Consider the following 144,179-nt stretch of genomic DNA (forward strand, 5'->3'; position numbering starts at 1 on the left):
TTAGATTTGAATGTGGCTCATGGGTTAAAATGTTTGGGGACTCCTGCTGTACATCATGGGCCAAGCCACATAAACTGCTACTCAGCTCTGCATTTTTCCAGCAAGTATTAAAGGGATACTGTCATGGGAAAAAAAAATTTTTTCAAAATGAATCAGCTAATAGCGCTGCTCCAGCAGAATTCTGCACTGAAATCCATTTCTCAAAAGAGCAAACATATTTTTTATATTCAATTTTGAAATCTGACATGGGGCTAGACATATTGTCAATTTCCCAGCTGCCCCAAGTCATGTGACTTGTGCTCTGATAAACTTCTTTACTGCTGTACTGCAAGTTGGAGTGATATCACCCCCCTCCCTTTCCCCCCCAGCAGCCAAACAAAAGAACAAGGTAACCAGATAACAACTGCCTGGTAGATCTAAGAACAACAGTCAATAGTAAAAACTCATGTCCCACTGAGACACATTCAGTTACATTGAGAAGGAAAAACTCTTAACCTTGAAGAGGCACATGGTGACTACTAATTGAGGAAGTCTCTAACTTCCCTTTAAAACCCTAGTGCCCATTTGCCTATTATTACCATATCCCTCTCTATTTGTGGTTTATAGATGCCATGGCCTCTCTAACCCCCACAATTATGCAAAGCCCTACTCCCTTGTCAAAAATACCATTTTTTAATAACTGTGTGCACATGCTTCTAGGCTACCATGTTAAAGAAGAAGGAAATGCAAAAATACATCACCTACCTCTAATGTACTTCTCAATGGGGGTCATTTATCAACACTGGGCAAATTTGCCCATGGGCAGTAACCCATGACAACCAATCAAAATGCTGCATTCATTGTTCTACTTGCAGTTGGCTTTAAAAAGCTAATCACTGATTGGTTGCTATAGGTAACCGCCCATGGGCAAATTTGCCCAGTGTTGATAAATGAGCCCCAATATCTCCTAAATCACAAAAGTTTGAACTCACCCAGGCCAATCCTATTGTTTGAAATCCATCTTGTTGTTCTGGTCGCATTTGTAATAATGCAGGCACCATGTTTGTGAAGTACACTTCCCTCTTTATCCTTGTTGCGCATACGCGACCCCAGGAGCGAATATTTTCCCCTCACTGCGCACCACAAGCTGTTTATTATATATAATGTCCCCTCGCTGCGCACCGAAAATCCTTGCTTGCTGTCCCCAGCATACTGCACTAAATTATGCTTCTGCGTCTACTTAGTACAAAGATGCTAATGAACTGATTGGTTGGGGGGGCGTGGTGTTTGGGGTCAATGATAACGCGCACATAGCCGAGTTTGCATGTGCATCATCAACATAGGGAAAAAGCTGCACCCATAAGACATGCGCAAAGAACAGAAATTTTGCTCTACGCGTCTCAAGGCTGCTTCTGGCATCAGGGAGGAAGACGCCTGCAGACTCTGTGACATCACACATGTCTTCACAGAGTGCTCATGCTTCCACATACCAGCAGGCAGACAACTTTGGAAACCCGCAGTGAGTTATCTGTACACCAGTGTTAAGATAGAAAAGCATTTATGTTTTGCCTTTCCTTCTCCTTTAAAGCAGGGCAGTCCAGAGCTATGATTAAATCTGCCCATAAAACCACAGAACGTTGGCTACATCAGCAGATGGTGCACAAAGGTATTACTATTGTTTGGTGCATCACAGCATTCTTTTAAAGGAGAACTAAACCCCAACGTTACAAAATCCCTACCCTACATAGACACAGAAACGTCACTATTTCTTTAAAGGGGCACCTATCACAGCCAAAATCAAACACATATTACCAATCTGACCAGTACAACCTAAAAACGTTTAATCAAACTACATATGTAGCACTGCCTGAGTATTCTACCCAGAATGCCTTGTTTTAGTAAACTGCTCCACTAGAATTATCACAACTTGTCCCCTGATGGTGATGTTATTTACTTATTATGCAAATGAAGGGCACACACTAACTTCCAGAAGGTGACAGCACTACTGAACAGCAGCTAACACACAGGTTTGGCTGATTTGAAAATAGCTTAGGAGGGTTGCTTAGGAGAAGCAGCCAAGGAATTTCAACTGAGCATGTGCGAGATTTCAGAGCTGTGATGATATGGGCAGGAGGCGCCAGTGAAATCCAATTTGCCTGCCTCAGCTAGAACTGCCTGGGAGATCTTGCAGAAAGTATAGTGAACTGATGATTTACATTAAGCAAACAATTCTTACTGTTTTAAAAGTCAGATTTCTTGAACTTTCACATAGTGCCTTTACTTAGTAAAGGATTTTAGTTATGATTGGTGCCCTTAAATGAACCATCTGCTGCCTCCCTGTGGCCCCATGAAAGCCCCATGTCATATTCGAGCTATGTCCTTTTCCTGATCTCTTAGCAGTCAATGGTTCATTTTGAAGGCAGGCTAAACTCCAATGGGCTGGGGCCTAAACAGCTTCTGTAGCAAAAGAGGATTGTGGCAGACAATGGTAAAACTAGGAAAGGGAGTTCATTTCTAAGAGCAGGACAGTTGAATAGTCAAGGAACAACAATGGCAGCACATCAACTTCACTAAAGAGAATGACTGATTAAATGAAGCACAGCACCAGATTCCAGAACTTGGCTTTACTTTGCAGTACAGAAATCATTTCTACGAAGCAACACACCAGACTGTCAAATCAATTCTGCACCTCTGTTTGGTCCTTTCAGAAAGTTGTGAAAGTGTTTAGAAAATGCATCAAAGTCTTACCTGCAGAATACTTTTGTGTTTGTTACTTTATTAGATTAAAACAGAAAGGTGGTCTACAGCCCAACTTTTTATTTTCCCAGGTGGTGGCAATAGTTTAAAAACATGAGAATGGCACTCCAGGAGTTACACAGTGCAGAGAGAATGGAGTACAGACTATACGAGGGGAGGAGAAAGCTGTAACGGAGAGGCGCTTCACGGATAAAAGATGTTAATGTGCAAAAGGGAAGGGCACAGAATTATACTGGGGGCAAGGAAGACTCCTTACATGCCACAAACCCTCTAGCTGCTTCCAAAGCAAATTACCATGGTGAATTCTAAATTAAAATACCAAGCTTAAAATGCCATTATATGCACATCAATACATCATTTCCACTTTGGATTCAACTAGAACATTTAGATGCCTTCAAATAAACTTATTAGAGGTAACAGAAAAAAGAACCGCACAAACAGGACTTATTTTGAACAGCAGCCTCTTTGAGAGAAAAAAAAAAAAAGGGGAGGGGGAGGAGATGCCATCATGAAAGGAAAGGGAGCAATTACCAGTGCAATACTCTGATGTCATGAGGTCTTTACAACAAAGCAGGCCATACAATATTGACATTCATACAGTGTTCCTAAGTTCCTGAAATACAGATTTGAAGCAGATTCAAAAATTCTCCTATGCTGGGAGTTTATTGGTCTTCCCCAAAAATGTCGCTCTTCTTGCGCTTCATCTCTTCAAAGTCAAATTCTGAGCCCATCATCCTTTTGTAGATATCCTTAATGTCATTGCAGGTGGTTTCAAAGTGGGTGGTGGGATCATAAGTGCGGGAGATAAACATCTAGGGAGCAAATTAACAGTATAAGAAAAAAAACCTTTAATGCTTGGCGCACAAAGTCATATTTACTAATACTATGCAGTTATGGTAGTGTTTTGAGTTTTCCAGTTGTTCAAAGTAATGGCATAAATCCTATTGTAATGCTCACCTGGCTTTCCGTTCCCATATCAGTCGGTGCATACATATCACTAATGCTAACAAACCTGAAAGAGGGAAATTAGCGGATTAGTAATTAATACAGATAATTACTACCTGGCAGCACAGAAACCAGTGCAATTAGCATCAGCATTAATTAATCAGTCTTATAACACCTGCTTATATTACAGTCCAACCTCCTGTTCTACTTCATAATTTGCGACGACCTCTAATCTTAGCAGCTCAACCGCTGTTCAGAGCCCACTGAGTGTCACAGACACTTTCCAAGATGGTGACCCCCTGTGACAAGTCCTGGATCGGTGCTGCTATTGTGAAGCTGAAACTTTAGGCTGGTGCAATAAGTTATAAAATATGGCATATTTCGCTATATTCATTTTTAGGGTTTAGTTCTCCTTTAATTGTTCTGGTGCAGTAATGTAAGAAACTGTCTGCAGCCTATGATTTATTGCACTGATGTAAGTTAGCACATGCGCTAAGCCCCATACATACTATAGAAAGTTACTGAAAGAATCGTCTTCTACAGCTGGATTTTACTTATCCTCCCATTTTCGCCCGACCTGTAGAATCCTGTTGGGACCTCAATAAAAGTTCACAAATCTTTGCACATTCCATTGTAGTGGGAGTGCCATTTGGTAACATATTGAAAGGTGTAGTTTCCCTTCTCCAGAAAAAGGATATTCAGAAAGCTACACATTATGAGAAACCCATCCCCAATAGAGTCAAATTTAAGAAAATATATATTTTTTTAATTCTATTTTTTCTATATAATAATAAAACTGTATCTTATACTTGATCCTTACTAATAAATACTTAATAAATCACTTAATAATAAACCCTGTAGCAACAGATTATATTACAAGCCAACCTCATTTTCTGCTGGATAATTAGAGACGACCCCTAAGCTTAGCTTCTCAACAGCTGCTCAGAGCCCACTGAGCAAGTGAGTGTCGCAGACACTTTCCAAGATGGTGACCCCTTGTAAAGACCTGGATTGTTGCTGCTATTGAGAAGCTGACAACTTTAGGCTGGTGCAATAAGTTCAATATATAAAAATATGGCATTTTCAGCCATATTCATTTTTCTGTTCTCCTTTAATGACTTAGGCACAGTGTTCTGGTTTTCTGAGCTCCTACTTCAGCTTTTCTATACTTACATTAATTGCACAACACATCATTTACATAAAATAGCCAAACTTACTTCTGCTCAATGGGTTCCAGGAGTTCCAAAGCAGGCTTGATCTCTTTCTCTGGGTCATTTGTTTCGACAGTAGTGCTCACTATTGCAATATATTTTCCTTGTGCAGCCACATTGTGAGCATACGAAATCATGCACACATAGATGTCTTGTGCAAAAAAAAGTAAATAAGTTCATATGCATTCATGAACATTAATTGGAAACAAATCATTGCAACATGTAGTTTGCCTTTGCCTGCTAAGTGAGGTCAGGTAAGTAACAATACACTGTACCTAAATTGTGTATATGTACACCTGAAAATAATGATATAACCCAGCAGGGAGATCTGGTAAAATAATACTATCACAATACACATCTATGAAACGTTACATATACTAAATGAGATGCTGCCGTATAGATTTTTAATAATAAAGTGATCCAGTTTTCCTACAAATATATCAGCAGTTCTCTTTGTAAGTTCCCATTTATTTGCTTCACGTTTCTTGTGCCAGAAGCAAGCTGCAGCACTGTGATACAGAAAAAAGGGCATTCACTAGATCACTCTGCAGGGTATAAAAAGCATGGGCAATTTCAAAACTAGAATTTTTAAAGACTTCTCTGAAACACTCAAACATGCAAATGATTATTAAAAATAAATATCAATACCCTGCTCTCTCTCTCTCTCTCTCTTTGTATCCTGCTGTATCAATTACATTCCCTGTTATACTGTTATAGTTATATAGTTAAATTGGGTTGAAAAAAGACAAAGTCCATCAAGTTCAACCCCTCCAAATGAAAATCCAGCATCCATACACACACCCCTCCCTACTTTAATTAAATTCTATATACCCATACCTATACTAACTATAGAGTTTAGTATCACAATAGCCTTTGATATTATGTCTGTCCAAAAAATCATCCAAGCCATTCTTAAAGGCATTAACTGAATCAGTCATCACAACATCACCCGGCAGTGCATTCCACAACCTCACTTTCCTGACTGTGAAGAACCCCCTACGTTGCTTCAAATGAAAGTTCTTTTCTTCTAGTCTAAAGGGGTGGCCTCTGGTACGGTGATCCACATTATGGGTAAAAAGGTCCCCTGCTATTTGTCTATAATGTCCTCTAATGTACTTGTAAAGTGTAATCATGTCCCCTCGCAAGCATCTTTTTTCCAGCGAAAACAATCCCAACCTTGACAGTCTACCCTCATAATTTAAGTCTTCCGTCCCTCTAACCAGTTTAGTTGCACTTAGTCTCTGCACTCTCTCCAGCTCATTTATATCCCTCTTAAAGGGAACCATTGCCTTTCTTTGTCTATCTTTGATTGAGCCGATAAATTCAACACAATACAAAATTGGTTCACCCTAACAGTGTACTGCAAAATTACCCGAGATGGCTGCCTACACACTAATATTACAACTACATCCACTGCCTTCTCAGAATTGAGGCCTTGCTAAAGTATACATTCTTCTCTCTCCAGCACTAATGTTTTCCTATTTCCTATATATAGTCTTACATGTGCACAGAATTTGACCTCTTTGTGAAACTCACCGGATTTTCTGTTGACTTGATTCTGTGGAATGATGATCTGGCAGGAATTGGCATCATTTGTATTTCTTATTGGATGGCTCAGAATACATATTACACGGATAACCTGTCCTACTTTTGTCACGTGATCGGGAACGTAACTAGGGTCACATATGAGCTGCTTGCATCGTGCCACCTACAAAAGCCAAAAATAAATAAATATAAATATATATATCTCTCTCTGAGAAGTCATATATAGTTTGCTGGTCTTTTAAGGAACAGTGCAGGCTGATCTAAAGCCAACATTAACAAACAATGAAGGTTTCATATACTTAACAGTATATCTTAGGTAATGTCCTACCAACGGTTTGCTTTCCTCACTATATGGATATAGGGTAAAATAATGAACTCCAATTTCCACTAGCATATAATTCGATACAACAACCGTTTGGTAGAAGACATCTATAATACATGGCACACACATTAACCGTTGGTTCCTTACACCTGCACATATACTCACAGCAAAAGAAACAATATAAATGCATTTAATTTCTCACCTCCCCTTCAGATTTTACACCAACAATTTTGCCATTCTCCATCACCAGCTCTTCTATTGGTTTGTTCAACATGTATGTCCCACCATAAATGGCACTCAGTCTGGAAAACAGAATGAGGGACTTTATGTTAGGCAGTAACTTGTAAGCAAAACCATACATGAAAACCTTTCAGTCAAAGATGGTTAGGGTCTCTTCATACAGGAATAGTGTCTACAGGATATCAGGTAGAAATAGTAAATGTTGGCGGATAGCATAATATAATGTATATGAAAGGGGGAAATGTGACGGCCATTTGGTGTATAGCAGCACAAAACACTGAGGAAGTGTGCGGCTTGTAAAATGTAAAGGATAATATATATCGTTTATTAGCAAAAGCTTCTTACGGGCACAATCCGCTCCATGTAAGAAAGAAAGAAATAGGCAAGATATTAGTAAATATTCTGTTTTGGCAATCTGGTCTGTATTGAAGCTGGATTGTGTAACTAAATCAGCTTTTTAAATATGTTTTAAATAGAGATTTTGGCATACCTGATAAGTAAATGGGTCCTGCGGTCTTACCTTGCAAAACCTTGTGGCAGCTCTCCAAGGCCATAGAGTGGATAAAGATAAGGGCTTTTGCCATATCGAGCCAGAGATTCACTATACAATTTAATCCGGTTTATTGTCTCAAGACAGGGCTGGTCCAAATATCTAGGGGGAAAAAATGAATTGTGGTATTACTCAGAAAAATGAAATATTTGCTGTATAGAAAGAATTGACCTACAGAATTTTACACAAAAATTCATTTAAGAAATTTTCTAGAAGACAAGCAATTTGACCACGAGTTTTAATAATACATGAGATGCAAACATATTTTATTAATAGATTAAACAGATGTTCAAGGCCCTGAGAGATATCAATAAGAGCACAAAAGCTTAACCCCTATACTTATCCTGACTAGTCTTTAGGCTAGATCCCACTCACCCACTGATTTTAATCACTTAGGGAAAGGGGGACAAGACCTATAGTATGGGAGTTATTCCTTTATGAAGATATAGACAATGGTAACATTTCTATCTGATGCAAATAGTTGGCAGAGGTTTTATACGGAGTTTAAAACGTAAAGAAGAAGCACAGACACTGATTGGCTATGTTGCATAACTGACAATACCCAAATATGTATATATATCTATATTTATCTACTGTATCTGTGTGTGTTAGGGCACAGAGCAAGCAGATTAACAGCATACAATCCCCTCCCTTGCCTCGGTCACAAGCAGGAGTCTATAATGCAGCGGGAGTACCTGTGCACTGAGAATCTAATAATCTTGCAAGGACCCAACATGGTGTAGCTTGCCCGGTTTAGCTAACAATTAACAAAAACCATAGATTTTTCCTGATTAAAAGAATAGGTAAAATCTATGCTTCGCACAAAACCAATACATTGCATTCACATCTGTCAAAAATCTGGAGAAAAGATTTCTGAGTTCAGCACAGCAAGTAGTAGTCATTTTGGTTTGTGTTCTTACATATTTGCAATTATTAAATAACTTGAACAACTCAACTTACTCATCAGTCCTATAGAGTGCCAGAGCGTGACCTGTAAAGTCAATAACATCCTGGCCCAAATCAAACTTCTTGTAGACATCTCGCATTGTAGTTTTCTTTGGGTCAATACCTTCTAGTGTTTTGCTGTCATTCTCATCAAAGTTGGCAACATAGCTCAGCAATTTCTTAAACCTCCGCTTTTCAAACATCCCCATTAGACCTTAAGACAAAAATGTAACAATTTACAAGGGCAGCTGAAGGTTAGATGCTTTCCACCTGATCCTCCACTAGTCTCGAAGTTTATATGAGACTCTTCAACAGTTAATGGAGTAGTCCCCTGCACATCTGTACCATATGTAGTAAGAAAAAAAAACAGAGCCTTCCAATGAATATCAGTGTTGATTTATTGAAGCACTACATGTTTCAGACCACAAGGCACTTCCTCTGATATTCATTGGAAGCCTCTCCAGTTTTTCTTGCTACATATGGACAGATTCCCAGGTAGGCAAACCCAATCAACCCAAAGATATGTTCCCAAGCCATTTACCATAAAATGCTTACACAGTTTCTTAATGTGACTTTTATTAAAAATCCAGTGTCTCTTAGTTTGTTGGGCTTTCTGAAGTCAAAAATGTTTTTCCAATTAACACAACAGAGGTGAGAATTCTGTTTAGGCAAAACCTACAGACACCAAAATCTTAGCAAACACTACAATAATAACATCCACTTCATTTCTTGTGTTCAAAATATGCCAGTATGTCAGTCCATATGACTTTCTTTATGTGCATAACCATATGAATTTCTAAAAATGTATGTATGTATGTATGTATGTATGTATGTATGTATGTATGTATGTATGTAGGTATGTATGTATGTAGGTATGTATGTAGGTATGTAGGTATGTAGGTATGTATGTAGGTATGTATGTAGGTATGTATGTAGGTATGTATGTAGGTATGTATGTAGGTATGTATGTAGGTATGTAGGTATGTATGTAGGTATGTATGTATGTAGGTATGTATGTAGGTATGTAGATCTACCATAAACTTGGTGTTCCTAGTCCTCCCGAGCTACATAATGGAATTGTGTGCACTGAAAAGAAATGTTTTCTTTAAGGAGTCACTTTTTAATGTTACTGTACTGCAAACCAAGACCAAACCTCAAACCAAAACCAGGTTGTGGCCCTAATTTTTCTATGGGAGTGCATGCAGCCCTTTTAATAAAGCACCCTTTGTGAAAGGTGATAGAAATTCAGTCTGCTACACCAGCTTGATATGGCAATTGAAGGGTGAGGAAGCAATTCCAGGAAAATCAGGTCATGAAGATGGCACAAGAGATTTCAAAACTGTGATGATGTATTGCACTGCCATCTGCATTCTTTGCTTATGGTAAACAAGGCAATGCAATTGGAGATGTTGCTCAAGCCTCCCAGTAACTAAAACAGTAGGCATTACAAATGTGGGCTTCTCACAATGCTGCCCACTTGCAGTATCTGAAAAACAGAGTACAAATGATTTGTTTCCAAGGAAAACAAACTCACTGGATGCAAGGGCTTCAGCTTCTGTTGAAGGGACTTTATAAATTTTTCCTCCTTTGTAGACAAAGCTCCCCTCAATAACTTTAAAGTCCAGATAACGGGTAACTTCTGTGAAAAGCAACATCTTCACTAATTGGCCTGAAAGAGATATAGTTGAAGAATTTGGTGTCAGAAACAGAAAAAACAATCTGTAATGGGGTAATTCATTGTGATTCAAGTGAGTAGATGTGAACCATTAAGATTGTATAAGAATCTTGACTTATTAACAGGGTAGTCCACCATGTTATAAAAGATATGCAAACCAATTGAATTTTATATAGTTTTGGAGGGTTTTTTTTTTTTTTTATTTTTTTTTTTTGAGGATCAGGGATCTCTGCCCCAAAAACTTTTTCTGAGGCGAATTTGTTGCAGCTAACTATTAAGCAAAATTGTTTTTCAAAATAATTAAGACCAACTGCAAATTTTCTCTGTTTACATAATAATAATAGTAAATTTAAAGGTGAACTATTCATTTGAATGATATGCTCTCCTATTTAGTGTCTTTCCAAATGAAGGGGTTACTGACCCCATTAACTACAAAAACTTATGCTCCATGAGGCTGCAATGTTATTACTTTTTTATTACTCATCTTTTTATTCAGACTGCCATCTATTCATATGCCATGTCTCTTATTCAAACCACTGGCTGGTTGCAGTGTTGCTTTGGTCACTAGCAGCCAGATAGCTTTTGAAATTCCAAACTGGAGAGCTGCTAAACAAAAAGCTAAATAAGTCAAATATTGGGCACCCCCTTCCCACTGATTATAACTGCTTACCTGATACCTTAAGTTCGTGCTCCTGTTAAGAGAAAATTGCAGTGTCCTGGTGTATTTGTGTACAAGCTTATCTGCCACAATCTTCCTCTTCTTTCTTTTCTTCAGGCCCAGGCAGGCACATGTGCAGTAGAGTGAAAACTCCAGCTTTTTGCATCTAAGTTTGGCTTTCACTCTACTGTGCACATGCCTGCCTGTAACAAAAAGACGGAAACAAGATGGTGACGATGGACTTCTACAGAAATACCTAGGTCTGGTACAGTCTTTAGTGAACAGGAGCACCAGCCATAAGTATCAGGTAGGAGATTTTAATCACTTTAATGGTGCCTAGATTAGATTAGTTTTTTTTTCTCCTTTCGTTGCTGTTAAAGTGGACCTGTCACCTATACATAAAAAGCAAAAGTCATTTGCAAATTAAACATGGAACCCAAATAGTTTTTTTCAATAAAGCATTCATACCTGTTATAAAGGTATTTAAATATCTGAGCTGTCGATCAAATATTGCCTGAGGCATAGAGGTGGGGCAATCAATTACTTTCACTTTCCATTCAGCACTTCCCACTTCCTCCTCACAATCTATAATTGTGTAGGGCACTGTGTATGGGTATTAGGTCCCCCAGTCGGCGCATACACAAGATTTTGGGGGTGATACACAACTTGTCTTAATAACAGTGTACACAAAATGGAACCTGCTTGCATGCTGTGATTGTGTAATTGCAAGACTGAAGAAAACAAAATTTAAATAATAAATACAGTGTAAGTAAGCTTAATTTTGCTCAACTAACATGATGAAAAATAATTTGAATTTTTTTTTTAGGGTGACAGGTCCCCTTTAATATACAAGTTAACAGCTTGACCCTCATTAGAGCAAGCATGTAATATGGGACATCACCGGAAGAACAAGTCACCCTGTGTGATGCATTTCCAACTTGCATTAGTGAAAACATAAGTGTTTGATAATCTGTGGTGTGTCTAAACTCTCATAATGAAAGTAAACAGCATTTCCAACCCAGTTCTAAACTGATGTTATTGGTCATTATAATCAAAATAAAACATGGTGTCAGAAGAATGACAAATTAGCAAAACATTGGCCATATAGGTTACATTATAACAATGTAAAATTGATCAGGGTGCTGCTATAAACACTTTTGCAACTTGACAGTTTTTGTTTTCAGATTTCAAGATATTAGCAAAACCTATACAAACAGGCATACATCGAAAGGTATTTAGTTTTATTGCGTATCTGCAGTAACAGTTGTGGCAAAACATAACTTATCCTATTCTGTTCACTTTTGGCTTTTTTAATATAATTAAATGCCAAAATAGAGAACACAGAATTCAAATGTTAATGTACCAATTTAGAGCCAGACATAAACCTTGTTATTAAAAGATTGGCAGAATTTTACTCAGTCAAATTGGCAAGGTAAGAAACATGCCTCTAGTTTAACGGGTTAAGAAATATGTCCCAATGTTCTCCACTTTCCACCTGGCAACTGTGATACTATTTGAGCATTGGGAAATACGAACGTCAGCTTAACAGGATAAGGAATTATAGGTTCACTCCTTCCTTTCATACCAATAGGGTTGTATATTAAACATGTGAAAGGACAGTTTATGGGCTTTCACAGTTACTGAATATTGCCTTGATAAACTGGAACTAAGAGCTTTAGTTTCGGATCAGTCCTGCTGCCTAGGCGGGAAAAAAATTAAAATGCATGAGGTTGGATGGATACATTTATTTCACTGAATTCTTACAGGTTAAACAGTGGTTATGATTTGTATGTATATTTATAAGATATTAGTGTGAAAGTTCTTGTCATTTTTGTTGACTTCTGTTTAGCTGTTATTGTCCACCCTGTTAAGCAACTACAGCACTACAATGCTAATAATAATAATAATACAGTGAGTATTCAAACATCTGCACTGAGTACAGATTTCAGACTTACCATTGGCCATAAGGAATTTTGGAACGAGGTCCACATTCCAGTCTCTTCCTCGTCCCATAGACTCTGGAGGACTTCCCGGTATATTAAACCTTTTGTACAGCTAAAAGTAGATAATTTTTGTCAAACTGCACCCCACAGAAACACTCCTTAACAGATATCATGTTTGTTTTCCTTTTATACATTATTCTAAGAAGAAAAATATAAAGTGAAATATTCAATTAAAACAAAAACACTTTCTTTTACCAATTTCACTAGCTCTTGTGCGAGCTGAACTGGTGTTAAACTGTCTTGTTCTGAAAAGAGCATTCCCTTGAGAAGCAAACCCTGTGCTGACCTTGGATACACAGCTTGAATTGGATAAATCAAACCAAATACATTAAATAAATGACAGAAAATAATTATATATATATATATATATATATATATATATATATATATATATATATATATATATATATATATATATATATATATATATAATGGTTTATGCTAGTGGCCACTGTATATCCTTACATCTTCCAAAGGTGTTATTGAGGCACTCTCTCCTCCATAGTAAGAGTTTCTATCCATGTGCAAGACCTTTTTGCCATTCACAGACATTATTCCAGAGAGGATGCATTCCTACAGAGAAGAAAACATGAACTATTTACACAACAGTATAGTTTCAAATTAGTCTAAAAGTGCATTCTATACAGAATTTGGATTTAAAACGTTTGGTAGTCTATTTTCACCAAACTGCCACACATTTTCCTTCACTTCATGGACACAATTATTTAGGAAAAACATATTTTGTGTATTTCAAGAGATTAACAAGATATATGGCTTCTGGACCCATTTTCAAAGTCATACTGATATGATTTCAGTATGAGACAACCTTTGACTAGCATACCACTAAACTGTCAAATTCATAAAAAATATTCAGCTGGCATCTTTTTTCAAATACACAGAAAGTTGCAGTAACATAAACAGGAGGAAACCTATCAAAGTCTGCAGTGTAAACAAGGTCAAAGCCTGCAATCTAAAATAAGAATTGTGTCAAACTTATCGGTTGCATCTAGGGTTGCCAGTCGGTAAAACACCTGCCAAGGCTGGGGCCAGTAACACAAATTTACCGGCAATGTAGCTCCCGGTAAATTTGTAATACCCATAAAAAAGGCCCTTGGCCCACCCCAATCTGATCAAAACGTGCTCTTTTCACTGCCTTCTACCCATCATGCCGTGACTCCACCCCCTTGGCATCATGATCCGCCCCCTTTGACATCACACCCAGCCCCTTTTATTCCCGCCCCCCTAAAAAAATAGGCCCAGCACAAAAGGTATAGGTTGTTACCAGTGAAAACGTATCAGTTTTAATTGTGCTGCTGTCCCTCAAAGTAAGCACAGCCCTGTGGCATCAGATGGGAAGACAGACTAATGCAATTTGCCTTTAAATGAACACTAATGAGTGTGAAGACATGCCCGGATTTCCCTTAATTCCAAAAACAGGATGTGAAATGAGGCCACTCCAAAGGTAGGAGAACGTAGCTACAGATCTGACTTCTCAGCAGAAATGGGAAGTTAGCTTGTAACAGACTATTAATAATAAACAAAATTAACTCTTTAATCAGCATGTATTTCTTAGTTTGACTGGAGCTAAACCAATCCTGCTAAAGGGAACATAGACCTAAAAAAAGCAATTTAAAATCTTTTCATCTGGTTAAGGTCTATCAAATCTTACTTCTTTCACCAGTAGCTTAGAAACAAATAAAAATGGCTTATATGCAGAAAGCTATGCGTCTGAAAATAAAGGCACTAGTAATATTATTTCTTCTAGAAGTCTATCCTGCTTGTTCTGACTGCCACTGGCTTTAATGGTATCTGTCTGGCACCAGCAATGACACATGGATTTTAGCCTGAAAAACACTGAAATAACAAGCCTGCAGTAAGAGAAACAACATGCCTTCTCCTCCCACAGCTTCTCAGGAAAACCACAGAAAGTTGGAAAGTATAACAGAGATCAGTTTCTGTGTTAGTGCAAGAAATATGAAAAACATACATTTCTTAATTAAAACAATAGGCACAAGCCCAATTCAATACTCTAGTTCAGGGGTCCCCAACCTTTTCTACTTGTGAGCCACATTTAAATGTTAAAAGAGTTTGGAGAGCAACACAAGAATGAGAAAATCCATGGGGATGTCAAATAAGGGCTGTGATTGGCTGTTTGTTAGCCCCTATATGAACTGGCAGCCTACAGGAGAGTCTGTTTGGCAGTACACCTGGTTTTTATACAACAGAAATTAGTCTCCAAGCCAGGAATTAAAAAATAAGCACCTGCTTTGAGGCCACTGGGAGCAACATCCAAGGGGTTGGAGAGCAACATGTTGCTCGCGAGCTACTGGTTGGGGACCACTGCTCTAGTTGAACAAAAGGGTACACTTTAAGTTACAAGAGGAAATTTACAATGAATAAGGCCGGGGGGCACAATAGTGTGGCTTTCTCCACTAGTGTACATATGCCAGCAGAGAATTCTTTCCCACAATTATAGCTATCCTGCGTGTGAAAACCAACAGCCTATCAATGCTTTTGCAGTCTTTAAGGCAATGGTGGGCCCCCCTGAATCTCTCTCACGAACAACAAATTTGTAGCAGGACTGCCCTTAACCTAGTAATTAATACATACATTTGTAATGTTAAGGCTGGAAAGGTTTATAGTATATTAGACTTGCTCAACAATCAAGATGTCATAAGGAGTAACAGGACTATATGGAAAATACAAAATGCCTTTCAAATCCATCATATTTGTAGTACTTATTAAATAAAAGAAAACTATACCACCAAACAATGTAGATCTCTATAAAAATGTATTGCATAAAACAGCTCATATGTAAAACCCTGCTTCATGTAAATAAACCATTTTCATAATAATATACTTTTCTAGTTGTATGTGCCATTGGGTAATCATAAATAGAAAATTGCTATTCACTAATATCGTCAGAGCGGCAATAGATGCAGAGATATTATTGGTAGCCGACAGAAATTTTCTAACCTGTCCGATCGTCTGAACGACCGATCTCCATGGCACGAAAAATGTCGGGACGCTTTACACACGGACCGAAAAAGCGTTTCGTACAATCAAATCTTTGCGTCTATGGCCAGTTTGTAGTATTTCTGGTCAGGTGATCTCTGAGGCAGCAGAGAGACCATCACAAAATAGTGGTACAAGGCAAGAGATGTAACAGGACAATATTTAAAGGGGAACTAACATGAAAATGAAAATAAAAATATATAAGCTTCAGCATACTGAAATAAGAGAAACAATCAACTTCACTATTCCGCTCTCAGCATCTGTTTCTCTTCATTCTCTCTTCATGCAGGAGTTGGGTGTCAGATATTCATTGACAGTTAGATCCAATATATCCAAGTCATGATATTTGGTATCTAATACAGGATTCATGATCTGCAAAGCTCCGAATAGACTCAATTTTTATCAAAATTTTTTAAAATTGATTTCTCTGTAGTAATAAAACCGTACCTTGTACTTGACCAAACTAAGATATAATTAATCTTTTTTGGAATCAAAGCCAGCTTATTGGGTTTATTTAATGTTTATATGATTTTCTAGTAGACAAGGTATGAAGATCCAAATTAAGGAAAAATCTGTTTTCGAGAAAACCCCAGGTTCCGAGCATTTTGGATAACAGGTCCCATACCTGTAGTGATAAGTCTAAATAATACAGTTTTGCTGAGTAATCTTCTAAAGAAGCTGCTTCATGAAGTAGTGAAACTTGAATTACTTAGCAAGTTCAGTTCTTTAGACTTATCAATTCTGGATATAGTATATACGGTAATGTCATATGGGCTTTGGTGATGAGAGAGGTACAATAGTAGCACATGCTGTCTAATGCACTGGGACACTACCAAGATTTGGCTCACAAGAAAGTTTCACATTTGTGCTAGAGTTGCATTATGGACACTGCCCATTATCATTATAGGCCTGTTGTTTTTTAAGCATTCATATGGAATTTACAATTTTAGTGTTACGTTTTTATTCATACAACGCTGTGCATATAAAATCAGTCTGAAAAAGGAACAAAGTTGTTGTGAAAGCCTGCTGTGATTAATATATTAATTCAGCTTTACAGCACTTAAAGGGGTTGGTTCACAGTTAAATTTACTTTTAGTATTATGTAGAATGATATTCTGAGACAATTTGCAATTGGTTTTTATTTGTGGTTTTTATTTAGCTTTTTATTCAGCAGCTCTCCAGTTTGCCATTTGTGGTTGCTAGGGTCCAAATTACCCTAGCAACCATGCACTGATTTGAATAAGAGACGACTATAAATAGGGCACTATGAATAGGAGAGGGCCTTTATAACATAATGGAACACACAATTAACTGATGTTTCAAGCTGACTTTAGACTTTGAGCTAAAATGTGGACGTAATTATATTAATGGGTTTTGCAGATTACTGGAACTATAGCATTATCAGATCTCTAAATGTATTTTAAGCTATGGTTGAGGGTTTGAAAAAGAAAAGTATAAGCAAATTAAAATTTGAAGTATGATGCATGTGGACTTTTTTTTTTTAGTTAGCAGACCATGAGAGCCATGGAAACAATTTTCTACACATAGATGGTCAAAAATGTTCATCACCTATATGAATAGAAATTGGTGTCGGTTAGTAAAGTATGAACCCATTGGAAGGCAATGGCAGCCCATATACCTATTGTGATAGGGGCTCAAATCACATATAACAAGTAACAAAAGGAATACGGGAGCCTGAGAGATATAGACACGGAATGCTTTTTGTTAGTTGCAGATAACACACTTGCACGTAACCACCCTGCTGTCAGCAAATGGCATGCATATCTTTAAAGGGGTGGTTCACCTTCAAATTAATGTTTAGTATGTTATAGAATGGGCATTTCTAAGCAACTTTTCAATTCGTCTTCATTATTTATAGTTTTTTAATTATTTGCTTTTTTTCTTGGGATTCTTCCCAGCTGTCCAATGGGGGTCACTGATCCCATCTAAAACCAAATGCTCTGTATAGCTATACATTTATTGTTATTGCTACTTTTTATTACTCATCTTTCTATTCAGGTCCTCTCCTATTCATATCCCAGTCGCTTATACAAATCAGTGCATGGTTGCTAGGCTTATTTGGACCCTAGCAACCTGAAATTGCAAGTTGGAGAGCTGCTGTATAAAAAGCTCAATAACTCAGAAACCACAAATAATAAAAAAATGAAAACCAATTGCAAATTGTCTAAGAATATCACTCACTATAGCATACTAAAAGTTAATTGGAAGGTGAACAACCCCTTTAAAATGCCAAAAAGAAGATTAAAAAATATATAAGCAATTAACATTCTACACAGTATAGCTATACATGGGCCAATGCTTGTGAGATAAAAGGCTTGCAACCACTTAATGATAGCCAGCTGATGCAGAGGCATACACAGAAAGAGTAATCGGAGGCAATTCTGAACAGTTGACAAAGTGGGTTGACAGTTTAGCCATTTATTGACAGGGTCTTATATGAAAATGCCAGGACTCACTCAGCACAAAAGCAAGGTTTTCTTCATGCCCACAGCCATTTATGAGAGCCCTAAAGATGCTTCCTATTAATCAAGGATTGTACTTCTTCAGTTCCCTACAATTAAGCGTACCTGGTGACTCTCAACAAATGAAATAAATGGAAACGTAAGGTTGCTTCAGTAATGCTGCAACTTCTGGGACTCTGCAGATATCTTATACACATCAGGAAGCAGTAGCTTTAAAAACCTGAGGGCCTCAAACATCCCCACATTTGGTAAACTGGAAAGGTTCCTATACCTGTGTTTAGATCAAAGGCCTCTTGGCTTATTAAGGAAAACATTTCATATTTTCAGAAGACAATCGGCCCACTGGTATCAGCTTACCGTTAAAGTTTTATAGTTGTTGTTGTTGCATGCCATGAAATAGTCAAAATGGCAAAGATTGATGCAAAATGCCAATAAAGGTACCACTGGAAATCAAAAGCAAATATCCGAAACAATAATAATGGGAGGAGAAAAAATACTCACAGTTCACCCCAGTACAAGGGTGTATAACATGTGGAAACAGCCAATAGATTGAAAGTTTTTCCTCCAACAAGTAAAGACCAAAATATGATTAAGTGCCCCAGTAGGCACGAAACGCGTCAGGCTTTCACCTGCATGTCCTAATAAATGACTTGCATTTTTAATCATATTTTGGTCTTTACTTTTTGGAGAAAAACTCACAATCTTTTGGCTGTTTTCACATGCTATGGAATAGGCAAAGCCAAGGCTGTGAGGGCATTAGAACTGCGGATTGGGAAGAACAGGATTGGGTAGAGTAGAACAGGATTGGGTAGAGTAGAACAGGATTGGGTAGAGTAGAACAGGATTGGGTAGAACAGGATTGGGTAGAACAGGATTGGGTAGAACAGGATTGGGTAGAACAGGATTGGGTAGAACAGGATTGGGTAGACCGAGTCTACGAAGCTCCAGCTGCTGCTGCTGTGCAAGTTACTTCATTAATAGCAGCTCAGCTGTTCAAGCCATTACCTCGCGGTGACAATAAAGCGGACTAAAGAGAAGCCTCACTCATAATCATGCACTTTGGCTTTCGCACTGGGGAAAGCGGACAATAAACGAGTGAAATAGATATGGGACGAGGCTGCTGGCCGCACTACTGCAAGGGAGTGTCCCCAGGCTACGGGCCTCGCCAGCAGGCCACCTCACACAGGCAATGGATGTGGATGGATGGGGGGTGTGGCTGGCACTGGCCAAGGAGCAAGTCCTAGAACCTACCGTCAGACCGGTGCCTAACACGATTACGTCGTATTCCTCATTCATGATGTTCCGGGCACCGGGTGAACCAGAAGAGACGCGAATAAGAACCAGGGATGCGCTCACGGAATACGGGTGGCGGATGCGGAAGTGCTGACACAGTGAGGTGGAGCGCGCACGCACTGACAGCCCTTTGGACAGGCCGAACACGCAAAAGGAACGTCCAGCCAATCAGATTGCCTTAGATCGGCAGTCTCCGCGGCTAGGGGGGCGTATCTGAAGCCGTTCTCGAGACCTATTGGATAAATTCAAGGGTAGGCAGTGTTATTTTAGTAACGTAATTCCCGATTCGTCAGAAGTGCGACAGACGTGTAATTGGCCAATTAGAATCCAGGGTACTCAAGTCTGAGCTCTTATTTGTCAGGCTTCATGCGTGGGAGGGGCCCAAAAAGGGTTGGAGAATATTTTTTTGTAGCGGATTATTGCTCAGTGTTTATTGCTGTCGGAAAGGGAGGTGCTGGGAAGTGATACGTAGTCATGATTCTAGTCTTCCTGTGGGCAGCAGCCTAATTGAAAGTAAATGGAAACATATTCACTTACTACTGTGTATTTTAGTACTTGTATCCGAATTTTGAATGGCTTTCCAAGAACAGGCTACCATGTTTGAATTGTTTCTGTAAATAGCTATGGTTTGTAAAAGTGACTACTAGTGCATGCACATGTGCATTTCTGTACAGGGTATTGTTCATTCCACTGCCTGTACAAAAACGTAACAGTCAACCATAGGATTGCCACGTTTGCTGATGGCTAAACCCGAACAGGTTGGTGGGGCAGTGATGTAAGAGCAAGCATGATGACATCAGAGGCGGACACAATGATGTTGGTGGAGTTATGACACCAGGGCAAGGTTATGGGTTTCTATCCAGTATTCTCAAAGTGTTGATGCCCAGTTCAAAACCACACAGGTGGCAACCCCATCTCTAGCTATATTCTGCTTGATGATTAAACCCAATCTTTTAATTACAGGTATGAGATCTATTCTACAGAAATCAATTATCCAGAAAGCTCTGAAATACAGCAATGCTAATTTAGAAAAAAACAATCGTATTTTTGATTGATTTGCTTTTTCTGTGTCTATAATAATAAAAAATGATCTGTACTTGATTGTAACTAAGTCATGTTTAGGTGAGTATGTTAATGCTTTTCATGTATTGGCCAGATTATTATTTTCATAAGGCTGAAAACCGAACAGAAAGTTCAGACCCGAACAGGCCTTACAAAAATCGAACTGTGCCGTTCAAAACCAAACAGGTGGCAACTCTAGTCAACAGTAGCGTTCCTAGAGGGGGGCGGGCCCTGGTGCATGACGCGCAGCCGTGCCCCGCCCCCCTCCGTACTGCCGATTTTACTGGGGATTTCAGTGGCTTGCATTGCTGCCGGGGGGCCCTGGCCCGCTCGCCCCCCCGCTCCCCCGGTAGTTCCGCCACTGCTAGTCAACCAGGTGTGGCATGGTTAGGGTTGCCACCTTTTCTGGAAAAAAATACCAGCCTTCCTATATATTTATCTTTTTTCCCTATTAATGACATTGTAATCAGCCAACATATTTACTGGCCAGGCCTGTAAAATCCCTGCCAGGCAGCAACCCTAGGTGTAGTGCCCTCCTCAACAGGCCCTCGGAAATTATTTTTAAATATTTCCAGCAGGTCAGAGAGCAGCAGAAGTCAGGTTACATATAGTTGTTAATTATTTGCAACTGCCCAAAAAATTAGTAGTCAGTCAAGTCTGTATTTTTGTGCTGAATATAGGGCTTTGGACAAAACTTTGTGTATTTCCCAGGATTATGGGTCCATGGAGCTGGTGCATTAGTATAGCTTTAATAAAATTGCTATCAAATATTATTACCAGTTGGTCTGATAAAAAATTGATGCCAGAGGTTACTGCAAGATAGAAAGTGATGGGGGAGGGGGCTTTTTAGACCTGTGTGTACTAATTGCCAGGGCCTATTTTGAATCTCATTCTGGACCTCCTGACAGGGGAAACCTGATCAATGTAGACAAAATCAGTCAGGGGAGTGACTGTTCTGATATAGCTTGCATTTTCTCCTCACCAAAATAAAAACAATTCTTTGCTGTTAATCACAGATGCTTCTGTTTACTTGGGCCTCTGTGCGTTAACTGTTCTGTTCCTTTATACATTTCTTTCTTGTATTGGTTCTTTTCACGATTTTTACACAAAAACAATTAGCAAATTTTAATTTTGTAAAATTATGCTGGACCATATGAAAAAAAAGTGTCACCTTTAGTTGTCCAGGGTTTCAAATCCACATTTGGATCAAGTTCTGCAATAAGGATTCAACTGAACCATACCAAATTTCATTACTCCAAACCATGAACCAAATAATGGATCAAGTGCATCCGACTTTACAGAGCTAAGCATTGAACTAGAGGGAAGTATAAAATAAGCTGTATTTAGTCAGAAACAGTTAGATGCATTGTCTCATTACAGCTCTCTTGGTGTCACTGGCGCTTCATTACAGTTTCATCTGCTCAGTGTGGTGGGAGCCAGACTGCAGCCTTGACATATCATCCAACATTTGTGTGTGTGCTAACAATATAACAATATCATTTAAGAGTAGGCATGCTCATTGCACGGTTACACACAGACTGGTAACTCCTCCCCATTTACAAAACTGGATTTAGCTACAAAGGAGGATTACTTCCTTTTTTTTCTTTATAGACATCCAATGGCCACCCACCTGTATGAACAGATAGACCTCATAGTACAGATTGTAACGCCGCTGTTACAGGTGTCCCTCTAATTGTGATCTTATACAGAGAGACTGACTGTGCAGTTATATAAAGGGACATGGCTTGGTGTAGTTGTTGCACTACAATTGTGGTTACACGTGGGTAGATGTCTGACAAAGGCTACATTATACTGGGTAGATGACAGAGTGTTTTTGCAGAGAGAGGGCACTGAAAGTAAGGGAAACTTTGTATGCTAGGCAGAGTCATTCTTCAGTCATTTATATGTCCCAGTGCAAACAAACATTCAGATGGGAAGAAAGAATGATATTGTTGGTTAATAGTTCGTGGTTAAAAAAAGGGAAGGAGGAGTCTGAGAAATGTCACTATTGGTTAACTGAGAAAACACTTTAGATGTGTGGTATCAGAGGTAGGTCATGATATAGGCTATTTGACTGACTACCATGACCCATGGCTTAGGGTGTGGTAGCCATTATGTAGCATACCCTTATAAAATATTTTCTGGTGCACTTTCCTCACAGGCCAACCTGCAGTAGTCATAGCTCCAGAACAGGACCAATTTTTCTTTCCATAAAGCCACCTTTCAATTGCAAACAGCATTTCAGGCCAAATTACCCCTTTTTACTTGCGCCTCACTGCAACAGCAATGTTCACTTTAGAACAAAAAGTGGGGAAAGTGGAAACCATTACTCGCCAGCATTCTGATACCGCATATGCAGTATGATTACATAATTTTTTGATCCTTGTAATCCTAATTCTTAGACATATATTAGCAGATTATTTCAATTTAGCATAATATATATATATATATATATATATATATATATATATATATATATATATATATATATATTATACATAAATGCTACTGTGCCCATAAAGCATAAAATAATTGTATAAAGACAAATCTCATATTATGTCACCAATTATCTTTTCTTATGTTCTAATATAGAAATGCTCACAAATTTACAGCAACATTTAGTTGTTGTTTAGTTGTAGTATGTTCCATTGGGTAATCATAAATAGAAAAGTGCAATTTAAAAAAAATAAGGGCTGCTCCTGGGATCCTAGGATTCACAGAGCACACAAACAAACCATACATGTTAGGTCACATAAGCCAATTAACACAGTCACACATTTATTTTAGTGCCAGTTGTGAGTTGTTTGAATAAGTTCAAAGAATCCAATACTGTGTCCATGATAATAAAACGTTACTGTTTTGTGGATAAACTTTATGATTATGGTTATACAATGTTACTGTGTTTAATGGATAAAAACAAAGACACAAGCTTAGCTGTATCAGGTACAACAGAAACCAAAGAAATACAGCTTCCAATTCTTACCTTTATATATCTTTCTTTTTAGTCGAAAATAGGTGTTACCTCAATAACCTGCAAAAGGTATGAAGATGTCAGTACATAATATCAACTGACTTGCAACTAGGGATGAATCCACTATTTTTGGATTCGGCCGAACTCCCGAATCCTTCACGAAAGATTCGGCCGAATACCGAACCAAATCGGAATCCTAATTTGCATTGCCTTTTTTTGTGACAAAAAGCCATGTGATTTCTCTCCCGTCCCTAATTTGCATATGCAAATTAGGATTCAGTTTGGCCAGGCAGAAGGATTTGGCCGAATCCGAATCCTACTGACAAAGGTCGAATCCCGAACCGAATCCTGGATTCGGTACAGCCCTACTTGCAACAGTGGGCACAATTATGCCACTGATCCATTTAATCAGGAAATGGCAGCAAGCACTTAAAGGAACAGTTCAGTGTGAAAATAAAAACTGGGTAAATAGATAGGCTGTGCAAAATAAAAAATGTTTCTAATATAGTTAGTTAGCCACATATGTAATGTATAAAGGCTGGAGTGAACAGATGTCTAATAAAACAGCCACAATCCAACTTCCTGCTTTTCAGCTCTATAACTCTGAGTTAGTCAGCGACTTGAAGGGGGGCCACATGGTACATTTCTGTTCAGTGAGTTTGTAATTGATCCTCAGCATTCAGCTCAGATTCAAAAGCAACAGATATGACCCATGTGGCCCCCCCTCAAGTCTCTGATTGGTTACTGCCTGGTAACCAGGGTAACCAGTCAGTGTAAACCAAGAGAGCTGAAAAGCAGGAAGTAGTGTTCTGACTGACATGTTATACATCAAATCACTCCAGCCTTTATACATTACATTTTTGGCTAACTAACTATATTAGAAACATTTTTTTATTTTGCATAGCCTATCAATTTACCCAGTTTTTATTTTTACACTGAACAATTCCTTTAAGTGCAATGGATAAAAGTTATGTGTGTATGTTTGTATAGCATAACCTTTATATGTAGCAGTGTACATTAAATTATAAAAACTAAAAAAGACTAACATTTTTTTGCCAATCCATTTTTAATAGGTATATCAAAAAAATGGAGGACAGTGCACTTCAGAAGAGGCACCATAGTATTTTTAAAGGTAGAGTTTATTATTTTTTTCTTACCCAAGTAGAATTATAACAGATGTTTTTTTAGTGGAAATGCACAAAGCCTTGGTAGTTCCTCTTAGAAGATATTTTTAAAGAGCTGGTGAACTTCTGGTTTGTTTGCCAAGTCTTTTGCATACACGCCAGCACAGTCAGCGGAATCATGGAATCCAGATTTCAGAAGAATGTGGACACAGGCTGCATGCTTACCAGCACTTGCCATGTCTGCGATATACAGTATTTGTGCTACCACAAGTTCCCTTATGAGGAAACTTCAGGCTACACACCTGGTATGCCTTCCCATGGGTGATTTATATTACTATTGATGGGAAAGAAACCAAGGTATTTTGTATATATTTTACAGGATAGTGCATCTTCTACTGTAATCTATAATCCGCTGGTGTGCTTCTTCCCTTCATAAACTGTAACTGAATATTTTGGCATGGAAGTAGACTGGAAACTGCATACACCCTAGAAGTTGTAATTAAGCTGTGTGTCAAATAAAAGTTTGCAGGTATAGGTATTTTTTATAGCTAACTACATTGTTCATGGGTATAGTTTCCCATTAAATAAGATAGTTGTTCAAGTGCCTGTATACTTTGTCAAGGAATTGTATCTTTACTGATTAGCATAGCCTTGTATGATTGCTGTGCTTTATTTCATTGCATAAAAGTTGCTTACCAGATCTTCCATTCAGATCTTTACAGTGTAGTTCAAGCCAAGAGTCAACAGAGTTAAAACAGTGCCAACGTGTCCTTTCTAAAAAGGTGTAAATGCATGGATACCATAGAACAAAAACATCGGATCTATAAATCCTTGTTGATCACGAGAATTAGTTATTTATAGTGATGTAAACAACAACTTTAAAGATTTTTCACATGCAAGCAAGCTGAATGTAGAGTGGCATACCAAGTAAACAATTAGTCCTTTTAGTACAGTTATACATTATTCAACAGAATAAGCCAGGAGACTTTCTGCTGGCATTAAAATGCTGTGTGATATACTCCTGGGTTGCACCTATAAAAGGTTTTCTTATGTACTAAGTGCTCTGTATCAAATTGGAACTTGAACCCCCAAAAGTCTGAAATCCTCTGTTTTGGCACAGGTCAGACACGAGAATCAATACAGGAATCACACCCAGGTACTTACAGAACATCCCGTAGGCAGTGAAAATAGAGTGGAGCATCTTTAAATATTTAAATTTCACGTTGTGTGCAATGATGTGATGTGCCACGTCAAAAATAAAAAACGCACGTGAGCAGCTTGTGCGTCACTGACAGAAGGGGCACGAAAGAGGGGAGGACATCCCCGCTGCCCCAAGGTTATCTTACAAGATCCCTCTTGCAAATTTAATCAATCTCGGGATACTTATTTTAGCAAGCTAGAAGGCATAAATATGAGAGTGTTAAGAGTCTGTTTGTTGAAGTAGACCTTCCATGAGTATAAACTTGCTTTATAATTAATAAATACATTAGGTAATTCAAGTTCATCTGTGGAAAATTATATTCTGGGGGTTTGGTAACTACGCCTTATCAAAAGACCTGAGGAACAATATAATTGCAATCATAATTATAAATGCAGTTGCACTATATTATGGTACTTGCACATTCATACTGTATACTGCCTGAAAATCTGTGAGAAATGAGCAGCCAGACAATACTGAGGTGACCATTCTGCACAGCATCCATGAAAGGCGTCACTCCACAGCTGTCTTTGCAGTCAGGATCATAATTACACCTTGGAGTAGTGAAACCCACAGAATATCTTAATTACACATTATTTGACTGGTGCTCAAATAAATGCAATATGGAAATGACAACAATCAGAGAAAGAAATATATTACAGAAGGTCTTAAATTGGTCAACATTTCTAAAACATAAGCCTTAATATTACTATATTAGTACTACAACTTTTCCTGGTTTGTTATTTTATTGTGTGGTCTGTATAACTCATAGCCATAATACCTAATAATACATTTGCCCTTATGTGTAAAGAGGGTTGTTATGCAGCAAAAATGTTTGTGATTGATGTGCAAGACTGCAGGCTAACTGCTGTGGGGCCAGTTCCAAATTAATTATCCTGCCCATGATAGCTATATTTAAAAATTAGTGTATAGTGTATTAGTGTATAGTGTATATATATATAGATATATATATATATATTTGTATATAGAAGGTATTACTTTCCCTCTCTCCAAGACAGCTCATTAATATTTACCATGTGGCACGCCTGGCATATAATCTGTAAAGAGTATTCCCTAAAGGTATACAAAGCAATTCACCTTTCATTTCATAACAAATAAATCAATATTGTCACAAGAAATCTATGCATTCATATATGCTATGTGCCACTGTGGGGATGACATCAAACTCATTCTTTAAATACAAAGCTACACCCACAACATTTAACCAATCTCATGTATACTTTACTTTTCTAATTAGAAAGACACCTACCTTAATTTATGATAATAGAATTTCTGCAGATATTGCAGTTACTGCTGCCATAATTGTATCATACTTCCTACATTTGCAGAATAGAGGAATTAACCCAATCTCATAACTTCTCAAAATACTATGCTCTAAAACTGATATACTACACTGTTTATGTCTTTGTCCCTGTACAAAAAAATGAGGTACACTGTAAGGTAATTTGATAATGATTTATATATAGTCCTTGAAAAGGGCTTTTTTGGAAACCTTACAGCTAGATAAATATAACATGACTTCAAAATCTGCATATTTGATTCAGTACATCTTTCCTTAAAACATGTTAAATTGAGCAGCACCTTTACGCAGCACTATGAGCTTGACCATATACTTAATTCTGATGAGGGCAGAGACACACGCTGCTATTTGGGAGATTAGTCGCCCAGCGACAAATCGATTCTTCTTTCGGGCGACTAATCTCCCAGGACTGTGTTTCCGCCAACTAGAATGTAAATCGCCGGCGGGATGGCACTCAGAACCCTTCGTTATCCGAAGTTGCCTCACGAGCTTTCCCGGTCAGATTAGGGGAGATTAGTTGCCCGGCAACCAATCTCTTCTTCGGGGTGACTAATCTCCCCGAACTGCCTTCCCGCCGGCTAGAACGAAAATCGGAGCGCTTAAGGAACTCTAGGGGTTATGAGCTGACCCAGGAAGAGGAGCATTAGTCCTTATGACTAAGGGGCCCATTGCACAATAAATGGGGAAACTATTTGTCAGTCCCCTACACATGGTTTTAACCAAGAGCCTCCCAAAATTCTAATTTTATAGTAACATGCTGAATTATGCGAATGTGTTACCTTGATAACAGTAAATATATTTAAACAGTATATATTTTTTCCTAAGCAAACTCCATACTAAGAAATGCATATCTCACTAAAGACGTCCTGCAAAAAAAGTAAAGTTTGGTTATACCTTTTATTGGCTAACTGAATAAGTACAAACTGCAAGCTTTCAGAGCACCCAGACCCCTTCCTCATTCAAAATACAAATCAAAGGCTAGAATCATATTTATACTGTTAGATCACTATAAAGGGTTTATGGGCAATAAATTAGGAAGTAACAGATAGACAGAGATATCTTGTAGAGATAATAAAAGTAATTAGGGTGGGTTGTAAATAGTCCAGGGATCTGCACCGAAGACACAATAGGGTAGGGTTAACAAGACAGTGTACAATTGGGAATTGGACAAGAAAAAGTGAAGATACAGGTAAGGGTCCAATGGGTGGGATAACGACTGGATCCAGAACTTATCCACTTCACAAGTCCATACCAGGCTGTAACAAATAAACTACGAATAGGAATCGTGACCTATAAAGATAAGACAATATTTCAGCCAAGATATTGATAAGCCCCCAGGGTGAGCACTTTAGCTTTAGCCAAAATAAGCAAACACTAGTACAGTTAGCACCTTGTTGTGAGGTGAAGTCAACCTAAGGAAAGTTAGCTGTGTTTTTCTAGGTGTCATACCCCTAGTTAAAGTCATATCTGGACATAAAACTCCTGTCTCTATTCAGGGCACATTCTAGGGTGTTAAACTTTCTCATGAGTTTGAATTCCCACTCCTTCCGCTCCTGTGAATCCCACTTTTTACTACAAAGCGTATCTGTTATCTTCCTTGTAACATGTGACTTTTCTCCTTTTTTTTAGCTTTGAATGGCTGCCCCCATGGCTACACAGCAGCTTGTTTATATAGTTTCTGAAGCAAACACACATCTTTTACCAGTGCAGGGCATCAGTACATTGTATTTTCATTATTTTAAAACATTTTCATTTTTTAGTGTTACTGTTCCTTTAAACTTCATTCATAGCACCCCTATATGATGAAATTGTACAGGATAATGGCACACAGGGACTCATTTATCAACAGTGGGCAAATCTGCATGTGGGCAGTAATCCATAGCAACCTATGATTTATTGGCTTCTTTCAGCCAGCTGCAGGTAGAACAAAGAATCCAAGAATTTTATTGGTTATCCTTCTTTTGCTGCTATAACAGCCTCGGCTCTTCTGAGAAGACTTTTTTGGTGGGATTTGCTTCCATTCAGCCACAAGGTTCGACACTGGAGTTGGTTTGCAGTTAGTGTTATCAGTTATCCCACAGGCATTCAGTTGGACTGAAATCAGAGCTCACACAAGAATTGCTTCCACTTCCATCTCTGCAAACCCATTTTGTGCTTTGAGTGTGGCAGAATTATTGTGTTGATACAGGAAAGAACCTTCCCCCAACGTGTTTCCAAAGGTGAAAGCACAGAATTGTAAAGAATTTCATTGTTCGCTGTAGTCATGAAAGAGAAGGAAACCTAAAAACACAGTAGCTAGTTATATCTTTGTGATTCTAGTAATTCACTTGCTACCCAGGGCTGGTGCTCCTTTTCTTTAAAAAAAATCTCCAACCCAAGATAGAAAAAGAACAATATCCGATTAATCCGATATCACCCTGCCTTTGGTGGGAATATCAGGATAAGATCCACTTGTTTGGCGACCTCAATAGCCTATGGCCACCTTAACTTTAGACCTTTTTTGATCTTCCTGGAGCTGATCATGTAATAAGTAATAAACTGTGCTTATTGATGCCATTTGTGTTACTGAAACACATGCATTATACTAAATAATATAACCCCTCTTTGATTTATAGTATTGTATCGCTATAGTAAATTGAGTGCACCGTTCTCTACTATGAGCTTCATCCCCAATACTGTGCTCCTCGCAAACGGTGTGGAGCCAGGGTGTAGTATAACTTTGACTTTGTGCAGTATACAATAATTGGACCACTGGTTCTTATAACTTAACCAGAGAATATATTTATTAAACAGGATAATCCACAAAAGAGTGTACATATAGAGCAAGCAGGATCATACAGCAACAGTGGATAGGCATAAACTCACAGCACCTTTGGTCAGTATCAGTCCCTACAGGAAAGAGAACATGTACAGCAGCGAGGAGGTACACCCAGCTTTCAGCCTTTTCCCTAAATGGAACCTGAGGGGAATCTCTACATCCCTAGGTCTGTACACTTAGTCCCTACTTCTAGGCAATTAGTACCAGGGTTCATAATCCTGCTCAACTCCTTGGAGGAGCCTCAAGCTGCTCAGCTAAATAGCCTGACCCATAGAGTGACCTCTTAAGCTAAATAGCGTATCCTTACTGGACCTGACCTGTCTAGGTTCCACTTTACCCTGCCTGCCTGCTCAGGTCAGGGATTGCACAAAATGGACCCTGAGCACATGGCTGCTCAGGACTTTATACTTTAGCACAGTGCCATCTACTGGGCCTTGGTTGAACACCAAGGGGCATGGCATTAAGCAGGCGAAGGAAACAGATTCCCCATCTAATTGTATTTTAGGAACCAGTTAGGCGTTTATAACACTAGGGGAATGCCTGCTAAATAATAATACCAGTCCCCTACATTATTTTTATATTTTACATAAGGGAGTCTTATTGTATGGATTTGTGTTGAGCACTTGCACTTTCAGTCTGCTCAGTTGGCCATTGCTCCCAGCGATGGCGTGTCACAGCTGCTAGACTGGTGTTTCTAATTTTGACATCATGCAATGGGATTATAAACTCCAAATCAGTGACTTGTAATAAATCTGTCAGTGACACAATGGTTTCTTAGGAAAAGTTAAAACTGCAGAACCAGTGGTAATCATACAGAACTTTGGAGTTATTAAGAAAATGGATGACAAATTATTGTATTACCGTAATTCAGGAGTATGTTCTGAGAGCAGCGCTGAGCAGCCTGGTCTTCTTGAGGGCTCTGTCTTGACACGGAAGAAATCTCCAATCATTTATGTAAGTTTTTCAAGTGTTTTCCTTTCAAGTCAAATGGTTAATTTCAAGTGGGCTAGATAAATTAGTGACTGGATGAATTTTTTCTGTGTATAGTTATTAGGAAACTGAAGTGCTGAATCACAAGGTTAAAATGATCTCATTCTGCATGTGATAAAGTATAATATCTACTTTATTTCCTTATGGCTTCCTTTCTCATGTTTTGGTGTAAAAGCAATTTAGCGTGTCACACAGTTCACTTAGTTCTGTAGGAGTATGTGGAATGTATAAGAATTTCCTATCGCTCACTAGGGTTAATGAAAGTCAAACTGGAATACAATGAATTTAAACTGTTATGCACTAATTTTTAGATATTAATTGATCATGTACAAGTTCTGTATTGTATTAATATGTTTCATGCATTAACACTTTGGGGCAGATTCACTAAGGGTCGAATTTCGAAGTAAAAAATACTTCGAAATTCGACCCTCGAATTGAAATCCTTCGACTTCGAATATCGAAGTCGAAGGATTTAGCGCTAAACGTTCGTTCGATCGATCGAAGGATTTTTCGTTCGATCGAACGATTAAATCCTTCGAATCGAACGATTCGAAGGATTTTAATCCAACGATCGAAGGAAAATCCTTCGATCAAAAAAAGTTTAGCAAGCCTATGGGGACCTTCCCCATAGGCTAACATTGACTTCGGTAGGTTTTATCTGCCGAAGTAGGGGGTCGAAGTTTTTTTTAAAGGGAAAGTACTTCGACTATCGAATGGTCGAATAGTCGAACGATTTTTCGTTCGAATCGAAGTCGAAGGTCGTAGTCGATGGTCGAAGTACCCAAAAAATACTTCGAAATTCGAAGTATTTTTCATTCGAATCCTTCACTCGAGCTTAGTGAATCGGCCCCTTTATGTACTGGCACTTTTAGACACTGATTATATGATTTTACACCGTATAGTCTTGATTTGCCTTTTAAAAAAATGTGAAAGAAACTGTCCGTTTGGTGAACATGAATACGTGAATATGTTATTATGTAGCGATGGTGTTGCCAAGATACGCTATGCGTATTTATGTCCATTTTTTCTTTTCCCCTTTTTTGTTTGGATTGGTTGCTAAGATACGGTCTCTGGATGTGACTCGACTTCCGTGTCTGCGCAGGGTATAGTCATAAGTGTAGGGGAATCCGCGTCACAGCACTGGATTAATTATCCAGGGAAGTGACCTCAGCGGATGTGATGTCACAAACCCGGAAATAGAAAGGGCACTAACACAGAGGCTTGGCGTTCGATTGAACAGGGTATTTATACCTGGGGTAATCCTGCAACACATCAGAATTCCCCTTGACAAAGGCTATTATGCCTAAACGTTGGGGTTAATTCTCATTGCTGGCAAGTGTATCCGCTGCTTGTGGCTTCTTTTTTGCCTTGATTTCACACAAATTGTGTTATGTAACTTTACTTGATGACATTGTTGTATGTGTATATATATATATATATATATATATATATATATATATATATATATATATATATATATATCGAAATTTTCCAAAGAACCAGCACTCCCGTATATAAAAAATAAAGCAAATATTTTTTATATACGGGAGTGCTGGTTCTTTGGAAAATTTCGATATATATTTTAACCGTGCACCCCAGCTGGATAAGCTACAATAGTGTGCCTTGGAGTGCGGATACGCATTGGACCGTGATATATATATATATATATATTATATGATTTTACACAATCTTTGATATATATAATGCAATCTTTGATTGATAAATGAGAGACTTGTTTGTGCAATGTATTGATTGATAAATATATATAAAGATTTTATTATATTTCATACCACTGTGTATTTGCAGTTTTTTGTGAGTGCGCAAACCCAGTAGCTGTAATGTTGGGCCTATTTATCACATACCAGGGATGTTTCAATACATCAAAATACTTGAAGCAGTCATGTTGCCTAATGCCAAAGAGGAAATTGGGTTTTAACAAGACAACGACCACAAATACACCAGTAAATGAGAAACATCTTGGTTCCAGACAAACAAGATTAACTTTATGGAGTGACCAGCCCAATCCCCAGCAAAGTCTGCTTCCTCTGTAGTAATGAACCTGAACACAGATGTGCAGCATTTCTCACAAGCCGTGGTTATACAACTAAATATTAGTTCAGTGATCCAAATGAAAGCTAAATCTTCAAACATTTTCAGTTTATACAGTGAATGTTTGAGTTTGTAAAGAAAAATGCAGGCACTTTTTTGGAACAGCCTAATATTCCCTTTTCTTAACTTTCAGTAAAGAAATAACACAAATTTGATAACTTTTTCTTCATGTTTTGATTTGAAATAGAATGTGCAGTGTTCCCAATGCATTTGTGTGTATGGAAATAAGTTATAAAGATTTTGAGCTTTATTCACTTTTTTAAACACATTGCTATTATTTTGAACACAACTGTAAGTGGCGCTGACACATTTCTGCAGTTCACACACTGGGGGTCATTTCTAAACTTCGCGCAGGGCAGATTGTTTTGCAAAGTGAACATTGTAGCCAAAATATGGTTCTGTTTGAAATAGTATGAATTGTAACATTGTATGTGTATCAGTAACTTGATAAAGGGCTGGGAGCAGGCCAGAAATGTTGTATTTGTTGCAGATCATAAAGCCATGTGTCTAATAAAGGCTTTTTAAATTTGGAACCTTGAACGGTGCTGTGTCATATTTTGGAGTTTGGAAATCCAGTTGGAGAGTGGACCACGGGACACACGCACCGGTTTGTTGAAAAAGTTGGAAAAGTGGTGAGTGCTGACTGACTGATACTGAATATCATTTGTCAAATTTCTACCTCAAGAAACCCCACTATAAAGTGGTACCTGTTTTTTTTTAAAAAAAACTTTCCTTTATGTTTTTTGTTTTATCATGTATAAATCTTTTTTATGACGAGATACATATGAGAAAATAAATGATATATTTTATTTTACCTAAATGCTCAAAACATATTGTGTTAACAAGAAAAACATGCATAAATATTATTTGACAGACATAAGATACATAATTTCCCAAACCCCACATTAGTATTCATTTTTATAAGTTTCAAACAAAGACAGAGATCAAGCCAAGCTGGCTTTGTGTCTGAGGCAACATGGCGACCACTTCGCCCATCCCCGGGGTATGTGCCATGTGAGGATGGACTGGGGGGGAGGGAGACCCAGCACAGTACCGGTGGTCAAGCAAAAGCTTGATAAAGGATCGTTTGTATCCGAAACGTCGCTATGCTATATTGAAATAAAAGCGGTTTTAATGGAAAAACCTGGAGTGCTGCAATCTATATACACAAGGGTTCTGACAAGGGGTAAGCAAAAGAAGAGGTATGTGCTTGGCGCACGCACTTTGTTGCTCCCAAGGCATGTGTTTCTTCTGCCTATCGGCCCTGGTTCAAGCTGATTTATATACTTTTTCTGATGGAAAAACACTGCAAAAATGTAACTGTAAGAGTACTGTAGCTACAAAATGTCATCAGTTTTATTACAACCGCAGGGCTATGCACTATAATTTGCAGACTGTATGTACATAACACTGAGTTCAATGGGATAAACTTTTTGAAAGTTATAAAGAGTTTTGATACAAAACAAGTGAATATCGTTCGACTTTTATTCATACCTTGTTACCGCATGCGTCCTCTTACTAAACTACACTTTTTGGTATACCAATACTTGCCAGTATAAAGGGTTCATAAAAAACATAAAATATCAATAACAGTTAAAATTAAGACGTTTGTCTTTTGTGCATGAAAAAATTGTTTCTCTCTTCTATTTGCTAAGATTTTTTGGAAAATGTTTACTTGCGTGAGAAAAGATCGAAAGAATATTGTCAACACTATGTTTGTGCAACATCATTGTAGGTTTTGCCAGCTCAGAACCGGCAAGCGGATTTTGGTAATAAAAAAACAAACTAGAGGCCGATTTGTAATTAGAGTGAAAACATGCACTCCAGTGTTGCACTACAAACAAAGTCAAAATATTGTAATCTGTAAATGGGAGAAAAATATTTGCACGTTGGGGAAAAAGGGAACTTAAATTTGAACTCACATTGGAGTAAATCAGCTCGGGAAACCTTAATAAAAGAAAATAGAGTTGTTTTATTGCCCTACACATGAGCCCAGTGTATAGTTTATGTGCCATATGTTAGGAAATATAGGGGGGAAGCTGGTTACCCCAAAAAAAAATTACGCTCTTTTGCACCTATCACCCTGAAAAAAGGAAAAGACGAAAGCATTTTTTGGGACTTAGAAAATTTTTCAACTAAATTTTGAGGAACTCCTATCTACTCTATTACACTTCACCTGGTCTGAGGTGGCGAAGGCAAGTCTGGCGCAAGAGGTAACGTTCAATAAAATCTGCATCTTAGTGAATTTGCGTAGTTACGTCCATTCGCCAGAGCGCAAATTCGCCTGGCGTTAGGAGAGTCTATCTCCTTCACTAGCAAAGTTAAGCCAGCGACCGTTAGTAAATCGGCGAAGTACCGAAATGACGCCACACTGGCGAAAATCACTTCGCCCTTTAGTAAATTTGCCCCTAAGAGTTCTGCAGTACTCAAGTCATCTATTATACAATCAGTTACAGTAAGTGCTGCTGATCTACTAGTGTGACATAGAAGACTATGGGTGGTATAGGTTTTTACTCGTTGATGCTATTTAGCTGCAGAATTTATTAATAAATGTAAATTATGGATTGGGAATAACAACAGTGATAGGGACCCTTCTTATTACTCTTTCAACCTACTGTCACGGCTGGCACCCGATACCAGAACAAGTGCCAAGTACCCTGGTCTCGGCTTCACCAGTAGTGTGATCACCGTTGGGCTTCGGGAGTAGCCCTCAGCTTACTTGGGTGCCACCTGGACTTAACGAGGGGTAGAAGGCAAGGTGTTCTGGCTGGCGAAGGGGCACAGCTGGTAGCAGAGTCTTTTGGGCCGAAGGTCACGGTACAAGAGGATTAGGCAGAAGGATGGTCAGACAGGCTGGGTCGAGGCAGGCGGATATCAGAATCGTCAGGCAGGCAAGGGTCAAAACCAGGTAGTCAATCAAAACCAGGTAGTCAATCAAGGGGTTAAGCAGGAGAGTTGTCGTAGGCAGGCAAGGGTCAGGATACAGAATGCAGAATAGTCAGGAACAGGCAGGGTCAAACACGGATAATCAGATCAGGATTTCAAAGACAGACGCACAAAGCTCAGGAAAACCACTAGAACAAGTTCTATCACGGGCACTGGCTGGGGGTCAGAATTGGCCTTAAATAAAGTCAGATTTCGCGCCAAAACGTGTGTCAATGTACCTTTAAGACGCGCGCCCTAGGAAACAAGATGGCTTCTTAGAACCACGTGGCGAGCGTCCCACACCTACATTATTAGGTAAGTAGTAGATTCGGAAGTGGCTATAGTCCATTGGGGAAGAAACTGAAACCTAGGGATTACCTTTTCTTGCTAATAGTTGCAATCTTAAAGGTTCACGTGTGGGACAGGAAGAGTGAAAATGATCCCTTGTTCCATAAACACTTTGGCATTCTATATAATAAAAATAATATTGTGCTTTGTCTCCTCCTTGAATGTGTTCTAATTTCACATTTGTACCACTGTAAGGATGCATCTCTCAATATTCGTATATTCACAGATACTCTAATGTTTATATCATCATTACATTTCATATTACTGGATATCGTCTTTATCAAACTTTTTTTTTTACTTATTATTATATATTATTTATATATCATTATATACAGGTATTATTATTATTATATGTTTTTGTTATATAAAAACATGTGTCAATACTGTTTAGAATCAAGAAGAAAGTTGTGGCAGGGATTCTTTACACAAGTCCCGCTGTGCACTGTGCACTACACAGAGTCTTAATACATTCTTACAGATATGTCACTTCTTCTGTTTTACCATCAGCATTGGGAGATAAGGAAATGGAATCCCTATTATCAAGGCACTCCAGCTCTTCTTCATGATCTTCCTTAGAAACAACATCAAATGTAAGACTGTGCTCTGATTGCATTAAATTGGGCTTGTAAATTGCACGATGCCTGCAGAAAAAGGAAAAATGTTCATACAATGAATTCACTTTTAAAAACTGACAATATATACTGTATACTATGGTGTTCCTATATTCAACAGGTTGTCTTGACCTATTGATCCCCATGCTGTTTTAGGTGGGTTTCCACAGAGATGGGAAAAGGTGAAAACTGGGTCTAAGCATAATGTTGGGTCTGTGTTATAAAAGTATAAAAAGCGGAAAAACAGCAGTATTACAAACTGCAAAGTGAACTTATTGTAGCAATGATTAACACAGTACATGTTTCGGACTGAGTCCTTTATGAAGTGTGATATATACCTTCCCTGTTACAAAGGTTAATGAAATTAACTATATCTATATAGAGGTGAATAATATATTTATTCTCTTTCCTTAAATTTAAATACTACAGTATCATTACATGATACCCCTCGTATTTAAATCTACCTCAATTCTTAATATAAATCAAGACCTTTCTTTCTTAGAATAAAGATGGCACACAAAGGAATACGGAAGACAACAGCCTGAGTTAAAAGGAGAAAAAAAACATGAACCTCAGCCTCTCATTTCATGGGAGAGCGGTAGCTTCACAATAGCTCTATTAGGGCAACCATAGAGTGTATGCATTATTAGGCCAGATCAGGGATAATTTTAACTGGTTAACCCCCTAGTTGGCAGGATAGCAGCAAGAAGTGCGGGAACGGGTGACCTATATATAAAGGGGGTACTCGGCAGGACTCAGAATCATTGTTTGCTGGACTCCTAGGACACGCAAGGACCAGGATGGCTGCTTGGTTACCCCATTCACTATTTTACTGTTTATTTAAAACAAGTAAAAAAATAAATTAACAAAAAAAAGAATATTGTTGCAGATGTTATTAATGTTGGAGTAAAGACCTTAGTCAGCGTTCCAGGCTAGGGCTTATGGTTACTAAGGTTGCCCACTGAGAATAGTTATGCAAGAACCTCCTACAATATACTTAGGTTAGGACCAATGTAGTGCCTACCTCACAAACTGCACCACTGTTCTGCCCCAAACTGCCCCATTTGCCTTGCCTGTTCCCATTAAACAGAGTGGAGTTGGCATGCACCACCTTGCACTGCTTAATCTTCTATAATTAAGCAGCCAACACAAACCAGTAAGATAGCACGCATGACAACACTGTAGTGCAGTTGGAACAGGTAGGGCAAATGGGCTGTTTTGGGGGAACCCAGTGTTAGGAGTTTTGTTTTTTAAAGCTACCTCATTCAGCAACCTGCCATTTACATTAAAAAAGGAACTAATTTAAAGTCACGATTTAAAAAAACGAATAAAATCGTGAAAAAATACAATTGTGAAAAACTCAACTAACTCGCATTTGTAAGGTTTTAGTTTTTTTCTACTTCAAATAAGCTCACAATTTAAAATGAACTTGAATCCTGTTTATTTATAAAAAAATCTGAATATAAAGTTTATGAGCTCAAGAAAACTCGAATTGAAAAATAGCTTGAATTAGCTTGAGCAACTCCCACTGACTTCTACGTGATCTCTCAAGCTTTTAGATGCCAAAGTTTTACATGCAAAGTTGTACAAGTTTATTATACTTAAAGGCATACTGTTGTGGGAAAACATGTTTTTTTCAAAACGCTTCAGCAGACTTCTGCACTGAAATCAGTTTTTCAAAAGAGCAGACTTTTTTATATTTAATTTTAAAATCTGATAGGGCTAGACATATTGTCATTTTTTCAGGTGCCCTCAGTCATGTGACTTGTGCTCTGACAAACTTCAATCATACATTACTGCAGTCACGCCTCCCCCCAGCAGCCCATCAGCAGAATAATGGGAAGGTAACCAGATAATTATATATGGTAGATTGAATTATTTGCAGTGTAATTTAGAAATAAAAACTACACCATAATAATCATGACAGAATCCCTTTAAAGGGCACCTGTTGCCAAAACATATCCCCAACCAAAGGTGCAGCAACAGTAGTTTTTTTAAATGCCCCCTGAGAGCGCTAGGCCACTGGCACCGGGAGGGGGCTCCCAGTTCAAGCAGCCATGTTCGGGCACACACATGCGCGTAATAATCAAATTCCGCAACTTGCACATTATGCACTTGCGTGTGACGTTAGAAGCATGTTATGCGCATGCACTCTGACTGACACGGATCCTCTCCTAGCTCTGGTGAGGGGCAATTTAAAAAAAATAGTTACCCCCAGAATGTGGGCTCTATTAGCCCTCACTTTTGGTTGGGGATAATATATTTTGGCCAAATACTTGTATTTTGGACAGCATACAAAATACAAGTATTTGGCTAACAAGTTTTGAGTGGAAACTGTTGGACTTGCATCAGCGTGAAACAGCTTGAAAGGTACAGGTGCTGACTGGATCACTTTGTAATATATTTTGGCAACATGTGCCCTGTAAAAAATACCAAAATTCAAGTTATAATTAAGATTTTTTAGTTTTTGTGCAAATAAATTTTGAATTGTGGCAAAAATACAAATCTGAACGTTGATAAATCACCTGCTTAATGTATGGAACATAAGATGCATTAAGAAGTACTTGCCTGTATTTTAAGAAGAGGATCAAAGAAATGGCAATGATGGAAATGCAGGCAACACTTCCTGAAAAAAAGCAACCATAACTGATTTAATGCAAAGTACAGGTATAGGATCCGTTACCTGGAAACCCATTATCTGGAAAACTCTGAATTATGAAAAGCTATCTCCCATAAACTGCATTTTATCGAAATAATCCATTTTTTTTAAATTTCCTTTTTCTTTGTAATAATAAAATATTAACTTGTACATGATCCAAACTAAGATACAGTTGTGTTCAGAATAATAGAAGTGTGTTTAAAAAAATGAATAAAGTTCAAAATCCTTATAATAGCTTTTATTTCCATACACACAAATGCATTGGGAACACTGCACATTCTATTCCAAATCAAAACATGAAGAAATATTTATCAGATGTGTGTTGTTCCTTTACAGAAAGTGACGAAAAGGAAATATTAGGCTGTTCCAAAAAAAAGCAGTGTCTGTATTCTTCTTTACAAACTCAAACATTCACTGTATAAACTGAAAAATGTTTCAAGATTTTGCTTTCCTTTGAATCACTGAACTAATATTTAGTTGTATAAGGAGTGTTTCTGAGAACTGTTGCACATCTGTGTTACATGGAGTCCATCAACTTCTGGCACCTGTTACATTCCACAATTCTTCTGCTTTTCTTGTTTTTACTTCAGAAACAGCATTTTTGATGTCACCCCACAAGTGTTCTATTGGATTAAAGGTGGCCATAGACACACAGATCGGATCGTACGAATCGAGGATTCGTACGATTTTCGGATCGTGTGTGGCGTGTGCCGACATCTTTCGCCCGGCGGAGATCGGTCGTTTGGTCGATAGGTCAGGTTTGATCCCGCCGGAGCTCATGGCACATCGTAATCTGATCGTTCGGCCATACGGCCGAACGATCAGATTACCCCCGATATAGCCATGCCTGTTAATGGCATATCGGGGAAAGATCCGCTCGTTTGGCAACATCGCCAAACGAGCGGATCTTTGCATCTATGGCCACCTTATGGTACAGGGATTGGGCTGGCCACTCCATAACTTCAATCTTGTTAGTCTGGAGCCAAGATAGTGCTTGTTTACTGGTGTGTTTGGGGTTGATGTCTTGTTGAAACACTCATTTCAAAGGCATTTCCTTTCCAGCATAAGGCAACATGACCTCTTCAATATCTTGATTAATTGCACCACCATGCTTCACTGTCTTCACAGTTTGTCGTCTGACAAACTGTGGCCCATAGACCCAAAAAGAACAATGTTGCTTTCATCAGTCCACAAAATGTTGCGGCATTTCTCTTTAGGCCAATTAAAGTGTTCTTTGGCAAATTGTAACCTCTTTAGCACATCTTTTCTTTAACAATCAGAATTTGTTGGGCTTCTTTCCGATAGCTTGGCTTCATATAGGTGTCTTCTAATTGTAACAGAACTGACAGGTAACTTTAGACCAGGAGTGCCCATACTTTACTAATGTGAGATATATTTTAAGTGATGTTGTCCCATTATGATCTACATCCATAAAAGCATTGTTAGCATTCTGATCAATGGAAAATGTTACTTAAATATTGATTTATGGGAAAATGTTTATTGATATACAGGTGAAGCATCTGGAAACACTTTATCCAGAAACCCGTTATCCAGAATGTTCCATCTCCCATAGACTACATTGTATCCAAATAATCAAATTTATACTCTTTACTTTTTCTCCGTAATAGTAAAACAGTAATTTGTACTTTATCCAAACTCAGATATAATTAATCCTTATTAGAAGATAAATCAGCCTATTGTGTTTATTTAATGTTTACATGATTTTCTAGTAGACTTAAGGTATGAAGTTCCAAATTACATCCATTATCTGGAAAACCCCAGGTCCTGAGCATTCTGGATAACAGGTCCCATACCTGTATTTAACAAATAACTTTTTCTTATGTAACCTTAACATAATAAATACCTGAATGAAAAGCATGACATTGGGTGATTTAGACAAGTTGTTTGTTGATAGTCTCTTGAGACTGATTATCAGCAAAAGGTCTACTGGTAGATCCCGATCTAACTTTTGGGCACCCCTGCTTTAGACCTTCTTTGATCTTCCTGGAGCTGATCATTAGCTGAGTCTTTGCCATTTTGGCTGTTCTTCTATCCATTCAAACGGTAGTTTTCTGTTTTCTTCCATGTCTTTCAGGTTTTCTTTACATTTTTTCCCCTCTCCAAACAACTTTCAAAGTACACTGTTTTTCTGAACAATGTGTGGAACAACCCATTTTACTAATTTCAGATTTTCAAAGAGAAATGCACTATAACTAGCATGTACAACATTTTCTGCCTACCTTCCATAAATAAGGCTGTAATTGACACCTGTTTTGTCACAGAACAAAAACGGACTAATTGAACTCCATACTGCTAATATTTGGCACAAGCCTCAATTAATTAATTCATGTTATTGTCTGTTGGCTTTTTATTACTCTACTACACCTACTAGTAAATGATTTGCCATGTAGAAATATAATGTCTACCAAAAAGTGATTGATCGGGTTAGCGATGTCTGACTGCTATTATTCTGAACACAACACAGCCCTTACTGGAAGCAGAATCAGCCTATTAGGTTTATTTAATGTCTATATTATTTTTGTAGTAGACTTAAGGTATGGAGATCCAAATTATGGAAAGATCCCTTTTCAAGAAAGCCTAGGTCCTGAGCATTCTGGATAACATGTCCCATACTTGTATTAGCCTATATTTTGTACAAAAATGCATTTTTTTGTGGGATCATAAAAACCATTGATTTATGGGATGAAAAAATAAACAATACAGAGTTTTGTGTCAGATATTGTAGGGATCGTCATTTTGACTATTTGGGTGTAACTGTGATGTAAGGTGCAACATGTATATAGGATGTGGTCATATCCATATAGACGCTTCAGTTATTGTCCCAAAATTTAGTATGTCTGGACACAACTAGAACACTGAAGCTAAATAGCTAGGCATAACTGCTTGTGTGTAATGTTTAAATGAGGGAAATTTTCTGCACATATTAGTGACTAAGCTCTGAAGTCGATAATCAATGAATAATTCCAAGTTCATGAGCTGGGTTGATGAGAGAGTTACTTCTTACCTATTGAGATATAGCCTGGTGACAGCTTCTGTTTTATGCCTGCCAAGAAAAATGTTTTGGAATTTTTAACAAGAATTTCTCTAAATTCTCTAAATACAGGCACACAGTATAATTTAATGGTGGTTTTCCCCTTGAAAACGCCAACCAGAAAAAATCAGAGTTTAGTAAATAACCCCCTCAACTGTTTTCTATGTTTTGTACTATTAAAGGGGGTATTCACCTCAGACCATATTCTACATTTGAATAAACCCTGTGAGAATTTTTTTTTTGCAAATTATCTTTTATTAATATTATTATTATTATTATTATACATATATATATTAAAATACATAAACAACTTGCCTGACTGGTCCATTTTGAAGCTACAGACCTGGTAAGCCACTGATCAGCCCTGCTAAAGTTCTCTCTTTTGAGCTCACAGCTCTCTGTAGGGGATTTCCCAGTCTGGGACTTAGCATGCATTTGAAAAGAAAAATCACACTAAACTGGCTCTGCACATGCCTTCCTGCTCCTGTTTCATTGGCATATCTTTGATGGGAATGGCTGGCAAGATTTAGCCAATAGGATTAGCAAAATGCAATTGAAGCAGGAGAGGAGTGACGTTCAGTTTTTTTTAAAGAGACAGTACTTAGACTATCGAAAGGTCAATAGTCGAACGATTTTTAGTTCGAATCGTTCAATTCGAAGTCGTAGTCGAAGTAGCCAATTCGATGGTCGAAGAAGCCAAAAAAACTTCAAAATTCAAAGTATTTTTCATTCTAATCCTTCACTCGAGCTTAGTAAATGTGCCCCCTAATGGCTTGGGTTGTATAAATTGAGAGAAAGGGTGGTTAGAAAAATAAAGGTACACATACTATACATACCTAGATTATTTAAAGACTGTCCAGTGGTAAATTCCGGGGGCTTGGATACATGTTGTTCTGGGTCAGTTGCAGGTAGCATTCCTTTTGTAGTATCAATTTCTGCAGATGTCCCAATGCTCCATGGAAATGTTAAGGCTTCTGGTTCTATATAAAAACATATAGAAATAAATAATGGTGTAGATGTTTCTGTTCACTACATTATGCTTTAGGTTTGTCTGTAAAAATATATACAAATAAATAAAAGAAGTCCATGCCATCATGCAAATCCAAAAAGAGGGTAATAGTAATTATTATATCATATTAGTGAATTGTGAGCAATTAATGCAGATACTACTTGCCTGAAATGCTAGTGATCTGTCCATTGGGACTACTCTCCAAAGTTACATGTGCAATTGTAGTTCCAGAAGATGAGACCTCACTTGGTTGAGAGGTATCTTGTGCCCTTGTATTCACATCATTTTCAGTAGACATTGCAAAACTCCTTGGTGATGTTGAAGCATGTGGTTCTATATACATATGTATGATGAAAATGTGTATATTAACTAAAGATGATCCAGGTATTTGGATATGAACATACAGTATAATTTAGTGTTTCCCATTCATGTTTATGGGAGACAAAGGAAGCAATTTTGTGTGCTTTTCATCCAGATAAAAAGAGCAATATGTTTTATGTGGGTGTACAACTCCTTAAAAATCTAAGTGTGCTTGCCTAAAAGATTTCTGTTTAGAACTTTTCACTTAACAATTGTATACACAGATATTTTCATACTAGCAGATGTCAAAAAATGTTTTGCTCGATTTGGCCACCCACACGGGACTGATCCAATTGTTTGGTCCCTGGGACAACTATCAGATCATCTTGAGCGCATACTAATTGCTATATCATTTTTGAAACATTGATCAATTTTACACTTGATTACTGCAACTTATTAGAATGTAATTTTAATATTTCCAACCAAAATGTTTACATTATATTGAAAATGTGTATTTTAGTGAAATGCAAGGTTACTATGGTATATTCGATAAAGCAACATGATGGAATGTCACTTTAAGATTGATATGTGAGACAACCAGTGAATAGACTAGTGAAATGCACTTCAATATGTTTGGTAATTTGCATATTTTAATTAACTACATTGAGGCATGAATTAATTGATTGATCTTGTTTTGGCTCCTATTTCACAATGGTTATGGGAATTAAAGATTTGCACAAGTCACTATTTGTTATCCTTGATAAAGGTCCTAATGGGGACCAAAACGTTGGACACAAGTGGTATGTAAAATAAACAGTTTTTTGTTGAATAGAATTGAATTAATTTGAATACAAGAGTGCTGATCCTTACTTACCATATGCATTCTTAACCAACTGTGCACCTCAACAGATTGTTTGGAGATGAGTCCAGACATTTACTTTGAGATATATATATATATATATATATATATATATATTCACCCCAACTATGTATGTAATTATTTTGATATTCATCAGGATGAATATGCATAGGCCCTTAATTACTGTATGCACATCTATACACAAATACTTATAGACATAATAGATTTGAGAACAGAAAAAATACATAAACAACTTGCCTGATAAAACATTCTCTGTAGTGGGATCATTGTGTTTAAGAGTTCCAGATGTCGTGTCTTTCTTTGGTTCAGCTATCTCTTGTGTCTGCTCTGTGGTTGACGCAACTGTAAAATCAAATTCTTCATATGTCCCAACATGATTTGTAGATGTATTAGAATCTGAACAAATAATAATGTTTAAATTTGTATAAACATCTAGTGATACTTCTGGGTTGCCCATTAGAGTATAAAATGAGAAAACATGCACTAGGCCAACAAAGACCTGAAAGGTTCATATGACCCAGAAGGAGATATGGATAGATAAATGAGAAGAAGAATAGAAAACAGAAAGAAGAGTTTAGGTGAACAATCTATAGTAGTACTCCCACCCCCACCCCCCAGAGGGCAACAGATCCAAAACATCCTGACAGTATACCTTTACCAAGGGGTTTAGTTATAGAAGCAACAAACTTCTTAAATATGGATGTTCGTGATATAGGGCAGCATTAACTATTCTGCACAATATTCCATCAGTATACAGTTCACTTTACATTAAATTTACTCCTGTAAATCTGACATTATAAAGTGAATCAGCAGCATCCTTGCAGACCATTGTGCATCCCTGTGCTACTGATTATATATACTTGTACACAAAAAGTATATTAGCCTTAGTACCCAGCAGTACATGGCACAGGAATCAGTACCCCAGCAGTAACCCTATATTCCTAAAGCTCACTGAGCAGCAGCACTCTCAATACGTTTAATATAAATACAGTATGTTATACAACTTGTATATTTACAGAGAATTTTATTGCACCATCAGTACATTTTACAACCACCAGAATCTCCATCTGTCTCAGAACAATAACAGTACAGAACACAGCGCCCAAATTGTGCAATTTCATAAAACAGTGACTTTCTTTAATTAATTACTCATCTGAAAGAATGAGACATTTGGGCAGGCTAGTACATCAGAGTAAACAATATTCCATCACACACACAGCAAATTGTGGTGTACACAAGACCTTCAGTGCTTCTCCACTCTGAGAACACAAAAAATAATTTTTGCCCCCCTTGCCCCATAATGCTTATCTTTTTTTGTGCCAGAGGTGGTGGACACATTGCGCACGTTGCGCTCTTTTGCACTAGAAAGCCAAATTTCCGGTTTAAAAGATGGGATTTCAGCTCTTAAAGGTACCATAAGCGGCTTTTTTTGCCACCCCTGGTACTCTGCTCGGCTCTGCTGCCTGAGGCAAATGCAGTGCCCCTGGATACATAATTGTGCCTAAGACTTACGTATATAACAGCTAATCCATACCTGAAGGGAAGAATGTAGTAGGACTGTTGGAGGAGGTTGGGGGTGGAGGTCGAAGTGACGGATCTCCTTAAATAAATAAAAAACAAAATAAATAAAAACAAAATAAAGAAAAACAAAACTTGTTTTGGTTAAATTGTCAGTTCTCATTTCATGCATTTAAATATCATATATGTACAGCTATGCATTGTACACTAAAAAGGGAATGCCATTTTTCATAGGGTCCAATTTAAACAAACAGTTCTCATTTGCTTTTTTCCTCTGTAATAATAAAATTATACTTTGTATTTGATGGTAACTAAGCTGCACAAATGTATGTTGATGGCAAAGCATTTCTCATTTTTAATCTAGTTTTTTCAGTATTGTTAAAGCTAGCCATACCCATGAAAATTGTATTCTTTGCAAAGATCATTCTGTAAACAGGAAGGGTAACATTAAAGAAGCTGTTTAACTTTTAGTATGAGAGTAATATTCTGAGACAATTTGCATTTGGTCTTAAGTTTTCATTATTTTTGGAATTTTAGCAGCTAGCCCAACCGAACTGTTTTTCAAACCTTCCCAAACAACGAACCAGCTGATATCCATGATACAAACATAATGGTTGGGACTATCTGCCACTACATACACGAGCCACAAATCACCATCATTTTACAGCTTGGTGTTTCACATTACTGAAAGACCAGCCCCATGTTAGAGCATAAATACTATAGCAAACTTCTCCACACAATTTATTCATTAGGAATGAGGAAGCATAAACTACAGCAGGGGTCCCCAACTTTTTGTACAAGTGAGCAACTTTCAGATGTAAAAGGAATTGGGGAGCAATGCAAGCATGAAATATGTTCCTGGGGGTGCTGAATAAGGGCTGTGATTGGCCATTTGGTGGCCCCTATATGGACTGTGAGCCTACAGGAGTCTCATTTTGGTAGTACACCTGTTTTTTATGGAACCAAAAGTTGCTTACAAGCCAGTAATTAATTGCTCACGAACCACTGGTTGGGGATCACTGAACTACATGAAGTATTGTGCTAAACATTCTCAAAATCAATATATTAATGAATAATGGGTAGGAATACTTTTTAATAAATATGTTGGGGACCTATTTTTATAGTTTTTACCCTCCTCCTGATTCATCATAGCACTTGAATAGCTTAAGGCATTTTATTGGTTGGATCAGTCTTTGTTTTTTGTATCTTTTGTATTTTGTGAGTTCTGTTTCTACTTACTGACGCAGGTTGTGCTTCCATAATTCCATTGGGCTATCCCATTAATCAGCATGCATATAGCCAGGTTGGATGTGCCTGCTTCCCTTTTGTAGCCATCCAGACATGAGTATCTCACCACAGAATCCAGATGAAATTCCCCTTTAATATCATTTGCATGCTTCACTTTCTTTGGCGCATTGCACACTGTTAATTTACAAAGGAAAAATGATCACTCTTGCAGTCAAAAATATTTAGTGGTCTCATCATCATCATTTATTTTTATAGCACTAGCAAGTTATGCATCTAAACAGGGGTCTTACAATTTTTACCTCCAGTTCTGAATGAGTATATGGGCAAGATTCTTTACACTAATTTATAACAAACAGTTTTTACCCCTGGTTCTGAATGGGGCCTTATGATCAAACATGTGTTACAGAATAAAGATGGAATCAGAGAGGCCTACTCAAAATGTATATAGTTATTGTGTACTAGAGAGCAATGAAGCAGAGTACCCAGTAGAAAAAAAGGAAAATGACGAGTCTTAGAGCAAGAAACAGGGCAACAGAATTTCCCTGGCTAGGGATCATTTAGCATTACATGCAGTACTGGAGAAAAAGGCTATGCCCACCCATTTTTGAAAAGCTGGGAAAGGTGGAACAAAGTCCTCTGCTTGCCTAATAAATGGGTAATGCCCTTGCAAAATCCAGCAGACATAATTATTAACTGGGTAAAAGATGACACATACTGTAGATGTTCTATGCAGTACTTTGCCCTTGCCAATCCACGGGGTCTATAAGTTACAACACTGATGCTTCATAGGAGGTAACAGACTTGACAAAAAAGAAGCCAAGTAAGAAGACAACAGAAATGAAAATGTACACACTGTGTCTACCAATGACTTCATAAGAACTTTGCTCCTTGCTAGTCACATTCTAACAGGGCAGACTGGATAAAAAAGCAACAATAGTGGGACTGTTTGGCTAAGTTGCAGAAAAGGATCAACGGCTCTTTTTTTATGCAAGAATCAATAGTTGTTTATTACTTCCCATACAATCATTAGCAGACTTCCAGACACCTTATCTATTTGACATTCCTAACTTCCCATTTTGTAAAACTGAATAGCAAACCTCACCCTCATTATCAAAGGTTCGTTTCCATAAAGATAGGCATATTTGGTTTGGCAGTTTTCACCCTTTTTACTCAATCTATGTATTAATCTAATGCATGTATGGCCACTATGGACTGACAGTCCTGCAAGCCAATTGGATCAGAGTTAGTAGTTTTAAGGAAAAGCATAATCACTAGGGCGTGCCAAAATGTTAGGCATCCCTCAGTGACAATAAAGCGCTTCCCTGAGAACTTGGGTTGGTGCTCTTGTTCACTGAAATCTGCACCAGTCGTGTACTACTGTAGCAGCACCATGTGGGACATTCACTAAGATTCGTAGTTGCGCCAGGCGTAACTTCGCCAGGCGTAGTTTCGCCAGCGCTTCGCAAATTCACTAAAATCTGAAGTTGCGCTCAGGGGCAGCTTAAGGTTGCGAAGTTGCGCTAGCGTTGATTCGCGAAGCGAAGTTACGCTATCGATGGTTAATTTGCATACGGCGCCAAATTCAAATTTCAATGGAGTAATATGTAGCAGCACTACAAATGCCTGGGAAAACTTCAAAACATCAAATAAAATTTTTATTTTGCCCTACACATGTGCCCACTGTATAGCCATGAGTTAGGAAATGTAGGGGGGAAGGAGGGGAGCCCCAAAAAAAGTTTCGATCTTTTTCAGCCAATCACCCATAATATAGAAAAAACGCCATCGTTTTTTGGGACTTAGAAAAATTTTTAACTTTTTTTGAAGAAATCCCTATCTACTCTATTGCGCTTCGCCTGGTCTGAGGTGGTGAAGGAAGTCTAGCATAAAAGGTAGCGTTCAGAACAATGCACGCATTAGTGAATTTGCGTAGTTAGGTCCATTGCGCAAATTCGCCAGGCGTAAGGGTGCGAAGTTACACTAGCGAAGTTACACCAGCGTCCGTTGAATTTGCGAAGTAACGAAAATGGCCAACGCTAGCGAATTGATGCTAGCGTTAGGTGCTTCGGCGCATAGTGATTTTGCCCCATGTCTTCTTCCTCAAATCTCTCTATGAGCTGGGGTGCATCTGCAGTACAGTGAAACGTCATAGTTTGAAGCAAAAAGTCACTCTTTGGTTGCTTTGGTCACTGCCCAGTTGATAAATGATCTCCATTGTATCTTCAAAAGCAACACAAAGTAACCTATGCTTCCAGGTTTAACACTTGGTACAATATCGAAGGAGCTGCTCAGTAAACTATAGCACAGAGTAAATGGGTGATGGAAAACAATAATGGGGGGTTACTCGAGTCCTGTTTTGCGAGGGTGGTATGGTAATTGGGGAAAATGTGACAGGTTCAGATGATTTTTTTCAATACAATAGACTGTCTGATGCTAAGGACATGTTCACAGGTCCTGCTGTTTCTTACTGAGAAAGAATGTTATTCATGTGTTACAGTAAGAAACATTTTATGGCACTATTCTGTCACATGCTTTTGGAAACAAAGACAAATATCCATAATATAAAAATGCTTATAAGAAATATGCAAATGCTGCCATACAGTATATATGCAGGTTAGAAATGGGTTATGTGTTTAGAAAATAAATAAAAATTATAAAAATGTATATTTTGAGGGTCTCTGGAGTTTTGTTTTGCATCAGTTATGTAAGATAACCCCTAATGTTATATATATATATATATATATATATATATATATATATATATATATATATATATATTTGAAAAGTAGGGATTATGACTCTAACTGTAAGGCAAGGTCAGACTGGAGCATTGGGACAACAAGAGTCCTCCCAGCAGTCACGGGGGGCTTTTCTCTTTAGGGAGAGCAGCCGATCGGTTGAGCAGATCTGGGCCAATGGGGCCCATGATGGCCGGGCCCACTGTTTTTTTGCCCAGTGTCCCATCAGCCCAGTCTGACCCTGCTCTGGGGAACACAAAACAATATTCTAAATTTGACTAGTGGAAATCGCATGAGTAAATATAACATATTCATTAATGATTCTACCTTTCCTTTAGGAAAGTCATTATGACCTCACTAGTAACAAAACAGTATTTGGCTGTTACAACCACAATTTATAATACTGTATAGGAGAAATACCTTGGCAGAAACTCACTGGAGAAAAATTCAATATTAAGTGGGTATTACAAGAATCCAAAAATATCTCACTATTTTCTTAAAACCACTTTGACCAAACTCCACATTTTTATAGTATTCATTAATAAATTAACTCGCAAAAATCTGGTGCGGGAAAAGACTTGCTAAAATCTTGAAAAAATCCCAATTGTACAATTTCTTCAGATTATTGCCGAAACCGAGCGCAGATGATGATATCTTCCAATGGTAACCAGACATCTGCCATTGACTTCTACATGACCTCAATAGGTTTGAGATGGAGTTCTTTTCTATTTGGACTTTTAACACCGTTGGGGTTTAATAAATCACGGAAAAAAAAAGTTTTCCCCTTTAAAAAATCAGACCAGAAAAAAAAATAGAATAAATTTAATAAATAAAACCCTTACATACTCCAAAATTCATGAAGAAATTTATAAAAAAATAAATAAATAAATAAATACAGGTGGCATCAAGACAATCAGTTACTTTCTGCCCCTACCCCCATGAACTCAAGTATGCAGTACCAAAATGTTTGACCACACCCCTGTTATGAGCTACACAAACAACTAGCAAAAAGGTAGGTAGGTTTTGCTAGGACAAAAGGTTTAACTTGTTGGATGTATTTTTTTCAACCATAACTACTATGATACAAACCCAAGAATGTTTTTTTTACTAAAAAGCAGGGTTGAAACTATCTCCAATCTGTCTCTCTCTTTTTCAGTGAAATCACATTTCATTGCATTTTTCTAAGCACATCATACTGAAATGTTATGTTTGCCACATATTTAAAATGTGATAAAATAGAATATGCATGTTAGACTCACAAAATGTCTTTACTTGCATTAATAAAACTCAAACGCAATATGTTGCATGAAATGGCATTTTATTAGTCATATATTCAATATATATCTAGGGCCCTTAGAAGGGAAACTTTTTAAACGGATGTTATTTGCAACACCTATAAAGTCCACATGCAGCAAGGCTTTATGGGGGTTATGTAATAAAAGACACTAAGTTTGCCCAGGACCAGTAACCCATAGCAGCCAATCAGCAGGAAGAATTTGATGGTCACCCATTTAAAAGCAAACTTAAACCTAAAAAGCAAAATAAAAACAAATAAAACACAAATATACTTAGAGTTATCACATAAAAAGCCAATAATTAATCCACAGGGTTATAGTAAATTGGTACACAAACTAAAACAGTGTGTTGAGTAGGAAAGAACAGGCTAGCTGCAAAGTAACTTCTTATCAATCCTATGAAGAGTTATTTGCTCCCCAACATGTGTTCTCTAGGTTTGCACACAAGTCAGTATGGTCACACATAGTGATGGGCGAATTTGCGCTGTTTCGCCGAAAAATTCACGAATTTAGCGCGAAATTCGCGAAACGGCGAAAAATTCGCGAAACGGCCCGTTTTTCCGACCCCGGCGTCCGTTTTTTAGAAAAAAAATGTTTTGACGCCGGCGAATTTTTGCCGCGAATTTTCGTGGGCGTTTCGCGAATTTATTCGCCGGCGGCGAAACACGCAAATTCCCCGCGAATTCGCGCCTGGCGAATAAATTCGCCCATCACTAGTCACACACACTGCTCCTCCAATGTCTCTGCTTCCCAATAGTCCCATGCTACCTCCTCACTTTAAAGTACATCCCAACAACAACATTATTAACATTTATTATTAACATGTATTTATATAGCGCCAGCATATTTCGCATCACAGCTTGCTCCTATTCATAAGAAAGCTCACAAATACAGAATGTACCCAGTGCATGATTTAGTTTGAAGTAATACCAGCAAATGCTATTTTTTAACACTTTTTTGACAATACAGGTATGGGATCCCTCTTCTGGATCCATATATCTCTGAATTATGAAAGTCCATCTCCCATAGAGGCCATTTTAAAGAAATCATTCTAATTTCTAAAAATTATTTTATTTTTCTCTGTAATAATAATAACAACAATACCGTGTACTTAAGCTGCATGGGTCCAGATTGGTGGCATTTTGGATAATATATCCTATATAATACACTAAAGCCATGAATATCTTGTAAATTATATCCTTATAAACGGTGAGTTCTGATGTCATCAGTTATAAACGGTGAGTTCTGATGTCATTTCTGTCACATGACTCACTGAAATTTGTGTATTATAATAAATAAAGTACCCCCAGTTGCAAAATATGAGGATATTAGAAGTTACCTCGGAGTTCCATGACCTGTATAAAAACACTCGGCCTTCGGCCTCGTGTTTTTATATGGTCATGAAACTCCTCGGTAACTTATAATATCCTTATATTTTACAACTGGGGGTACTTTATTTACTATATATGTACTTTGTTTATCGGCTGTTTATAAAGAGGAAATGTACTTACCGCTATTTGTTTTTCTGTAAGTCTTATAGTAGTGTACTATGTGTCTGGGAAGTTGTCCCCCTCTCTTGACAGGAAACAATTTCTCCTGGCCACGAGTATTTGTCCACCTCCCACAATCCTGCTCAGTGAGCTTCCAAGTCTGAAATACAGAATACTTAGTGAAAATTATTCAAGTCACAAAGACAGAAAAATGGGAGGGTGTGCACTGCTGATAATAGTCTTAAAAAGGAATAGCAACTAGTAAGTTTCCTCATTATACTAAAGATGCACATACATGGGCAGCACACTGGCTAAATCAGCCACTCTTGACTGAATCTACAGCCTATTGGTCAATGTATGGACCAAATCCCCTTTCTCATCAACATCTGATTGATGTACAATTCTAAATAAATTCTAAATAAAGCTGACTAAAGTTATACCAATAATGCCTCCCATTGTGCCACAATAAGAATTAGAATAGGCAAGAAGAAGGTAAATGACCACACACCACTGGTCAATCCATGATAAGGATGATAAACTCTTGTTTTTTTTGCTCCATTTTTGTTCATGTACTCATTACTACCAGAAAGTCAATTTGGGCTTGAAATAATTTTACAAAATACTGTGAATAATTCTAAGTATTCAAAAAGTCCAATTCCATTATTAACCTAAGGTAGTGGTTAATAATGGTGATGCTTTTTCCATAGTCGCCCGAAGTTGCCTTACGGAGGCAACTTCGGGCGACTATGGAAAACGCATCGCCGCGTGTGCATTATCGCAGGCGACTTTTCATTATAGCCTATGGGAAAACACGCTGAGGCAGTTCAGGGAGATTGTCGCTCAGAAGATGAGGCGATTAGTCGCCAGGCGACAAAATCTCCCCGAATCTCCTTGTGTGAACTAACCCTAACAAATAATGGGAAAAGATGAAAATGAGACAGATGAGACATGGAAAATTATCTGAATGTTACTAAATTGGCCACTAATAGAAGTAATCATTTATCAGTCTTTAAATACGATTTTGATAAAGCTGACTAACGTGATAAGCAAATAAATCAACAATCACTCTGCTATTTCTATAAATTCATTAGATGACATCATTGCAGAGAACCCCTTCTTTTGGACCATTTTGCCCAAACTGGCCACACATCTTGTTAACAGCTTTCATAGAATAAATGCACACAGTAACCAGAGGTGATTCTGGATCCGCTTACCTCCTGCGCAAAACTTCCCAGCAACACAAGGGGCCTCATCTCTAGTGCAGAAAGCTCAAATACGCTCTCTGCACTAGAAGAGCTGAATTTCTGTTTCAGTAACCGGAAATAAAGCTCTTAAAGTCACCAGGAGCTGAATTTTCCATGGCCTTGAGGGTATTGACAAAAAAGTGAAGCATATTAAAGAACCCTAGAATTGTAGTTATTTATGAAATTCTTTTTAGGGATGCACCGAATCCAGGATTCGGTTCGGGATTTGGCTAGGATTCGGCCTTTTTCAGCAGGATTCGGATTCGGCCGAATCCTTCTTCCTGGCCGAACCGAATCCTAATTTGCATATGCAAATTAGGGGCGGGGAGGGAAATCAAGTGACTTTTTGTCACAAAACAAGGAAGTAAAAAATGTTTCCCCTTCCCACACCTAATTTGCATATGCAAATTAGGATTCGGTTCGGTATTCGGCTGAATCCAAAATAGTGGATTCGGTGCATCCCTAATTCTTTTATCTATAACTGAAAACTGTATGACCACCTTAAGTTTCTTGAACAGCTGAAGTAGGGCTGGCTGAGGCTGCTTTAGATCTAAATATGCTGAGCCTTCCTAGTTAGAGCTGAAGACACTGGGTCCTTTAGATTCACAACAGTAAGAATAAAATAAGCATGTACTATATTGCAAAGTTGCTTGTTTTTCCGGATTCTATCAGATTCCATTAACTTAATAGGAAGACTTTAAATCCCCTTTAAAGGGGTTGTTCACCTTTAAATTAACTTTTAGTATGATGTAGAGAGTGATATTCTGAGACAATTCGGAATTGGTTTTAATTTTTTATTATTTGTGGTTTTTGAGTTACATAGCTTTTGATTAAGTAGCTCTTCAGTTTGCGATTTCAGCAATCTGGTTGCTATGATCCAAATTACCCTAGCAACCTATTTGAATAAGAGACTGGAATATGAACAGACGAGGACCAGAAAAGAAAGATGAGTAATAAAAAGTAGCAATAACAATACATTTGTAGCCTTACAGAACATTTGTTTTTAGATGGGGTCAATGACCCCCATTTGAAAGCTGGAACAAGACAGAAGAAAAAGTCAAATAACTGAAATACTATTAAAAAATAAATAATGAAGACCAATTGAAAAGTTACTTAGAATGAGCCATTCTATAACATACTAAAGTTAAGTTGAACCACCCCTTTAAGAAATGTGTACTGCCTACGATAAGAAAAGATTAAGGGTGTGGCTAGAAATACTTAGAAATACTTAGAAATGTCCAGGAATGGCTAGAGAGAACTTTGAAACAGCCAAAAGGTCAGAACCACATGGGAACAAAAGGCAATTTGAGGACAACATGCAGTTGAGCTAGCCAAAGAGATTAAAGGATTTATAATTCTATCTACCAATAAATGCACCCTTTGAATTCATAACCAATAAATATGCTTGCATATATTGCGTAAAAACCAGTCCTGTCAAAAAAATCAAAGTCCACATACGCAGAGAGGCAAGAACACTAAACAGATGCACTAAGATGCACTTTGTAACAATTTAAGATACGCAACGATACAAGTCATTGCTGAAGAAAAAGCTCTACAACAGCTCTACAACATGATGTAACCACAACCATATTACACAGTAGGGATGGCAAACCATATCAAGAGCTTTGAATAACACTGGCCGTGTAGAAGGGTGGAACAAAAATTGTCCTACATTGACAAGTCAGAAGCTTACTGTGTGGTTTCAGGCCCAACAACAGGCCTGTCTCACCAATATGTAGACAAAAAACAAATTTCTTTATACAGCTCCCTGTAATGCCTTATTTCATCACAGCATTTATTTTCTCTCAAATGAAGTTCTGTGTTATATTTGTTATTAAATAGAATTAGATTATTTGAATACTTTTGCAATGCATTGCAAATCAGGTCTTCAGGTATGTAAAAATGATCTTGAATGACTTGTCACCTCCTTCTATGGTATTTGTCTCTTCAGGTGAACAAAGGCTTATTTGTGTCAGAGTTCAGTCACTTAAAGGACTAATAACACTAAAGTATGAAGGGGTATTTCACATATTTAACGGCTTCTTAAAATAACCATTAGGCAATGAACTGGGCTGCCCCCTTGAGTAAACCTTTTTATTTTATTTCAGTACTTTATTGTATTTTAGTTATGTTATTGAATTTTAATGTTGTTGCATTTTCAGTTCTGCATAGGTGTTGTTTGCTTGTTTGTGCCCAAAACATTTTCACACTACAATGACTGCTGTGAAAAAAATTACTTTAAACGTGGAAAAGCTTAAAATGTTTAATGAAAAGTAACATTCACATGGGAGAAACAATTGGTTTTCAAGGAAAATGGGTCAAACGTATGTTGTAAAATGCAGCAAATGCAACTTAGATTGTAGAGAATGCACCTACTAAAATGCATCATAATAGAAAGGGACTGCCAAAAAAAAGGGGTGAGGTAGAATGTAGCAAAATGTAAAATGCAGAAGTGTAAAATCCAGGGTTTAACTGTACTTAGTTTTGTATGATAATTGGTACATGTATAGTGGCCCACCACAGGGGCCCGATACAACAACATTTCCAGGGCCCCCTGCACCCTGCCCACCCCTGGACTCTGCTATTATAAATATATCTGACCCTTCTTAACTTATTACAAAATGCCCACAAAAAGAGAGTTTGTTAAAATTAAGAAGTCTTTAATTACGCCTGCAGCTGCATTTGGTAAGCCTTCTACCAGGGTTGCAGTAATAACACACTACTAACAGGAGTGCTTCATTTTGAGCATGGCCTTATCAACAGTAGTTTTCATAATGGTCTGTAATTGCAAGTAACTGATAGCAAATTAGGGTAGCGCATAACAATGGCTTGAACACAGCAGAGCTGAGATTTACTACAGTGTCGCACTAGACTGTAAAAGATACTGCTAGGCATTAGAGAATGCAGTGCAAGGTACTCTAGAAAAATGTTGTGGAAGTGCAGTTTATTACATCATACCTCCCAACATTTTGGAAGTAAAAAGAGGGACAAAAAATTTTTTTTCCAGCACGTAATGCAGCAATTTTTTTTACCACACCCCTTTCTGTGGCCACACCCCCTAATTACCATGTTTGTTTTACAAAATTTGGCAGGTTATCTAAACTGTGTTTTTGTGTCTCAAAATTGTTACAAAGTATCTTATTTGCACCTGTTAGCTGTTCTGGGCTCTCTGCTAAAAGCCAATTAAGTGAGAAACTTTGTTTCTTTTTCTGGCTGTTCAGTCATAGAAAAGAGGGACTTTCCAGTACAAATGAGGGACTGCGGGTTGAGCTGTCAAAAGAGGGACTGTCCCTCCGAAAAAGGGACAGTTGGGAGGTATGTTACATGGACAGTGGCATATACTAGAACTAGAAGTGTAAAAAGCTTTGTTTTCCCTTTAAGTTTCATAGTGGGAGATGTAAGCTACAAGGGAGATCTTCCTAAACAGAGAATGGTGACTCTGTTTAAAGAATTTTGCTGTCTGACCCTGGAATCTATGGACGGAATCCATTAGTCCAGTAGACTAGAGTGGAGCTCTATTTTCACATGAAAGCTGTCCTGTGGAAAAGTATTTAATTTTCAAACGAAAAAGGCAACCTTTTTCTTTTGATTTTTAAATTTTTGTGTCCCTGAGGAAGACCACCATGGTCGAAATGCATTGGGCTTACTACTTAATTTGGTATTTTTTTGTAACTTTTTACTTTTGATGTAATAAATACTTCTTTATATAAATTGAGTCTGCAATCCTTCACTGTAATTTTGTTAGCTTTGGAGATCCACATGGGGAGCCTGCTTTGGAGGCTGGAATATGAAGAGGGCCTGAACAGAAAGATGAGTAATAAAAAGCAATAACAATACATTTGTAGCCTTACATATCAGTGACCCCCATTTGAAAGCTGGAAAGAGTTATAAGAACGAGGCAAATCATTCAAAAACTATTAAAAAAAGTAAAATGAAGGCCAATTGAAAAGTTGCTTAGTAGGAGCCATTCTATAACATACTAAAAGTTAAGTTATAGGTGAACAACCCCTTTAATGTCACATCTAAATAAACGGGTAGAACTTGTTTTAGTGGGGTAAAGAATATTTTAGAATTCTGGTTCTATTTACTTACTTTACTTACTCACCAATATTGCGCACACTTTCACGGATCAGCAGACAGCGGTGGTTTTAAAAAAAATTCCCCAACAGATCACCTAACGCGTTTCACGATCTGTTGGAGACATAAAGCCTTTTAAAACCACCGCTGCCTGCTGATCCATGAAAGTGCGCTCAATACTGGATTCTATTGACTGTCGTGTCTCCCATAGCTCCGGGTTCGGGGCGCTGTACCCAGGCCAGGGACTTCAAGCGGTAAGTGACCCGCATATATTGAATGCTTGCGAACATTAATTGAATAAGCGAAAGGTCCGGGGCATCTGCACCTGGGCTCATCCAGTTACAGGGTAAGCGGGGGCAACAATTAATAAATTAACTTCACAGAAGGGGGGAATAGAGTTTGAGGCAACCAATTTTTTTTGTATGGTTTATGTTCTATTTACTTAAATCTAAGAACACGGTCAGTCATTAGAAGGTTATAGCTACACAAAAGGACACTATGAAATAAAATTTTACTTTTTGCTAACATTTCCTGTACCAGAATTATGTTTATTTATCTCCAAAGCTAACAAAATTACAGTGAAGGATTGCAGACTCAATTTATATAAAGAAGTATTTATTACATCAAAAGAAAAAAAGTTACAAAAAAATACCAAAGTAAGTAGTGAGCCCAATGATTAAGAGGTATCCTCTTAAAAGTATATCAGTCAATGAAAAATATATCATTTTATATGTTTTATATGACATGTTACAGTAGTACATTTTAAAAATAAAATAAACAGACTTGTAAGAAATATAAAACATTATTACCATCTATCCTGCACTGTAGAAAAAGTTCTTGCTTCGGGTTGGGACTAAAGCTGGCCATAGATGCAAAGATTTGATCGTACGAATCGAGGATTTGTACAATTTTCGGACCGTGTGTGGAGAGTCCCGACATTTTTCGTCCGGCGGAGATCAGTCGTTTGGTAGATCGGACAGGTTAAAAGATTTCTGTCGGCTGTGGATAATATCTCTGTATGTATTGCCGATCGTACGATTTTCAGAGGGAGACTGTCACTAGCTTTGGTCGGAATAACTATCGTACGATTGCTGTCAGGGGCAGGACATCAGCTGATCTGTTCTTTTGTACTTTATTTGATCTGAATGGTTAGTGGCAGGTTGGGAGATGGGGAAGTCCGATTGTACGTTGATTCATACGATCGGATCTTTGCGTCTGTGGCCAGCTTAAGAGTAGAGAGGTGAGCTACTACTCAGCCCCCCTGCGCAGAGCACTGTGGGGGACTAGCGCTAGCAGCAGTGACTTCAAATGAGCTCATGAGTGTGTCCTGAGGGCAGATATTTGCTTTGGACAGCCTTGGACACCCCTATACATGTGCTGACTTGAAGAAAATTGCAGTGCAGCACACGCTTAATACCCTGGGTGATGTATTTTTTTAAGATAGGCGCAGCCCTGGATAGCTTTGTTAATAGAATCACTGGGGTTGACTTGAGAATTTGGCACCCCCCAATAATGCTACTATTTCTTCTCATTTAAATAAATCTTTTAACACAATCCTAGCAATTATACAATAAATTCACATATTAACACAGAGTCTAAATACAGTGAGACCCATACTTAAAATTCCAACAATTAATACTTTCCTTACATTTACATAAGGGTATTCCTACCAGTTTCACAAAATATTGTCCCTATTGGGACTGTTCAGTCTAAAAAAAGATAATTTTAAAACAAGAGCACATACAGGCTTTAATATCTGAAGCAGTCAAAGCCAATTCTTTTCTAATGGGTGTTACTGTAATTTATGATCAGTTTGGTAATCACTCATCCTAAACTTGGAGCGCCCTGTCTGATGACCTTTGTCCCCAGAGACGCCAACTCGGAACAGTGTCTTATGGGGTGGGGGGAATTGCACAGTGCTGAAAATTGTGGGCGTGGTCTATTGGGAGGGCCTACACCACCGTCCATGTGCACAAACTGAATCCTTACTGCACTTGCACAAAGGCTCTTCTATGTCACCAAATGTGCACTAAGCATGTACACTTCTGAGATGGGGGACTTCTAAAAGCCAGGGGAATTGTATAAAGTGATGAGATGTCAGGGGGTCTTAAAAAGGGGTAACTCCCAGGAAAGACAGGGGAGTTGATTGCGGATGGTTGGGGTGCATCTCTCATTCAGGAACTGTACCCTGTGATGTATGAGTGTGAACGATAAGAGTAGTTTCAAGTGAGTAATTGGAATTGTATTTAACTCATCATAATCTAGGGGCATAGAATGTAGAACTGGCACTTCCAGGTTCCATGTGTAAGGATCTAACCTACAGTATGCTTTACCTGCAGGAGAACATGTCTTCTCCAAGATGGTTGTTGGCTACTGTCTGACACAGCCATATCACCTTTATGCTGCTTCTATTCAGGGCTGTGGAAAAGGACTCCTCCCTCCCGATTAGAGAGAGGAAGTTGGAAGTGAGAACATGAGGAGTTCTGGGTTGAAAAGGGAGTTGCTTGCAGGTGGTATTAAACCCTTCTATTTTACAGATGACTTTACTGACTTCATCAAACCTCTCTCTAATATATTAAGTATTTCATGATTCTGACAAACTCACTGTTACAATGAATCAGCTGTGGATTCTTTCATGTACTATTCTATCTCAATAAAGATAATTTTGAAGCTGAATCCTATAATCCTATAATGAACGGAGTCATCACAGCGGAGGATTAGCTCTGCTTTTACTAAACATGCTTCCATTTCACATACACCACTGTATATATACAGATGAGTTCAGAATAGTAGCAGTGTGTTTAAAAAAGTGCTTTTATTATAGCTTTTATTTCCATACATGCAAATGCATTGGGAACACTGCACATTCTATTCCAAATCAAAACATGAAGAAAAATGTATCAAATTCTTGTTATTCCTTTTAGAAGAAACGGGAATATTAGGCTGTTCCAAAAAATTAGCAATGTCTGTATTCGTTTTTGCAAACTCAAACATTCACTGTAAAAACTGAAAAATGTTTCAAGATTTTGCTTTCCTTTGAATCACTGAACTAATATTTAGTTATATGACCACTGTTTCTGAAAACTGCTGCACATCTGTGTTGCATTGAGTCTACTAACTTCTGGCACCTGTTAGATTCCACAATTCTTCTACATTTCTTGGTTTTGCCTCAGAAACAGCATTTTTGATTATTGTCACCCCAAAAGTCTATTGGATTAAGGTCTGGGGATTGAGCTGGCCACTCCATAACGACAATCTTGTTGGTCTGAATCCAAGATGTTGCTCATTTACTGGTGTGTTTGGGGTCATTGTCTTATTGAAACTCCCATTTCAAGGGCATTTCTTCTTCAACATAAGGCAACATGATCTCTTCAAGTATTTTGATGTATTAAAATTGATCCATGATCCCTGGTATGTGATAAATAGGTCCAATACCATAAGATGAGAAACATTCCCATATCATGATGCTTGTGCCACCATGCTTTACTGTTTTCATAGTGTACCGTGACTTGAATTCAGTGTTTTGGGTGTCCTACACCCAAAACAAAAAATCTTCCTTTTATCAGTCCACAAAATGTTGCTCCATTTCTCTTTAAGCCAGTCAATATGTTCTTTGGCAAATTGTAACCTCTTCAGCGTGTCTTTTTTTCAACAATGGAACTTTGTGGGGGCTTCTTGCCACCGGCTTAGCTTCACATAGGCATCTTCTAAGTGTAAATTTTCCACCCCCACCCGATCCTAACCTATAAATGAAAGCACCAGAAGCCGGCAATGCTAGTTCGTGGGTGGGTCCTGGTTGAGCTCTTCTCCTGCTCTCACTGCCCGTGACCTAGCACTGCCCTTTTCCCGGCACCTACATTTATAGACTCACACCCTTCCCTGCCCCTTTTGCGACATCACTACGGGGTGAGACAGATGCAGGTCTATAAATATGGTGCAGGAGCCGGCCCGAACCCACGGGAAAAACTGTGGTTTTGGGCCGGCCCTCACATCCACCTGGTGAGGGACCTTCTGAAGAGTTGATTGTATTTGGTGACTTCTCCCATTCTTCACTTATGACACTTTGGGAAGACCCCGTTATCATCTTATACTTTGATAAATCTAATGGATGCACAGACTTGTCAATATGATGCAATCGTGTTAGTAGTAATTTTTCTACTTTATGGCTTGTTGTTGTAAAGGGCTGCTTTAGGAGGGGTATATTGCAGAAGATTACATTGATGCTTTACATTTTGCTGTGCTTATATATTTATGTTGCACCATATTGGAAGGCATTCCACCAGGGGGAAGATGTAAGGACATAACCTATGTTTTACCTACAGAAATTAATATACCCAAGATGGCTGTTGGTACTGTCTGACACAGTGAAGTGATCTCCTATTCAGGGCTGTCAATAAGGACTCTACCCAGGATTAGAAAGAGAGGAAGTTGGAAGTAGGAACATGAGGAGGAGGAAGCTCTGGTGTGTGAAAGCTTTGGATTGAAAAGGGAGCTGCCTGCAGGTGGAATTAACCCCAACTATTTTACAAAGGATGTCAATGACTTCCATAAAAAAACTTTAAACCTTCTCATCCATGAAGGGTTTGTACTGAATCATCTGTTAACATACTGTCTGTAATACTGGTTCTGTTTTGGAATCTTTTATGTATTATTAAGTCTCAGTAAGGATAACTGTGATGTTCAATCCTACTGAGTGAAGTCACCAGCTCTACATTCACAGAACATTCCATTCTCCCATGTTATGTAGAGGCTCAGGTCTGCTAAACAAGGGTACCATTTCACACACCACTGTGCATATGCATCTACAATTATCACCAGGGTTACATGTGTTCTGGGGGCATAAGGTATAGAACTGGCACTGAATTCATTGTGCAATGTGTTGTGGGGCATTATACTGTACATCCACTTGGCAATAAAATCTGTCCTGTGTCCTGAGGTAATATACATTTTTCAACTGACTAATGCCTTGATTAAAGCAAAGCCACATGTAAAAATGGAAGTAAGAGTGCATGCCTCTACACAATACAGTGTGCCCAGATTTTTCTATTAAACTTGATAACCTTAACCTAAAAATCAGTTTCAAGCATTCAGATAAGGAACAGGAATAAAAGTTGGTCTTGGGACTTGAGTTTATGGGAGACTGGAAACAGGGCTGAAACTAGTGGTAGGAAGAAGCAGCATGTGCCTAGGGTGCAACGGTGAGGGGCTGGGCATGTACCTCTTCTTCCACCTACCCCTAGTCCGGGCTTGTGTCCCCACATGCCTGCATGTCTTTTCGCTACCTCCCTCATCTTCAGCATGTGCTTACATGCACTCTGGGTGCATGGAGAGTGATCTGTAAAAGATACCAGACACACGATGGCGAGTGTAGCGGGGATAACCCCTGCACGTTTATTACATCAATGATGTAACGTTTCTGGGGCGTGCCCCTTCGTCAGACGAGGGGGCACGTCTGACGAAGGGGCACGTCCCCAAAACGTTACATCACCGACATAATAAACACGGTTACCGCCGCTACACTAGCCATCGTGTGTCTGGTATCTTTTACGGATCTTCTAAGTGGGAGAGGTGCTGACCTCTCTAACCAGCACCGGGCATAAGTTCAAGGAGAGGAGGGGGAAAGAGGAACATTGTGCATGGAGAGTGGTCATAATGTCTAGGTTGCCTGGCCAGCTTGGCCTCGTGCTGACTGGGAATGTCACACAAATGTTACCAAAGTTTTTTATGGTGGTCATGCTTTGTCTGTGACCCCCTTTGTACCTTTGTCAACTTAGTATGCTATCACTCAGAAACAAGGAGTATATTTAGATATGACAAGTGCACTACATTATTTAGCACTGGAAGTATTTTGAACGAGAACTGTTTTTTTCTTCTCTCCCAGGGAAACACAGAGAAAACCAAAACCACATGTGGCATTACTCTATGATACAAATCTATGTAAACTGTTGTAAGGTTTAGTAATAGCTGTGCAAAGACACTGAAGTAAAGGAAATGCAAGTTGAAATGTATTTTATGGTTATTTAGGATACCACGTATCAGTCGGAGCCTGTTGTTTTGCATGGATTTGGCACTGTTTGTTGCATAGTTTTACAAAACCAAAGCAAAACCGAGAACAAATGCACACTTACCATGGCTGTCTGTTCCATGTCCCTGGATCTGCAGTAACAGGAGGACTGTCATCAGCACAGTTTCATAAAGGCTGGAACATGTGCAAGGGAAAACACAAGCCATTGAACTGCTACAAAAAATGCCCTGTCCTTAGCTGTGCCAGGGGCTCACATGAAAGTCAGCAGTGATATTGCACTCTGTTGGTTTACATTGCAGCTTTTCCAAAAACGACAAAGGTGTCCAATATGCTTTGTCACACAGGTAGCCATCGATCAAACCCCTCAAATTGGTGCCTCACCAGCATGGTGGAGGAGAATAGCAGGAAGCTCTTTTACTTTCATTTTCTCTTTTAAAGTTACAGTGCCAACAGCAATTTGTCATCAGTTTAGTCCCAGTAAAGGATCTTTTGCAATTCCACTAAACTACTTTAGTAGGTTTTGGAATAAAGATGTGGCAAGAGCTGTACAGTGCGTGCCATAATCAAACACATTGCATGGCTATGTGAGCATGCTCTTGCACTGCTTGCTTGACTTCTAATTTGATGCCTGTCACTACCGTGACTACACACATACCAGTGATCAGGAGTTCAGCAGTAATTGGTGCCTTTTAAATCTCTTGGAGGCAGCAATTATATTTGGGGGAGGAGTGATAGAAGGAGGAGTGCAAAGTAAGCTGTATATATTGAGAGAATTTCTGTGAAGAAATGGAACACTCCATTACAGGACATGCACAAAAAAATGTCTGTAGACATAAGGACTTCCCTGAGAGATCTATGGTACGTACTTATGCACATGCTTGTTTTACAGGATTAACCCTAGAGCTGCTGGCAGAAATATAGCTTATTTTAACTACAAAATCCCTCACTCTGCCACTATATATATATATATATATATATATATATATATATATATTTATATATATATATATATATATATATATATATATATACAATATCAAAACAGGGGGGTTGTGGGAGCACTCTAAAGGCTTTAAAGTATATATAAGTATAATAAATGCTATTGCATATGTACCCAAAACAGGGGTTATTTTGTTACAAAGTTATGATCATAAAATTGATAAGCCACCATACCACGTCAAGGTAAACCCCGAATGGCGGTCCCTAACTTGTTTTATATTTTATGTGCATTTTAGCATTACCTGTAATCAATGTCCGTTGAACGCTGTTTTTTCACTGAGGGCTGAAAAACAGCGTTCAACGGACATTGATTACAGGTAATGCTTGACGTGGTATGGTGGCTTATCAATTTTATGATCATAACTTTGTAACAAAATAACCCCTGTTTTGGGTACATATGCAATAGCATTTATTATACTTATATATACTTTAAAGCCTTTAGAGTGCTCCCACAACCCCCCTGTTTTGATATTATATATATATATATATATATATATATATAAAATGAGATCACTCACAGCAAAAGTTGAATTAAAACAAATATAGTGCTTTACTGCATCACAGCAATTGTGGACATCCTCTGGGGACCGTCATCAGGATGTATGTCCCGTTTTTAGAGGGACAGTCCCTCTTTTGACAGCTCAACCTGCAGTCCCTCATTTGTACTGGAAAGTCCCATTTTTCTCTGCACTGAACAGCCAGGAAAAAAAAAACTTTCTAACTTTATTGGCTTTTGGCAGAGAGCCCAGAACAGCCACAACAGAAGATAAAATACATTTGTAACAATTCAAATGTATCTAGATAAGCAAATAAGTAATTGTATATAAGTATATATGTATATAAGTTGGGCACGTCTCCCCCCACCCAAACCACATCACCCCACCTCTGGACTACTCTACCATAGTGCATCATGAAAGCTCTGACACTAACACGTTTCTCTACATTCCTTAAAAACCACCTTCTAGATGAAGCATTTCACTAGTCTTCCTCTGCAACACACCCTTAACCTGTGCATTTATACCCCACCCCCTTTTTGTTTTTTCTGTTTCCTTTTGCTAATAGATTGTAGCGTTCATAACGTTCGGATTTCACAAATTTTTCCTGAACTTTCCGATTTCATGATTTTTCGCAAATTTTTCGCCATTGCGGGAATTTTCTGGGAAATTCGCAAATTTGTCAGCGAAACGGGAGAAATTCGCCAATCACTACTCCGGATGCAAATTGTTGGTATCCGTAACCAGGCTGCATCTTGGCTCTCTGTCGCAAGGCTCTGTACTTGGCCTAGGGATGCCACCTATTGCAACGGTGGAGACCAGACAGGGGGCGATGCTGTGACATCAGGGGGTGGGGCCATGACATAGTAGTTGAGCAGGAGACAGTGCGCTACTGAATTGATTCACCTAAAATACCTAAATGGAAAAAGAAGATATCCCGATAGTGTATTATCCTTGTGTTAAGGGTAATTTCCACTTCGCAAATTACTCACATGTAATTGTCGGGTTTTGCGCATTGAATTACTAGTAGCTGTGTCCTTGTCCTAGTGTGTTGGATTTCGGTAGCGGTAACCTAACGGGAAAAAATCAGAGATAGTGCAGAATCACCAGTAAGTGAATAGAGAAGGGTAAGGGTTCTGCTTACCGGAAGGATTGTTTAACGAGCGTCTTAAAGCCGGATGAATAGAATTCAGTGTTGCAGTCCTCCTTTATCAGTATGCCGGTTGGATAGTTGGAGATTCACCGGTTTCAGTCGTTTGATTTAGAGGCGGAAGGCTCAGTTGCAGACAGTGGTTGTGATTTCTGCAGTTCGATGGTGCTTCCGGAAAGCGGCTTTTTCCTCGTGGCAAACGCTAGAGGATTTGGCATTTAATCTGCTGGTAATTTCTTAGGTAATTTAAGGAATCATACAAAGGTTCCGTTGTATATACTTAAACATTTTTTTTTTCAATACGAAATTAAGAATGGACTAGTAGCCCAACGCGTTTCGTATATAAAAATACTTCCTCGGGGCAGTGTGGGGCCATGACATAGATGGGAGTGTCTGTGATGGCAGGGGCGGGGCTATGAAGTGACGGTTTGCCGATCGCCGTGTCAATCAAGGGAATCCTGCCCGATTTTCATTATTTGGAAAACCAGGCAGGAAGATTTGACACGGCATCCTTTCAAAATGCCGGGCTGTTCAGGTCAAAACCGGACAGACTGCAACCCTAACTTGGCCCATTGTTCTCCCTGTATACTCTGGGGCATATTTATCAAAGGGTGAAGTAAGATATCTCCACAGTCCGCTAGAGTGAAATCTGTATTGATGGGGTTAATCTTTGACTCCTCCCTCTCTTTCGCTGCTCATATTAAAACCACTTGATCATATTAACACATCAAAACTTGTCACTTTTTTTTACACAATATTGCTTAAATCTGTCCCTTTCACCTGCTATGGCCAAGATGATCATGCATGTTCTTAGCCTATCGACTAGACTAGTATAACTTTCTACTAACTGGCTAAACTCCCTAATCCCCATCTCTCCCCTCTACAATCTGTATTAAATACTGCTGCAGTATTCTCCTCCTCTCATCCAAAAGGGTACAGGCCCCCCCTGCTGAAGTCATTATCGTGGCTTCCCATAAGACTAAGAATAACTTACAAGCTCCCGCTCAAAACATTCAAAGCCCCAAAGCGCCTAACTAGATCTCATCTCTTGTCTCTATATGCTCATGGAGGAATCCTCCGCTCCTCTCAGAGCAACCCCCCCACTACTACTGCTGTTTCCTTCATCGGACCCTTCTGTCTTGCTGCTCCCTACATTTGGAATGCCATTCCTGAATTTCTCCTGAGATAATCCTCCATCAATGTCTTCAGAACTAAACTCAAAGATTTGGAGCACTCGCATAACACCTGAACTGGGAACTGGCACTTATATGGCAGTGTCACCCACTGTAACCTACAGCACTTAATATGCCTCCAATCTGTGTCAGTACGTTACCCTCCCATTTAGACTGTAAGCTCTGCAGGGCAGGGACCTCCATCTTTTTGTCTCATTGACAATAAGCACGTAATATGTATTGTAACTATACACCATGGGCCCACCCAAAAACTGTAGACCAGGGGCGAACTCTCAGTACTCCAGTGGAAGGTGCACACTGTCAGTTGTTAGTCTTTGATTAGAAGGCTGTTAGTATGTAATTCCCCTGGATACTCCGTCCTGATATCCATAAATCATGTAACTGTATCAGAGAAGGTGGGAAAACATACAGCAGGCAGAATAACTAACTAATAGCTAATACGTTTTTATTTTATGTCCACACGACATGTTTCGGGCTGCAAAGGCCCTTTCTCAAGTGTGTACAGGTGAGTGAAAACAGAACATTCTGGTGTTGACCTTTAAATGTTCTGTTTTCACTCACCTGTACACACTTGAGAAAGGGCCTTTGCAGCCCGAAACATGTCGTGTGGCCATATAATAAAAACTGATTAGCAGTTATTCTGCCTGCTGTATGTTTTCCCACCTTCTCTGATACAGCCCACTCTCAGTACTGTTATAATTCTCTCCTCACACAGCCTCTATTCTGATAGTCTTTTCTTTACATGCTATAATCTATTATTCAATCTAGTTAGTCTCTTTGTTCTCATAGAAATAGGTAATGGCCATGAAATAGGCCAAATGTTTTGAAGCAGGAGGGCCCACTGACACCTGGGCCCACCGGGAGTTTTCCTACTTATGTGTATTGTGTTTTGTACTTATTTGTACTTATTATTGTAATGACCCCCTGTTCTGATAATTAATTGTTCTGATGTACAGTGCTTTGCCCTCAAGGAACGCTATACAAATAACAATATACACACCTCCCGTCTGTGTTCACACCTTGTAAAGCACAATTGGGGTGTTTTATAAATGAATACACACATACATAGAAAAATAGGGCCCTGTCCAAAACATCTATTACAACACTTGAATTAGGCATCCCCCAGAAATGTCACACTCTCTTAATTAACTAGATGAGCTCTACGGCATTTTCATTAATTTTTGCTTTGTAATGAATTTTGTTTTGTACTTAAACTATTTATTAGAACAAATGTATCTGAAAGATTAAAAAAAAAAAAAGCCACAGAGTCATATGGTGAAAAACATTTATTTTTTGTGCTAATCATGTGTAGAGGTGGAGTTGGACATTTTTATTACTTATTTTCCTGCACTGAGCACAATTGCAGTTATTCCTTGCAGGGGCTAAGTAACTGCATTTTACCTTCTGTAAGAGATGCCCAGATTTAGCAGGGCCTCTCTTGTGTTTTCTCTTTCAACACACAGTGCCTGCAGGCCAAGTAAGGTTAAAACATTCTTTAGACTTCTGTGAAGGAGCAAACTGAATATGTTTTCATTATGTTTGGATGTATAATTTAGTATGGGTTGTCCTTATCAAACTGGGATATGTTTCAGACAGGCCATGCATAAAAAAAAAATCTGTTTTATAATCATTATATATGTGTGCTTGTTTAATAAGAGTGAGTGCAGTACTGCTAGAAAATTATTTGGGGTGCCTGGCAGCGGCTTAAAAATGTGCTGGTGGGCCCCCCTGTAAAAAACTTGGCGCGCACTGCAATCACCCTCCCAGGGTTACTACCTTTTCATAAGTAATTTACTGGGCTGCAGAGGGGGGTGACAAAGGGGCCAGACTGTGGTGGCAAACAGGTGAGGCATTGATGTAAGTTGATGAAGCATGACGCCATGGACAGCTAGGCCAGTAAAACACTGGGCAAATTGGGGATGATTTGTGATTTGGCCCCTCCCGGAAGGCCAATTATTTCTGCAGTGGGCTCTTTGTATCAGCCAATATCTTCTTACATAGACCATTTTCTACAGCCCCTGGTCCATGCCATGCCCTCATATACTCAAGACTCTGGTCACATAATCAGGCGTTTGAAGGACTTAACTACTATCCCGCAAAACAGCATATTAGTAACCATGGACGTGAAGAGTCTGTACACGGTTATACCACATGACCAGGGTATCCAAGCCTGTAAGAAAGCTCTTTTGTCCACTCCACCTAGGGGGGGGTACCCATAGAACTGCTATTACAATTACTTGAACTGACACTTTCTAGGATTTTTTTCCGTTTTGAGAAACTTTTTTATCTCCAGACTGCTGGGACGGCTATGGGGAGTGCCCTGGCCCTGTTTTATGCTAATATATACATGCTTGAATTTGAGACTGAAAACATACTTCTGCTCCTGGGGTACTCTATACTCACATATTTTCACTACATAGATGACCTCTTCCTGATTTGGACCGACAGCGTGGAAGCTCTACTATCCTTTCACCAATCTCTCAATGCTCTTGACAGTCCCATTAAACGTACACTCAATCCAAAAGTGACATTGACTTTCTAGATCTGAACATTTTTCTGGAGGACTCTATAGTAGGGACTAGACTGTTCAGGAAACCGACTGATCGGAATTCAATTTTGCATCCGGCAAGTCACCACTCACCTACTACCACCCGTGGGATTCCTTACTCACAATTTTTGAGCGTTATACTTAATAACAGTGTGAGGGACACCGCAGAGAGACAACTTTGAGAGATGTTCGACAGATTTTTGAACAGGGGATATTCGCAAGAATTACTCTGGGAACAACTGGAGAGGGCACGAGAACACACTCAAACTGATCTTATTTGTATCACTCAAAATGAACAATCTAACAGCCTTTAGTGTTCACTTACATTCTCGACAAATTTCTCGCCATGTGTCAGCAAGCATAGCAAAACATTGGCCTATGCTGAGAATGGACGAATCACTATGCCTACATAATGCCAAGAAACCTGTGATGGGGTACAGAAGGGGCAAGAACCTGAGGGACTTACTTGTCAGAATTGACTTTAAAGAATCCTCTAATACAGAGTCTGACTGGCTGTTAAAACAGAAAAAAATTGGATGCTATAAGAGCCCGGAATGTGTGACGTGCCGATGCTTGCTGACAGGTCCAGATTTCCCCCATCCTCACACGGGCAAAAGATACAAGATTCTACACAGACTGGGATGTTGCTCGTCATATTTAGTATACATCATTACCTGCCCTTGCGGTATGTATCACGTAGGCAAGACATGCACAACGTTGAAAGAAAGGATTGGCAACCAAGTCCGGCCATCAGTAAAGCCCTGAAAGAAGGGAAAGCTCTTCAACCGGTGGCCAAACACTTTCTGACAAAAGGACATACACTGCCCACTTTCAGATGCATGGCGATAGACCACCAACCCCCCCTTGCAAGAGGGGGCAACAGAGAAGAGAGTCGAGATGGATCCATAATTTAGACACTGTGGCCCCTCGTGGTCTCAATGAAATGTTACCGTTGGGCTGTTTCATTTAACTGTCATTTCTTTCATATGCCTGACTGGGGGGTATCATTGTTTCTACTGTGCATATTGTTACTTTGTATATACACTACTTCCTGTTGTGTCTTTTGGTAACCTTATAACTTTATGCCTTAACTGGACTGACATCCTGCAACAGGGTAGGTTTCAACACTGCTTTTAACCCTTTTTTTCAGACCCATGACTCATAACACATTGTGGGTAGCAGGTATATCCTAAGCCCGATAATACAAATAGTCGCTATGGAACCATAGATAACCCGTGCGGATCACCATATATTGGCTTGAGGTCTGTCCTGGCATGTGGGTATGGAGGTAAGGTGTTATTCAATGGCACTGTGTTACCCGCGTCATACCAATGGACTGTATGTAGCAGCATGTGTTGGTCAGCAGTTGACCGCAGACCTGCCACTGAGCTACCTGGTCCAACTGAGAAATGTTGCGAAGCGCCTTTGGGCGTTGCTATAGAATGGACGCTGGGTTACCACTGGGCATGCCTAATGTTGCGTAAGAAGCCGCTCTGCTTGGTGCCAAAACACAGTTTTAAACATTTGTTTGTTTACCCTGTTTAAAATCCTTGGAGTGCTGTCACATTGCAATATATATATATATATATATATATATATATATATATATATATATATATATATATATATATATATATATATATATATATATATATATATATATATATATATATATATATAGGGACCCCAAAATGAAAACATTTTTAGGGACAATTTTTATGGATTCTATTTGAGCTATTGCAAAAAGAAGCCTCTGCCTGATTTTTTTTTTATGTGTTTTATGTATGGCTTGATAAAGGGCTCAGTGCCCGACACGTTGCCCTGAATTTGTATGCAAATGGGCTAAATAAAACATGGATTCATTTTTCACCTTTATCAGAGTGCTACTGGTTTTACTTTACATGGAATACATAACCTGAAGGGCAGGCCAAGGTCATTCAGTTTGAGCACCTGACACCCGACATTGGGTGTGAAAATAAGGTTTTGAGCACTCCACATACGATAAGTATTATGTGTGGCAAAAGAAACAGCAAACTGATCCTAGAAAATCAAATATTTATGGAAAAAACCATGGGGCACTCAATTCCCGTTTTGCTTAAGGGTAAAACTCCACAAGCGTTTTTCGTTGGATCGATGCCCGCCAACAAAACATGGAGACGCAGGTATCAAAATTCTAATTGGACTAAATGATAAGTCGCAGGTAAAAACTACATTACATCCGACGAGACACAACTGTTAGATGTGGACGCAGAAAGCATCGTCTTCATCCAACAGTCAGACCGTGTAGTTGTTACCTCCGACTTTTAATTTAGTCCAATTATATTGTAACCCTTTCAACACCCCTTTGTCAGTGTTACACTCCACATGTGGCGCTTACTTGATGGCACGGGACAAACCTGAGCCACTCCGCAGTGGTATTGGGAGAGACTGGGTACCTGGTACTTACTAGCGCAGTGCCTACACCTAGTGGGATCCCGGAATGCACCTATGGGTGGCCCCACTAGGAATACAGTAATAACACACACACAGTATTAGTTAACTTAAATAACTGTTTAACTAAAATGGGCACCTAATACAGGCAGCACTCCTAACTGGTGGCAATAGGGCCTCACTAACTGACTTGCTAGTGTAAACTGTCTAGCTAACTATGGAAAATCAAAGTCCTTTAATAAAACAATCTCTGTATCTTTAGCGCCCCTTTTGGGTACTGTCCCTTTAACCAGGATACTATCAAATCCTCTTCGGATACTTTGGAGCTCTCTTCAGGCGAATCCAGCACATTCAGGCACACAGTGCGATTTCCAGCCCCTTTGGATGCTCAGATAGGAATCTCCTGCTGGTTGTTCCTCCAATCTGTATTCCTTTCACACTCTCTGTCTTTCCAGGCACAGTATGTGGCTTCCCTGTGCCAGCCCGATCCAAATGAATACTTTTGGTGCAGCCTCTCAGCTCTCTGGGCCCACCAGCAGCTTTCTGGCCTCTTTCTCTGTCCACCATGCAGTTCTGTATGCCAGGCTCTCTTCTTTTGCGAGTATCTGTGACTTCCTCTTCCTGCCAGCCACTCACTAGCTGCTGAGTCACTTCCTGCTGCACTGAATAGCTGGTTGCTAGGTTGCTAGGTAACAGCTTACAGCTTGATCTCTGCTTACAGAGATAAGTGCAATCTCCCTACAATATCTTGACGCACGCGACTCCATCTGACTTGTAGTGTGTGTTTTGTTGGCAGGTGTCGATCCGCTGAAATACGCTTGTGGAGTTCTACCATTAGGGACAAAGAAATAAGTGGAGGAAATTAGCTTTATAAAACAGTTCTCTTCTCCCTGAACATAGAACTTTGAAGATCATAAAATTTACCATCTGTGGAAGGCTCAGTCTTTCCTGCATGGACTTTAAATTTTAAGATCTATGGCAGACAAGTGGTTAAATGCGAGCAGCAACAACACTAATATTAAGCATTAGTACCCAGCAAATAAAAAGTTTGATATTTCTTAGCAGATTAGTTGATGTTTCCTAATTCTTAAAAACTTGGGACATAAAGAGAGTATTAGTACCCATTTAGTGGATCTGCCTTCTGTTTACAACAAGGGATTCCATATGTGCCGGCTGCATATGGAAGTGTGGAAGAGCACTATCCCTAAAATGTTTAACATTATTTTACAGTGGGGTTCCTTTTATCCAACCCCCATAATAATATTATTGGTTAATTCTTTTTGAGACAGAGTGCTTTTTTGCTTTATTTTCATATACATAGACACATTTAGACTGAATTATTTTCTACCAAAGTATATTTGTTATAATTTCTAAAAGTGCAAGTACTCATAAAATATGCCCTTATTGTATAAATTCACGATAGACGTCATTTTCTTTAAAAATGCTTTATTTATTTGTTTGAATGTATAGGTTTGCATGTAGGCTGAAACTGTATTAGCCATGAAAACTTCATTCTGTTGTGTGTTGCAACATTAACTTTTATATCAAAGATATCTCTGGCAACATTGTTTTCTTCCTGTAAGGAAACAAGGAGAATGCAGAGTTCTGAAATTATACCACAGTAATACAGAAGACCATTAATTATTTTGAGTCGTTTGATCAGATAGTAGCCTAAAATGCAAAATCGCCACTTAACTATCGCGCTTTTTAAAACATCATTGCTGCATTGAAAATCAATAACCCAATCAATAACATTGAACCCCCCACCACTACTGCTGTTTCCGGCGTCAAACCCTTCTGTCTTGCTGTTCCTTATATTTGGAATCCCATTCCTGAATCTCTCTGGAGAGAATACTCCTTCAATGTCTTTAGAACTAAACTTAAAGGCTACCTCTGGGAGTACCTGGATAACACTTGAACTGGGAATTGGCACTTATATGGCAGTCTCACACACTATAACCTACAGCACTTTAATACCCCTCCAAATTGTGTCTTTAAGTTACCCTCCCATTAACACTGTAAGCCCTATGGGGCAGGGTTCTCCATCCTTCTCCATCTCTTTGACACTGAGCACTTAATCTGTATTGTAATTATATATTTTATTTATGTGAATTGTATTTCTAATAATGCACTAATTGTTACTTATTATTGCAGTGACCCCTTGTTTGTTACTTCTAATTTATTGTTTTGCTGTACAGTGCTTTGCTCTCAAGGGGCGCTATAAGAATAAAAAAATACATGCATACATACAGTACATAATAAGAAGGGGAATGGATATGCCTGAACAATAATAAACAATAAATGCATTAATAATGCATAAATGCATTCTTACCAGTCTACCTAGGCAACGACTGAAATGAAAAATATGAATGCAACAACTCCAAGCATGCCTCCATCAACAACTATAAAGAGAAAATAACAATAAAAAGCATGAGTCAATATACATCAAACAAACTTTTGTTTACTTAAATTCTATGCAGTTATAAGCACTTCTTTGCTTCCATGTGTAGTTTATATATGTGTCTTCTTTATGTTCTTTCTTTCCAAGGGGCTGATATTCTATTCTATTTTTGAACAAAACATAGAGCAAAGTTTCCTTAACAGGATTTAGGTGTTAAAGAAGGACCAGTGATAGGATCTGAAATTGCCACATGGATGGCTAAAGAGCATTGGCCTGCTCATTATTATTATTATTATTATTATTATTATTAACATGTATTTATATAGCGCCAACATATTGCGTAGCACTGTGCTTATTCTCTTAATGGTCTAAATGATGACAGAAAGGCAAGGAAACGACTACCTCTGGATGTAGCAGATCGAATTATCTATCTATATACAAATATATTCTAAAAAATATACAAAAAAAAGTGATTGCACGCTCCAAAAAAAATATTCCTCTTAATTTCTGAATTAAAGCAGTAGTTAACTTTTAGTATGTTATAGAATGTTCTATTCTTACCAACTTTTCATTTTTTACAGGATTATTTGCCTTCCTCTTCTACTTCTTTACAGTTTTCAAATAGGGATATCTGACCCTTGCAGCCACAAAGCTGTTGCTCTATGAGGCTACAATTTTTATTGTTACTTTTCATTAATATGCTCTCTGCTATTAGGTTTGCCACCTGTCCGATACTTTACCTACCTAGCTGGTAATACACTGCTAAGGCCAGGGCCAGTACTGCAAATTTACTAGCACAAGCATGGTAAATATAATAGCCTTAAATTGAACCCCTGTCCTGCCTACTGGAACCCCCAATCCACCCTAATATTACATTTTTCTCTTGCCGATCTTTACTTAACCCACCCTGGACCCTTTCCTTGTGCCATTACTCTTCTCATTTTGCCAGCACTCTGCCCCCATTGTCCGACCCCTTTATAACACATACGCCCCTTTTGTCACTACCCGCAGCTGGTAAATAAAATGTAAAAAGGTGGCAACACTATCTTCGTATGCCAGTCTTTTATTTAAACCATTGCCTGGTTGCTAGGGTATGCTGGACCCTAGCAACAAGATAGCTTCTGATATTCCAAACTTTAGAGCTACGGAACAAAAACTAAATAACTTAAAATGTCTGGTCTGGTGATCTATCCCTTCAAATTTAGGGATATGCAATATCCTTATTGTTGGATTTGGTGGAAGCCTAAAATCACATGTTTTTAAAACTCAGTTTTTCAAACAGATAAAAATTTTTGATTTAACTCAAATGTGAATATGCCATTTAGTGTTCAGATTTGGTTCAATATTAAACCAAAACTTAACCAGCATATTTTCAAAAAAATAACTAGTATAAAAACTAGCAAAAAATAACTAGCATATTTTACCCAAGCATTTGTAGTGTAGAGATGTATGCCATAAAGAAATGACATCTGTAGAATTTTAGCATGGAGGATATGCTGTAGATAATGAGATGCAAGGTTACTCTTTATAATAGCAGCTTGCCAGTCTGAAACCAGCGAAATTTCTTTTGGTAAAAATCAGTTTTTGCTTTCTTAATCAATTGGCAATTGGAAATTTTGCACTGGAGAAATTTTAGCTGATAAAAGATGCTTGTCAATAAGGGGCATTTTAGGACCCTGTGCCACCCATAAGGTGTCCAAGTCGATGCTTGCTTCGATTTTTCCTTGTAGCAGGTCGAGGGGGTCTGCTTCGCTAGTGCAGAGAGCACAATTGCACTCTCTGCACTAGAAGAGCCAAAATTCCAGTTTAACAATCGAAATGTCAGCTCTTTAGCTGTTTGCTGCCCCTTGTAACCTGTGTGCCGCTGCTGCCTGAGGCAAGTTTCTCAATTCGCCTCATGGCAGCAGTGACCTTGTTGTCAACGCAAAGCTAATTCACCAAAACTTGTCATGATCTCTTTTAAGTAAATTGCAGATGTCTTGGAGAATTGTATTTTTGCCTTTAAGTAAATATAGTCGCCTTTATTAGCACAAATGTCTATTTCAAATCTCCCTAAGGTGTATAAATGCAGAGCACAGCTATTCCTGACCATTCCACTGTCAGGCATATCTGTAATGGTAAATATCAATTGCTTGCCCTGCCTGGTCTCAACCTTTAATTTTGAAGAGAAATAAGTCCTAATAGCTTCCTGTACCTCTTATAGTTTGAGTTGATGATGCTTGCGAAGTTATTGATGATCCTACAAAGACAAAATAAATGACCAAACATTAAAATCAAAGTAAAGCTGTTGTATGGTTGGAGCTGCTGGAGGAGGAGCAGTTTTCATAGGGCACAGGGGGTCTAAACATGCAAAAATCATGAAAAAATTACAAAGAAAATTTTCGGGAAAATTTAATAATAAATAAGTGTAAAAAAACAGACCGGATCTGATCGGAGTTTGTAGCAGAAAATATTGAGATAAATTCGGATTTGCAACATCCTATTCTTGATAGCCTGTCCCGATCCAACCCAAAACTTACCCCTTTGAATCCCTGATCCCTTGAGAATCTGCTGATGATCCACTCATTACTTAATTTCAACACCCCTTTATATCATCACCCTGGATCTTTATATCCCCACCCCTTTACATTAGTATGGTTGCAACCCAACCCTTAGGGTCAGATTTTTGTTCTGCAACTGTGAAATTGTACCCCACACAAACAACATTAGGGGGCCCATTTACTAAGGGTCGAAGTGAATTTTCAAATTCAAAAACTTCAAATTTCAGTAAGTAATTTTTGGGTACTTTGTCCATCAAATAGGCCAAATTCGACTTCAATTCGAATTGAAAAAACTTCAAAATATTCGACCATTCGAAAATCGAAGTACTGTCTCTTTAAAAAACTTCGACTTCGACACTTCGCCACCCTAAACCTGCCGAATTGCTATATTAGCCTATGGGGACCTCCTAGAACCTATAGCCAACATTTGGCTAAGTTTTTAGAAGTCAAAGTTTTTTTTTTTTTAAATCGTTCGATCAATCGATTAAATCGTTCGAATCGAAGGATTTAATTGATCGATCAAACGATTTTACTTTGATCGAATATAGTCATATTCGATCAAAAAAAACTTCGACTTCGAATATTGAACTATTGTAATCCGATGGTCGAATTTCAAAGTTTTTTTCACTTCGAAATTCGACCCTTAGTAAATGTGCCCCTAGATATTGGATATCAGAAACCAGAAGTTCTTATAGATAAATGGGGCTGGATTATTTAGAGCTTTAAAACAAGAGGTCCATATTTGAAGAGAATCCTCCATTTACAGTAGTTGGAAGACCGCTTAGCAGTTTAGACAGTTTAGAATGATGGACTGCTGTTATGTGTCATTGGCAGTATTGATAGTGAATAGTAAAGGTGCAACAGTGCAGTTCTTTTTCTGGGAGACCATAATACAGAGTATTGCAGTAACCCCCTAGTTTTAAATCCACAGGCTGTGCCACCCAGTGGAGTTGCATAGAGTTAATCTAGACTTGAAGATCCACTTGTCTATAGAACTTTCCAAATGAGCGTATCTTTGTTCGATACCAATGTGCTGGACCAAATCAGGATGAACTGATCACTTGGCCCTTGGGCCATTCCCTAAGAAAACCATGCTTAGCAATGTTATCAGTTATTATTAATGCTAAGTGATGTCACTTCTTGCAAATGACTCACGGGAACTTTTATTATTATACTTTTTATTATAAGTATGTATCACTTACTTAATTATATGAGTATATGTAAAGTCACTTGAAGTGGCAAGACTTGCACCTCTATATGGTCATGGAGCTCATCTATCACGTCTAATAGCCATAGACTGTAAGCTCTAAGGGGCTGGGCTCTATTCATCTTGTGTTTTTGTCAGTATTTGTATGTATCTTTAACGTGTGCAGAATTTGACTGGACAATTCTGGCTAATATGTTGATGCTTTATAAATACTGATAACAAAAAGGTAATATTATAATGTTATAAGGGGGTACAATGATCACCATATAATTAGTTAAGTGCATTAGATGCAGTGATGGGGGAGTGAAATGAATGAGCTGTTGACACTTGCAGTAAACTCCTGTTCTGTTATTCATGCCCATACCAGATTACCTGTTGTACGTTACATTTTTTTTTTTTTTTTGCTTTAAAACTGTGATACATTAGCATGCCTGTTCAGAATCTGTCTCTAAGCAATAGTGTAATGGGAGCTCCAGGCACTCTGAGAAAAACCACCGGGCCTCAAAAATATAGTAAAAATCATACTTTTATTTGTTGATAATTAAAAAATGAACATTTCCAACAGGCCCTACGCATTTCGTGTCATTACGGTCATGGGCTTATCAACAACTAAAAGTAAGATTTCTACTATATTTTTGAGGTTCTGTGGTTTTTATCAGAGTGGCTGGAGCCTCCATTACACTATTTCTATCGGTTTATTCCAAACCCTAAGTTGAGGGTCTGAGGCAGTGCACCTGGGCTACCAATATACTTTGGTCCATTTATTCCTTTCTATGTGTGGCTTCTGTTCAGAATCTACCCATTGTGCTAAACACAATACACCTCAGGAATTCTCTCTCTTTGCTAGCTATTGGACTACTAAAATATAAATATTCCAGTGCCCGAATCTGTTGTTTAATTCTTAGAAGTAGAACTGCTAATTTAATAATGGTGTATATTAATGGTGAGGCGCCTGATCCTGTTTTTGTTAACAAATACATAGCTTTCCTGATAACATTAAGATTACAAAATAGCACTAGGTCACATTTTGCCAATACTGTAAGGTCAGCTACTATGAGTAACCTTCACTAGCCTATATCCTACCAGTACATGTTTTTACATCCATACTATGGCTTGCGCTGTCCTTGATCAGGTTATTTTTAGTTGTGTTCCCAGATTTAGTCGTGCACTTCTTGGTCATATTGGTTCCACTTGTTAAATTCCTGTAATTCAACTCTCGTCCCACTGGAATTGTTATAGAAGAAATCAGACCGGCATTCGGTATACGTGGCAAAGGACCACAGATTTCTGTTAAAAATAAATTACAGTTATTGACTAAACATTTTATGTAATTTAGTAAGTATATATGTAGATATTTTCTGTGTATATTGTATGTAAAATAAACCATGTAACAAAACCAAAATATTTTTTATTGTAGATCATAACAAATACAGGGATACCCTGAAAGCTTATGGTTCCAGATCCAATATTGACCAATTATTTTCCTTACAAAAACTGTTCAAGATATATGCCAGAGATAGAGGGGCATTGCCTGATATTGAAGTGAACAGACATGTCCTGGGGCCTACCTAAATTACCCACTGTTAACCATCAAGATCAGAAGCAAATCACTAAGCTCAGATGAAAAGACAAAGACATTGACTTGTTTTTTGGCAAATCTAATCAAATCTTTTAATGTACAACTCTGTGCTTTATAAACAAGTGTTAAATATTACTGATAATAATAATAATAATGTCTTAACAAACCATCAAAACCTTTTCTACTACATATACCATACTGTAGGACTGATTAATAAACACAGGTTGTTAATTTAACATTTGGAGTTTCTAACGGCAACCAGTCCGGTCTTAGCTTTTTATTTTCCAACATGTAGTAGACTGTTGAAACCCAATTTCTCATTGGTTGCTATCAGCAAATGTATTTGTGCACTTTAGCCCCTATGTTTGCAACTCACCCCCACAGAGTGCTGTATTTAGATCCAGTGCTGCCCTAGCTATTGTATCTATACCCACTCCTGTCCTTTCCTTCTAAGTTACTTTGTATTTCCTGATCGTGGAAGATGCAGATACACCCACCCCTCAGATCCGACAAGGGGAGGTTTTTTTGCACTATTATTTATTTGCAATCTGTACAACTGATGCCTTATACCTGTATGGTTGTATTGTTTTTCTTCAAGTTTCTGATTTTGATCACTGTTAGTTGATCTTGTGCCTTCTTTCTCTGTTGTCAAAGCTAAAAAAAATAGAAAAAAATAATAAATATTTTTAATATACAAAGATAGGGTTCCAAAATTCTCTTTTTGTACTGTACTGAAATTCCTAATTTTAGGAAATTGTTCACCTTCATAATAAGCTCTTGGTGAATTTTAAAGAAGCTTAAAGGGTGTATTTTTTTTCCCAGAATTTCCTTTTTTATTTGTTTAATCAATAATAATAATACTTTTCTTCTTGCTTTTGTTATCACTGGTACCCAGAAAGCAGAGTCCAGATTTGCATTACTATTGTAAGGCTATAGTAAAACGGAGTTGCCCTTTACTCTGGAAATATGAGTATTATCGAAAATATTTGAATTAAGATTTAGTATCATTTAGTGAGTGGTATTCTGAGGCAACTGTTTCTTATTATTTATTATTTGTGGTTTTTGATTTGCTTTTGATTCAGCAGCTCTCCAGTTTGCAATTTCAGCAATCTGGTTGCTAGGGTCCAGAATACCCTAGGAACCATGCATTGATTTGAATAAGAGACAGAAATATCTTAGAGCATATATTTCTCCACACTTTCGTTTTTCATTCACTAGTTCTTTAGGCAAGCCTTTGCAGTTGTAATAATAGGAATTTTATCAATGATGGCTCATGGTAATACTTTCATACAAATATAAGACTTTGATAGAAATATAACACAAAGAACTGTTATTTCATTGTAGTACTTTCACAACAAACTGTTTTACCCTTGAATCCAATATGGCATGTTGAACCCAATACAGTATAGAAGACAGCTTTAATCTTGTATAATGAAGCTTTGTGGAAGGGACAATTAATCAACTCTGTGACCTAATACTTGTTCTTTATTTTTAACATGTTTATGACTTTTGGAAATTCTCTGGATATTATTATATGTATTATCTAATATGCTTATGATTTCTGAAGCCCTCATCAGACTTTCCTTCATTCTAACTAGGGGCAAAATATGCTATTAAACTACTAGTTAGCTAGAAAAGATCTTTGCTTCGGATGTGCTTATTGGGAGTCTGGCCAGCTTCTGATGAGCGCGTGGGAAGCAAGATCTGTTATTAATGAAATCATTATAAGTTATTGACTAAATCACTAAATGAGCTTATTGTTTTTGAGCATATATGAACTGGGGGTCTCCATTCAGTCGAGACGTTCAAGCCTTGATTTGTGGACTGTAACTGGATCTCCCAGTCTGGATTGCAGAGGTGCGGGATGCTTGCTCATTCGCTCATTCGGTAATTTATTTCTTCTTCATCTATTGTATGTAATAAAACCTTTGCTTATACGTAGCTGGTGTGTTTTAATTATTTCCAAGAGACCCACAGAACCTCTAATAAAACAGCGGTTAAGCTTGGCTGTGCCACAGGCTGGAGTGGCAGAAGAATGGAAGGCTCTAATGAAGGTTATACTGGTATAAAAGTTATCCACATATAAATGGTAACCTTGGCCCAGCAGTGGAGTTGACGGGTCTAAACTGGAGTCACTGCCTTCGTAAATATAAAATTTGGGGTGAACCTGGTGCTGCTTTTGCAGTGTTTGTAAAATTTGATCCCATAGCAAGAATGCTTACTGTGTATGTATGCAAAATTTTAGGCACCCTTTAAAAAGCATTAGGGGCCCACCTATATTTTGAGAAAGGGTGCGAACCTCTGCAAAGAGCTGGGGCAGGCTATTGATAAAGGGTCTCACTTAATGCAGCCTCTCGTGATAGAGCTTTTGGGGGAGCAGCCTTCACATTATTGTTTAAGTGAAGAAACCGCAGTAAAATCTGATAATGGCTTTGGGGCATGAGAGGGATGGTGAGGGATAGTAAGAACTGTGGAGGTCTCCCAGTGGGCCCCAAAAGGTGTTGGCTTTTTCAAGTCCCATTGCTAAGGTGAGTGTCCAGAACTTTTTAATTTCATGAATATTAGTAAGACACCATCACTGTGATTGAGAACGTTCACCCAGTTCTTCTGGGCTCAGCAGTTACCAGAGTTATCCCCAAAACTGTACGGTCAGTAAAGGGTATATACCTGTAGTGTGTGTGTCTGTGTGAGCAGACAGCAGACATCAAGTAGGCAGCTGGGAAGCAGCAGGAGGGCTCCAAGATGCAGAGGGGGAGTGAGGGAGGAGCATGTGAGCACAGCTTTAAATAAGGGAACATCAGTCTTACAAACTGCCACTCAATTACAGCTTGACTGCTGGTCCCCATTGACTCGAGGGATGAAAATAAGGTTCCAAACCTGGATGTGATGTGGTTTGTAACATATCCTAATGCCAGCAGATGGAGCATTTTTGATGTGATCATAAATTTTATAATCTGTGGCATGGAAGGGTTAAGCAAGTAAGCCATATACAGTATTTACCACATTTATAAACATACATATATATATATAGATTCGACAGCTTATGTGCCCATGTGTGGTGGCTTATGACAGGTCCCCCCGATCAATATCAGGCCAAAGATCTGCCAGATATCGATCAGGCAAGTTTGATTTTTTTTCTTTGATACAGCTAACCGATATGGTCCTGCTACCCGTCGACGCCCATTTACATCACTGTAATCCGATCCGAAACCAGCCTATTGTGTTTTTTTTAATATTTACATGGTTTTCTAGCAGATTCAAGGTATGAAGATCCAAATTACAGAAAGATACGTTATCCGGAAACCCCCAGGTCCTGAGCATTCTAGATAACAGGTGCCATATAGTTTGTTAATCAGAATTGAAGGTCAATATGAGAAGCCTACAAAGAAAGCAACATATTACCAATAAATTGCAACCTGACAGTCAGGTTGGTTGCTAGGGTCAGCAATCCTGAAAACCAGATAGCATTCTGAAGACCAATTGCTGAGAATAGATGAATCACTAACATGCTAAAACTTAATACAAAGGCAAACCCCAATTTAATTTCATTGTATGAATTTCACAGGCTGCAGTAAAAAAAATCCACACAGAATAATGGTCATCTGATCTGACCATTCAAAACTTTGTTTCATACAACATTATTGGTATGTGTATGGCCAGCTTTATTCTTTGTATAGTTTACATTCAATGTACTATAATAAAGACACATAATAATGTTTATGGAGAATCAAACTTACGTTTGCATTTCAGATCTCCTGTCCACTTAAGGACTCCTGAATAACTGACACAGTCATATACTCCATTTTTTTTCCTCTCTCTTTGATATCCAGAATCACAAGCAAAGGTTATTTCAGTTCCAACGAAAAACTGCTGCTCTGGGATTATAAAGACATCCTTGTTTAAGGGGAATCTACAATCTGTTTAGAAATGAAAGCAAAATTAATTATTTTCTATCATTCTTTCTATATTTAATGTGATTATGCAGAGCATTTTTTTAGGATGGTCAATAACACAGCATAGCCAGGACTTGAAATGGAAATCTGCTATTATAGGGGTTCGATTTGATTTTCGATTTTTCCTTTGATCGTAGGATTTGCGGTAAATCCTTCGACTTCGATATTGGAAGGATTTTACCTCGAGGGTCGAATTCGAGGGTTAATTAACTATCAATATTCGACCCTTAGTAAATGTGCCCCTAAGTCTTCATCATCGCTATTAAGTAATCATAAATAGAAAATTTCAATTTAAAATATAAGGGGACCTTGGGATCAAATGATTCACTGTGCACACAAACAAAGCATACACCTTGGGTCACATGAGCCAATTAACAAGTTCTGTCTTTTGCTTCCATACTTTTTCCTGTTAAAGTTAGAGCTGTAGTATTTCTAGGCCTGGATTTGCGTCAAGGGCACACCGGGCCTAGGGCCCGGCCGCATTCTCAGTTAGCACTGTGGAGCCGCAGCTCCCCAGCGAACAGCTGCACGCATGTGAGCACGCATGTGCTAGGATCGGGATGCACGTGAAAGAAGCGGGCTGGGACTTGACGGCCTAGGGGCACCAGGCACAGAAATCCAGCCCTGAGTATTTCTGGTCAGGTGATCTCTGAGGCAGCACAGAGACCATCACAAAATGGTGGTTAAAGGCAAGAGATGTAAAAGGGCAATATTTACTTAAATATATATCCCAGTTTGGTTAAATTCTTTAATATGTCGCTTAATTTCATATAAACTATCTGTTGCTTAAGTATATATATATATATATATATATATATATATATATATATATATATATAGTACTAAAATTAGAAAAAAGTTGTCTCTGTCCAAATATTTATGGGCCTAACTATATATATATATATATATATATATATATATATATATATATATATATATATATATATATATATATATATATATATATACAGTCTGTTGAGTGAGCGCACTCTTACCGGATTTCAAACGAGGTGGGTGCGTTGGTCAAAGTATTCTTGTACACAGTAGTAAAAGGACCCGCACTCCAAGTTTTATGTGAAAAAAGTGCTGAATTTTATTCAATTTTATTCACACATGCATATCCAACGTTTCGGTCCACACTGGGACCTTTCTCAAGGACAAATAGCAGGTGCATCAACAAGTGTTTAAATCCCTTTTGAAATTGGCGCCAAGCATGACGTCATAGGCAAGAAAAAAATCCCACAAGAAGCAAACAGTACATTCGTATAGTGTTTGTTAACAAAAAAAGCGTAATACATATATTTCACCACTAGGTGTCACCTTCGTGCTGATGGTGGCAGTGTTCAATTGTGACAAATGTGTCCATTTAAAAAAACATTTAGTATCCATTCAAGAAGTGCTTCTGAATGATCTGCAAAATTATACAAATGTATCTACATGTTACTTATTTTAAGGCAAACATAGAAACATCATGGTATCATATATAATGGTAATGCATAGCTGCTGCATTCGCATATTTAAAACATTTTTTCTTGTTTATTTCTTATGCATTCAATAAACTTTTAATTTATAACCAACTCTCTTTTATGTCTCTATTATAATTTGCCTTCACACGATGTTGACAGGAGAGGCCTAACTCATCTGAGGAAGCTGCTGAGCACCAATTGCCCATTGAGACCTTTAGGTGTCACACACCCCAATTCGTGTATCCAAAAAGCTTCTTTTTGTAAGAGGATTTTACCAATGTCACCCCCTCTGGCTCTAGCTGGTACATGTTCGATTGGCATGCATCTAAATGCTGCTGGGCTATGTTTTGCCTCCGCCCAGTGCCGGGCCACTAGCTGCTGGGCAATGTCCTGCTTTTTGCCCTTAGCTTTGTCTTCCCTTTCTGGGTCTAGTGCTGCCCTGATACTTCCTCTATGCATGCCAATCCGCTCCTTGAGCATTCTCACAGTCTTTCCACAATAAATCAGCCCACAGGGACATTTAATTATGTATACCACGAATGTGGTTGTGCACGTCATCTTGTGCCTAATGTTGTAACGTTTCCCTGTATGCGGATGGAAGAAATGGTCCCCCAAAATAAGGCTGCTGCACATCACGCATCCTGAGCATTTATAAACTCCTGGCCGGGGTGATAGAAAATGCTGTACATGTGCGCTAGAATATTTATCAGTGGGATCGGATGGACTAAGAATCTCTTTTAATGAGTTCCCCCGTCTGTAGCTGAATTTGGGTTTATGCGGTAATTTTTTACCTAGCACATCCTCGCTTTTGACCAATTCCCAATGCCTTAACACACATTCACGAGTGAACTTGGAACTCTCACCATACTGGCACACATAATACATGTCACTTTTGTCATTTTGTCTACTGGCTTCATTGGCCTCTAGTAGAACTTCATCACGATTAAGGCCTAGCGCCCATTTCTTTGTTTCGTCAATAAGAACACTTGGATAGCCCCTGAGCAAGAATTTCTTACACATTGTATCTATGTCTTTTACCCTCTAACTCTCTTCACTGTCAATCCGTATAACCCTCAATAACTGGGATTTCGGCAATGAGTCTAAGAGATGTCTAGGGTGATTACTCTGGTAATGTACCAGAGTATTTCTGTCAGTGGGTTTCACGTCTAGGCGATTACGAGCGACAATAGAAAAAAGATCGCCGCGTGTGTTTTTACGCTCGCGATTCCCCATAGACGCCAGCGCAAAAGTTTCCCCAGCGATTGCGGATTAAAAGTCGCGGCGAAAAGTCGCCGCGAGTCAAATCGCTGCGCTATCGCCTAGTGTGGCCTTACCCTTAGTAACTGCCTATCTCTTGCACACAGGGCTGGAGATGATAATCAACAAACTCTGCTATTCTCTCATTAAGGGAACCATTGGAAGATATTATAGGTCTTCCCGGTGGTGTCTGCAAATTTTTATGTATTTTAGGCAAAGTGTAGATGACCGGCCTGACAGGGAATTTAGGCAAAAAATAGTCAAACATGGTTTTAGAAATGTAACCTTCATGTAACCCGACATCCAAAATGCCCTTTAATTCATCAAAAAAGGAAATGGTGGGATCATATGTCAATCTTTCATAATTTATAACATCATTAAGCTGCGTCAATAATTCTGCTTTGTAGTACTTGTAGTCCAGTACCATCACTCCACCCCCTTTATCTGCTTTCCTGATAATGATATCCTTATTCATTTTGAGTGATTTCAAGGCATTCTTATGCTCTACTGACAAATTACCTCTACGTACATTTCTGGTCTTATACCATGCTGACATTTCTAAATCAAGCATGCGGTTAAACGTCTTAATGGAGGGATTGGTGCTGATAGGGTCAAAGTCACTCCTTGATTTGAACCTTTTTGCTACATCATTACACTGCAAAACCGTCTGCACATTCGTTGTGGTCACATCATCAGTTGTCTCAGCAAGTCTATTGTCCTGTAGAGAATCCAATCTTAAATCCCCCACACCCTTGTCCACTCCAAAATGTTCCTTAAGGCGTAGCTGCCTAGAGAATTTATAATTATCAACAACATGAGTGAATGGGGTTAAACTCACCGATGGAACGAATCCAAGTCCCCTCTGTAGCAGAGCCTTTTCTGCCTCCCTCAGGCGATATGCTGATAAGTTGAAGATCATATCTTCTCTTCTGTTTCTGAGCTTGCTGTGCGCGGGTTGTGATGGGAGCTGCTGCCGCTGCTCCTTTTGCCCCTGCGGGTGTCCTTCCTGTAGTGCTGTGGCCCGGAATCTCTTCGCTCCTGCCTTGCGCCCCCTCTCCTACTCCTAAAAAAGACGGAGAGGGAGAAACTGCCGGTCGTGGCGGTCTGTTCTGCGGTGATCCGGATCTGCTCCTTTCACTTCCGCTGCTGCCGGTTCCACTGCCGTCTCTCCTGAACGCAGGTCTGCACATGCGCCAATCCGCCTTTCTTCTCCTGGGTCCTAGCGCACCTCCTTGTTGCCACCGGTAGATCGAACCTTCCCTATAGTCCTGCTGCACTTTGAGCTTCTTGGAACTCTTGAAGGCAAGTAACTCAGCTGTGTATTTGGCGATTTGAGAGTCTAGTTTTTCATAAATTAAAAGTTTATTGAATGCATAAGAAATAAACAAGAAAAAATGTTTTAAATATGCGAATGCAGCAGCTATGCATTACCATTATATATGATACCATGATGTTTCTATGTTTGCCTTAAAATAAGTAACATGTAGATACATTTGTATAATTTTGCAGATCATTCAGAAGCACTTCTTGAATGGATACTAAATGTTTTTTTAAATGGACACATTTGTCACAATTGAACACTGCCACCATCAGCACGAAGGTGACACCTAGTGGTGAAATGTATGTATTACGCTTTTTTTGTTAACAAACACTATACGAATGTACTGTTTGCTTCTTGTGGGATTTTTTTCTTGCCTATGACGTCATGCTTGGCGCCAATTTCAAAAGGGATTTAAACACTTGTTGATGCACCTGCTATTTGTCCTTGAGAAAGGTCCCAGTGTGGACCGAAACGTTGGATATGCATGTGTGAATAAAATTCAGCACTTTTTTCACATAAAACTTGGAGTGCGGGTCCTTTTACTACTGTATATATATATATATATATATATATATATATATATATATATATATATATATATATATATATATATATATATATACTTGCCATGTGGGGGCTCTGGATAAATAAGGTGGTGTTGAGGCCTGTTGGGGGGGGGGCAGTGATGGGTACAATCACTCAGTGGGTAAATGAAAATCAGAGGGACTCATTTCCTAACATATCCACAGCAAAAAATTCTAAGCTTTGTTTTACATGCATATTTTGCCCACAGTGGATCATTAGTTTTCCAGTATTCCAACACGCCACAAATCAGTCTAAAATGTTCTTTGTTTACCATGATGCAGAATTGTATGCTTGCACACATTTACCCTGTTATTTACACAAACCTTGCCCTTGCTCGTACCAGCTACACAGGTTAAAAGCCACCTGTATTGAAGTTGGAGCTGCAGGCATATCCTAGCATGAATAATAGTTTATGGTGGCCATATATTAGAATTATAAAAATAAAACTACAATCAAGGCAGTATTTTAGGAAAGGCAGACAAAGTATTTAACAAGGGCTTCGTGCCTGCAGGTGGCACCCTTGTTATGTGCTTCTCATTTCCCCCAACTGTATTTCCCACTGCAGACAAGGAGGCAAGATTTTAATGTATTTGCATGGGGTTGGGTTGAGGTCAGACTGCTCTTGTAGCACCATTACTATTTGTGCTACAAATGTCAGTTTGTCTATTTTTGGACGTGTTAAAGAATATGCATATAGGATAGTGTATGTTTTGTCTATTTTTGGACGTGTTAAAGAATATGCATATAGGAGAGTGTATGTGTGCATGGATTTGTGGATCCCTAGGGTGACAATATGTATGTGTGAGAATGTGTTTGAATCCTGGTTGGAGACTTTTCCTTCACCTGTAATTGCACTGAAGTGTCACAAGAAACAAAGCACATAAAAAATACAAATGAACCGTCATTATATAAAAAAGAAAGAAACATGAATGTTTTGAAAATGGTATATGGAGGTCTGGTAGGGGGAGGGCTGCTAAGTAAAAAAATGAACATCACAGAAAATACTACAGAAAAACAACCTTAAAAGAATAAACTGCAGCACACCAGTAAAATTCCTTTATGGTTCAGATATTTAAGCTTCTAGAATCACTTTCTCTTTTTCCTCTACAAATTCAGAATTTGTTTTGTTTACTTAGTTTAATTTCATGTGTTATTTTATAGACAGCAGTGTAATTGTATAACTTGCATGACTATAATTAAAGGGGATGTCCACTGATACATTAACTTTTAGTATGTTATAGATTGACCAACACAAAGGGGCAGATTTATTGAAATTCGAGTTTGAGTTTTATTCCAATTTGTGTCTGAAGTGTGAACAGTACAGGTCTTTAGGGGTGTGAACAATAGAGGTGTACAGGTGTGAACATTGCAGGAGGATTACAGTTTATATCAGTACTGATACCTTTCAAATCTTAAACAAGGAAAGCAGTAACAACAGGCAGGTTTTCATGTGGGGGGGCCACACAATGGGGGGCCGTGGGCCGCACCAGTTGAATATCACTGTTTTAGGAAAATAGAGGATCTCTATTGTCTTGATGTTGCTTCCTTGGACATTTTTTATAAAAAGTGGCCACTTCCAGCAATTTCACCAACATCAGTAATAAATACATATGACCTTTATATAACCACTGAATTTAAATTGACGTAAGTGTAAGTTAGCAAAGTTTTGTTAGGAAGAATTAACACTAGAGAAAATTTCGCTAAATAATCTTCGTGTGAGTGAATCTTTGCTGACAAAAGCATGCCAATGTTCTTTTGCTGAGACAAAATGTCATATTTTGATTAATACACAAATTTGTTCCAAAATAACGGCTGACATAGTTGTAAGAAGAATGGCGAAGATTCCCGAAGCGAAAATTTGGATGTTAGTCAACATCCTCGAGTATAAGCTGAGTTTTTCAGCCCCCAAAATATGCTGAAAAACTCTACCTTGGCTTATACTAGGGTCAAGCGCAAAAAAGGTCGCCGGCGGCTAAGAATAGTCGCCGGCGTCTAAGAATAGTCGCCAGCACCTAAGAATAGTCACCAGCGTCCAAGAATAGTCGCCAGCGTCCAAGAATAGTCGCCGGCGTCCAAGAATAGTCTCCAAGAATGGTCTCCCGCATCCAAAAACGAGACGCCGGCACCTCCAATGGGAGCAGAAACCCTCAATTTTTTGATTGAAACTTACCAGAAGCTGCTGCGTTTATCACCCTAGGCTTATACTCGAGTCAATAAGCTTTCCCAGTTTTTGGAGGTAAAATTAGGTACCTCAGCTTATACTCGGGACGGCTTATACTCGAGTATATACGGTACCACTTTATCTTAAAAAAAAAAAAACACAGGTCCAAAGCATTATGGATAATGCTCTGCATACCTGTATTGACATTGATATTGCCTTAATGATTAGCTCCTCTTGTGACTATTAGATCATTGCCTGCTATTAATAACCCACAAGGTGGTTTAAAGGAACAGTAACACCAACAAATGAAAGTGTATTATGCACTATCCATATAAAATTGCAAACAGTGCCCTGCTGTATACACTTTAAATTCATTTTAAACTCTTTTGAGCAGGGCCATCTTTACCTGCAGAAAACAAGTGCCAAAGTGGCCCAATAGATAGAGTTTTAGCTACTTTTTAATGGAGTTAAAATTTTTATAGTTAAGCAGTCAGACAGTAACTATGCATCTTTAATTTTAATATTTCTGTTAATATGTTACATGCTGGAATTTCCTGCCAAACAGAAAACGGCTGATTAGATGAAAAGTCATATCTCTGTGCCAAGAAAGATGGGGGAAATTAAGCACTGGTCTTTTACTGCTAATGCATCACTTTCTGTTCTTATTAATGAGTATCTCTGTAAGGAAGTATTTGGTGTGGAAAAGAATATTCATTATGACACAGGTTTTTGCTACTCACTGAGTCATGTTACATGTTGTCCTTTCTGCAACTGACTCTCTCTGCTCTGCCATGCCTGTGGCTGTTCAGATCAGCCATATCAACTACACCAATTTGTAGTTATACAAAAAACCTGAGAACTAAATGTTACTCACCCCCTAATTAATTAATTTAGGGGTGTCCAAAAGGTACATCAGGATCTACCTATAGACATTTAGTTGGCACCCCAGTAATTATAACCGCAGCGACAACTTCTTTATTTCTTGCTGCTGGTTTGGGCTGTGTGCACCCAATATAATGGTTTTACATCCAATAAGGATTAATTATATCTTAGTTTGGATCAAGTACAATGTACTGTTTAATTATTATAGAGAAAAAGGAAATCATTTTTCAAAATTTGGATTATTTGGAGTCTATGGGAGACAGCTATTCCGTAATTCAGAGCTTTCTGGATAATGGGTTTCTGGATAAGGGATCCCATACCTGTACCAAGATATGGTAATGTGCTCTTTATTTACAAGTTATTGTAAATAAGTTATTGTAATTATTGAAATTGATTTCAGTTTCAATTTTTGTTTTAGTAAAGGTGAAATGAAAATGGTTCTGTTGCTCAGTTTCACATAGTTCCTTGGGGATTAATGATGTCATTCTCATGATTTAGTACCCAAGTGTATGACTCATATATAATGAGTGTTATGAAATAGCATTTGAACTTAAGTAGTTAATTTTATTTTGGTTATATTTAGTTATTACAAATTACAAGAAGATAGGTTAAAGTTATGCACTGTCGATCATTTTCTTTCTTAATTTTTTTGGAAACGGTATTCAAAAATGCCATTGGTCATTTTTTGTTATTTTAATTATTTAACTTATTGTTCTACAGCTCTACATTTAGAATATTGATGTATATCTGGTTGCTAGGGTCCTACGTAGCCTAGCACTCAGGTAGTGGTTAACAATAACAATTGTACAAATCTGCAGTAGGAACATATAGCCTCACAGAGCATCACGTTTTTGGTTGCTGGGGCCAGTGACCCCTAGCAGTCATTTAACTTAATCTTACTTACATTTAGTCAAATACCCATATAGAGAAATATAAACTTGTTCTTAGAGTGGGCATACAGTTGTAATAGAATATTTTCCCCTCCCTTATACTAGCATATGTGCTTAATGTGTATTTCATTAATCAACAGGTTAAAATAATCAGCAAGTTATTTTACTGTTGTTACTGCACTATGTGGGACATTCACTAAGATTCTTTGTTGCGCCAGCTTTGCCGCGCTTCGCCGCACTTCGCCAGGCGTATTTTCGCCAGCGCTACGCAAATTCACTAAAATCCAAAGTTGCGCTCAGGGGAAGCATAAGGTTGCGAAGCTGCGCTAGCGTTAATTCGCCAAGCAAAGTTACGCTAGCGATGGTTAATTTGCATATGGCGCCAAATTCAAGTTACAATGGAGGTATATGTAGCAGCACTACACAAGCCTGGGAAACCTTCAAAACAGCAAATAAAATTTTTATTTTGCCCTACACATGTGCCCACTGAATAGTTAAGGTGCCATGAGTTAGGAAATGTAGGGGGGAAGGAGGGTAGCCCCAAAACTTTTTTCGATCTTTCTCAGCCTATCACCCATAAAAGATGAAAAAACGCCAGCGTTTTTTGGGACTTAGAAAAATGTTTAACTTTTTTTGAAGCAATGCCTATCTACTCTATTGCACTTCGCCTGGTCTGAGGTGGCAAAGGAAGTCTGGCATAAAAGGTAGCGTTCAGAATAATTTGCGCGTCAGTGAATTTGCGTATACGTCCATTGCGCAAATTCGCCAGGCATAAGGGTGCGAAGTAACACTAGCGAATTTACGCCAGCGTCCGTTAGTGAATCGGCGAATTAACAAAAATTCACGCTAGTGTTAGGCGCTTCATTGTTTAGTGAATTTGCCCCACCGTGTATCTTGTATTTATTTTCGGCTGTAAAAGTGAAAGGTGTAATACGTATACTCAGAATCACAGTCTAAGGAAATAATGCCCATATGATAAGTAGTGATCTAGAAGTGGCTCTATTAATGGTGACAAGTAAAAAGTGCATTTCGCACCCCCAGGGCTGGAACTAGGGATAAGCAGCAGAGGTACCTACCTAGGGAACAACTGGGGAAGGGGCACGATCTCGGAAGACAATGTGAACAAACAATCAGACTTTATAGCAAGTCATACTGACAATTAAAATGTAGCAAGTATGTCTCTCAGATTTTTCAATACACACCAGCACATTTATCAAAGGGTGAATATAAAGCTTGCTAACCATTACCCTAAGAAAACATATACAAGTTAATAAAGAACTTTTATCTGGTGAACTCTTTTCATCCATTGATTAAAAAGCTTCATGGTCTTGACAAACTGGAATACTAACATTGAGCAAATTGTCTTTGTAGCATTTTTAAAATTATTTGTGTTGTTTTAGTTAGTTGAAATTGGCATTTAAGAAGATACAGCCTACAAGTTAATTTAGAACAGTCAATCTCTGTTTCATATTTAATGAGCTTTGTCTCAACCACATCTATTTTATAGAAATTTACTTTTATCTGTGTTCTAGATATATTGCAGTTTTACCACTATCCTTGTTCCCCTCTCTACTCTCTATGTATCCAAAATCACCATTGCGTCACAAAATTGATAACCCACCTTCTTTGCTGGAACATCCCAACATAAGATGAAAGAATGCCAGTTCAAACACAAGCAGGCGGTGCTCCATTTAACCCGGCTAATTTTCTTTCTCTGCTTCCTTTGCTCTAGGGTTAAAAAATAATCATGAGTTAACACTGGTATGTTCTCTGCTGATGAGGACTAGACAGAACCTACATATCTAGCCTACAATCTGTGACACACAGTTGTGGTTAGAGTTAGCCTTTTAACCAGGAAATCACTCTCACGGACAAGAAAGAAGTAAATCATAGGAAGTGACTATACACCTTAGTACTCTGTAAATGACAGTATGACTTCTGGATGATAGGAAGGCTTCTTGAAAAATAGAGGTAATTTAGCTCACAGCACAAACACCAAGGACTTTGGAGGTTCTTATTGTTTTTGGCTTTTATTCAAAGACTCCTCTTGCACAGTTACAACAATTCCTTTTCTTGTACATAAATCCAAATCATAGAGACACATGGCAGATGTGTACAGAAATCAGGAACACGTTTCTGTTACATTATCGAGCCAAAGACATGGATATTTGAAGTGAATGTTCCATTCCCCTCAAATGTCTGGGGAATAATGTTAACCCAAAAAAGTTAAATAGTTAGGACTTTTTCAGGCAATCCTCCTTAAAAATATGACAAGTCGCCAGCGTTTTTACAACTTAATGCATTCCCGGCAGGCAGGATATGATATAACTGATATAAGATTGAGGAAGATCTCGCTTCATTTTTGGTCTGAAGTGGCAAATGTCTGTTTACCAGAGCGAAAAGTCACCTGACGATAGAGTGCTATGTCCCTGTGGATGGGATTTCTGCCACTTCGCCCTTTAGTAAATCTGCTCCATTGAATAAAGAGGTTAGCATTGGGGAGATATTCTGAGCAACAGACCAGTAAAAATTGTTAGAAAAAACACCCGGGACTGGAGTTTTGTACGTTTTTTTTTCAAAATTTTTATTGATTTTCAAATAGACAAAGAAAAGAGATTGTCAACGCATGGAGCAAAGGACAAGCTTGCTGGATCAAAAATACAAAACAGTAGTCTGTTTTTAAAATCAATCAGTATCAAAACATATTATTCATACTTTGCATCTCATGAGGTACAAGCGGAGGGGTGGGGACCAGGAAAAAAATCTTCCAGAGTGGGACCAAATGTAAAGTAAAAGTTTGTCTTTATTAATCCAGATTAAAACAATGTATACAAGCGGGCAGGGAGAGTAGCTTGACGCGTTTCGTGACTAATACGTCACTTCATCAGAAGCTATTGTCTAATGCTGTACCAGACCGGCACTCTTGTTTGGCGACAGGAACGGCGTTCCCCACTGCTGTTCTGCTATTCATACTTTGCTATCTATCTATGATGAAGTGAAACTACAATATTCCCTTCTCTGCAACCAGAAATTTCTATTCATCCTCGCTTGACAGAAAAAAGAATACCGCTAACCTATGGAGCGAAGGATTTAAATTGCTAGAGAGAACATGCAAAATAGTAGTCTAACTGTAACATTAATCCATAGCATAAGGTATTATTCATACATCTTTATCCATTTATGCTAGGAGTCATCTCTTGTCTCAAGATTCCTGATTTAGCATACCATGCTGCATTGTATTGGGGGGGGGGAGGTTAGGTGAAGGGGGGGAAGAGTTGGAAAGAGAGAAAGAAAAGAAAGGGGGAAAATTATCAGGTTCTAGTTAAATAAATGAGGAAACATCTTGCGCACATCAAGTGGTACCTCTAGTCTGCAGGTCCTCCAAGTACTGGGCCCACGGATGCCACTCCAGCTCCCTTCATAGCTTCTGTCTTGCAGTCTGTTTCTTATGGATTCCATTGCTCTGATCCAGTTTATCTTTGATATCAATGCTTGTCGCCCTGGTATATTTGGTTGTTTCCAATTCGCTGCTAATAGAGATCTTGCTGCTGTAAGAATGTGCCGAGATTGTGGAAAGTGTATTGCTCTGATCCTCATTCCTAACAGGAATGTGTGTGGTGTTGCTTGTATAGTGCAATGCAAAACCTCAGAGAGCAGAGTCGCTGGAGTTTTGTACATTTAAGGGTTTTTATAGCTAATAAAATTTTGAAATTCGTAATAGGTTTATTTAGTAAATTTAGATGCTCTTCAGTCAGAATTGGTAATGATAGAGAGGAAAGATATTGGTCTGTCCTGAGGTTGTATAATTTTGAATAGAGAGCAGCAAATTTGTCTGCTATGTGATATGGGTTAGTAAGGATCTTACCATCTACTGTTTTCATCTGAAGAATTCTGGTTTTGGCTTTAGCTTCTTTGACTTTGGTTGACAACAACCTTCCACATTTATTATCTTGAGAGGAGTATTTTTGTTTAAGCAGGAAATACCTGCAGATAGCTCCTAGGGCTTATCCAATACAACATTAGGAGAATGATAGTCGGAAAAGGCCATCCAAGAACTTTTCTTTAGTAGAAAAATCATCAGGTAGTAGCAGATCTTTGGGCTTGTTTTTCTTTCCTTAGGGAGACTGTTGACCAATCCAGTGGACATTTCTTTGGGATTTTTGGTGTTTTAGTTTCCATTAATAGTTCCAAGATTCCTCATTCTATCAGAGCAGGCATTGCTTCTTTAGGAGCCATAAAAGAGAATTGCGAGCGATTCCTTAAAATGATCAGTCGTACAGGGAATCCCCATTTGTAAGAGGTGTTCCTTAGTAAGTTAGTGATTGAAGCAAATTATTTTCAGCAAGCCATTGTATAGCTGGCCACAGACGCAAAAGATCCGATTGTACGAATCAACGTACGATCGGACTTCCCCATCTCCCGACCTGCCACCAACCATTCCGATCAAATAAAGTACAAAAGAACAGATCAGCCGATGTTCTGCCCTTGACAGCAATCGTACAAAAGTTATGTCCGACCAAAGCTAGTGACAGTCTCCCTCTGAAGATCGTACGATCGGCAATACATGCAGAGATATTACACACAGCCGACAGAAATCTTTTAACTGAAAAATGTTGGGACACTCCACACATGGTCCGAAAATCGTAGGAATCCTCGATTCGTACGATCAGATCTTTGCGTCTATGGCCAGCTTATGGGCTGAAAGATCAGCATAGATATGTCGATTTTGGTATTGTTCAGAAATCTGATTGCCAGCCCTAAGCATTTGTAATAATTATTTTTTAGTAGTGTAAAGATCAATCTTGGCAATAGTCTCGCATGGTGTGTCTGGCGGAAGATTTTTTGGTTTAGGGATTCTATGAATCCTATCCACTGCTAAATTGGTCATCAGACGACCTGAAAGTCGGATGCTTCAGGAATGCAGTCATATCTGCATGAGTATGTTTCTTGTTGCCTTTTGTTGGCATATTGAGTCGTAATTTCTATTCACGGTGGATGTAGCCAGTGTATTTCCAGTTCAGGGAATGGAGCTCCTCAATATAGGTCCGCACACATCAGCATCCAATCCACACTCCATGCCACCATGTTTTTGTTTACATGCACCTTGTTTCAACAGCAATTTGCAATGCAGTAGGTTCAAGTGCTAAGTAAATGGTGTAATAAATAGCACAATTTGTAAACCTTAGTGTGTCAATGCTTAGCTGATGGAAAATGAGCCCTACTTTCTGGTGACTTGTCTATGCTTTTTATCTCTGGTGTGTTAAAAACTGCCTTTTCAAAATGCAATGCCTACCACTGCCCCAATTTGATAGTTGCTGAGATAAGAAGGATAAAAGGAAATGAAAAATGAACCACAGTAGTTTTGACTGAGAAATAATATAGCTGTGAAAAGGAAAAGAATAAACCAAACCACAGTAGTGTTATCATTTTTTGAAACCTTGATATTGTGAGAACCAGAAACCTACTTACGTCGTAGAACAGATTGAGAAATATAACAACACACACTAACACTGACACTAACCAGGCAAACTAACAAAAAGGCTGCCCTTTTAGAAATTAACAAAATTAGTAGCCCACAGAGCTAACATTTAGCATGTATAAGATCCTCAGGTGAAGTCAGTCTTTTCTCTGCTATGTGCCTTACCAGGTCCCCCTCTAGAATGCATGGGCAGAAGATCCTCGCAGTTATTTATGGCAAATTGGACAACATTACAGTCAGCAAACCTATGCAAACAGAGGTGGTGGTAAGCTGCAAACAAAGTCTAGACATAATATTCAGTCTAAGAAGACCATTGGGTTTGTAGTTTTGGGTCCATACATGTAGCAATTGTTGGGCAGCAAAGTCAAAAACAGACAAACTGGCCAACAATATTTTTTATATGTATGCAACTTCAACCCACTAAAGAAAGGCTACTGCACTCACATGATCTTAACAACCTAACAAAAGACTGTATGCAGTCTACAGTCTATACTTTACAGAAAAAAAATTATATATATATATAAATATATACACAACTTCAACCCACTAAAGAAAGGCTACTGCACTCACATACGTTTCGATACCACACGGGGATCCTCGTGTGGGATCAAACGTCGAGTCTAATAAAAAAACTTTTTTTCTGCATCAAAAAGTACCCTGTGAGTGCCGCTTTTTTGCACAGATATCTATCTATACCCTTCAAGGCGAGCACCCAGGTGTTAAAGTGGTTTACAGTGCACCTTTTAGACTTGGATATATATATATATATATATATATATATATATATATATATATATATATATATATATATATATATATATATATATATATAGAGTAAAAGTAGTTAATTGGTTTCAACATTATAATATCAATGGTTTCAACATTATTTGTAAATGTAGTTGATATTGAAAGCATTATCTATCTGTCCCTTACTAATCATTGCTCTGTTGGTTCTGATTTAAAACAATGTAACAGAAGACAGCTAATTAACAAAGATGTGAAGAAGAATACAAAGTATTGTGGGATATTGATGCCTGGCTGAGGGATAGATGACTTTTTTTTATACATTGTTCAAAGGATCAGAACCATCAAGGCATAAAGGGACAAACAACTGCTGTTTTATTGCAGTTACTTTTACAAATAACTTTAAAACCACAGTTTGATTACGCCACACGTCACACCACTTCGCCAGCAGCAAATTCGCTACCACAATGCTAATTCATTAAAATGTGAAGTTGCGTATCTGTAGTCAAACACTGGCAAAGTTTCACAAACTTTAATACGTCAACGCAAGCACTTCATAGCGAACTTTCGCTAACATTCATTTCTGTCTAGCGAAACTTCGTTAGTACACTTATGCTTAGGTCAATTTGAATAGGGCTGGTTCATATAGGTCGTATATATAACATTATTACAGATGTTGGTGCAAATGCTTGAAATGGCCACTTATTATTAAGAGTGTTCAAGAAAGCAAAATAAAGACAAAAGAGATCCTCTAATGCCCTAGACACGAGGCCATCCTAAAACAAATGTGGCATGCCCCTCAAATGGTAAAAAAAAATGTTAGAATTAAAATTCTTAATAGTTACCCCAGCGTTTTTTTAAATTTTTATGACTTTTCGGCATACAGGATATGATGTCACTAACATAAAATTGAGGAGGATGTAGCGTCATCTTATAAGTTTGCCAGGTCTAAGCTGGAGAATGAAACTCTGGTGAAAGAGGTAACGTTCTGTAATATTAGCGCTTTGGTGAATTTGCATAGTAAATATTGTAAAGGGCGCAAAACTGCGCTAGCGACGGTTTCTTTCGCTAGCAAATTGTCCTTTATGCTTGTTAGTAAATTGGTGATGTGCCTGCGGGTGGGATTTCTTGAGAATTTTCGATAGAGACAGCCACTTCGCCCTTTAGTAAATTTTCCCCTTGATGTGAAGTGAAAATGTTTTTTCCCCACAATGCAGCATTTTTCCATAATTCCAGTGTCACCTCAGCCACTTACTAAATTGTGCCCAGTGCACTTGTGTGCAAATTAACGTTCATGTTTCCATGGATTGGGCATAAGTTGCAGCTAGCTCTTTTTTTTTATTCATATGTTTATAAAACAGCTTATCATATAACTGCTTTCTCCATATTTGCACCCTGGTTGTGGTCTTGCCTTTTGCTTTTTGTAATTAATGCTAGAGTTGTGAAAGGATTAACAGTCTTAAGGTAGAAAATGTCACAGAATTATGTTAAACCACAGAAAGAAGAAATCATAGTAGATACCTGACCACAGAAAAGTTTCCACCTCTGTACTTTGCAGTTCTCTGTTTTATCTCTTACATTTCCTGATATTTCGATTAAGATGTGTCATTTATTTAGAAGGTTAAAAGAATGTTTGAACATATATGAATTGCTTTTTCAAGCATTTTAATAAAAAATATTGAAATGACTGCAAACGAGGGCTTAAGAAGAACTTCATCTTACTTATATCCATATGAGCTGAAAACTCAAGCAATGTATCTCCCAAACAGTATCTTTTTGCTATTTAATGTGAAAAAAACTTTTGAACTTTTTTCATCGAATTCGAACTTTTTTCATCGAATTTGGGTATTCTGGGGTCGAAGTAAAATCTTTCGATCGAACGATTTTATCGTACGATCGTGTGATTTTACTTCGACTTCAGAAAAATGCTGTAGAAGGTCCACATAGGCTAACATAGTATGGAAGTCAAAGTTTTTTTAAAGAGACAGTACTTCGATTATCGAATGGTCGAATATTCAAACTATTTTACTTCGAATTGAATTCGAAGTCGTAGTATCCTATTCGATGGTTGAAGTATCCAAAAAATTACTTAAAATTTCAAATTTTTTTACTTCAAAAATTCCCTCGAATTCACTTCGACCCTTGATAAATCTGCCCCGCAGAGTGTTAAGATTTGATTTATGCTGAAAGTGCAGCATATTTACTTTTTGGGGTGAAATATAAAAAAAAGAAGTAAAACTCAATGTTTTGTTGCATCTGCTGCCCATACATGCAAAATTCGGTCCCCTTACTTGCTCTTTAATACGGACATAAAAGGCAAGAGTGCCTGGGTAACCAGGGCTAAAACAGATAGAAAAAGACCACTATTATGGTCAATTGATGAAAGAAAGAAATATGTGAATGCATTCATGTATCCGTTATCTGGAAACCCATTATCCAGAAAGCTCAGAATAACAGAAAGGTAATAAATAATCCAAATTTTTTAAAGATTACTTCATTTTTCTCTGTAAACATAACAGTACTTTGTATGCAACTAAGATATAATTAATCCTTATTGGAAGCAGAACTAGATTTTCAAGTAGACTTTATTAAATTACAGAAATATCCATTATCCGGAAAACTAGAGTCCCGAGCATTCTGGATAACTGTCCCATACCTGTACAAATAAAGGATGATCTTTTTATTATCTAAAATAGTTCTGATGAAAACAGATAGTTTGGAATAACAACCCCTGCAAAGACTACAAACTGCTAGACAATATATAATTAAAATATCCCTGAAAAAGGGACTTAACCTCCAAGACTTTATCCCTGTATAGGAAAATTTCTTAAATAATCCAAAAATATTTCTAAATTGGATCTTAAAGCATTTATTCACAACCATGCCCCAAGTGTCAATTAAAAACAAATTTAAAAACAAAGGTGCAACGCATGGGAGGAGGGATCCCTCTCCTTGGATTATGGAACTACACAACCCGATTTAAATAAATCAGGTAGGAGGAGCAAATAGTATTTATACAGCTGTAAGACACAAGATTAATCGGTCTATAAGAAATATGACATGTCCACATTCAATTTTTTAAGCATACATCTATGCCACATGTTGTATCCGTCATTGGTTGCCACGCAGCTGATTAAGCAATATGTTGAAACAATACGTGGTGTAATGCGCAACAAAGCATAGATCATACGGTCTAGAACGTTATATATATTAGAAATTATCCCAATAATGCAGGTACTGGGTCTCCTTCAGAGAACAACGTCCCAAGGTGTTGATCAGGGACACAATATAATAGTTATATAGTATAGGTCGGCAGTGAGGTCTGTCTGTATATTGATAGTGATAACCGGTGGTATTAGGAATCTATATGTAAAAAGTCTAACCACATCCTTAGCGATTTAGCAATCGCAATGCTCCACAAAAGATTTTTTTGTAGCCGTGAACGGAGGTCACTTCTTCCCCTTTGCAATACTTCACATCTTTTTTAACTAATTTTATATACAGCTCAGCAGCATCACCCCCTGGTAGATGGAGAAATGTACTTTTATTGCACAAGCCAATTTTTTTTTTTAACTTAAGGTGGCCAAGATATCGATCGGGAGGTTTGATTTTTCCTGTGATCAAGGACTACAATGGCTAGTTGATGCAGTCCTCGCCTGTTGGTGGCCATTTCCTTTGTTGTAATCCAATCGTTTGGCCCTACGGCCGAACGACTAGATTAACCCAATATCGCCCTGTCCTTGGTGGGCATATTGGGGAAAGATCCTCTTGTTTGGCGAGCTCACCAAATGAGCAGATCTTATTGTGTTTGGCCACCAAGTTGAAAGGGTCCCATTCCTGTATTGGAATAGTAAAATTCAAAGGACAACTGTTTGTGAAAAGAATCTTAAATCTTAGGGTAGAACTAAGAAATGATTCCAAATCCTATTTTATCATGTTTAGTCAAGCAAAATTAACTTTAATTACACAGTATAAATTATTTAAATTTTGTTTCCATCAGTCTGGGAATTCATAATTATAGCAAGCAGACAGGGACCATTTTGTGGACACTGTTATTAAGGCAAGCCTTGCATCATCTCAGAATCTTGTTTGTGCACCAGAATGGGGGACCCGATGTCCATCCCCATGCCCTGGCTATACAATTAAACGGTGAAGAGAACTAGGGGAATGTAGAGAGAGCAGTGACATCTATGAAGTGCTGAATGGAAAGTGAAAGTAATTCCTTGCTCCGCCTCTATACTTAAGGCATAGAGGAGGGGCGGCCAATATTTGATATTTTAAAATTAGTTATGGATGCTTTAATAAAAAAAGAATTTGTATTTCATATTTAATTTGAAAAGGACTTTTATTATACAGATTTTTATGTCTGGGTGACAGGTCCACTTTAAATTGTGAAAAGTGTGGGTAGAAGTTTTACACATAACATTAGTACCTCTGATGCCAGAGAGAAAAAAAGCCTAAAAACTCAAAATTACGCTCTTTTAAATTAGCCACAGTGTCTCTGGTTTGCACGAAAAATTACTGGTATATTTAACCCATTGTCTCCTCCTAAATTAGCCATTTTTGTCCCTACATTGTATAAGATATAGCCATAATTTTCACATAAAACACTAGTGGGGGAATGTAATAAAAGTCGCAAAGAGCAAAACAATTAGCACAAATAAGGATAAAAAGTCTCATTTCGCAATACTCTTCCTTAAACTGTTATTACATTACGAATTTAAATTGCGCATTGCGAATTTTAATTGTGCATTGTCCACTTTTAAGAAGTGCTCGAAGTTGTTGTAATCTTTTGGAGCAAACATAACTTTTTCAGTAAGAAGTTTTATTAGATTCACTGCACACTGGTGCTAACTATAAAATTTCGCAAACCTTCTTCCACTGTCGGAAGTGGTCGCTAAACATTGTCCAGGTTCGCAAAATCTATATTAAATTCGCACAAAAACATGTGTTTGCACATAACTTTTCAAATTGCAAATATTTTTTTCTGTTACCGACTTTTATTACATTCCCCCATAGGACCTTTTTATGCCAGAGTAAAAAAAAACCCCATAAATACTCAAAATTAGTTTTGGCCAATTTTACCCTTTGTTTTCTCCTAAATTAACCCATATTTTGTTCCTAAATTGTTTAAATATCACCCTAGTTTTCACATAATCCCTGGGACCCTCTGATGTCACTTTGGAAAAAAAGAGCCTAAAAACTCATGCTAACTTTGGTCTATTTTATCCACTGTTCTCAGGCCCGGGCCTAGTGAGGCAGAAATTTGGGGGTGGCGTGCCGCCCACTGACCACAGCTGTATTGGGGACTGAACGGGAGATTTTGACAGCAATTTGAATCTCCCCCACCCAGTGATGGATATCATGTGGGAATGGGTGACTGGCTGCAGTGATGGCAGGGTGGTGAAAGCAGCCAGGGTCAGCCACATTTTAAATCTATCCCTGATTGTCATAAATTAGAGCTTTTTTTTTGTTCATAAATTGTGAAAAATCTTGCCATACTTGCACTGAGATATTCTTATGCTAAAACAAAACTTTACTTTTGTCTGATTTCATCCATTGTCTTCACCTAGACTAGCCAGTGTTTTGTCCCTAAATTATTTTAAAAAAAGAACCCTCCAACACCACCTTTTAAAAAAAGATTACTGGAGGTATATTTTAACCATTATATTCTCCTAAATTTGCCAATATATTGTCCATGAAGTGTGAAAAAATATTGTACTAGTCTTTAAAGAAAACACTAGGCTGAAACTCAAAATAGTCTGATTATGAGTAACTATTGGAGTGGAATTATTCTGTCAAACTGGGTAAGTAGAGTAGGCGGGGCTTAGGTTTGTGCAGCGCCGACGTACTTCGTCACTCCGCAAAATGGCTACGTGTAGCGTCACTGCGCTTTTTTTAAGTATAGTGACGCCAAACTATGGCGACGTGAGACAAGTGACATCACTATTAGCTGCCCGGCAAGAGCCAAGGTGCTGAATGTGATCGGCGTTGCGGGACGTTTAAGCAGCGATACAGGACTGCGGGCTGCATTAAGAAAATAGCAACTGTCCAGCTTGTTGGGCGGTATGTTTAACTGATGGATCGCAGTTGTGTAACACCGCTACATGTTTGTGATCTCTTCATGTACTTGTCATTGTTTATGTTTTTTTTTAGTATTGACACCCCATTGTCACCTAATTTCAGTGTTTGTGATCGTACAAACATTGCTAAGTTCCATCTCACCACTAAAATGTTACACTCGAAGAATCGCGACTTGCATAAGGCAGAAAGGCCCTTTCTTGTACTCTAACTAGATGCCATTGTAGCTGCTGCACTACCTACTAACACTGACACTTTATTAATACATGGTTATCAGCTACTCTTAATTGTCTTTTCCCCAGTGTAAATATTCCCAACTCTTGACTTTCTTCCTACCATAGTAGCTTAGTTGCAGTTAATAGGATTTTCTCTATTTTGCTTAATATCTTTTCTGAGCTCTGGAGACCAAATACTTCTAATCCATTGCATTTATAACCCTTTAAATAAGCAATACCTTGTTGGCCCTCCTTGGCTGGTTGGCATAGTTTTGTGTCAAACACACATCTGTTGATTATAATGCCCTTCTCTTAGTTAATAATGAATACATTAAATTGGACCCAATACAAAAATCTGCGGGACTCCACTAAGAAGCCTGGGCCAAGTAAATAATGTACCGTTGATACGGAACTCAATTTTTCAATGCTTTAGCCGGTTTTCTAACCATATATGAACAGCATTACCAAGACCAATGGACGTTACTTTAGAATCCCTTATGCACTAAATTAAAAGGTTTGGCAAATCCAAGTTGATCTACTTCCTGCAAATGTTATCATAAAAGCAATTAAACATGTTTGTTATGCTCTGTCCTTTATAACGTCACATTTATCACTACTTATAACCCCATTGTTCTGAAAAATATCTTGAATGTGATTCCCTAAAGAGGTTGTTCACCTTTGAGTTAACTTTTAGCATGATGTTTAGAGTGATATTCTGAGACAATTTGCAATTTTGTTTTTATGACTTGTGGTTTTTGAGTTATTTAGCTTTTTATTCAGCAGCAGTCATCGGGTTGCTAGGGTCTACATTATCCTAGCAACTGTGCATTGATTTTAAAAAGAGGTTTTAATAATAATAGGAGAGCGCCTGAATAGAAAAATGAGCAATTAAAAGTAGCAATAACAATAAATGTTTAGCCTTACAGAGCATTTGAGAAGGGGTCAGCGACCCCATTTGAAAGATGGAAAGAGTCAGAGGATGAAGCCAAATATTTAAGAAAAAACATAAATAATAAAGTCCAATTGAAAAGTTGCTTAGAATTGGCCATTCTATAACATACTAAAAGTACTTGAAGGTGAACCACCCCTTTAACAAACGTTCAGATAATTTACCCACTGCAGATATCAAACTTACCTGTCTGTAATTGGGGGGTACTCTATAAAGTGTTACTCCCTACAGTGTCTAATTTAATGTATAGGTCATGTGTTATAGATTGCCTGATATGTGAACAATATTTGGGTTTGTTAGGACAGCTATAGGGGCTAATACTATTAAATGTCTTTGTATATTAAAAATAAAATATAAAAAAGGCCCTTGTTCCTGATGGAATACACCCTCAAGTACTTAGTAAGTTTAATTTAGTTTAATCAGACTGACTTTTCTTATTTCCTTAGATTCCATTTTCCTATTATTCATCTATGTTTTGAAGCTGATATAATTACAGTACAGGTATGGGATCTGTAATCTGGAAACCTGTTATCCAGAAAGCTCCACATTATGGAAAGGCAGTCTCCCATAGACTCTGGTAAATGTCTGTATCCAAAAACTGTAGACTTGGTTCATCCTTACTAGGGACTTTTTTTTTTTTAAATAAACTGTTCAGTGTAAAAAATAAACTTGCTAAATTGACAGTGCAAAATAAAAAATATGTTTATTGTATAGTTAGTCAAAAATGTAATCTATGAAGGCTGAAATGAATTATTTTGTTATATGCTGCTTTATTAGTGGAATATGTAGCTATAATTTACAAAAGATAACAATAAAATAGTACTTTCTCAACAGCCACATTCCATTCTTGTCTTTGCCATTATTGGCTGGCTTCAACCAGAAGTGTTCTCTGGCCTATGAAACTTACCAATGCCTTTTCAACACTGTTCAGATTTAGTAATATAGTACTTAGATTACAATATATTTTCATTCAGTCTTTGTTGGGGTAACAAAATATGAAAGCCCTTGACGAATGTCTGTTTATATTGTACAGGATTTAAGGTCCATGTCCTGAGCCGTATAACATAGCACCTCATCTAAGAAGGTGCCATCGACCAAAATTTTGTATATTTACGGTATATTAACCAATAGTTTGTTTTTCAGGTTAAAGCAATACAATGTCTTTATACGATGATCTTGCTGTGGAGACTAGTGACTCAAAGACAGAAGGATGGTCAAAAAACTTCAAATTATTACAATCCCAATTGCAAGTTAAAAAGGCAGCTCTTACACAAGCAAAGGTACTTTGATCCTCACTTAAGTGATCAAATGAAGGCTATGAGTCAGATTTGTTTTAAGCTTGCCATAAAGATCCACTGTTTTGCCAACCTTACCATTGGCTTGACAAATTGTGTCTTCCAGCTCGTATAGCCCCTTGGCTATGCCCATTTGGATTTTCCAACCCATCCTTTCTGACCAGATATCAGTTGGGCAGGCCATTGGTTTGAAAAAATATATTCTAGGAGTAACATTGACTTGTATAATGGAGTGCTCAGGGCACCTGGCAGTATTGTCAAGTGGATAAACCATATAAACAAAGTTGGCAGGCACTCAAGGGGATCACTTCAGTCATCCAGGCTTGTAAAATCAAAGTTACTTTTGTTGAGACAACAGCTTAGCTTTACCCATTTCGTGCTGTATCTTGCTGTACTGAAATGCATAAGGTTGAGCTGATGCCCATGTTCAATAAAGTAACTTTGATTTTACATGTCTGGGTTGGAGTGCCTGTCCGCTTTCTTCTTATTTGGGCCTTATCAGTATCCATAACCTGCTGACCATTTGGAATGGCTGAGTTAACCGCTATTATTTGTGTGTGTGTGTGTGTGTATGGCTACCTTTAGATTTCCTTTTTTTTTGTTCATGGTCTTAAAAGAATGCTGGTTGTATTTTAGTTTTGTGTTTTACATAAGCAGGCTGCAATAGAAAAGCCACTAATTTTTCCAAGGTTGCCAAAAAAAGCAGATTTTAGTCTGGTTTGGCTATCCCGTTGTTGGGCCTGATTGCACTAAGCAGTTACTTTGGTCTCTGGCCAATGATCATATGATCATGAAATGATGATATGATAATATGAGGGCACTGGACAGACTTGTCAAGAGAAGACTTCATCCTGTACAGAATTGTCCAGCCAGTCTGACCACGTATTTGGTGTAGAGGGTGCCGATTTGGCCCTCTTCATGGGGCTCAGGTATGGCCTGCTTTGGTTGGGTTTAGGGGTGCACCGAATCCAGGATTCGATTCGGGATTTGGCCTTTATCAGCAGGATTCGGATTCGGCGTGGCTGAACTGAATCCTGATTTGCATATGCAAATTAGGGGCAGGGAGGGATATTGCGCGACTTTGTTACAAAACAAGGAAGTAAAAAATGTTTTCTCCTTCCCACCCCTAATATGCATATGCAAATCAGGATTCCATTTAGAATTTGGCTGAATGTTTCGCAATGCATTCGGGGGTTTGGCCGAATCCAAAATAGTGGATTCGGTGCATCCCTAGTTGGGTTTACATTCTAAATTATTTTTTTCTTAGCACCATTTTTTTTTTAACTTCTGCTAAACAGTTTTTTGTCACTAGTTCACAACAAGAGCTAATTTTTGTCGAAAGGTATAAAACACAAGGTGGGACAAAAAATTACCTCCTCATATTTGCTTGTTGATATAATGGCATTAACGCTTCTGAAGCTGAAGTTCATTGCTGGTTAATTGTATATTTACATTTATGCAAAGGCTTTAAAGTTTTTTGACATTAGTACTTTAACTGAAAGTCTAGCTAAATTAATATAATTGTTGTGCTACATCTATTATTACTAACCTTTCTGTATATATTCTTTCATTTAAGACACAGCGAACAAAGCAGAGCACAGTTCTTGCTCCTGTCATTGATCTTAAGAGAGGAAGTGCAGCTGAAGAACGCCAGATTGCAGACACACACCCCCATGTGGGTGCTGGAATAAAGGTGATATTTATCTACATACCTGTCAAATTCTATTTTTGTCTGTTTAAATGCAGTTTTCAGACACTTTTCTCTTTTGTCAAACAGATTTTCTCTTGGTTATGTTACTATTTGAGAATGTGAATAGGGATCGACTAAATCCAGTATTTGGTTTGGGATTTGGCCTAATTATTTTTTTGAAGGGTTGCTTTTGGCAGAATTTTAAGTGTTCAGTAGAACAGAATTGAAGCCCTTAAAGCTGTTTGACATTCTGGACTAAATGTGACTTGAGCGTTCAGTATTTAGCCAATCGTTTTTGGAAAGTTTTGTATTCAGCCATTTGTTAATTTATATGTAGGTAAATTTTGAGCTTTTCTTAAACAAAAAAAATAACACAGTAGCATTGTTATGGTTAAAATCAAGTTTGATTTTTTTCCTCAAATTTCGTAATTCTGTCTTAATTTCAAGTTTTTTGAGGCATCTTTAAAGATATGTAAAATAACTGATGCTCTTAAAGGAAATGTCCTGAAGGTTTAATTTAGTGGTGTAGTTGCCCTTTAATTCCAATGCTAAACTGATGTATGTTTTCGTAGCTGGCTTAGCCTTTGTAGTGTGGATTATTTTTTCATTCAGATTTTTTTATTATTAGATATTTTTTTGGTTGCCTTATTATAACAGGAGTCTGTTCCCAGTGGGTTTTCAGCTGGTGAAGTTCTGGTCCCCTTGGCAGATGAATATGACCCCATGTTTCCTAATGAATATGAAAAGGTGGTTAAACGTCAGAGAGAGGAGAGGCAACGTCAGCGGGAACTGGAAAGGCAGAAAGAAATAGAAGAACGGGAAAAGTATGTTGAAATGCTTGATTTAAAGGGGATCTAGTTTTTAAACAGGGTTTAACACAAGCTCCATGCTCTTCTTATCTTAATGTATTCCGTAAATATGGCTTCATGGTATCATACTGGAAGCAGGCCTCAGAAGAGTGGACATGCTATTGTTTAATTGTTTTGTGATAGATAACTGTTTAAAACTTACAGTTCTAGGTACCAAGAACATGGAGCTAGATTTACACGTATCCGATGGGGTTTCACAATAGAGGATTCTTTAGCATCTGAATAAAAGATAGGCACAATAAGCATATTGCCTGAAGTACCCTTTAAAGGGGTTGTTCATCTTTAAGTTTACTTTAAGTATGATATACAGCTGCCAATTCTATGCAACTTTTCTATTGGTCTTCATTATTTATTTTGTCTAGTTTTTTTTTTTTAAATTATTTGCCACTTTCTTTTGACTCTTTCCAGGTTTCAAATGGGGGTCACTGACCCCATCTAAAACAAATGCTCTGTAAGGCTACATGTATATTGTTATTGACTTTTTATTACTCATCTTTCTATTCAGGCCCTTTCCTATTTATATTTCAGTCTCCTAATCAAATCAGTGCATGGTTGCTAGGGTAACTTGGACCCTAGCAACCAGATTGCTGAACTTGAAAATCGAAGAGCTGCTGAATAAAAGCTAAATAACTCATTAACCACAAATAATAAAAAATTAAAACCAGTTACAAATGGTCTCAGAATATCACTCTACATTATACTAAAAGTTTATTTAAAGCTGAAGAACCCCTTTAAGTATGAAACTGGCTGCCAGTAGCTAGAGTAATCAGATTCTTGGAAAGAGAAGCATTGCAGCTCAGACAGGATTTATTCACAGCCATATCTTATAGTCGTCAGGTCATGGGAAGGGATTTATTGTTTAATACGTATAATCTTTTTGATGCCATGTGCCTTTCATTTATGTGGCATAAACTCACTGCTGTGTCCCAGTTTGCAGTGTGATATGAGCTTAACATTTATTTGAATCTTTTTATTTAATTAATTTAATCAATATTTTTTGGATTTTCGTTAATCTGGTAGTCTTTTTACAGTCTTTGCAGCTTTTTTTTCTTACTGGAAAATAAATGTGTGATGTGTATTTATATATACATAAAATTATCTGCTGAGATTCTTGTTACGTTTTATGTCGTGGGTTTTAACTTGTAAAAGCAGAACCAGTTGATATTTTTATTTTTCTCACAAGCTGTCCATCTACAACCTTTTTTGTCACCTCCCATACCATTTCTCTAGAATGTCTAGTTGGGTCTGTAAGGAACACCCATATATATGTTCTTATAAACCCAAACAGGTGACATAAAAGTACAGTGTCGGACTGGGACACCAGGGGCCCACCCAAAAACCTTAGATCAGGGGCCCACCATAAAACCTTAGACCAGAGGCCCACTCTCAGTACTAATATTCTTCATCTCCTCAATCAACCTCTATTCTCCTAGTTTGTTTTCTTTATATACTATAATCTATTATTCCATTTATTTAGCCTCTTTGTTCTCATAAAATAGGGAATGGCCATGAAATAGGCCAAAAGTTTAGCAGCATTAGGGCCCACTGACACTTTGGCCCACCGGGAGTTTTCCTGGTATCCCGGTTGGCCAGTCCTACACTGTAAAAGTATATCATCAACAAGTATTACCTTATAGATCCTTACTAAGAAAATATCGTTCAATAAGGTAAGGTGGCAGCACTCAGCAATTTACTTACAATAGGAACTCTGAATTCTTATCTAAATATCAGGCAATAAAATGCCACATTTCACTGTTGAGTGACTGTAATTAAATTTTTTTAGGAGACGTAAAGACAGGCATGAAGCTAGTGGATTTTCTCGCAGACCTGACCCAGAGTCTGACGAAGATGAAGATTATGAACGAGAAAGGAGAAAAAGACGTAAGACATTTTTTTTACTATTAAAGGTGACTTGATAGGTTAGACACTTTTAACCAGTTTTCTCCAAAAATTTACATATCTATGATTTCAAATATATTTCTCTCTAAATTAATTATGTGTCTTATCACACTGATATATTATTATTTAAGCAGTAAGAATCTCATACAATTATGTACATATACAATTCATTTTGGCTATGAGTGCGCTTATTTGCATGAATAATTAGGCCTGCAGAGGAATAGTGTTCATAGTTGTCACATTCCATCTCATGGTTCAATATAGGCGTCTTATAAATGTGTAAATGGAGTTGATGAGGATAAATATGGAGGGAGTGTTTCCATCAATGAGATTAAGAGATTATCTCTTTTACATGTGCAGTTTAAATACAGATTCTGACCTTGCTTATCCCCAGTACTTAGATACATTACATCATGATATCTGCTTCTGAGACGAATGCTTTCTGCTCAAGGGCAAATGTTCCTCAAATTATGGTTTTATTCAGAAATTCTGCTAAAAGGAACTATAGAACATTCATACAAATATTGCATGTGTCTCAGAATTTCATGAAAATGTTTTTGTCTAAAATCAAGTACAGTATTTGGGGGGAAAAAAGTGATTTCCAGAAATTATAAAGATGTTACAACATATTTCCTGGTACTTGGGTGAATACTGTGCTATTTTATTCATTTTTTTGTAACAGGCCTGAAGATATTATAGATATTGTTTTTTGGTACCCACTCAGTACTTGTTTTCTTGTAGCCACTGGCATGTCTGTTTTCCAACTGAACATACTGAAGGAGACATTATTTTCTAATAAGAATCTGTTGTAATTTGGAAAAACATTCATGTTGCCATGCTGCTCAATATCATTTGCTAGCTTCTGCTAGGTAGTAGGTTATACCTTTATACCAGTTATGTTTGCATGCAAGCAATATACAAGTGTAGGATCTATAATGCAGAATGCTTGAGACCTGGTGTTTTCCGGTTAATTGATTTTTTCCATACCTGAAGTCTATTAATGTGATGTAAACTTTAAAATAAACCCAATAGGATTGAACATGTATTCACTCAGGGTGGCATAGAGGATGCTGGTGCACTCGAAAAGTATGACTGCGTGCTACACTTGGCTAGTGCATTTTTGGAGGAAAAGAAGAGCTGACATGGGGTCTAAAGAAATAAACTATAATTGCACAGGGTAGCCTAGCAATTTGGCATTCCCTTTAATTAAATATGTTTTCTAGATAAATAGCACAGTTTTAATAAAAATGCTGTTACACACATATTTCATATTATTTCTTTGTAGCAATGGGAGGAGCAGCCATCGCACCACCTTCATCGCTTATGGAAAATGACAGGGAATGTAAGTAACTCATTGTGGATCCATACATTGTTGGAACGTTTGACAAAATAAGAACTTTTTTTTTTTTTTAAGCTCCAAACATCAGCTATAGCATTTTTAGCCAAATGTTTTGTGGGCTTTGATCTTGCTTTTAAAGAGTTTGGCAACTTTCCCATGTTTTATGACCACTAGATGGCGATTCATTTAGTTCTGTGATTTGACAGCGATGACTATATAAATCTAAAAAGGATGATCGTAATTAACAGCCTCTGCTTGTATACATCTGTTTAATCAGTTAAGAAAACTTAGTTGAGCTTCTTATTCACTATTTACCATTTAAATGTATAAAATGGCACTGCACCATTTAAAGCAGTAATTCACTTAAAGTTAACTTTTAGAATGTTATACCTTAATCCTTTCAACTTTTCAATTGTTCTTTATTACATTTTTTTTTTTATATTTTTTTGCCCTTCTCATCTGCTTTAAAATGTGGGTCACTGACTCCAGCAGCCAAAAAAAACTTGCTCTTATAGGCTACAGTTTTATTGTTATTACGTATTGTTACTTATCTTTCTATTCATTCCCTCTCTTATTTATATTTCAATTTCTCTCTTCAAATAACTGCATCGTTGCTAGGGTAAATAAGACTCTAACAACCAGCTTAAATACCAAACTGGAGTGCTGCTAAACAAACAAAAAAAACTAAATAGACCAATAGCATATTGTCTTAGAATATCAGTGTCTACATCATACTAATAGTTAATTTAAAGATGAACAGCCCCTTTAAAGGAATTGTTCGAAGTAAAAATAATAATTGGGTAAATAGCTAGGCTGTGCAAAATAAAAAATGTTTCTAATATAGCTGGTTAGCCAAAAATGTAATCAATAAAGGCTGGAGAGACTGGATGTCTAACATAACAGACAGAACACTACTTCCTGCCTTGCAGCTTTCTTGGTTTCCATTGATTGGTTACCAGGCAGTTTGAGGTGTGGCCATATGGGTCATAACTGTTGCTTTTGAATCTGAGCTGAATGCTGAGGATCAATTGCAAACTCACTGAATAGTTATGTCCCAAGTGGCCCCCCTTTAAGTCGCTGACTAACTCAGCTGAAAAGCAGGAAGTTGGGTTCTGTCTGTTATGTTAGACATCCAGTCACTCCAGCCTTTATACATTACATTTTTGGCTAACTAACTATATTAGAAACAATTTTTATTTTGCACAGCCTATCTATTCACCCAGTTTTTATTTTTACACTGAACTGTTCCTTCAAGTTATGGCAGGTGCCAGAACATTGAATGGAGACTGTTCACAAGTAAACCACGCCAGAAATTGATAAGCTTTTGTAGTTTTATAATACTGAGTATCCACTCAACTGCCTGCTAAATAAATATTTGATTGATTCTAAAGTTATAGTGCACAATGCATTTGCATTACTTTGGAATCAAGTATGCTGCTTGTAAACCAACCATGAAATCAAAAAGACTTGCCTTCTGCGTGAAGCCTATGGTATTGATCCTTCTAATTAATTGTTGTTAGAGTAGCAACAAAAATAGTTTGTCCTTTAAATGGATCATTGTTTCTATTGAACTGCTAAAGATGGACAGAAAAGTTATTTTACCAACTGCATTACAAATTGTGCTCTAATTATGTATTTTTGCTATAGCTATCGTGCCTGCTTATGATGATGATGAGCCAAGGCCACGACCACCGATGGGAAAAGCTGCAATTCCACCACCTATGTATGATGAGCCAGAGAGGCCAAGATCACCAACTGGGCCCAGCAATTCTTTTCTTGCAAATATGGGGTATGGATTATGGTTTTTTTTAGAGTATTATGCACAGCATTGTTTACTATTAATTGTGGGACATAACATTTTCAGGGTGTGTCCAACTGCAGTGATAGTATTCACAGCAGCCTTTATTTCCCCCAGACATGGTCTTCCCATTTCTCTTTCTTTCAAATGTAGCCTTGAAGGACACCGCGTTTACCAAATATTTGATTAGGTAAACATACAAGGTGTTAGGTGGGCAGAAAAGAAAAGATGGTTGTCCACGACTAAAATGGAATGTATACAGTACACAGTGATCAACTGCATGACCACCTACATAATCCACATATTGAACTGGTAGCCAAGCAATTGGCCTAATTTTTTGTGTACTATCAAGATCTTCAGTACCTAATGTATCATAACATGGCAGAATGCTTGTTTGGCATTAGTCATATTTTTTGTACTAATCGTCTCTAAGACATGCGATCAATCTTGTTTTATAATATTACCAAACTGAATATTTACCTGACAGGCAGATACAATGTGTCTTACACTGTTTTCCACCTGAGCACAGTGGCTATCAAAAAAGTCTTATTGTGCCATTAACCTAGATATTTCCATTAAGCAAATCCATAGGAATATTTAAAATTACAATATAGTGACATTTTAGGTAATTTGACTGAAGTATGGAATGGACAAAATTCCATGATACATTTGCTGCCTGTGTACATGTATTCATATTTACTCTCAGCTACTGTAAGGAAAAAATGAGGCAGAGGTTGTGTGTACTCATTTTTTGTTTATGTTTTTGCAGTGGCACTGTTGCCCACAAAATCATGCAAAAGTATGGCTTCCGGGAAGGACAAGGCCTGGGAAAACACGAGCAGGGTCTAAGCACTGCACTTTCTGTTGAAAAGACAAGCAAGAGGGGAGGCAAAATAATCGTTGGGGACTTAGCTGACAAAGGTTTGTTGTTTTGAGTAACAATTTTTAGATTCATGTACCGTATATACCCGAGTATAAGCCGAGTTTTTCAGCTTCCAAAATGTGCTGAAAAAGTCTACCTCGGCTTATACTGGGGTCAGCGGTACCCGACCCGAGTAGCTGAGATTGCAGTCACTTTCAATCATTCCTATACCAACAGTTCACTTGGGGAGAGACTGCAATATCCCACAATGCCCTCTGTTGGTTATATGAAAGAATAACAGTGCGCCCTCTGTTGGTTATATGAAAGAATAACAGTGACTGCAAAATCACACAGCGCCATCTGTTGGTTATATGAAAGAATAACAGTGACTGCAATAACACACAGCACCCTCTCTTGGTTATATGAAAGAATAACAGTGCGCCCTCTGTTGGTTATATGAAAGAATAACAGTGACTGCAAAATCACACAGCGCCCTCTGTTGGTTATATTAAAGAATAACAGTGACTGCAATATCACACAGCACCCTCTGTTGGTTATATGAAAGAATAACAGTGCACCCTCTGTTGGTTATATGAAAGATTAACAGTGACTGCAATATCACACAGCGCCCTCTGTTGGTTATACAAAAGATTTACAGTGATGGCAATATCAAACAGCACCCTCTGTTGGTTATACAAAAGATTAACAGTGATGGCAATATCAAACAGCACCCTTTGCACATGGTAGTGGGACAGTGGGACAATGCACACAGTAATCCGTTCAATTCTCTGTCACCATCAACTTTGCAAAGAAGTCCGGTTGATCACTGGGGGGTCGCTTTGGCAGAATGTGCGCTGCTGGGAGACAGGGATGTAGTTGTGTCTAGGCTTATACTAGAGTCAATACGTTTTCCCAGTTTTCGTAGGTAAAATTAGGTACCTCAGCTTATACTCGGGTCGGCTTATACTCGAGTATATACGGTATATGATAAGAGTTGTGAGTTGTTTTTCACTTTGGTAAAGGCTATTGTATTGGCCAAAATGCCAAAGTCTCCACAATTAAAGAGTTTCACTAAGTCCTGACAGAGCAGATTCCTTACTTCAATGAAAATATATGAATGTCCGTGTTCTGCTTTACTTTACTATATAGCATTAGATTTGCACTTTCTAAATCCAAAGTGTCTGTTGTTGGCACTGTAAGTATATATTGTACAGTAAATCAACCACACTGTACGATAGGCATGCACTCGAGTATTTTGGATTTTACCGCTGCCTGGAGTCCCGTTGAGTGCGTGCCTATCGTACGGTGTGGTTGATTTGGAATCTCCCCTTGCTGAGGGTTCGGGGCGCAGCACCCGGGCCACCGATAATATCCGTGTGTACAGCGTTGTTCAAAATAATCGGCATATGAGGTTTGAGCGCTCTAGATTTTGTGTGTTGTGCTTTATATTGTACAGTAGATGCTGGTGGTTTTTTTTTTAATTCTGTAATATTTCACGCTCCCTTTTTGTATTTGAAGTGAATTAATTTAAAAATATCATCTTACAGTTGAAGCAGCTAAGAAAGCAGACCACAACCCTCTAACAGAAATGCTGAAGAATCCAACTAAAGTAGTTTTGCTTCGGGTAAGAAGGGCAATAGTCCAAGTTGCATAGGCCAAAAACATATTAATTGTTTCCTAGGGCAGTATAGTAAATTGTGCTCTTTTTTGCCTGTGGAAGACAGACTAGATGTATTTGTTGTGACTACCAGATTCTCATTCTGCTGATTTCATCTCTAGAACATGGTAGGTGCAGGAGAAGTTGATGAAGAACTGGAAGGTGAAACAAAGGAAGAATGTGAAAAATACGGCAAAGTTGGAAGATGTGTCATTTTTGAGGTAAGCTTTATATGTATATAGTGTGTGTGTGTTGTAAGAGACGTGTTGGAAAAGATTGTGATTGTGTGTGTGTGTGTTTCTCCAGTATTAGACTTGAAAACAATAAACTCGAGGGGAAATGTATAGTATTGTAGCACGCATGGCTGTGTTTATTTGCTGGCTTAGGAAAAGCCGGATCAATGGATTCCTGAAGTGAATGGATGAGAGCAGGGTGGCCCTTCCATTCCATACTCCATTTAGAGTTTTGCAGTTGCCCAGCTAGAGGTAGCTGTCTGTTTAGGCTGCAGGTGAGCTGACGATAAAAGGGGTGTGGGACTGTACCTCAGTGCCCCCTAAAGGAAGAGGGTGTGAGGCCCTGTGGAGATCTTCTTGTGCTGAGGGAGAGTGTGTGTGAGTAGCTGGAAAGGAGACTGTGTTTCACCACTGAGCTGAAGTTTTGTGAAAGCAAAAAGTGACTGGAGAGACTGTATGTAACAGATGACTCTGGGCTGTATATATTTTTGTTTCTGTATACACCAGTGTGGGTGTGAAATCGGGACTGCTAATCCTATGTGGAAGCTGAAACTGTTGATTTTGTTCATAATAAAAGCCAGCCAGGCCACATCAAACTCTTAGGGAGTTATTTAAAAAAGAATGCAAAATTATTTAAATTATAAAATGGGACTTAAAAAAAAAAATCAAAAATTTTTCACAATTTATTAAACCCCGAGGATAGAAAAGTCAGAATCTGATAATCCGGAATCTCAGATCTGTCAAAATTGCATGTCAATGGGAGAAGTCCCAATGATTTTTTTGATGTGCGCTGGATTTTTGGCAATACCCCGAAGTTTTCAGAGTTCTCGGTTTAAAAATCCAAAAAAATCTTAAGACTTTTCACTATTTTTTTTCAGATTTTTACCGGCAAACAAATTTTTCAGGAAAGTGTATTAATAAATAAGCCAAAAAAACCTGTGCGGATTTTTATCAGAAAATTAGATAAATTCAGACTTTGATAAATAACCCCCTTAAAGGGCCAGTAACACCTTTTAGAGAACCCAGTCCCAATCAATGTACTTACATTACTAACATCCAATATGCAGCTGCATCATGCTTCCTAGTAAGGAAAGTCAAAAAAAGTTTTCCAAGGGGCCCCACCATATTGCAGCAGTAGAAAAGCTTATTTTTCCCTGCCTGCGCGCCACTGTGAATCTCTTCCTGTTCTTTGGGTTGGAAGTTCCTGGTTTGTGACGTCACTTCTGGAAGTGACGTCACCTAGCAACCACTAGTTACCCCTAAGCGTCTTCCACGCTGTCAGTGTGGTCTTATCTGTTCTCCTCAACCGATCATTTGATGCAGCCATTTCATTTGTGCCTCTCCCCCTGCCCTTCCGTTTGTCTGCCTCTCCCCTGCCCTCCGTTTGTCTGCCTCTCCCCCCTGCCCTTCCGTGATCTTCTGCAGCAGCCTTTAGTTTGTTCGCCTCTCCCCCTGCCCTTCCGTTTGTCTGCCTCTCCCCCTGCCCTTCCATTTGTCGGCCTCTCCCCCTGCCCTTCCGTTTGTCTGCCTCTCCCCCCTGCCCTTCCGTGATCTTCTGCAGCAGCCTTTAGTTTGTTCGCCTCTCCCCCTGCCCTTCCGTTTGTCTGCCTCTCCCCCTGCCCTTCCGTTTGTCTGCCTCTCCCCCCTGCCCTTCCGTGATCTTCTGCAGCAGCCTTTAGTTTGTTCGCCTCTCCCCCTGCCCTTCCGTTTGTCTGCCTCTCCCCCTGCCCTTCCGTTTGTCTGCCTCTCCCCCTGCCCTTCCGTTTGTCTGCCTCTCCCCTCCTGCGATGATCTGCAGCAGCCAGCAGCCTTTCAGTGTGTGCCTCTACCAGCACATAAGAGGAGAATATCAGCATCCGAATCCTCCGCTGTCTGCCTTGAAAATGAAGCTGCTTCCGGGTTCAGTCCTGAACCGGAAGTCATGTGAGTAGGAGAGCTGTCAGGGATGCGCACATAGGACAGAGCTGCAGTTGCTGATCGCCGTTTCGCCTGTTTTCAAAATGTATTGAACAACATGGAGGCGATTTTTATTGGTGAATTTTTAAGCTAAACCCAAGGTAAATATGGAACATGTAGTAGGATATGGGTATTATTTGGAGGGTATAGTTTTGATTTTTTTAAATAAAAAAAATTGGTGTTACTGGTCCTTTAAAGGTGCCGTCAGACTCTATTTTTTTTGCTTAAACTGTTCTGTGGTTATGGTCCCTGCTAACCTGAATCTTTCAGTGTATAATATGTCCTATTGCTGTTGTTTTGAAAGTTAACTGTTGTCCCATTCTTGCCTGATATGGGATTTCATCTCAGCAGTGTGGGATTTCCTTCATATTGTTCACTTTATAATGTACCAAATGTATTCGATAGGTGACTGGTGAGGTCTGGTCTTTTACTACATGCAGAATGTGGTTTGGCATTGTCTTGTCTTGCTGGAATAAGCAAAGCTTTCTCTGAAAAAGATTGTCTGAATGGCAGCATATGTTGCCCCAAAATCTCTTTGTATCTGTCAGAATGAATGGTGCCTTCTCTATGAGCCTATGTGGGAAAACTAGGGTAGAATCTGACGTAAAAGTATTTTGGCCATATGGTTTGATACATTTTAATAGGTTTTGGCTATTAGAGGATTTTGAGATTTGTAACACTATGTTAGTGGCACAAATGCAAAGGCAAGTATTTACCTTTTATTGTTAACCATAATGCTGCTTTATCCTGCTGACAGGACTCGATGTCTCAAAAGATGTTGGTGACTTTCTGTAACAAGTGTTGTGTGTGTGTTTTTATTTCCAGATTCCTGGTGCACCGGAGGAAGAGGCTGTAAGAATATTTTTGGAATTTGAACGGGTCGAATCTGCAATTAAAGGTAAATTGCTTGTCTTACGTAAACTGCTATTTTGAGCGTTGGGTAATAAAATAAACCTTTTTGGTTACTGGTTTGTCAAAGAAACATTAATGAGGTTTTGTAATACACACAGGATTAGTAACCTACATCACCTTTTAAGTTTGACAAGTGAAAGCCACATGCTCCGACTCAAGTCATGCTCATACTCAAGCCCCCAAAAATGTTTTCTGCCTGTTCACCTAATATTTGACCCAGCTGTGATTAGTTCTTGAAAGAGATGGGCATTGCTGTGTGTCCATAGCCAGTGGGGGGTACAAATTAGCAGCCACTCCAATGAATTGGCACAAACCATTGTTTAATCTTTTTTACTCAGTGTTAATTTGATATAATGAATCCATAAGTAGATCCTTTGGCATTTGGTCTTGAGTATGGTCATGGTATGGTATGGCATGAGTATGAAAACAAATTGCAGATCATTGATGCTTATATGAATGTGTACACATGGGATGCAGGGGTAGAAAAAAAGTCCCATTTTGTGTGTTAGAATGTGACCTTCTCATAACTGCAAGCTAAAGCTCAAAACTCAAAGTTCCCATAACTTGGAAATGCAGGGAATCCATGAGTAAGAGACATCATCTATCAATGAATGCAAAATGGACTGGTTATGTCATGAGATATCTTACGCTCTCTAACTCCTGTCCATGGGTAACCGCGTGCCTGGGATAACAGGATTTAAAGCCCTCAATAAGGCCAAGGCAAGTCTTTGAAATGTTGTTTACAACATTTACAATTCATTTACAATTTACTATATGATGGGGTTAGAAAATGTTTTCCTTTGAGTGATCATATAATTTGTTACTTACCACTGATCTTTTTGCTTAATTTCAGCTGTGGTGGATCTAAATGGGAGGTATTTCGGTGGCCGAATAGTAAAGGCTTCTTTCTACAACCTCGACAAATTCAGAACTCTGGATCTTGGAGATTAATTTGAAATGCTTTATCGTTGTTCTACTGTCTGCAAGTCGGGAATATTTACAATATATGTCACGTTTATTGTGATTAAACTTTGTTTTCATTTTTATAGTATAAAGAATTTTTAAAATGGTAAATGTTTGTCTCTGTACCTTTGAAACTGCATTTTTTTTGTGGCTGTCCGGCCAAATCTCATGATTAATAAATGCAGCAGAAGGATAATGCTTGGGCATATTGAGCAATATGGCGGTGTTAGCTACAGTCTGTATGTGACCTGTACGTGGAGTTTACTGGATTTATTTTTATATATCAGAGATCAAAGGATGTGTGAGCCCTAAATAAGTGTATGGTGGCAAAATAATAGCAGAACTAACTGTCTATGTAGATATTTACATGGTTTGCCCCTTTCACAAGAGCTACATACTGTATGTTCTGGTCTGTCCACAATTGCATTTGGACATGTGTAATACTTCAGGAAAACTAGTGCTGATCAGTTTGATTATCAAAATACTGTTAAATAGAATTCAGAACAGAAAACTTATGTTTGGTAATGTTTGAAACTCCTTGAACTTAAACATGTTTACGTTTATTTTAAGGTACAACAGTAGCTGTATTTACAGTTTATCCCAGCTGAGACCTTTCCAAGCTGGAGGTGTGCTGTTTCACCCGGTGTCACTGATAGGAGCTGGTCTAGCAGTTGTGAGCTAGCAGTATAATACAATAGAAGCAGAGTAAAGCTAAACATAAAGTAAATGAACTGTACTTTTTTTGGCAGTAAGGAAAAGTGTCACAGCCCTTTTTAAAGTCTGTATTTACAAGTAAGCCTTACTGTATTAACATGCATTTAGTTGATAAATATATGGGCATAAAAGGGAAGCCTTTGCCATTTACAGATAGAATTGTGAATGATTTAAAATATTGCTTCCTTTGTAATATAAGTATGGCATATATTGTATGTAAAGTTATCATTCAGAATGCCCTGAAAAATCATTCCATTTTAAAATGTATATTGTTTAATCTATATTTTGGCAGTCTGGATAATGGATACTGTATGCACCAATATGCATTATGAACTCCGATAAACATGTGACCATTGAAGAATACCAGCATGTTTGAATTGTAACTTGTGATGTGCAGGTCAGGAAAAGCTCAACTTGCTCTCAACCCTAACCTGCAAAACCTTAACGCGCACCCAACACTAACTCGCAAAATGTTGCCATTGTAGGACCTGTACCCATGTCATCCTGCTCTGTGCACTCTTCTGGTTCCAAGTCTTCACAAGCAGTGGAATGTACATCCCCAATCTGACCCACACCCAGATTGGCCAAATTTCTTTCTGTGGGTTTTGGGTCATCCCGCACATCACTGATTGTAACAACTGAAGACGTAGCGATTAGACATAAGGGAAATTTTAAAATACCAGTATGGGATCTATTATCATAAAACATGTTATCCATAAAGTTCCAAAATATGATACTGCCATTTCCCATAGGGTCTGACTGAAAAATGTTTCTGTTTTGACGACATTGCCTTCTTTGTAATAATAAGACAGTACCTTACAGTTGATGGAAGCAAAGCTGCATAAATTCAAGCTGATCTCCGAACAATCCTATTGGAGTCTTTTAATGTTTTTAGTAGCCTTAATGCATAATTCTCCAGATTATAGAAAGATCCTATATCTAAAATTTTCTTTTTTTTTTTTTAAATTCTAATAGGTCCTATTATACTGTATAGCAAATACATGTAACCGTACAGCCTAGCAGAATAACCCTGCAACATGTTGTTTAGGCAAAGAATAAAAACAAGATAAATAGTAGTTCCTGTAGAGGTAATGTGCTCTTCTCACATGTGAGTCTATGCCCAAATCCCTATAATCCTTTTATTATATAGGGGCAGAAGGCACTTTGCCACGTAGCACTTAATGTACAAGTCCCTGCAATCCTATTCTTTCTGCTGCCCTGGGTGTTCATCATGCACAACAGAGCAAAATCTTAATCTCAATCCTAAAATGAAATTTTTGTGCATGTGCACAACCAAGATCACAGAGACCTGAAGTAAGAAGGTGCCAAGTGCAAAGAGGAGCACTGACTCCTTGTCAGCAATTCTATCACTTTGAGGTGCCTAACAAAATGGCTCCTTGCAATGATTAAGCCTTTCCTTATCCTTTAAGATGATGTCTTGCTTATATCCCCAGCAAACTTTGTTTTCTGACTTAAAAGGATACTGTCATGGGAAAAAATATTGTTTTCAAACTTTTTCAGTTAATAGTGTTGCTCCAGCAGAATTCTGCTCTGAAATCCACCCAAAAGAGCAGATGTTTTTATATTTAATTTTTAAATCTGAAAAGGGGGTAGACATATTGCCAGTTTCTTAGCTGCCCCAGTCATGTGACGTGTGCTTGACAACATAACAATGGGAAGGTAACCAGATAACAGCTCCCTGACACAAGATAGCTGCCTTATAGATCTAAGAACAACAGTCAATAGTAAAATCCAGGCCCCACTGCAACACGTTCAGTTACATTGAGTAGGAGAAACAATAACCTGTCAGAAAGCAGTTCCATCCTAAAGTGCTGGCTCTTTGTGAAAGCACATGACCAGACAAAATGACCTGAGATGGAGCCTACACACCAATATTACAACTTAAAAAAAAAAAAATACACTTGCTGGTTCAGGAATGAAATGTTATATTGTAGAGTGAATTTGCAGTGTTAACAGTGTAATTTAGAAATAAAAACAACATCATATAATCATGACAGAATCCCTTTAACATAGCAGACCAAAATAAAGCAAGAAGAAAAAGAGAGAAAAATAGTTCAGTGTTTCTCAATTCTGTATTCCAACTGGTGTGTGTGCAATGAGCCTCTCTGTTAAAAGTGGCCTGAGGGAAATTAAATATCTACATCTTGCCAAATAGAGATAAAATACCACATATATTAGAACCACCACATCACATAAAAGTAAAGCTTAGGTAATTATAATTGACCACACAGTTAAGGTGGGATGGGAACATTTAAATTCTGTGGTGCTTGTGACAGCAGTTCAGGCCCGGACTGGCAATCTGTGGGTCCTGGCAAATGTCAGAGGGGCTTCTGTATGCCATAGAAAGTGACTATTAAAGGAGAAGGAAAGCTACGGAGGCATTTTATTGCCAATAGATTAGCTGCAACAGTGCAAGCTAGAATGCTATATTTATTCTGTAGAATGTTTTACCATACCTGAGTAAAATGCTCTAGAAACTCTCTGTTTGTTTAAGTTAGGAGCTGCAGTATTAATGTGGTGTGACATCACTTCCTGCCTGAGTCTCTCCCTGCTCTGGGCTCAGATTACAGTAGAGAAGGGAGGGGGGGGGAGAAGAGGAACAAACTGAGCATGCTCTTGCCCAGGGCAATGAGGTTTAAGCTGAAGGCAGGAAGTCTGATACAGAAGCCCATGTGTACACAATAGAAGGAAAGAAATGCAGTGTTTCTTTTGACAGGGGACTCAGAGGAACATTACTTTGGGGGTTTACTGGTATATTTAGATTGGCCTTTCTGATAAGGCTTACTTAGTTTTAACCTTTCCTTCTCCTTTAAGTGGGCTGTTTGAGCCTCTGTGTACTAGGAATGGCAGTGCCTATTTTGAATCCCAGTCCTGTCCTGCAGCAGTTACACTAGCAAATGTTTAAATGCTTTGTAGACTAAAGGGGTGGTTAACCTTTAACTTTTAGTATGTTCTAGAATGGCTAATTCTAGGCAACTTTTTAATTGGTTTTCATTATTTTTTATAGTTTTTTTTAATTATTTGCCTCTTTCCTACTTTCAAATGGGGGTCACTGACCCCATATAGAAAATAAATGCTGTGTAAGGCTACGAATGCATAAATCCCTATTGGTGGCAAAATAATCCTACAGTATTTGGTTAATTTACTGTTTCAATTATTTTAACATACTTAAGGTATAGTGATCCAGATTATGGAAAGATACCTTGTTTGGAAAAATCCAGGTCACATACATTCCGGGTAATATATGTGTGTGTATAATATGCATATAGATCCTATACCTGTATATGGATACAGAAATGCTATAGGGCAAACACTGGTTTGATATTCAGTATATTACAAGGGCAATAAGGACCTGTGGAATTTCCTCTTGAGGCAGTAGGTTCTGAAATTCGTATGGAAATGTACAGAAATAGTTTAGCTACTAAATTTAGCATGCTAAATTTTTCATTCATGTTATTTAATTGGAGCACACGTCTGCACACTGTATAACATTCTACGTTGTTTCTATAAGGGAGAGTAATAATTATGGCTTGTATTTTTTGTCTACTGCCAGAATAAAATGCTAGCTGAGATGACACTTGTCTGCTCCAACCCACCCCATGACAGGAATGGAATCCATCTGTCAGTACTCACATTGCATGGATTTCAACCTGAAAATGCAAACTTGCCTGTTGAAATCCACTCTGTTTGAGCACTGACAGGAGATGCCATTCTGGTCAGAATGAAAAGACCAGGGGGCAGATCAGAGCAACATGTGACTTCTCGTGTGACTTTAGCATTTCTGTCAATTGAACTCTTTTTCCAACAATGCCCTATCAAGAAAGCAGTGTTGTCTCATCCTTATTTGTTAACTTTGGGCAAGCTAAAAAGAACATTGTGTTTACAGCCATTGTTTGTTCCTTGGCCTGCAACAAGTATACTTTGTAACTGAAATTGTCTGTAAACGTATTTTCCTCCAGGTGCCAACAGAAATTGGATATAATACATTTACCTAAGGACAATACATTGATTCCAGGGAGTACTCCTAAAGCAATAGCTCACTGATTAAAGTGAGAGTTTTTGTTTTGTACAGGTGTTTGTGGCAGATGTGAATTAATTAGCCATAATAAAAAAAATACCCTGGGGCAATTTAGCCAATCAAAAAAAAAATGTTACATTTAACACAATGGTTTAGAATGAGCAGTAATAAATCAGCCCGTGAGTCTGATGCAACTAGGGGAATGCAGTATGTAGAGAGCTGGCCACCCACAGTAGCAAGACCAGGCACATACATAGAATGTAGAATAATAGATTGAGAAAAAAAAATTCTGAATGCCTAAGCAACAACAGCTGCTAAAATGAGTCATCCCCAGGGCACTGCTCCTCTAAACTGAGTCATTGTCCGAAATCATCAACAAAACAATAGAGACCCTGTCACTGCTTCTAAGTCCTAAAGGAATATATTTTTAAGACACAAATAATCAGTTTAATTTCACTGTAGAAGCTGACAATAAGGGCATTTGATTTTGCTCTTTGACAAAAAGCATGATTAACAAGGCTGTTTACTGCCCCCTGAAGGATATTTTTGCACGGTAGTCGAGCTTTGAACGCCAGTTAGGAAAGTTGCGAGTCTCGGACCATAGTTACAGTTAATTTAGGTGGGAATTTTTTTTTTTTTATAAAAAAAAAAAAAAGGCTATAAAGTTCAACTCTTCCAAATGAACCCCTTAGAGAAGAAGTCATCAAAGTCACTCTTTAGGGTTGTTCACCTTCAAACACTTTTTTTTTTAAGTTTAGTTGGTTTCAGATAGCTCCCCAGAAATAGACTTTTTTCTCAACTACTTTCTATTTGTGACCGTTTTTCTAATATTGAAGTGTAACATTTCACCTTCTAAGGGCTCTTACAGACGAGCGTTTTTACTTGCGCTCCCCTGCTTTCCGTTTTTCTGTGTTCAGCCGCAGGGGAGCGAAGGAATAGACGCATTACATTTTTCAATGGGGCTGTACTCACACAGGCGCGTGTAGGCGCCGAACGCAGGAAAATGCAGCATGTTGCGTCTCAACCTGCGTTTGGCGCCTACACGCCAAACGCAGGTTGAGCCCCATTGGAAAAAATGTAATGCGTCTATTCCTGCGCTCCCCTGCGGCTGAACGCAGAAAAACGGAACGCAGGGGAGCGCAGGTAAAAATGCTCGCCTTTAAGAGCCCTAAAGCAGCAACAGAGAGGGGTTGTTGACTCTGTAACTGTTCTTAATTGATACATTTAGTTGATACATTTTTATCTTCTCTGCTGAGCAAAATAATTTTCAATGTAAGCATAATCATACGTTTCATTTGAAATCTAACTAAAACAGAAACAGGTCTGTTGGTCATACATGTCTGGAGTTGTGATTCCTGGGAATGTGAAACACTTTCAAGAAGTCTTGGGAACAAAACATCCACACAAACATGAACCATTTGAACTAACACTGGCAATAGAAAAATATTTTTTAGTGCTGAGGAAATAAATAGGTTATTTACAACAGAATGCCAATTTAACATTGCTTACCACCAATACAAGCCCCAGTGATCATGTTTGCTTTTAAAGGGGTTGTTCACCTTCAAATACTTTTTTCAGTTCAGTTGGTTTCAGATTGTTCACCAGAAATAAATACTTTTTATAATTGCTTTCTATTTGTGACTGTTTTTCTAATATTGAAGTGTAAATTTAAAGGGGTGGTTCACCTTTAAATTAATTTTTAGTATGTTATAGAATAGCCAATTCTACAAGAACAACTACAACAACTTTTCAATTGCTCTTCATTATTTCTTTTCAACAGTTCTTTAGTTATTTGCCTTTTTCTTTGGATTCTTCTCATCTTTTAAATGGGGGGCACTGACCACATCAAAAAACAAATGTTCTGTAAAGCTATACATTTATTGTTATTGCTACAGGCCTCTCCTATTCATATCACAGTCTCTTATTTAAATCAGTGCATGGTTGCTAGGCTAATTTGGACCATAGCAAACAGATTGCTGAAATTGCAAACCGAGAGCTATTGAATAAAAATCTAAATAACTCAGAAACCACAAATAATAAATAATGAAAACCAATTAGCAAATTGTCTCAGAATCACTCTACTCATACTTAATTTGAAGGTGAAAAACCCCTTTAAATTTTTCACCTTCTAAAGCCACTCTGGGGAGGGGGTTGCTGACTCTGAAAACAACTGAACTGTAAAAAGTGTTTCGAAGCTGAAGCAAAAGGCCAAGGACAGTCTCCTGTGGTACTCTACTAACAACACTGGTTTAAGCAGAAAATTACATTTCTCTGGCAAGATCTACACATATAACCATGCCTGGCACCCATGATAAGTTTTTAAAAATGTAGCACCCGTAGTCATCAGGGACTTAAAGCTCCCTTCCTCTGCATAATTATTGTAAATTTATCTGTATAACATTGTATGAGTTTATTTAACTTCAAAAGGACACACTTTTAGGCTTGTAGTTTCCGAAATTCACTGTATATTTGCAAAGGCTAAAACGCCATGGGTGAATTCAGTCATATCTACAAGATATAGTGCTACGCAATATGTTGGCGCTATATAAATACATGTTAATAATAATACTAATAATATACAGTAAGTAAACTTTCTCCCAACCTTCTGCTTTCAAGAAATCTCTTAAAACGCACTTCTTTTGGGAAGCCTACCCTCACTCTGCTTAACTACCAAATGCAACACCACATACAGTACCACATTCCTCACCCACTTAACTCGATCTTACCCACTCCCACACCTTGTGTATTACTCCCTTCCCTTTAGAGTGTATGCTCTTTTGCATAGGGCCTTCCTCACCTTTTGTACCGGTATTGATTGTGATGTAACTCCATATGTTCTATGTATATAATTCAAGTGATTTAGTTGTATAATCACATTTACTTTACAGTGCTACACAATATGTTGGCGCTATATAAATACATGTTAATAAAACAAGTCCAAGTTGACTTAACAAGCACTGACCAGATTAACTTCCCCTTGTCAAAGCGCATAAACAACATGCTTCTGGGCTCCTATCAGATATTTAAATAAATATTGACAAAGAAGCTGGAAAGATGAAGCAAGAATAAAGCATCAGGGCTTATCATTGTCTCTACTTCAGTAAGAAGTATATCAATATATTAGCATTAATGATAGACAATAGGCCTCAACTCATGAATGTATTAGCCTGATAAAAATTTCTTCTGTAAGGTGTAGACAAAAAGTTGTGCAAGTTTGTGTGCCATGTACCACAACATTGCTTTATAAATGGAACCAAGTATCCATAAAATAAAATGTTAAAAATTATATTAATTAAATGACGAAGAGTTCATATTTCATGTAGTTTTCATAATGAAGCTCATTTTTGTTTAACAGTACTGCTTGATAGTTAATCACCTAAAATGTCTTGACACGTGTAAGTGCTAAAAGCAGCTGAGCAAGAATTGCTTAGACCAGGGTTCAGGATCATGAGCAATTATTTAAAATATGTGACCTCCAGTAGTAAATGTTGTTATGGCATGCGTTATGGCACTCTGACTGCTGCTGAGTGGCTGTCAGAAGCGATATCACATGTAATGTTTGCAATTAACCTCCCTGGTTCTGTTTGCATTCTAAAAAAAAAAAACGTTTTGCTTAACCCCTCATAATATTTAGAACCTTACATTACACTTTCCTCACATAAACACAGCAATCACTTCAGTGCCAGATGCATTAATAGAGATGTTTAGTATGTTAGTGGGATTGGCATAATTGACTTTTCCGTATTCAGTAAATATACATACAGTAAATATTGAGGAACTTATTTAAAGCACTTGTAAACCACAAAATACAATTTTGCCTATACAATAAAGGAACAGTAACACCAAAAAAATTAAATTGTTTTAAAGTAATGCAAATATCATGTAGTGTTGCCCTGCACTGGTAAAACTGCACTGGTCTGTTTGTTTCAGAAACACTACTATCATGCATATAAACAAGCTGCTGTGTAGCAATGGTGGAAAATGGAAAAAAGGCTATATGGCACAGGTTAAATAGTGGATAACAGATAACACCATTATGTTGTACAGAGCTTATCTGCTATCTGCTGTGTAACCTGAGTCTTTTTCTCCTTTGAATTGCTGCCCCATTGCTACACAGCAGCTTATTTATATAAACAAAAGTCGTGTTTCTGAAGCAAACACAGTTTATGAGTGCAGGGTAACACTACATTATATTTGTATTCAGTGGTAGAGAACAATGCTAGCTACTAGAAGTTTCAGATTGCAGAGAAATATCCAGAACTACCCTATGTTAGCTCCTATTGACTTCAGTGACAATCTCTTAAGAGTTGAATCTCTCAAGAGTTTTTCACAAAATGTCTGCTGTGACATAAACTTTTCAAATTCCATATATATTTTGTAATGGAATGCCAAGCTACAAGAAGACCATGGAAGGCACAGGCAGGCGATAGCTATAGATACTTGCTGCAATTGGTTGTTATTGTTTATGCATCTCCGCTTTTACATCACTGATACTAAAGCCATACTAGCACCTCAAATGAAAGGTGTAAAATGAGCAAATAGATGCAATCAATATATAGCACGTTTGCTACTCTTGTAGAGAAAAAGAGCAGCTTTGGATGAAAAGTAGGATCATACCTCTTATCTTGCCAGTGAGACTGTGCCCCTTAGTATCAGAGCAATACCCAACAAAGCATATTATTAGGTAAAAATACTTTAAATATAAAGATAGCCCCAATAGGATTGTTTTGCATCCAGTTAGTATGTGTGGGTACTGTTTTATTATTACAGAGAAAAGGGTAATATTTTTTAAAAATAAAAATAATAATGTGATTATAATGGAGTATATGGGAGATGGCCTTCCTGTAATTCAGAGCTTTCTGGATAATGGATTACATACCTGTACTGGGTTTGAGCTTAGTTGTGTGGCGCAGTTGCCTATAAGCCGGATTGGTTTACCCCTAGGTCATAATTAGGGCATTTACCAGTCAACCCTGCTAGCTACTGGCTCCTAAATCCCAATTTATCTGCTATTCCATAGAACTACCCAGTAATGCTTTGCCAAGAAGAGGGTTAACATTAATTTCCACTGGGCAGGATACCTCAGTTAGTACATTATGTTTGTTAGAAAACTAGATATGGCTCGCAGCACACATAAAACACACGCCTATATTATATGGCATTTGGCATGACAGTTGCCAATGAAGTCCACGTATCCATGTTTAAAAGGGAACTATCATGAAAATGTAAATTTAATATGTGTCACCATACTGAAATAAGAAACTTTGTAAATACAATCAATCAAATATTCTACAATCGTTTATGAAATAATCAAGTTTATTTTCACTACTCCTCTCAGCATCTGTTTCTTTTCATTCTGTCTTCCTGCAGCAGTTGGGTGTCAGATATTCATTAGATCCAATATATCTTATGGGGGGTGGGCTTCCCTTCCTAGCAGATGTATTAGAGCTCACTCAAATAACAGATTCCAGTACAAACAAAATTTAACAAAATAACTGCCTTTTGCACAAATTCTGCATGTAGAGAGACATGATGTCTGGTGATTTTATTAGAGTGAGCTCTAATAAGCAAAAGAGCCCCCCTATAAGATATATTGTCTCTAACTGTCAATGAATATCTGACACCCAAATACTGCATGAAGACAGAATGAAGAGAAACAGATGCTGAGAGAGGAATAGTAGAGATAAACTTGATTCAGAAACACTACAGAATATTTAATTAATTGCATTTAATCTTCTTATTTCAGTGTGCTGAAGCTTATATTACATTTTCATTTTCGTGATAGTTCCCTTGTGTGTGTGTGTAAAAAACCCCAGTGAAAGAGCAGGCTTCCCTGAGTAGCGACACTAGCGCTCCCATCATTCCCACACAGCGATTAATAGCTTTATTTTGTTCACTACTTCCTCTGACTGTTTCAGACTCTTCCCTCAAGTGACGTGAGAGAGGATGAACATAACCATATATGACAATATCCTGCTCTCTTTCAGATCCCCTCGCTGTCGCTGCTTTTCCTGAGCCAGGATAAACTAGTCTGACTTCAACTGACCTCTAGACCTCAGCAATGCCTTTCCGGAAAGGTGAGTGGGATGTGGGGCGGGCACTAGCAAATGCTTACAGTACTAGCAGCCCTTACACGGCTCCATCATCTGTCCCAGCCAGAATAGCGAGTGTCCTTAGCGTCCCCAGCAGCCGCACACAACCGGCTCATTCCAAACTGCACTTTACTCTATGTTTAGCAGCTACTGGTGCCCAATGTAGACCTCTGGTTTTGTCATTTCTTGTGTATATCTCCTAAATCAATCATCCTTTTCCTCGGGTAACTAAAGTAGAATCTCTGTGGGGCAGAATGGTATATCAATAGTAGCAATAGACAAGGAAAAGTATAATAAACATAACAATAATGCAACTGTGGCACGAATTTTACCCTTCATCCACCAAGGGGAATTTTATATTAGTATTATTAGTATTATTTATATCCATAGCAATTTTTGTACAGCTTGTGAGTAGGGTTGTCACCTTTTTTGGAAAAAAAATACCGGCCTTCCTATATAATCAGTACTGATCCGCACCTTTATGCTGCCCGAGGCGGCCTTCCGTTGCCGCCCTGACCCCTCCTCACGGCGCTCACATTTTCTGCACAGGAGGGGGTCGGGCGCAGCACAACGCTAGTGCAGAGAATGCAGTTGCACTCTCTGCACTAGAAGAGCCGAATTTCCAGGTTGAAAACCGGAAATTTGGCTCTTAGTTACCAGGAGCTGCATTTTTGCCGCCTCTAGTAACCGGGGGGGGGGGTGCTGCCGCCTGAGGCGAGTGGATCAACTCGCCTCATTGGTAGAGCGACCCTGTATATAATTAGCTTTTTTCTCTATTGATAACATTGGGGTCAAGTTTAATTTTTACCGGTCAGGCTGGTATAATACTGGCCATATGGCAACCCTACTTGTGAGAAACTGATCACAACAGACTGTGGCTGGGTGTGGCCATATTGAGCCTTATTCCTGAGGTTCTGAATAACAACATGTACAAAATGGACACAGAAGCGGCAGGTGTCAAAAGTAGTACTTTCTTCACAACACCACCTGTATGGCTGAGATGATTCTGTGTACATGCATGGAGTATATATAATATATAGTGCTACCAACATATTGGCATGTTGTTATAGATACTTTTAGGCATATAGTAATATACAAGGCATTTTGACCACCAGATCTTGCACTCTACATCATGCTGATGGCAGATACTAATAATGTCACTTGGGTGTTGCTTGGCAACTTAAGATCTATGGCACTTATGGCATTTAAGGCTTTGTTGTGTGTCATTTCCAGTATCTGCCACAGGCATTTCCAGTTCATCTGAATGGGAAAAAAGCAGCCAGGAGTGGAGAGAATTTTTAACAGTATTGGGTGTCCCTGGGCACAGTGTATGTAGTGTGTCATAGTCCTTGAGACAGCAGATACAGTGAGCAAAAACAGCAGATACACTATAGTTGTAGATATATATATATAAAAAAGTATTTTTAATGGAATAGCTATTGCAAGGTCCTGGAATCACTAGCAGTCACAAAAATCACTTAACTAAATGTCTCTTGGACATAATAGGGCCCCGTTTGTACATGTTTTTCATACCGCAGTACTAAAATCTTTTACCGTCCACAACTTTCAGTGTTTGTCATGTCTGAAACATGGTATACCTGAACCAGACGAACCTTGTATGGACTTGAAGATAAGAGAGAAAAATGCATAAAGGATGCAGTAATGCATATTTCTACATGTGGCACTCATTATTGTATATTAACATCAATACAATGTGGCAACAACACTCAAGCTTAGCATGGCATATTTCAGAAAGGACCAGCATGAAATATATATAAAAAAAAAGTTATTTCAAGACATCATCAGTGCTAAATAAATATCTTTCTACTCCTGTGCTGTTTCGGGAGCAACACCCTTAATCATATTCTATGATTAGCCTATGGGAGTTGCTCCCGAAACGCGTCAGGTGTTGTTGGTTTGTGACCTGTTCCAATAAACCACCTCTTCTTTTTACCTGAGTGCCGCCTTTCCATCCTTTTGTACTATATTTATAGGCACATGTGGACCACTGTCTAAAATCCCATCTAGTCTGTCGCCTAGGGACAGTACAGGTATGGGATCCGTTATCCACAAATCCTTTATCCAGAAAGCTCAGAATTATGGAATGGCTGTCTCCCATAGACTACATTTTTTCCAAACAACCCAAATTTTTTAAAAACGATTTCCTTTTCTTTGTAGGAATAAAACAGTACCTTGTACTTGATCCAAACTAAGATATAATTAATCTTTACTGGAAGCAAAATCAGCCTATTGAATTTATTTAATGTTTACATTATTTTCTAGTAGATTTAATGTATTAATGTATGAATCCAAATTACGGAAAGATCTGTTATCCAGAAAACTCCAGGTCCCGAGCATTCTGGATAACAGGTCTATACAAAGTTACAGCCCTGCCCCTGCCAGTATTAATAGTTTTTTTTTTTTTTTTTTATTAACAATTTTTGCAATTTACAGTCATTATGCATGAGAGAAGAAAGAAAAGAAGAGAGAAAAAAAGAAACTGGGGAGGACGAAGAAAGGAGAGAGGGGGGGGAGGGGGAGGGAGAGAGGGAGGGAGGGAGCTGGAGACTGCAATGACATGTCATGACATTAGGCATTGGGAATCAACACCTTTTGAAGTATGATTAGGAGGAAAAAGAACGTTCATATAAATCAACTCTGTCAAGTTCAGCTTGGATATGTGCTCGCTGGGGGAGAGTAACTTGTTTCCAATGTCTTGCCAATAAACTTCTGCTGACCAGAAGAAGCCTTGTGACTTGTCTCTGTGTTGCTGTGTCCCGTAACACCGTTTCATAGCCCAATAGGGCCATTTCTGGGCCGAGGGTGGATGGGTCACCCGTAATGTCCCTCAGAAGCTCATTAACTCTCTTCCAGTAAACCCTTGCTATGGGACATGCCCACCAGATATGAAAGAAAGAGCCTGGTTCTCGTCGGCACCTCCAACAGATGTTGGGAGAGCTAGGGAAAGCTTTGTGTAGTTTGTCAGGGGTCATGTACCACCTATACATTAATTTGACAGTAAGTTCATGGTGATTAAGCGCTTTCGAGTGTTTTATCGTACGTCGGAAAAGCCTTCGCCAGACCTCTATAGGCAGCGGCATCTGCAGCTCTGTCTGCCATCGTTCTATCGCTAGAGGCGCAACATCAGCTGCCTTCTGTTGCAACACTTGGTACAGTCCCTGAGTTCCCTTTCGCTTTCCAGGTTGAGACCAACATCTAATTTCAAATAAAGTCGGTTGATGCAATCCATTCCATTTGTGCGCATGGAGGTAGTGCCTCAGCCTGAAATAAGTGTAAAGTTGCGAGCTTGGTAACTCGTATGTAGTTTGCAAAGACTGGAAAGTGACCAGACTGTTCTGTTCGTACAGGTCTCCCATTTTTTGTATTCCTCGGGTTTTCCAGAGGGACAGCGTCAGATCCGGTATTACCTCTTCCAAAATGGATATTGGCATTAATGCAGTAGGTGGATTCGCCAGGTGTACATTGTTCCTGGAAGTATACCAAGCATATAAAGTCGCCTGCGTAGCCTGCGGCAATTTATCCAAATCAGAGCGGCAATGTTTGCCAAGAGTCCAGACATGTGCAGTAATCGAGCAACCAAACTGAGATTTGTAGATCCAACGTTCCAGATCTACCCATTTTTTTACGCCTGGTGGAAGGTGCCAATCCGCTAGTTGGTCCAGCAAAGTAGCCTTATAGTACCTGTGTACATTAGGACAGGCCAATCCAGCATTTCTTTTTGTGGCATACATAATATCCTGCGCCAATCTCGGTTTCTTCTGATTCCAAATGAAGTGCATCAGTATCCTCTGAAGCCTCTGGAAAAAAGGTGTAAAAAGTGGAATGGGAAGAGTTCTGAATTTGTATAAGAGCCTTGGGACAATCAGCATTTTAATAGCATTTATCCTCCCCAGCCAAGAGATGTATGTAGTTTTCCATTTTTGAAGGGTAGTAACCGTGTCCTTCAGAATTTCTCCGTAGTTGTGCTGGTATAGTTGAAAGGGATTGGCAGTTATCTTTGAACCCAAGTAGTTCACTGCTGTAGATTGCCAATCCAGGTTATAAATCCGTTGTAAGCTACAGACAACCGGTGGAGGTAGTAATATGGGAAGGGCTTGTGTCTTTGAGACATTGAGTTTGTAGTATGACATGCTACCAAACAGTTCAATCAAATCAAATAATTTCTGCAAAGCAAACATGGGATTAGTCACAGTGATGGCAATATCGTCAGCAAACAACAGAATTTTATGCTCATGCGGCCCCACAGAAACTCCCCGTATGTCACTCGAGCATCTAACTGCTTGGGCTAACGGCTCTATACTAAGGATATAGATAAGGGGCGAAAGGGGGCACCCTTGCCTAGTCCCGTTAGTTAATGAAAAGGAGTCTGACAAGAACCCATTCACATTCACCTGGGCTGACGGGTCTGAGTACAGGGCCATTATAGAAGTAATCATTGGGGGCGGTATACCAAATGTCTCCAAAACTAGTCTAAGGTAGGTCCAATTCACTCGGTCAAAAGCCTTTTCGGCGTCAAGCGCTAAGACTAGTGATGGATTTTTAGTACAGTGCATGTGTTGGATGAGGGTGATAAGCCGTCTAGTATTATCATGAATATGACGCCCCTTGACAAATCCAGTCTGATCATTATTTATAAGTACTGGCAACACTTCCTGCAGTCTCTTAGCAAGTACAGATGCATAAATCTTAAGATCTCCATTTAGCAAGGAGATAGGACGATAATTTGAGCATAATGTGTCATCTTTGCCGGGTTTGGGTATAGTTGAGATGTAAGCCTGCAACATTTCTCTGGGGAATGTACCTTGCAAAGCAGCTTCATTGATGGCTCTAGTGAGGTAGGGAGCTAGCGAAGCATGAAATGTTTTGTAATATAGATTAGTAAAGCCATCCGGTCCCGGGGCCTTGTTTTTGGGGAGGGCTTGTATCACCGCCAGGACTTCCTCCATGGTTATAGGGCCAGTTAACCCAGCCAACTCCGTGTCCGACAGAGATGGCAGGTTTAGTCGGTTCAAAAAAGCAGTGATGACCTGCTCCGAGGGCACAACCATAGAGGAGTCATCCTTCAAGTTGTAAAGGGTGCTGTAAAACGTAGCAAATGTGTCAGCTATATCTTTAGGATTAATTCTTGATTCACCAGAAGAAGTACGAATTTTCCCAATCCTACTCTGCAGGGTTTGGTGGAGTAATTGTTTCTTAAGTAGAGCAGAGGCTCTATTCCCCATAATGTAGGTCTCGCTTTTAAGCTTCAAAAGTCGAGCTTGACATCTACTCAAAATGAGGAGGTTTACCTCTTCTTTAAGCTTATCCAATTGTTTCTGTAAAGCAAGCGAAGGGGCTATAAGTCTCTGTCTCTCTAAACTATTGATGTTGAGGAGCAATTGGTCCTGTTTCCGTCTAGCTAGTTTAGTTTTGTATGCAGCAATACTAATCAGTGTGCCTCTTAAAGCGGCCTTATGGGCACACCAGAGAGTCAAATCTTTAACTTCTGCAGTGTCATTTCAGGAGAAGAATTCTACTATATCAGTGTCAAGTTGCTTGCGAATATCTTTGTCCACTAGTAGGGTGTTATTAAGTCTCCAGGGCGGCCTAGCACTAAACTGGTATTTTTCTTGGAGAGAAAGTTCTACAAGGGAGTGATCCGTCCAAGTTGTAGGTTTGATCGAGCACTGTGAAGCTAAGGACAGAGTTTGTGGATAAGCCAGGAAAAAATCTATCCTAGTGTGAGTTTGATGGTGGGTCGAATAATACGTAAAGTCCTTACCTGTCGGGTTTAGTACACGCCAAATATCGTACAAATTATGTTGCTCTAACAATTTGGCAAACTGCATAGAACTTTTAACCACACGTTTGCCATAGTCAGTGACCTGTGCCCCGAATCGTGGCGATCTATCTAGCTGAGGGTCAAGGATAATGTTAAAGTCCCCCCCAATTAAAACTAAGCCTTGCTGGTGGAGTTTCACCTGTTCTAGAGCCTGTTTCAGAAAGACATTCTGTTGGGTATTAGGCGCATATAAATTTACCAGGGTGTACATTTGCTGGTTAATATTACAAACCACTATAAGACATCTGCCCTTGGGGTCCGCCATATGTTTAACGCTAGTTAAGAGCAAAGATTTTCGTACTAAGATGGCAACTCCTCTATTTTTTGACGTGGAGGTTGCTGCCGCCAGCATAGTATAGAATCTATTCTCAAGCTTACATTGATCTTTCGTTCGAAAGTGAGTTTCTTGCACCCAAACTAAATCTGCACTCTGTCGTTTACATTCAGCTAGCAGCAATAATCTCTTTCTGGGGGTATTAAGTCCCCGTGCATTAATACTGATACACTTAAGTACCATAATGGTAATGAGTTTTGCTAGGCAGCGTACAGATGGCGGGACCCAGGGCAGTAGACATAGCATGCATAAACCACATAACAGTCTCCAGGGGAGGGTGGGAAAGAGATAAAGTAGGAGGGGTAGGGAGAAAGAGAATAAGAAAGTAATCAAAACATATATACAATAAAGCCAAAACCAAAGGCTGTATCCCCTCAGCTTCCATGCCTAGTGGCAGAGAGTCCAGCAGAGGAAGAAAATATATACGGGGTGTGCTTGGATCTGATGTCTTGAGATCCTAAACAACTCCATGCCGGTGTCAGAATTTACACAGTGGGTATGGGACCCAGGAAAATGGTCGTCGAGTGGCAACGAGACTCTCAAGCTTTGGCCGTGTGCCATTCTTCCTCGACATGCAGTCGGCTTTGAGCCGGTGGTACCGTGTGTTGCGGCTCTATGGGGATATTCCAATATTTGAGCGCAGCCTTGCCCTCCGCCAGATTTGCAATGACTTTCATCGTGTTTTGCCACTGGACTATAAGCTTAGTCGGGTATCCCCACTTGTAGGGAATTTCCTTCTGGCGCAGGCTTTGGGTGATCACTGCTAAGTCACGCCGCCGTGCCAGGGTAGCAGCAGACAAGTCAGCGTATATTTGTACTTTTTCGTATGGCTGCGGCAGTTCTCCACGCTGCCTAGCATAACGCATTAAATCCTCTTTAATATGGAAAAAATGGATACGGAGGATAGTGTCCCTGGGCGCAGCACTCGGCGCATTCCTTGCTTTAGGAATCCTATGGATCCTGTCTATGAGCAGGTGTTCTGCTGTGGCGTCTGGTAGTGCCGCCTTTATAAGGCCTTGGGCGTATTGGCATAGTTGGGGCTGTAAGACTTCCTCAGGGACTCCCCTAAGCCTCACATTGTTCCGCCGTGAGCGGTCTTCCAGATCTGCAATTTTGTTCTGGAGCTTCTCTATTTCTGCATCTTGCGCATTGACTGTGTCAGCCACATCATTATGCGCTGTTACAAATTCCGCCATTTTGGACTCTAAGCGGTCCGTGCGCTCCCCCATGGCCTGCAGCTCACTTCTAAGATCTTGCACTGCGTGCTTCGTATCAGCGCATATATCCTCCCTTAGCTGCGCCAGCATACATTTCAAATCAGCTTGCGTTAGGCTGTGGGCACCATCAGCATACTTATCTGGCAGCTGCTCAGCCTCCACTACCAGGCGCGCTGGTGACGAGGTTGCAGAGGAAGAATGGGCGCCATCTTGGATCCCGTCCCGTGGCGGAACTTTCGGCTGAGACCCGTAAAAGTCGGTGAGTTGTAGAGGTTTTTGCTTGTTTCTCCTCCTCGACATGTTACCGCTTGTCTCCGAAAGGATCTGTGACTATATAATGACACGGGACTGCTTATTGCTGGCTTATAGACGACACCGGCGACGGAGCTGCAGAGAAATGCGTGTACTCACATGCACGCGTAAACCACGCCCCGCCAGTATTAATAGTTAATATCAGTAGGCATTTGGAATTAAATACAGGTATGGGACCTGTTATCCAGAATGCTTGGGACTGGGACTTTCCAGATAAGAAATCCTTACATAATTTGGATCTTCATACCAAAAGTCATTTAAACATTAAATAAACCAAATAGGCTGCTTTTGCTTCCAATAAGGATTAATTATATCTTGATTTGGATCAAGTACAATTTACTGTTTTATTATTTCAGAGAAAAGGGATTTTTTGGATAAAATGGAGTCTATGAGAGACGGCCTTTCTGTAGTTCGGAGCATTCTAGATAATGGGTTTCTGGATAATGGATCCCATACCTGTACCTGTTTCTATCCTACATTAAGCAGATAAGGCTTGGGACCAGTTACTCTATGTGGTGCCAGATTGGTTAAGCCCATTTGAAAGCAATGCAGTATGGTTACGCTAACCGTCCATAGTTACTGCATTGATCTGAGTGCAGACACATGGAGTGGAGTTTGGAGCTGAAATGTGTGAGTATGCATTTTTGTGCTGAAATGCACTCCATGTGTCGGCACTCAGGCTTACTTTGCTTAGCCAGATTTGGAAATGTCTCTGTGGCAAAGGTATCACTAAGAAGAATACAGTGTTATCTACTCATCCACATCTCTAGTCATTATCAGAGAGCCCTACCTTATGGTTGTGCAATGCAATAAAACGGTGTGGGAAAATTGCAACAGAACTGAGGATAAAATATCATTAAATGTTACTTTGATTGCAGTATGTGTAAAGTTGTAAAAATTCCCCTTTGCCCTTGGTGCAAATGACTGAAACTAAACTCAGTTTATCCTCTTTTTGTGAAATAAATACGCATTTATTTTACAGTCCAGGCATATTGACCAACTTCCCAAAAACCTTACGTCAGAAGGAAATGACACAGATCCATATGAAATCCAGGCTGTTTCAAGCCCCAATTGTCTTTTATACATTTGCACAATCAAATGCTAGTAAATTATTGGTGCATGGTTTAATAATAGTATGAGATTCTAGAAACTTTGGCTTACAGATATCTTACTGTAGTTTTAAAATGATATGGCCACAAATGACTGAATTGATACATGGGCAAAATGGCTTCTTCAGGGCCCACTGTTGGCCTTCTTGGGCCTGTCTATGTTGGCAGATGTTTTCCATCTTTACTTTAATTTAATATTTCTGCAAAGATCTCCATTCTGTGTAAAACTTTTTTTCCCCATAGCAGATCAAAATAGACATGGTGCAAGGCAGTGGACAATATGGCAGACCATTCATGTGAACACATTTATATTCAATATTTTTAGGTGTGGGTTGATTTGAATCAGTGTCAATTAGGTTAAACACTAATTTCCAGTTCAAGGGGTTGTTCACCTTTCAAAAACTTTTTTCAGTTCAGTTGTTTTCATATTGTTCACCATAAACAAAGACCTTTTTCAATTGCTTTCCATCTTTTATTTTTTACTGTTTTCCCAAAATGTAACTTTAATGATTAATGTTCATGTCTCTAGTGTTTCAGTCTGGCAGCTCAGTGATTCAGGAGCATGTTGAACTGTTACAATTTGCTACATCTAGTTGATACAATTAGTTGATACATTTCTCAGCAGCATTTGTGTAATATTACCAACTATTGTATCAATTATAACAGCTGCATTTAATGAAACTCACGCTCAGCAGGGACAAAGATAACAAATGATTCAACTAAATGTATCAATTTAAAAAAACTTAAAGAGTTGGCGACTCCCTCCCCCCAGAGCTGCTTTAGGGCTCTTACACATGAGCGTTCTGATCTGCGCTCCCCTGCGTTCCGTTTTTTGGCGTTCAGCCGCAGGGGAGCGCAGGAATAGACGCAAGTCATTATTTGAAATGGGGCTGTACGAACGCAGGTTCAGACGCAACATGCTGCATTTTTCCTGCGTTCGGCGCCTACACGCGCCTGAGTGAGTACAGCCCCATTTCAAATAATGACTTGCGTCTATTCCTGCACTCCCCTGCGGCTGAACGCCAAAAAACGGAACGCAGGGGAGTGCAGATCAGAACGCTCATGTGTAAGAGCCCTTAGAAGGTAAAAAATTAAACTTTACACTTCAATATTAGAAAAACGGTCACAAATAGAAAGTCATTGGAAAAAGTCTTTATTTCTGGTGAACAATCTGAAACCAACTGAACTGAAAAAAAGTGTTTGAAGGTGAACAACCCCTTTATGGCTTTAGTGTGAGATGACTATAATGGTTAGATTTGTATCGAGTTATAGCTAATAAAGCACCTGGCTACCTAGTGTATATTTTGAAATGTGGAGTACGCTCTTGTATAATAAAGCAGAATGTACCTATGCCCCCCCCCACCTCTCATAATTGTTATATTAACCCTGGATGGGCCTTTGGAGACCCAGTCCAATACTGTATCCGGTGAGGAGTATTACTAGTGATAGTAACAACAGTTCAACTAACAATTGGCATCAATTCTGAACAATCAGGTCATGATTTACCTTTAAGTAGGGCATGCCACCAGACATAAAAAGTTGTGCAATCAGTTCTTTTAAAATTAAGCATGAAACCTAGATAATTTTTTTTAAACATCTAAACCTATGCTAAACTCATATAAGAACTTAAATTGTCAGTCGTATAATGACTTCTCCACTTCTATGCTGATGGCACAGCAATACTGACTTCCCCAATGTCACTGCACTTCTCCAATTCCCCTTCTCTCCTCACTGTCTATAATCTTGCACAGCCTGTGCTTGGGCACATACAGTACATCAGGTCCTCCTACCACAAGACAGTATAACATAATCATAATTGCATTAGATTGGGATCTGTTATCCGGAAACCCATTATCCAGAAAGCTCCAAATTACGAAATGGACTCAATAGTAG

The 144,179-nt window shown here is 38.5% G+C and overlaps 4 protein-coding genes across 8 annotated transcripts; 1 reads left to right on the forward strand and 3 right to left on the reverse strand.

Annotated features, from left to right (window-relative positions):
* Positions 1-2,588: 2,588 nt before the first annotated feature.
* Positions 2,589-19,780, reverse strand: gdi2.S (GDP dissociation inhibitor 2 S homeolog). Its single transcript, XM_018255705.2, has 11 exons — positions 19,580-19,780; positions 13,296-13,403; positions 12,783-12,882; positions 10,029-10,163; positions 8,510-8,708; positions 7,520-7,651; positions 6,962-7,061; positions 6,429-6,600; positions 4,899-5,043; positions 3,694-3,748; positions 2,589-3,548 (listed from the first exon to the last, which is right to left on the reverse strand). The coding sequence occupies exons 1-11, from the start codon at positions 19,622-19,624 to the stop codon at positions 3,399-3,401; spliced, it is 1,341 nt and encodes a 446-aa protein (XP_018111194.1). The 5' UTR covers positions 19,625-19,780; the 3' UTR covers positions 2,589-3,398.
* A 17,002-nt stretch (positions 19,781-36,782) lies between these two features.
* LOC121402179 lies at positions 36,783-65,506 on the reverse strand. Of its 3 annotated transcripts, none has more exons than XM_041588454.1 (10): positions 64,734-64,836; positions 53,306-53,444; positions 47,756-47,938; positions 46,533-46,598; positions 45,236-45,340; positions 43,984-44,151; positions 43,646-43,789; positions 42,783-42,821; positions 39,667-39,724; positions 36,784-37,128 (listed from the first exon to the last, which is right to left on the reverse strand). In XM_041588454.1, exons 1-10 carry the CDS (start codon positions 64,749-64,751, stop codon positions 36,960-36,962), a joined length of 1,089 nt encoding a protein of 362 aa, XP_041444388.1. In that variant the 5' UTR covers positions 64,752-64,836; the 3' UTR covers positions 36,784-36,959. The 3 variants fall into 3 exon arrangements, with proteins under 3 accessions (XP_041444389.1, XP_041444388.1, XP_041444387.1); XM_041588453.1 differs by having other exon boundaries at positions 36,785-37,128; positions 45,236-45,394; XM_041588455.1 differs by lacking the exon at positions 53,306-53,444 and having other exon boundaries at positions 36,783-37,128; positions 45,236-45,394; positions 64,734-65,506.
* A 9,367-nt stretch (positions 65,507-74,873) lies between these two features.
* On the reverse strand, positions 74,874-90,143 carry LOC121402037. The gene is made up of 8 exons (XM_041587766.1): positions 90,077-90,143; positions 88,686-89,186; positions 84,909-85,088; positions 81,742-81,825; positions 80,676-80,879; positions 78,040-78,084; positions 75,777-75,846; positions 74,874-75,020 (listed from the first exon to the last, which is right to left on the reverse strand). Exons 1-7 carry the CDS (start codon positions 90,141-90,143, stop codon positions 75,785-75,787), a joined length of 1,143 nt encoding a protein of 380 aa, XP_041443700.1. The 3' UTR covers positions 74,874-75,020; positions 75,777-75,784.
* Positions 90,144-105,815: 15,672 nt separating this feature from the next.
* On the forward strand, positions 105,816-122,738 carry rbm17.S (RNA binding motif protein 17 S homeolog). 3 transcript variants are annotated; one of them, XM_018254312.2, is made up of 13 exons: positions 105,816-105,975; positions 107,601-107,655; positions 108,298-108,434; positions 110,026-110,142; positions 110,797-110,963; positions 112,792-112,889; positions 114,193-114,249; positions 115,894-116,035; positions 116,814-116,965; positions 118,454-118,530; positions 118,686-118,784; positions 121,578-121,650; positions 122,518-122,738. In XM_018254312.2, the coding sequence occupies exons 3-13, from the start codon at positions 108,312-108,314 to the stop codon at positions 122,613-122,615; spliced, it is 1,203 nt and encodes a 400-aa protein (XP_018109801.1). In that variant the 5' UTR covers positions 105,816-105,975; positions 107,601-107,655; positions 108,298-108,311; the 3' UTR covers positions 122,616-122,738.
* Positions 122,739-144,179: the final 21,441 nt, after the last annotated feature.

The sequence above is a fragment of the Xenopus laevis genome, chromosome 3S (genome assembly GCF_017654675.1).
Source record: "Xenopus laevis strain J_2021 chromosome 3S, Xenopus_laevis_v10.1, whole genome shotgun sequence".
NCBI classification, from domain to species: Eukaryota; Metazoa; Chordata; class Amphibia; order Anura; family Pipidae; genus Xenopus; species Xenopus laevis.

Excerpts from the sequence above, each read along its gene's own strand:
- gdi2.S (XM_018255705.2), bottom strand. The coding sequence starts at position 19,624 with ATGAATGAGGAATACGACGTAATCGTGTTAGGCACCGGTCTGACG. Across the intron at positions 13,404-19,579 it reads TGTTAGGCACCGGTCTGACG|GAATGCATCCTCTCTGGAAT; the intron begins GTAGGTTCTAGG and ends TCTTCTCTGTAG. Across the intron at positions 10,164-12,782 it reads AAAATTCCTTATGGCCAATG|GCCAATTAGTGAAGATGTTG; the intron begins GTAAGTCTGAAA and ends TATCTCTTTCAG.
- LOC121402179 (XM_041588453.1), bottom strand. Across the intron at positions 42,822-43,645 it reads ACAGTCTTTAAATAATCTAG|GCATAAAACAGAAGCTGTCA; the intron begins GTATGTATAGTA and ends TTTTCTTGGCAG. Across the intron at positions 37,129-39,666 it reads ATCCTCTTCTTAAAATACAG|GCATCGTGCAATTTACAAGC; the intron begins GCAAGTACTTCT and ends CTTTTTCTGCAG.
- LOC121402037 (XM_041587766.1), bottom strand. The coding sequence starts at position 90,143 with ATGCCTGCAGCTCCAACTTCAATACAGGTGGCTTTTAACCTGTGTAGC. Across the intron at positions 85,089-88,685 it reads GACTTGGATTCGTTCCATCG|ATTGTAGATTCCCCTTAAAC; the intron begins GTGAGTTTAACC and ends ATTTCTAAACAG. Across the intron at positions 81,826-84,908 it reads AGGAGATCTGAAATGCAAAC|CTTTGACAACAGAGAAAGAA; the intron begins GTAAGTTTGATT and ends TATTTTTTTTAG.
- rbm17.S (XM_018254312.2), top strand. The coding sequence starts at position 108,312 with ATGTCTTTATACGATGATCTTGCTGTGGAGACTAGTGACTCAAAGACA. Across the intron at positions 110,964-112,791 it reads GAAATAGAAGAACGGGAAAA|GAGACGTAAAGACAGGCATG; the intron begins GTATGTTGAAAT and ends AAATTTTTTTAG. Across the intron at positions 116,966-118,453 it reads TGGGGACTTAGCTGACAAAG|TTGAAGCAGCTAAGAAAGCA; the intron begins GTTTGTTGTTTT and ends ATCATCTTACAG.